Here is a 121,222-nt window from a genome sequence, read left to right as displayed (position 1 = left end):
CTTTGTTGTTATTTTGGAACTATGACGTTCAGTTTTTTGTTGTTTCTTAGGTAAAAAAAAAAAAAAAAGCATTTTGGGGGGCAAATGAATAGCCAAGTCACAAAGAAAAATGGGTTGCACATTGACCTAAAGGAGAATTTTGCTTTTTTACAACCAAATCTCTATTTTTGATGTAAATGGCATGTTATAGAAGGGTCCAGACACTTTTTTGCAGTTTCACCTGGTTTTGAGAAACTTACCGCAACCAGCGATTAATTCCCTCATCCTCGTTGTACAGTATGGGGGCTCTGAAAAAACATGAACAAAGGTTCCAAATGCTCTCAGTATAGTGATGCAGGTCTTTAGATAGTGTACACATGAAATTGTCATTCCAAACTTTATCCGCAACGTTATATTCCATTTTGTTGCGACTTGAGCGATACCTCTGTCCATTCTACAGTCAACTGCCTAAATAAAGGAAACACTTGAGGAAATGAGGCATACAAAGTATATTGAAAGCAGGTGCTTCCACACAGGAAGTTCCAGACAGTTGTAGAATCTATGCCAAGGTGCATTGAAGCTGTTCTGGCAGCTCTTGGTGACCCAACGCCCTATTAAGACGCTATGTTTCCTTTTATTTTGGCGGCTACACGGAGAATGAAACAGCTGGATAGGGGAGACGCACAAAATGAAATATAGCATTGCGGATAAAGTTCGGAATGACACCATTTCAAAGACCTGCATCACGTTTTTTCAGGGCCGCCATACTGCACAACAAGGATGAGGAAAGTATTCGCTGGGTGCGGTAAGTTTCTCAAAAACAAGTGAAATTGCAAAAAAGTGTCTGGACCCTTCTATAACATGCCATTTACATCAAAAATACAGATTTGGTTGTAAAAAAAGAACTTCTCCTTTTAAGGAATAAAGTTTGATTTGTGATTTTTGTTATGTTTCTAATCTTGATGTAAATTTACACTATTTATAAATACATATTTATTGCTTGAAAATATTTGTTGATGGAATGCTGTTATTTTTTTCCAGAGTACCTGCCATTAAATTTGAAGGAGTTTTGTCATTTTAACACAACTCCTCTTACATTTTCTATATATAAATAAAATTGCTTAGCAAGCGTTGTACAGAAACTGACATTTAAAATTGTTTTATTGTTTTGAAGAATGTTTTATGACGAGTCATTAAACACAATTGTCAAATAATCCATGGACTTCATTACTTTCACCAGTGTGCTTGCATATGTCTGCAGAAACAATGAATTGTTTTACATTCATTTATTTTGTGCTGCAGTGTTCTTTCAACTACTAAGACAATGTACATTTCAAGGCCACGGTGAACAAAGGAACCCAGTAAAATATTTTTTTTTGTCTAGAAAGAACAAAGGCCCAATCCAAATAGTGGACCTCATTAAAAACGCATTGGAAATCACAACTCTGCTTCTATAACTTATTTATTTGATGATACAAAAGCATTGTCACAGGGTCTCAATTGGGGGAAAATACTTACCGTGAGATTAAGTGACAATGGAGAGATTATTTGAGTAGGGCCTAAAACCCAGCAGACAATGTAGCTGTACAATGACCCACACAGAATTCTACACTGTATGCCAGGTCAACACCCTACCAGCAAACTGAACTATAGATAGCTGTATTTAAAATACAAGATATACTATATCCGAATCACTGTACATGTACAGTGGGGAAAAAAGTATTTAGTCAGCCACCAATTGTGCAAGTTCTCCCACTTAAAGATGAGGCATGTAATTTTCATCATAGGTACACGTCAACTATGACAGACAAAATGAGAGAAAAAAAATCCAGAAAATCACATTGTAGGATTTTTAATGAATTTATTTGCAAATTATGGTGGAAAATAAGTATTTGGTCAATAACAAAAGTTTCTCAATACTTTTATATACCCTTTGTTGGCAATGACACAGGTCAAACGTTTTCTGGAAGTCTTCACAAGGTTTTCACATACTGTTGCTGGTATTTTGACCCATTCCTCCATGCAGATCTCCTCTAGAGCAGTGATGTTTTGGGGCTGTCACCAGGCAACACTGACTTTCAACTCCCTCCAAAGATTTTCTATGGGGTTGAGACTGGCTAGGCCACTCCAGGACCTTGAAATGCTTCTTACGAAGCCACTCCTTCGTTGCCCGGGCGGTGTGTTTGGGATCATTGTCATGCTGAAAGACCCAGCCACGTTTCATCTTCAATGCCCTTGCTGATGGAAGGAGGTTTTCACTCAAAATCTCACGATACATGGCCCCATTCATTCTTTCCTTTACACGGATCAGTCGTCCTGGTCCCTTTGCAGAAAAACAGCCCCAAAGCATGATGTTTCTACCCCCATGCTTCACAGTAGGTATGGTGTTCTTTGGATGCAACTCAGCATTCTTTGTCCTCCAAACACGACGAGTTGAGTTTTTACCAAAAAGTTCTATTTTGGTTTTATCTGACCATATGACATTCTCCCAATCCTCTTCTGGATCATCCAAATGCACTCTAGCAAACTTCAGACGGGCCTGGACATGTACTGGCTTAAGCAGGGGGACACATTTGGCACTGCAGGATTTGAGTCCCTGGCGGCGTAGTGTGTTACTGATGGTAGGCTTTGTTACTTTGGTCCCAGCTCTCTGCAGGTCATTCACTAGGTCCCCCCGTGTGGTTCTGGGATTTTTGCTCACCGTTCTTGTGATCATTTTGACCCCACGGGGTGAGATCTTGCGTGGAGCCCCAGATCGAGGGAGATTATCAGTGGTCTTGTATGTCTTCCATTTCCTAATAATTGCTCCCACAGTTGATTTCTTCAAACCAAGCTGCTTACCTATTGCAGATTCAGTCTTCCCAGCCTGGTGCCGGTCTACAATTTTGTTTCTGGTGTCCTTTGACAGCTCTTTGGTCTTGGCCATAGTGGATTTTGGAGTGTGACTGTTTGAGGTTGTGGACAGGTGTCTTTTATACTGATAACAAGTTCAAACAGGTGCCATTAATACAGGTAACGAGTGGAGGACAGAGGAGCCTCTTAAAGAAGAAGTTACAGGTCTGTGAGAGCCAGAAATCGTGCTTGTTTGTAGGTGACCAAATACTTATTTTCCACCATAATTTGCAAATAAATTCATAAAAAATCCTACAATGTGATTTTCTGGATTTTGTTTTCTCAATTTGTCTGTCATAGTAGACGTGTACCTATGACGAAAATTACAGGCCTCTCATCTTTTTAAGTGGGAGAACTTGCACAATTGGTGGCTGACTAAATACTTTTTTCCCCCCACTGTATTTGATAATTGATACATTCACAATATTCAAGACATGAAGAACATGGCAGCCATCAGAGACCCAGTAGCCAGATGTAGCTGCTGACTGCCCCACAGGATCTACACTGACTACTGAGCAGCTGATAGACACCAACACGGTATGGCTGCCCGTCCGTCCACAAGGACCCAAAATGGCCGCCTTGCCTGGCACAGTCCAAGCAAAGACGGCAGTCTCTTGTCACTTGGTTAGCACTGAATACCTGGAAGCTTGTGACTTATTTAAACATCCAGCTGAGGATCACTTGAGTCTAATCTAATAAGGCCTTGTTAAGGGTGTCTCTGTCTGTTTTTAGCCTCTGAGATGGAGTACTGCTGGAGTCCAGCTGTATACCGGTTGGAGGGTAAAGAAGAGCCTTGCAGTAAGTAATCCCGACTGGGCCACTCATTCACCTACAAAGAGGGTGTTTTTCTGCAGGGAGTATTGTCACTGTGCAGCCAGTCTGTGGCTGTGTATAGCAGCGCTGTCATCAGGTCCAGGCAGCTTCATACCTATACAGTGAACAGAGAGAGAGGTCAACTGCATAGAATTTACATTCAATGCAGAAATTGACATGCAGTCAATGGAGCTCAATTGACCACAGCTCTTCCAGGTTAATAGTTCCTATCTGTCTGTTATTTTTATACTGAGTAGTTCTAGTCAGAGGGAGATTGATTATCCCTTAATCAGCCTGTTGTGACATGGAAACAGAAGATCAAAGGGAATCTGGTGGCCTTGGGTGGAAGAGAATGGAAAGTCAAACGGGAGCAAAGTGCTACCCCACCTTAACCTAACCCCAACCCCCAGGTATTAGTGATAAACCCTGTTATTTTCCCATACATTTAGCCCCTCCCACACATGTTTGTGCAGTGTGACCTTATGTGATGGTGTCTGAGTGAATTTGACACATGATGTAGGTCTCACTAGGAGGGAGATTATACAATATGATGCCATAGACCCCTCAAACTCAACTCTGGACCTCGAACCCAGTTCCATTGCATTGTTCCCTTCTAATCAGGGACTGATTTAGACCAGGAACACCAGGTGTGTGCAATTAATTATCAGGAAGAACAGAAAACCAGCAGGCTCCGGACCTTAGAGATTGATAGAGGACTCATCTTTATATCTGTGCCATTATAGCATCTGTGACAGCATGGGCAGCACCATTGAGGCTACAACCCATAGGAATCCCCACCCAGTTGTCTACTTGACTACATTAAAATGATGGTAATGTCCAATAACAATGTCAATGCTAAAAAAACGGGTTATATCCATGATGAGTCCTCTATCTATCTCTATGGGGTGGCCCCCTCTATTACTGCCTCTCTTTGGTTGAAATCTTGAGGCCCAGGGAAGGGGGTGGTCAACTGCCATCTATGGGTATGGAGACACTAAACAGTCAGGTTTGTGTGTTGAGGGACTATCACTTGTGACATAGGCTAGGATTCAATACGATCGCGCAGGTAGAGCGTTGCTGACAACTCACGGTAAACGCTGCAGATGTTGGCTCAATCTGAAATTACCTTGAAATGTCAAGACCCCTTAACTGCTATCCACTGACTCCTCTGTGTTCCCCTCTGACCCGTCTTGCTATAATGAACAGAGCAGAAAACACCAAGGCCTCGATTGAACCAGATCAAGCTTTAAACAGTGATTGCAGACACCTGCATAGCGGATGTTTTGGCGGTGTCGGAAGTGGAACTGGGTTGGAGCCGTCAAATCAGTGAGCAGCTGCTCTTGCGATAATTGTCACGAAGCCACACCCACGCGTTAGAAATTCAGAATGAGAAAGTTTAGGCTACATAGAAATAACTACGCTCAAATTGAAAAATCATTAAACGGAATACACATTCCAGTGTTTCGAACTAAAGAAGGCTGCATGGGATTTCTGTTAATGCGACTCCGTTCAGCCAATGGCAATGTCCGCTTTAGGTATAATGCCAGGAGCCACTTGTGGATTTGACAGCTCTAACACAGTTCCACGCTTGACACCGCCAAAACAACCGCTATGCGGATGTCGGCCAAAGCGGATCTGATTGAATAGAGCCCTAAATGAATAGTCAAGTCCACCATGAGATGGATCATGTGACTCGCAGGCTTCTTTGAACCGAGGCTTTAAATGCTAGTTCCATTTACAACCAGCTCTGCAAACGCAGTCTATGACTAGGTTCCTACTACCTACCAGACTGGGGGAAAGGTAGGGGCAGCAGGTGAGAGACAGGAGACTCCCTGGCTTGTTTGCTATCAGGTAGACAGGAAACTAGAGGGGGCATGATAAGATGTTGAAGAGTTAGCAGAACTCAGATAAAAATGATGATGTCTTTACACCACCATGTGAGCACTAACCCTCTCAGAGGTATTTGAAGAGAGAGCTGCAACTTTTCTGCAGGGGTAAGTGTGAGCTGTGCCATCAATTGCCCCCTTTTCTCCCTCCCCCTCTTCGTTTCCTTCCTGTTCCCTCTCTCTGGCCGTGTTGCAGACAGGTGGCCTTGACTGCTAATTTTAGCCCTGTTCATTGTCCCGATGGGTTTCTCACAGCTATGGGCCTGCAATCAACCAACTGGTTCAGTGTTTGTACACACACACTCACCTTCATCATCTCTGGTTCATTCATTCATTTATTCTGATTCATTCATCCTGACTTCTACTACTAACATGCTGTATTTTGATTGGCTCCTGTCCCCAGCCAATGCCAGGTCTCTCTCATGTAGCCCATTGATAAAGTCAGGGTCCGTAAGAACATGGCACACACTGTTCCTCCAGAGGCCAAGTCCATTCATTCATAACATAGCCATTTGCTCAGAGGGTATAAGAGCAAAACCCCAGCCCTAATACATTACCATACATTACAACAGGGTTACAACCACACACACACTCCTGCACACACACCAAAAAATGTATAACTAGTAAAAGATCTGACGGATAAATAACCACGATGACACACACTCACCCCAACTGGTTTTGTACTCACTGTTTGATGTGTGTGCATTTCCCAGGCCCAGGGGTCCTGGCATCTCTTTCAGTCCAGATTCACCGTTCACTTTCTCTCTCTCTCTCTTCTTCCTCTCAGTGGCAGCTCTTTTCCATGTCACCTTTCTTTCCTCTGCGGAGAAAGAGAGAGGGGGAAGAAGAGTGAGAGAGGATAGAGAGGGGGAAGAAGAGAGAGAGAGGGGGCAGAGAGAGGGGGAGGAGGAGCGAGAGAGGGGGCAGAGAGAGGGGGAGGGGAAGAGAGAGGGAGAGGGGGAAAAGAAGAGAGAGGGGGGGCAGAGAGGGGGAGGGGAAGAGAGAGATTCCATGTGAAACAGCATTCCAGTGTGTTCAACAAGTAATACGCTGTAGATGGGTCAGTCTTGAGGCAGGTCCCAGTGTTCTCTCTTTCTTTCCATTTGTCTCTTCCTCTCTCTCTCTCATTTCCTACCCGTCTCTGTTTCAATGTATCACCTGTTCTGTGGCTTTTTTCTTACCGGCGTCCATCATGTACTCCTGCTATCCTTTATCTCTCAATGAATCCACATACTTCAGTATGCATGTGTGACAGGAAGTCACTCAGTCACGCAGTGTGACATGGAGATGGCAGACTTCTTTAAAAGGAGCCGGTAGCATTAGGGGGCTGGGCTTTCTCAGTCTGGCCAATGACAGGTCTGGAGGTGCAAGTAACTGACATTTTTGTGAATGGGGAGGCTTGGAAGAGGACACGCATTGAGAAAAACTAGGGGAGTTGGTTTTCTATGTAGCAACTGACCCAGAGAAAGTGCCATGAAAATAATTATGGCCAATGCAAGTGCCATGATCTCAATTACAGAGCAATCATATTGGGTTGCATCTGACTCTTGATAATTCATTGTGTCCGTGTTTTCATTATATCTTTCCATAATCAAATAAATGAATACAATTCATCTATGGTAGTTCTGTCAAAATGTGTTTGGCCATCATGTGACCTACTGCAGGTTTTCCATTGGTTCTTCCTGTGCTACGTTCTGCAGTATGTTGCCATGGAAACCTGGAGCCAAGGGTACTTATCAAATAGGGATGTTGAAAGTGGAGGAGTTATCTGTGTGATTCAGTGTGTGTGCATGTAGAGATGGATCTCAGAGGGGTGGGGTGGGGGCTGTAGGAGGAGGAGGGGGTGGTTCTACTCTCTACTCGAGCCCCTGCCTCTCATCTGCCCCTATGGGGAGGGAAACAGTGAAACACTGCCCCCATGGACACTCACTCACTCTCTAGTCCTCTCACACAGGTCCTCCACCTCAAACATCTGACAAACACACCTACAATACAGGAGATACTGCACCCTGCACATCACTAACTGTAACACATCCACAAGTCTACACACACACACCAAATGCACCACATGTTATCTCCTCTTTTCATTGCAACATAAAATGTTGAGGAATGTGTGGTAGACTAGTCATTCCAATCTGATGTGGGTGCTGAGAGCTGATAGAATTCCACTTCAGGATCGGGTTGCTCATTAGGATAATTGTAATTTGTGAGTGGGTGATTGCTTTTGTAGGCAGGCGTCGAAGAGTGGGTAATCTCAGATGATTTTATGCTAATCCAGCACCCCCATTAATGCTCTAACCATAGTCAACTCTGGTAGACATATGTCTTTGATGCTACACTATTATATGAATTACTGAAGCCTATTATATATATATATATATATATGTGTGTGTGTGATTTGAAAAAGCAGGCCAGAAATCCAAACTTGCCTATAACTGTGACAGCATTTTACATTAGGCTTGTGCTATATCTAAAATATTGCAGTGTAAACAAAGAAATGTGCTGGTGGTAGCCTAATCATGACCTAGTGCTTTTCTATTTCTTTAAAAGACTGACCTTTGAGTGAAAGAAACAGTAGTTTTGCTGTAAAATAGGTGAGAGTGCTAGTAGCCTAGTTAGTCTTCGTCATCTGACTACTTTCCCTTGGACACTGGGCTGTCAGTCAGCAGATCCATCAGCACTGACAGTGTCATGTGAAGACGAAACAACATGTCAGCAACCGAAATGTCGTTTAGAACTAATGAGGAAGCCGAGGAATGCGTGTAGTCCTTTCAGAACTTGCCTCATTCTTCTTTCTGGCCCCTTCTCTCCCTCTCCCTCTTTTCAGTCATGGGTTCTCCCCAGGGTAATCGCATTCCAAAACACACAAGAATTCCCCCTCTCCTCTCCTCACATACCAACCCTCCTCCCCTCCAACCTAGACTCAGGGGTAGATATAACATAGTAAACGAAAATCCGAGAGACCCAAATTAGTATTAAATGTTAAGTTTGGTATGATACGTATTAATTTGTGGATGTCCATCATTCATTTCGTATATGTTACGAATTACAATTCGTATGATATGTTACGAATTGCAAATAGTACAATATTACATTTTAGTCATTTTAGCAGACGCTCTTATCCAGAGCGACTTACAGTTAGTGAGTGCATACATTATTATTTTTTATTTTTTTCATACTGGGAATCGAACCCACAACCCTGGCGTTGCAAACACCATGCTCTACCAACTGAGCTACATCCCTGCCGGCCATTCCCTCCCCTACCCTGGACGACGCCGGGCCAATTGTGCGCCGCCCCATGGGACTCCCGGTCACGGCCAGCTACGACAGAGCCTGGATTCGAACCAGGATCTCTAGTGGCACAGCTAGCACTGCGATGCAGCGCCTTAGACCACTGCGCCACTCGGGAATTATACGAATTTGCAATATGTATATGTTAGGAATTCCAATTTGTTGTGGCTAATGTTAGCAAGGTGTCTAGGTGGCTAACATTAGCTAGGTGGCTAATGTTAGCTAGGCTAGGGGTTAGGGTTAAGAGAAAAATCCACCAAAACCCCTCATTCCTATAATTTACAGTGTTAAATAACACTAATATGTGAGAACAATACTTTTTTGTGAACAAATGTTTATTTTTATCATTATAATAAGGTTGATAGCAACATGTGAAAATCGTTGTGGAAATCTGTTGCAGCTCTAGTCAAAACCCACAATGCAACGCTCTCCGTTTGCTGGCTGGCTAGCTATCTAGCAAATGTAGCTACACACAATAATACCAAAGCCAATATCAGCATGTTAAGAAGCTAGTTGGCTGTAAAATAGCCTAAACAAACTGCACTATCAACTTAGGAGACTACAATTTCACCATCTTCAACCGGCAGACCGATGTGCCTCGCAGAGTTGAGTCTGGCATTCCCAACAGCCATGCAACGGCACCATGCAATGCACCCTGGACTGAAGAGGCAGACATTTCTCAAGGTAGGAATATTGCAATGGCTCATTCAAGAGAAGACAACCTCCCGCGTTATGACATTGGCCAGTATCGAAATCTGACATGTACGATAGACATTTTCGCGATCCAAATGTCGTATTCCTATTAACTTCCAGTGTCGTGAGAGCAGCTTTATCGCAATGCTACGTCATCCCAACCTAATTTCTGCCTGCTTGAATGGCAATAGCTCAGATACACATGAAAACATTAAATGACCCGGGAATCGATACAACATTGCTCAGAGCTGCACAAAAACAATATAACATTCAAAATGGGTGAATATTTCCATTAAGATTAGGAGTTAGGTTAAAGGCTTAAGGTTAGGGTAAGCTAACATGCTAAGTAGTTGAAATGTAGCTATAAAGTAGTAAGTAGTTGAAAAGTTGTCCGTGATGAGATTCGAACACACAACCTTTGTTGCTAGACTTCGGTGATGAGATTTGAACACGCAACCTTTGGGTTGAACCTTTGGGTTCGCATTATACCACCTTCCTTTCATTGTTGCATTAAGTAACCCTCGATCTTATATAACCAAACTTAACATATACTAATTTGAGTGTCCCGGATTTTCGTTGAATATGTTACGTCTAGTCCATGAGACCAGGCTGTCCCTTCTCTCTTCCAAAAGGCTAAAAAACCCACAGCTAAACTACAGAAACCTTTCTCAAAACCCGTTTCGTTTAACATTATGGTTGGTTCACGGTTCTGTGTTAAAATAGACAAGTGTAATTTAGTTTATGAGCGACCGTTGTGTTTTTAAAAGAGAGCAAAACGCCAGGCGCATTCCAGTGATCTGGAGCCAAAATCTTCCGACCGTGAGAGCCTGGCTGCGCCAAGCCGCGAGACCACACACTTTGTTGAGCGCTACCACACACACAGGACCACCACTTACCCCATAATTCTGCAGTAGCCTATCTATAGTTTAGCCACAGCCTTAACTTTAATGATCAAGTAGAATAGTCTTACAACTTTCATCAGTTTAATTTACAGAATAAACAAATGTGATAAGCGCATTGGAATGTGGCATTCTATTTTGCCCTGCAAGCAAACACATTCTATTACATTATTTTCAGAACAACCAGATTTCAGAAAATCTAGCCAATATTCTCACCACTAAAGTAGCTCGACCCCTAAGCTAAAGAAAATTGATTATCCCTTCAACCAGCCTACCTTTGTGACTGCATGTGTTGAACCGTCCACGTCGAGTTGTAGCCGATCTGAGAAAACATTGAGAAACAAACTGACTTCTGTTTCCAAGAAGTAACCAGGAGAAAGTGGACAGGAAAGTTCTTACAAAAGCGTAAAAAGTGCATCATCGAGAATGTAGCCAAGGTTACCTCTTGTCTTACCAATGTCCTCTCATCTCCTCCTCGTGTCTATTCCCTGTCCATATCGGTAGCCAGCCTGCCTGCCCTGCGCCTCGAGGGTTTTCTTTTATGGACCGCGTACCAATAGGCAATGGGTTGGAAGTGCTGCGCGTCCCAATGCCTTCCGTGAAGGCAAGTTGGTGCCTATCCACAGAAGACGCTCATTCTCCATAATTACCGCTGATCTCATTGTCTACCGCAAACACTTCCGAAACCCCCAGGCCAGTCGAGGGAGGGGGTCTCTTGTAGTTCAATGTAGGCTTAACCAATGTCACAATCAAATAAATGTTTGTCATGTCATGGTTGGTCATTCGACGTCTGATAATGAAGACGGAGACAGCCGGTTCATCGAGACTGTGAGTAGACTGTCGCAAGGACACGACAAACCGATTGCTTCAAATCAATAAGAAATTGAAAATCAAAAAAGTCAAAAGGTAATGCGAGTCAAAATCTCAGCAATTGACTGGGAGAGCGAGAGACATAATCATTTTGTGTAGTCAATCTGCAGAGACAGCCTTTTCTCTTCAATCATTTCTTGGGTGAGTGGTAGACTACCTGTTATTTATTCCTCCTAACACACCTGCACTATCACTGCCAAGTCTAAATCCACAAACACTCATCAATAAACACAAAAAGCATTCTAAAGTGGCAAAACTCTGCTATAAGGAACACTAACGTGAAACCTTCTTAGACAAGTATAAAAAGGCAATATCAACCACCTATCTTGGGCCCCACCCTCTTCAGAATTCACCATACCCCCAATACACACACCCGCACTCCCCCGACTTTCCTAATATCATGGGTTCTGAAAGAAATGTCCGGGAATGCATAAGTGAACACACATGCACGCGCACACACACATGCTTTTTCCTTAGCAGCTGTTGTTAATGGTAAATTATTCATTCTCCTTCATCTCAACAATACTGGAGACATTGGTAAGACAAATATCCAGTATCACATTTCGACAACATGATCGGTGGAGCTCATTTTGAAAGAGTACTGTTGGCAGAACAGTACTGATAGGATTTCAGAGTAATCAGCAGCGTGAGTGTTTTGACTGCAGATCATTATATAGGCAAATTAAACACAGCTGTAGCTGTGAATCCTCTGCAGTGCTCCAAAGACACACATGCACACTCATACATGCACATATGCACACACACACACACACACACACACACACACACACACACAAGCTGAGATAGTGACTTCTTACCTGCGCACATGGTCCAGACAGTGTCTGCTCAGGACACTCCGAACAACGTGCTCTGGCTCCTCTCTCTCTCACTCTCCTCTCTAATCTCGTTTTTTCTCTTAGTCTTGTTTAGCATATTTTTTATGTTATTATATAACTTCTCTCCATTCACTGGTCACCGTTCTTTCATTATCTGATTCTTTCATTAATTCTCTCTATTTTCTCTCACTCTCTACAGCAGTCTATGGAAACCTGTTGTGGCAATCTCTCTCTCTCTCTCTTTTTCTCTCTCTCTCTGCAGTAGCCTACAGAGTATAGGTGCTGTCCTCTGTCTGTCCGTCTGTCTGTCTGTGAGCAGTGTCTGTTGTGGCAGTCCCAGTCCATACTGATCAATGGGCTAGCTGCACGCAAGCTTAACTATCTAGCGCCTCCCACCCTCAGCTTAACACTCCCGAGCGTGTGTCGGTGTGTGTGTGTGTGTGTGGTTGTGTGAGAGAGAGGAGGCTTCCATCCCACACACCGCTTTCCAGAGCTTTTAGCCCCCACGGTACCTACCAAGTAAACACCCGTCAGCTGACCACTCCATACCCCACGCAAAGCACTCCAGCGCCGACACACACACACAATTCACATCTTAGTATTGAAAGTCATTTCCCTTCCTTAATCCGCTATTATATTGACAGCTTCATGACTAGGACGTTGTGTTCTTAATTCAGGCCATGTATGGACACAGAGACTAGCTATAACCCTAATATAACAGCCATGGTTTCTGCTGCGTCCACTATCTGAGCAACAGCAACCAGCACACAATCAATGGGAATTATTGAACCTCAAGAGTCACAAGGGTAAAATCTAATTAGAATGAACTAACCAGAAGTTTGGAGAGAAATCCATGGATCAGAAGACCTGCTGTGCCTCAACTCAACCCAAACGGGTGAAACTAGATCAATGTTATTGAAGCTACTCTAGATGTAAGGAGATTGGGATTCCAATGTTTTTCTGTATAGCCTACCGTATATGACAATTATATGGAAAAAGACAGAGTAAATCTGAGTTATGTAATGAAAGTATGCGTTATCGAGTCTCTGTTCGATGTAGCTTGAATTATCTCACTGGATGTTTTAGCAATGTTCCCAGAGAGTGGCTGGCTCGCACCATAGTCATTTACATTCAGGTAATTTATTGGTGTCTAAAGGGCTAAAATGTGGGTGGGTGTAAAATATAAGCATCTCCACCGGAATAGGAAAACAGATAGACTGTTAGAGAGAGATAGAGATATAGATTGAGTGAGAGCGAGTGTGAGAAACAAAAAGAGAGAGGGGGGAGAGAGAGTGAGAGGGGGGGGGGGGCTATCAGACAGTTAAGGCACTCAGAATTCAAGATTAATTACATTTCAAATTACTGCTGAGAAGGAAAGAATACTCTCAGAGAGGTAGTTGTGGGGCACTGGGCAAAATGAGAAGAGGAGAAACCTGTTATCATGTGTTTAGGAAGGATGCTTTGCATGCAAGCGCAGAACATTGACAGAGCACAACAAGAAACCATATTAGACGGTATATGTTTTGGGGCTTGTTAATATTGCCCCGTATTAATTACGCCATCCATTTTGTATCTCTGGCTTGGAGATTTGTAGGTGTTTCAAAATGAAAGGCAAACAAGGAAGCAGTTTGGCCATATCCTCCAGTGTGCCATGCATAACTTCAAACTTTACTGCTGAAGTAGATGTGGAACCTGTTTTTATTTTATAAAGATGGAGCGTCTGTTCATTCACTTATGTCTTTCCAACATCCGGAGTATGGTTCATGATGATTCAGTATACTATTTTAATCTAATTATCCAAAAACAGAGTAAATTCAATACAGGACTAACTGTATATAAATAGTCCTTTCTTCTAGAGATTCTGCAGTGTCATGATTGGAAGAATTTGACCAATTCCTGCCATTCTCGAGAGGTAGTCCATTTCCAAAGAGAACATTTTATTTTATAGACGCCTGGGCGGGCGGCGAATCCAGTTCCTCTTGATGAGTGGTCAGCCTCTTGCTATGGAATGTGCTTTACAATGCCCAGGACAAAAGGAGTAGAGATCTACTGTTCAGGACCCTGTGAGCTCAGAGAGAGGCCTCCTGAAAAGCTCCACCACTGTCATGTAAAGCTAGAGTCAGCCAGGTACTACACACACACAATCACATATGCACACACACACACACACACACACCACATGCACACAATCACTTTATGCGCACACACACACACACACACACACACCAGGAATGTGTGGGAATCCCCCTCTGGCTACCTCCATAACCTGCATCTGTAGTTGGTGAGGGGCCAAGAACCCACAAGACCCAGGAGGATGACTGCTGCAGCAAAAACCTTAGTCAAATGAGTCTAGTTAAAGGATTTCACATAACCATTGTTCCGTAACATAACTGTGGGATAGTATGTGTGTGTGCATGGACGTGGTCTGCATACACATCTGTGTGCATGTGTGTAGGCTTGTGTGTGTGAGAACACATCTTGTGTGTGTGTGTGTGTGTGTGTGTGCATACGGTCGGTGGGTGTGCGTGGGTGCAGGCGTGGGTTCTGTGTGATACTGACTCACAGTGCGGTCTGTGGAGAGAACACTGCTACAAGCAGAGAAGGAATCACCCTGAAATGGAACTCACTGTTTTATAGGGGTGGTAATAATAATAATATATTATCATAGTATTACTTTAATTGCAGCATAAATACTGATGTTATATGAAAAATATATCCCTTTATTTGGATATCGGTAATTACACTGTAACAACAACAACTGCTACTACTACTACTACTACTGCTAATTCTACTACTACTACTGCTGCTGCTACTACTGCTACTAATTCTACTACAACAACTACTACTACTAATTCTACTACTACTATACTACTACTACTACTACTACTACTAATTCTACTACTACTACTGCTGCTACTGCTACTAATTCTACTACTACTACTACTGCAAACACTGTAACTACCATGTAATAGATGGATAATGGAAGGACACTTATTGAAAAGTGGGACAGATACATTACAAAACAATACAAAGTACAACGACACATTTTAAATGTATATTAATTCCCATGTATGCTTTATACAACGTTGTATTTTAAGTTGGTATAGGATGTTAGAAAAGGATCTAAAGTAAGTGAGTGGTATTTGCTCTACCATACCATATAAAGACCATGGGATTGTATCTCTACCTTGGGGAGTTGACCCTGAACAGCCTATTCAATCTCTTGTTGAAATGCATGCTTTTATGTATGAATGTGTGTATATGTATCTGTGTACATGCAGTTTGTGTGTGTGTGTGTTCTCAGAGAGAGAAAGAGAACACATGGGGTGTGTAGGTGTACACTGGCAAAGAACTGCTCTCTTGCCTCCTGGCTAAAAAAAGCAAGAAATATTGGAGGTATTGCCTTTTGCTGTCTATAAGCACAATCAAAATGATCAAAATGAAATTGAAATTGAAACGTGCACAGAATTGTAACACTGCAAACCCTCACTGGCTGTGATGTGAAGTATCATATGCTTTACACGACAACAATGCAATTTAGTTCAGGTCTGAGCATTTTATAAATAGGATGTCGATGTTAAGGATGTCGATGTTGAGGATGTTGATGTTTTCGATTAAAAAGGTTGTAAGAGAGTCTCTCCATCAGCAGTCTCAAGGCAACACATACAGTGTGCAGCAAAATGATTCATCTTTTCAAGACAATACCTTTTTCAAACACCAGCCTTGACGGGCAGACATCAATTGTACACAGAGATATGACTCCTGAAGCCATAGCAACCACGGATAAGTGTGAATGCACAAGGAGCAAGGAATGTGTATGTGTGTGTGTGTGTGTGTGTGTGTGTGTGTGTGTGTGTGTGGTGGATGGATGGATAGATAGATACAACACAAAGAAAGACAGGCATATCGTTCATGTGAATGCGCGCGCACACACACACACACACACACACACATCAGTGCCCCCCTCAAGCCCCACTCCTGTTGAAGAGAACATGTTCTGAGCAGAGAAACCTTGTCGTTGGCTCAACAGGCATTACCAGAATTCAACAAGTGACTATTTTTCCCAATCACAATGTTGTGTTTGACAGAGCCGGGGCTAATTTTGGTTGCCAAGCAACACTGCTAAAATGCTAAGAAGGCTCACTCATTTTTTGAAGCACCTGGTGAGGGGGCTGTGATCTTCATGGAGGTCTCCAGGCTAAAACATGCCAAGGGTTGGTGTGAGTGGCTCGTACAGCATCAAGGTTTGTCCTGGGTTGTCATATAGCTGAAGTCCTGTCACAAAGTGTGTTTTGGAAGTTAAACAATGATACATTCAAAAGGTTCTTGAAAGAGTACTTTTTTGCAGTGACTAGTGGTGTTACACAATATGAGTGATCGACAATGAGTCATTTGAATAATATGTCTTGTTAGACATTGATCTGCATGAGTGATTCCAACAGTGTAATTCTACCCCGCTATACTGCCTACACCTGTTCGTGTGTGTCGAACTTTGATTGATCCTACAACATTCAATGTTCAGCCTTATTGCCCACTCACTTTAAGAGAAGGAGAAGTGTCTGCAGTGAACAGAGGAGGAGGAGGAGGGATGGAGAACATGGGGCCACTCTTTCTCTCTCAGACACACACAGGCACACACACACACGTGGGCTGTAGGAACAGAACACAAAAGCCCAGACGTGTTCCTAATTCACCAGTGTAGAAGAGAGAGAGAGACAGAGGGAGAGAGAGCTGAAACCATCTAAGCTTGTGGATCAACACAACTATGAATAAATATGTACAGCACAACCCACACCAATGTAACGGTGCCTACTGCTGTACACACACACACGACAACCATTCCAATTCCTCCAAGGCATTTCTAAAATAGATGTCAGAATCTTGTCCAAGGACCAGTTTGAGATTTACTTCAGTGACAAAGAGAAAAAAATCAATTCAGCATTTAGGCCATGCAGAAAACTTGTACTTTTCTTCTCCCGAGTGGTGCAGTGGTCTAAGGCACTGCATCGCAGTGCTAGCTGTGCCACTAGAGATCCTGGTTCGAATCCAGGCTCTGTCGTAGCCGGCCGCGACCGGGAGACCCATGGGGCGGCGCACAATTGGCCCAGCGTCGTCCAGGGTAGGGGAGGGAATGGCCGGCAGGGATGTAGCTCAGTTGGTAGAGCATGGCGTTTGCAACGCCAGGGTTGTGGGTTCGATTCCCACGGGGGGGGGGGCAGTATGAAAAAATATAAATAATAATGTATGCACTCACTAACTGTAAGCCGCTCTGGATAAGAGCGTCTGCTAAATGACAAAAAAAAAATAATCCAGCTCTTTTGATTTATTCCATCCCTATCTATCTAGTGGTTGCTAGAACTGTATGGCAACGCACAGCAGGGAGGCTTGCTGAACAGCTCGTTAGAATCTTGGCTCTCCTTGCATATAGCGCAGTAAAACACACACGCACAAGTACCCACGCATGTACACACACACACAGTTTCTGGCCAAGAGAAGAGCTCATGTGCTGAGCTGTGTTGTTGCCAGGGTAACGGATGAAGAACAGGCATTCGGGTAGTGATGCTCTTGATCTGGAGGAGTTGCAGGAGGGCTCTTATTGGCCACTCCACAGACAGCCACAATCCCCTGCTGCTACTGAGTGGCCCCGTTTACAGGAAGTTAGAGAGGGGTCAGGGGGCAAATGCAACCTCCACCTCCTCCATACAGTGGGAGAGAGAGAGAGAGGAATTGGAAAGAGGGAGAAAGAAAGAAAGAGCGCAACACAGAAAATAATGACAGAAAGAAGGAAAGGAGGAGAGAGAGCCCTTCCCCCAGGTTAAATCTCCTCTCAGGACCCGTAGTGCAGTTTCTCCTGTCTCCATCTCTGTTTCCCATGTTCCAACAGGTGTCACGTTTCACCCTGTCAGGTTGCCAGCTTGGGTTTCTCATAATGTTTGAGGGAACGCTCGGAGCCATACCGGGACACACCGGGATCAATGGGATTCCCCACATTCCTGGCATAGTCCCTGTGAGAGAGAGCAAACATTGTCGTCTTAACAACCTCTTCTACTCTCATCCAACATGTCGACTCTATTCGAGAAGCAAGGGGGTCCTATTGTTGCACACTTGAATAACGACGTTCAAGCGTGGAGAGGTTTAGAACGTTTACTTTTCTATTCTGAAATCACAAGACCGAGAGGGTACATCAGACATGTGACCTCTATCATCACTAGGTCTCCTACTGATGGTCAATAATCTCTATCACAAATATGTACATTCTCCTTCTCTTAAAGGATATAAACTTGTACAAAACACTTCTCTCACATTAATAAACATAGTGAAATACTGATACATTTCCACTCATATTCTAGGTTACAGATGGCTAATTTCATATCACACTATGACATACCATCTAGCCAGTTGGCTAGCTAGGCACTCAGTTAGTATACAACACAGTACAGCTGTTGGATCTTAATTGGATCACTCTTTTGTTGCTGAGAATTTCCCTGCACAGCAGGAAAGGCAAACTTGTAGTGTATTCAAGATTTTAAAAGGCTTCTAAGGTTTTCAGTTCCACTTTAAAGTTGCCCTAACAAAAAATGTATCAACCCCTATGTTACGGATACAGGTATCCTGTGTCTTTTTGTGTTTTTCCTCTCCTTCTGCCCTAATCACAGGTGTCCTGTATGTTCCTGATTGGTGGTCGTTGAGGTGTCTGCTGATTGCTAAGGTGGACCAATCAGTGAACATTCCTCTGCATTGCACCACCTGTAGCTGGTTTTTCCATCACACATCCCATTGTTTAAAAGCCGGTCAGTTGTGTTTTTTGTTAGAGACTATTTCCGTATGTGAGTATGGATACTGTGGTGTCCTGTGTTTTGTTTACTCACTAAGTTGCTGGTTACTCTGTTTGGTAACTTTGTTAGACTACTTTTCGTATGTGAGTATGGATACTGTGGTGTCCTGTGTACTCACTCATTTGCTGATTACTCTGTTTGGTAACTTTGTGTGTTTCTGGGAAAAGGGGGGTTTAAGCAAGTTGCCCTTGGGCGTACATTACCCGTAGGAAGAAATCTGTCTAAAAACACTAGTTAGACCTGAGCGGACCACCCACTGTACTTTTGTATGATTAGCAGTAGCTTAGCGGTTCTTGAGGCAGGCAAGATCAGTTTAGGTTTTTTTTACACTATTGTTTCATTTCTTGGGTCCTGCTCAGCCCTTTTTCCCAAACCTTTACCGTGTGTTCAGCAATAAACCTTTTATGTTTGACGGTAGTTTATGGTTGTTGTGTAGTTTTTGTTCTCACTGTTCCATGTCACGCTTATAATTTGCATGAATTATGTTACGGGTCTCTTCTCCATCCACCCTAGACGTTTAAAGCCACGGGGTTCGTAACACCCTACATACAAATTCCATGAATTATAATCCATATAATAATTCAAATTTCCAGTTGCTGCAGGATTATTTTCCTGCTGTAGCAAACGGTCTCAAATTAAGATTCTACATCTGTAGGTATATTTCTCTATATCTATAACTTTAACATGAGCATCACTTATTTCCCTGATACCCTTCCTTGTTTATACGTTCACTTCTGTGCACTTAAGGACATCTTTGCTCACCTGAAATCAAAAGACATACAGGGTACATCAGACATGCTGCCTGTATCATCACTAGGTCTCCTTCTACTGATGGTCAAACATCTAACACCCCTAAGACCAGTTTCCACTAGTTACCATAGCCGCAAAGTCAATATTTGCTACAAATTAAAGACCCCAAAACAAATGTTGTTTTTCATGAATTTGTACGATATTCGTTTGAGGTTAGGGTTAGGCATAAGGTTAGCAGTGTGGTTAATGTTAGGTTTAAAATAACATTTTAATAAGAGAAATTGAAGAAATAGGCAGGGTTTATAACTTTGTGGCTGTGGTAACTAGGGACGTCCCCTAAAACCTCAGATCTCTTAGCTGGCTTGACATTGAGTACTAAGACCCCTAAGACCTCAGATCTCTTAGTTGGCCTAACAGTGCATGACTAGGCATTACTCAGTAATAACCACATAACCATCTCATATCCTAAAATACTAGTCAGCTTTACAGTACCATGTGAATGAGCCACATGTCTAAAGATATTACCCCAAAATAATAATATAAAAAAAGGGGGTGTCTATTTATTATGTCTAATATTACTATTACTATCACTTAATCACACAATCTCAATCTAGCACCAGATCATCTTGGTTAACCCAGAAATAAAGTCTTGCCTAATTGGTAAACTTGGATGAGAATGAGGATCGGAGCAAGGCGCTCTACCCTCTCTCTTTGCAAGTTACGGGCAAGTCTATAGGCCGAATGTCCCCTCCCCTTCCGAAATTCAATAGATGCCAACACCTGCGAAATAGTTATTTGTCCAAATAACCTGTGACGAAAAACTTAAGCACCGGAACTACTACTGCTATAAAAAGGGACAGACTATCACATTTGGGGCCCCGGGGCACAGCTGACTTCCTGCAGTTCAACACATTCTGCCAAGGGCAGAGAGAAGAATGTGCAGTTTTATAATGCTATTCTATTCATTTAGTCATGAGGCTGTTTTAAAGCTATTTTCCTGCAATTCTACTAATTTTACCATGAGAGCAGAGAGAATAATATGCTGTGTAGAATTGCAGGAAATTAGCTTTTAAACCGCAGAATTTTCTCTTCGTATCTTTTCTCTCTTCGTAATAATAATTTTGGGGGGTTGGGGTCCACCTGAAGGTCGGGGGCCCCGGGGCTTGTGCCCATGTTTATGTAGTCTGCCGACTAGATGAAACACCGATCCTATCCCCAATCCAAATCTCATGTTAGTCTCGTTGCCAGATTCCGGTTGCCACAAAATGTTGTTGCCACTACAGCACCTGTTAATCTCTGCAAAAACCAGCCTATTACCATTGCTTACTGCATCACTTGGGATACAGCCATGAGCCGGAGTATATACGGCTAATAAAGAGTTCCTTTCAGAATCCTAATGAACGCTTCCATCTGCTTTTCACTGGTGAGTATCTTAAATAAAGAAAAAAGCCACTTCTCTTTTCCTACTTGCACTGACTTTGCTGATAAATACTTTGAGGGAAAAAGCACTTGATACGATTGTGATGTGTTGTCTCACCTAGCTATTTTAAACATTAACGCACTAACTAAGTCACTCTGGATAAGAACCTCTGCTAAATGACTAAAATGTAAATGTGTTGTGACAGAGTAGGTGAGAGAACACACATAATATACACTTCAAACTGTCCATCTAGACTATTAGCCTGGAGGGCGGAAATGCACAGTGCTAACACACATACATTATTCAATATAATTATCATGGGCTCTCCTGGTTGCTATGAACAGGCTGAGTGGGGTAGGGTAGTACATTGAAATGCATGTACAAGGATGTGTGGGCGTCCCTCTTCTCTGTCTCAATGTAATTATGCATCATGCTGATTTAGAAGCTTCCAGCCTGCTGCTAGCCGACAGTACATGCTCAATTATTATAGAGCATTGGCCTCCATCTTCTAGCGTTACCTATGCACATGTTTTTGAGGCGGCTATAGGCCTTTCAGGTGTTCAGTATCTACCTGCGCTGTCCTAACATTTCCCTTACATATTAGTAATTAACTAGCCTGGTTAGCCTGCGTAGCGTTAAGTCTTGTTTAATCAGGATAGTAACTTACCATTTCACAGTTCAGTGTTGAGAACTAAACACCAGTAGTTTGTTAGTGTTTCACATTAGGAGAAAGAGACTAGATTCAGTACAACTAGATTGTATTATTTTCCTCATAACATTGATTGTGTTAACTGGTTGTAGTTACTATGGCGATACTGTTGAAATACACCTGGTAATGTATGGCTTTGAATCATTTTGTGATAAATAACTGAGTTGAAACACAACTCCATCCATGAGGGGGAGTGATTGAGTGCATCCTTTGTGAATAAGAGGAAAAAAGTGTAGAGCGACCTAACCTTAATGGAGGAGTAGAGGGATGAAAAGGAGAAGAGGAGGGTAGAGAGGACGCACCTTCAGTTCACCAGTGGCCACTTTGAACACCAGCTCCACCACAGAACCTACAGCCAGACGAACTGCAGTAGAGGAGTGGACCTCGTTCCAGATGGTGTCACTGTCCACCTGCAATCATCATCATCATCACAGTTAAAGGGATACTTCGGGATGTTGGCAGTCAAGCTCTTTATCTACTTCCCCAGAGTCAGACGAACTCGTGGATACCATTTTTATGTCTGTGTGCAGTTTGAAAGAAGTTGCTAACTAGCGTTAGCACAATGACTGGACGTCTGTGGTAACAGCTTGCATGTTACTATAAGCTAGCATGCTAGCTGTTACCATAGACGTCCAGTTATTGTGCTAAGGCCAGTTAGCATTAGCTGGTGAAACTACCTCTAACTTCCTTCACACTGGACACAGAGACATACCTATTGTATCCATGAGTTCATCGGACTCTGGGGAAATAGATAAATGGGTTCATTTTCTCATATTGTTCTCTTCCTCAGTAGTGTTTCTCTGCTGACATCTAGCGGAACTACAGGGGAAGTTACACTACAGTGAGTCACGCTTCTGTTACGACCACCCTGCAGTTACATGGTTTATCCTGAGAGAGGCAACAAAGACAGTCTCTCTCCCTGTCTCTCTCTGACTCTCTCCCTGTCTCTGACTCTCTGTCTGTCTCTCCCTGACTCTCTCCCTGACTCTCTCGGTCTCTCTCCATGTCTCTCTCTCCGTCTCTCTCTCTCCCTGTCTCTCTGTCTGACTCTCTCGGTCTCGCTCTAATAACTTCAGTGGTCATACGGATCAAGCGTCTCAGAGTAGGGGTGCTGATCTAGAATCAGGTCTCCTCTGTCCATGTGATCTTATTCATTAATTATTGAGAAGGCCAAACTGATCTTAGATCAGTACGCCTACTCAAAAGTTTTATGAATACTGGCCCAGATCTACACAAGTGCCTAGGACGGTAGGGGTTAGGCTTTCTGGACAGGGCCTTTGATACTCATGAACATATTGACTTGACATACACTACCGGTCAACAATTTTAGAACACCTACTCATTCAAGGGTTTTTCTTTATTTTTTTACTATTTTCTACATTGTAGAATAATAGTGAAGACATCAAAACTATGAAATAACACATATGGAATCATGTAGTAACCAAAAAAGTGTACTACATGATTCCATATGTGTTATTTCATAGTTTTGATGTCTTCACTATTATTCTACAATGTAGAAAATAGTAAAAATAAAGAAAAACCCTTGCATGACCGGTAGTGTAGGTCTGGTGACTATACATTTTTGGCTTCATAAATACAGCAATTAACACACAAGACGGTTTCATTTTTCAGAAATATATTTTAGAGTTTATGTCTGAGACAAAATGTCAAAAGCATATAGGTCCCAACAAAAGATATCATTTGTAACAATGGAAAGAAAACAAAAATAACTTTTTTATTTACATATGTAAACTGAGAATAGCTCTTTTTAACCACAGTGGTTTTAAATACAACTGGCTTAAGTGGATAAACGTCTGCAGAAAATGCCCTTCCCAATCAACCACATATAGTCAGTTTTTTAAAGGTCTGATGTTTTAGCCATTCTCTACTTTGTGTGACTATCCCCAACACTCTAGAAACATTCTTAGCGAGAGAAAAGCAGTATAGATGGGTGTAATGCCGCGTTCATGTGCTATCGGAGTTATCGGAAAAAACTTGAGCGACCCTCCCAAGACGGAATTATAAGTGGGAATCTCTGAGAAAACGTTGTCGCCTGAGTTGTGATGTTTCATCACTGACCTTTCCAACCAAAAGATGACGACAAATCTGTTTTTGACAACTACGACCTCAATATGGAGAATGTAGCTAGTTTGACCATATATTCAATGTTAAGCAAACTAGCTAACTTTATTATTAGCAACCTTAGCTTGATAAGCTAGCTAAAATCGTATTGGTTGAAGAATTGTTTCAACTTCAAAAGCACTTGAACACAATCTTGTCGGACTTAATTGTCCCACTTCCCAGTTTCCCCATTTCCTATGAGCACGTGAAGTCAGCATAAATACACTCGGAGGTTAGCCTAGCTAACACATATTCCTCTTACTCTGAACACAGTCAAGTCTACTGTCCATTTGCTTTTTTAAGTGCTGGGTAATTTACCTACAAAAACGGAGCATTTAAAAAAAATGTAAATCTAATGTGGAATTCATTTTGACAAGTTAAGTCCTTTGTATTCTTAGTACACCAAAGAAGAAGAGACATTCACGCTGGGTTTAGTCCTCCAGTTTTCTTCTTCTACTGTGCAAATACAGTGTTACACAGACGTACAGACAGACGGGCATGCAGACAGACAAACCATGCAGAGAATTAGAGGCCGTGAAAGAAAAAACAAAAAAAAACGTTAAATAATTGTTTTTTTTAACGACCATACCAAACCCTGGGGCTCTTAAACAGTTAATAATAGGAATGGTGTATCAGAAAGCAAACAATGCAAAGCAAAAATAAATAGAAAGTTTACTAAATCCTCAATCAAAAGGAAACATGATACTACCAAAATGTGTGTAAGAACATTAAAATCAACCCAAAACTGCTCTCTAGCTTATTGCAAACTAAACTGAGTTCTTTACTAGGGATGAGAATACATTGATCTACACTGAGACCATGCCTACCAGCTAATGTCATGACTCTGGTTTCTTGACAACCCGGCTAATGTAGCTACAACAGGAAGAAGTGATGTCACAACATTTTCTGAAGTTGAGGTATGGTAATGTACAGTAACCATGGCAGCACAGCAGTAACCATGCTATCAATCAACGACAGCGTATGCATGTATTATCGTGTCAAAAGTAACATTGGTATCTCATTTTGGTTGGTCCCAATTAAGTAAAATGCGAAAGTTAAGCGTCTTTAAAATGCCCCATGCTTTTCTTGAGAGTCTAGCTAGCTACAGTGCAGCCAGGAAACGATACAGTACAAAAACAAATCAGTGTGTTCCCCTTTTTGTGTTCAGAGTGATGTGTGGAAAAGTAACCATTAACAAATACAGTGCTGCTGAGTGTAGGGGCCTTCTCCAACCAGCCCAGCTTAAAACAGTGCAGTCAACCTCAACCCCCCCCCACACAAGCTTTTTAAAGTTACTTACTGGGGTAATACCATCTTTGCCATAGCTATTCTCTTTCACAACGTCATAGCTCTCATGTAGGCTACGTATATAATATATTTCTAGGTTTTCCATATAGAACTCTTCTATAAACAGGATCATTATGTAAGTAAATAGACAATTGCTGGAATATGGTATAAAGTAGAAAGGCTGAACTCCATCCCAATGCATGATGAGGACACTAAGAAAGTGTAAAAATCCTCTTGAGCAAGTGGCACATCAACTGTACAGAGTAACAGAGAGAGAACTCAACGCAAAATGACAAATACGCAAATATAAAAAGTATGTTAAAAATTTGAGAATTTCATACATGCCAAAAATAGAAGTGTCACACATTTGAGATCATTGATTAAGAAAAAGTTGATGATGGTATAGTCAATCGACTAGCTTGATGTGGAAATGATAGTGTCAAATATGGCAAATTAACACTTGGCTTTACAATATGTTCAATTCAATATACATGACAAGCTGTTTATAGTAACTATTAACTAAGGTAGTTGCCACCTGGCAAACCATAAATTGGAATTCAATAATTATTTAACAAAAGGTTCAGATATCAAATGTTTGATTCCGTTACCTCTCGAACAGTGTACTTGGTATCAAAAGCCTTGTTTGAGAAAGCCAGAAGCGATACTGTGTATGCCTGCTGTTACTAGTGGTATGAAAGAGCTGGATGCAAACTCATGCTTTGGCTTTTTTTTGCTTGACTACTTCTTTTTGGATAACCTTCTAACCTTGCAACCGACAGGTCTTTCTGGTGAGACATGCTTTTTTTCGTTAGCGATTCGTTATGTGATAAAGGGAAGCTACATAAGGCTAAATGCTAACCTTCAACAGTGCTTTACGAATCAACTGGAAGTTGAAAGTCTCAAATGTTTGCTGGCAACTACCTTTTTGAAGCCTTTTTACAGAAAAATATATAAATCGAAAAGTATAATAACTCTTAAAAGAGGCTGTGAGAGACAAACGTTGTCTACATCACAATCCTGGTAAACATGCTGAAAGATAATTTTTTACGCCATCCTGTCCTCTTTCAAACAGGAAAAAGTATTTCTCTCTCCCCCTGGTCAGGAACATAATTTAAGGCAATCAATTTCTGACACAATCCTGAAATCCATCAGAGCTTCACAAAGGCACTCTCTCAATGGTGGACCCTCCATCACAGAACTACCAGCTGGACCAATAAGGCAATGATCCAATAGCCTCATCATCCAATAACGGCAAAGGCTGCTTGCTCAACGGCCAACCACAGTCAAGTCTACTGTGTCCTCAGCCAATGACAGCCCGACAATTCTCCTAGGGGCTTTTTTGGCCGCCATCTCTCATCAGTAAACCCACATCTTCAACTCCATCAGTACCAAGTCCTCCATTTAGGGGGACAAAAGCAGGAGAGAAAATAAATGTCCAAGGTGTGTCACAGCCGGACCTGTCCTGTACTCTGTCTCCATATTTGGCCACAGGGCAGATCTTTCCCTGCAGGAGTAAGACTCTTCCGCTACAACGCGCCATTTTCCACCTCTACTGAGTACCCACGCCCTGCCTCGGAGCTAGGGTGCCTTCTGGGGCTGCCTCAGTCAGACTGGCAGAAACAAACATATCTTTAGAGTCACGGTGAGCTGACCACGGTGAGCTGCCTGGCTGCAGCGCTTTGTCACTTCAGTTCTTCATATCGTATCCCCATTGACTCCCTATTCTGAGGCTGAGCCCACCCCTCTCCCTCATTGGCAGTGGAGCTGCCAATCAAGGTGATAGGCGTGGCGCGCGGGGAGGGGTCTAAATGAAAAGGGACAGTCGAGACTCTCCAGAAGGAAGTCTTCCGAGCTGCAGCAGAGGCCGACAGTCACGGTGCGACGCCCTTACGCTTCCCTCCCTACAATGGCGCTTCCTCCTCCATGGGTTCCTCCTCTGACCTGCTGAAGGGGAACAAGAAGAGAGGAAGGTACGTCAGTAAAACAGGTGGATCTCCATACTGGAAGGTGGCAGAACTGGTTTGTAGTACTTATGATGACCTACCTCTGTTTGTTGGCAACGGAGAGAGAGGCCATGGCGCTGACGGTCTCAGCCTCCTCTGAGTCTCCTCTCTGAGCCTCCAGCACAGACAGACCCAGCTTGGGGGAGCCACGCTGCATGGAGCGCCAGTACTTACCTGGAGAGAAAGGGAGAGAGAGAGAGAGAGAGAGATGGAGAGGAGAGGGAGAGCGAGAGAGAAAGAGAGAGGGAGGATAGAGAGAGAACAATGTTAAAGGATTAGTAAGTTATTTCAGAAGCTAGCAGATTCATTACCTACCAACAACAGCTGCAAATCCCAATAAAACTACATCTCGTTTTGAAGTTCACTTTCCTTGCTTTGTCCAACAACACTATCATGAATCTAGCAAATACGTTTTGTGGGTCAGAGTGTAGTATTTATTTAGTTTCATTGCACAAACGTTTCTCACATTGGCTATAGCCGAGGCCCAGGAAGGGGCAGGCCTGCCCGGCCAAGTCCAGGGGGGTTGCCTAGCAACATGTGCCTCAGAAAAGAGATAACGTCTGCATAGCGCAACAAATTCCCATGATCCAATGCTTGGTTTGGCCTGAACAGCTAGCGCAATAGCTAAAATGGCTTTGAAAAAATACGATTTCAGCTAATAAGGAGAAGTATCTAACAAAATAATTAAATTATGGAATTCATTAATCATAAACCATTTACAGTACATCTAATGAAATGTGGGTACATTTGCAGACAAAAAAATCTAACTTACTCAACCTTTAAAACAGGAGTAAGCTAAATTGAGGGATAATTTCCTGCCTCTTCAATCTCAGACAGGAAACTGTTCTTGGTACTTACTGTGTGTTTCTATAACCTTCTCTATGGAGCACACAGCATTCTGGTTGGGCCTCTGCTCCAGAAGCGCCTGAGGGAGAGGATCCAGCTGTGGACAAGACATACACACTGTCAACTATTCCACCTTCACCATGCATCCATTCTTTCTCCTTTTCAGTTCTTCACCAGACCACTATAAATGATCTAGTCTGATCATTACCCTTCCTAATTCCTGCTTCCTCCTTCCCCTCCTGTCCTCACCTGGTTACCCAGCAGAGCGGAGACGCAGGCCTCGGAGGCGTCGCAGATGGCCATGAGGTCGTGACCTCCCTCCAATGCCAGCACCAAGCGACCCTCCGCCAGGGTCATCAGCTGACGCGTCAGGTACCCAAAACCTGCAGGGGAGGGTGTGTGTGCGAGTGTGTGTGAAGGGAGGTGGGGAGGGACAGAGAGGGATCATCAATATACCACAGCTGCAAAGAATACAGTACATGACATACACTAGTATGTGGACCCCCACTTAAAGTAGTGTATCATCTTTTGTCTGTCATGTTTTGTGTCTGGACCTCAGGAAGACTAGCTGTTGTCATGGCGGCGTCAGCTAATGGGGATCCAAAATAAAGATCCAGATATCATTGCACCAGTGCTACTTTACACATATACGTACATTTGGAGGTGAGGATGTAACCGCCTAGGGGAGGAGGGTGGCCCTCGACGGCGTCGAAGCCTGAGGACACCAGCACCACGTCAGGAGCAAACTCATTAGCTATGGGCATCACCACAGACCTAGGGAGAGGGAGAGATAGAGGGAGAGGGAGAGATAGAGGGAGAGGGAGAGGGAGAGGGAGAGAGGGAGATAAAGAGAGAGTTTATCAACTTCAGTTCATGTGTGTTTTTTGGTATTTGGTATTTTATTAGGATCCCCATTAGCTGTTGTGAAAGCTCCTGGGGTCCACACAGAACATGAAACATGACACAATACAGAACATTAGACAACAGCTCAAGGACAGAACTACATACATTTTAAACTTGCACACGTAGCCTACATATCAATACACACACAAACTATCTAGGTCAAATAGGTGAGAGGCGTTGTGCCGTGAGATGTTGCTTTATCAGTTTTTTGAAACCAGCTTTGCTGTTCATTTGATCAATATGAAATGGAACGGAGTTCCATGCAATAATGGCTCTATATAATACCGTAAGCTTTCCTGAATTTGTTCAGGATTTGGGGACTGTGAAAAGACCCCTGGTGGCATGTCTGATGGGGTAAGTGTGTGTGTCAGAGGCATGAGAAGGGTATGTTGTGTGTTACCTGAAGGCTGCCAGGTACTCTGCATCTCCCATAGGGGGCTCCAGCCCCCCGGTGAAGGCCATGTTAACATTAAAGCCTACTCCTTGACCACTGCCCACCTGACAGAGAAGGGATGGGAGTAATAGCCATGAGAACACACACACACACACACACACACCATGTTTCCATGATATTTGTCGTCATTACCTCGTCGGGTGCTCCGCTGCCAGGGAAGAAGTTTCCGTCGTCGTAGCGATGGAGAGACAGGTACAGTACGTTGGGGTCGTCGTAGAACGCCTGCTGGGTCCCGTTGCCATGGTGAACATCCTGATGGACAGCACACATGGCCAATCAGATGACTATTGTCCCATTGTCCCATTTTGTCATCTTACATCCCATGGTAATTCTACAGCCATTTACAAAACCCACTTTCTCTTTAAAAGGCCAGGTGAGGACCAGCATAAACTCACCCAGTCTACTATGAGGATCTTGCAGACGTTGAGTCTCTGTTGGAGCAGTCGGGCTGCGATGGCTACTGAGTTAAAGTAGCAGAACCCCATGGGAGTGCTCTCTTCTGCATGGTGTCCAGGGGGTCGAACTACAGCAAAGCCGTTCTGGGAACCAGACGCAACAACTACATTACCCACAACTCCATCCATGAGGGGGAGTGATTGAGTGCATCCTTTGTGAATAAGAGGAAAAAAGTGTAGAGCGACCTAACCTTAATGGAGGAGTAGAGGGATGAAAAGGAGAAGGAGGATAGAGAGGACGCACCTTCAGTTCACCAGTGGCCACTTTGAACACCAGCTCCACCACAGAACCTACAGCCAGACGAACTGCAGTAGAGGAGTGGACCTCGTTCCAGATGGTGTCACTGTCCACCTGCAATCGTCATCATCATCACAGTTAAAGGGATACTTCGGGATGTTGGCAGTCAAGCTCTTTATCTACTTCCCCAGAGTCAGACGAACTCGTGGATACCACTTTTATGTCTGTGTGCAGTTTGAAAGAAGTTGCTAACTAGCGTTAGCACAATGACTGGACGTCTGTGGTAACAGCTTGCATGTTACCATAAGCTAGCATGCTAGCTGTTACCATAGATGTCCAGTTATTGTGCTAAGTCCAGTTAGCACTAGCTGGTGAAACTACCTCTAACTTCCTTCACACTGGACACAGAGACATACCTATTGTATCCACGAGTTCATCTGACTCTGGGGAAATAGATAAATGGGTTCATTGACAACATCCCAAAATATCCCTTTAATGATTTGACTATAGAGGAGGAGGAGCAAGAGGGAAAGAAGAGTAGGGGTAAGAGAGGAGGAGGACGACGAGGAGGAGGAAGAGGAGGATGAAGAGGAATACGAGGAAGAGCAGGAAGAGGAGTTAGAGGAAGAAGAGGAAGAGGATGATGAAGAGGAAGAGGAGGAGGAGGAAGAAGAAGAAGTTGGGAATAAGAGGAAGACTCACCCCCACTCCTCCACATGGTAATCTGACCAACATGGGCGTGACTGAACAGTCTAGTTTCTGTCGGAGGGGGTTGGTTCCATACAGCAGGACGTGGGCTTCAGAGTGGACTGTCTGGAGCTCCTCCAGAGTGGCCTTCCTACCACGGATACACTACACACACACACACACACACACACACACACACACACACACACACACACACACACACACACACACACACGAGACATGTAGCATTTCCATTCTATTAATTTCCTTTCTTTTCTCTATGTTTAAGTGAATCAAAAATGACAAAGTACATGGAAAGGTTAAGCAATGATGTCATTTTATGCATCAGTTGGTAACTCCTAGCAACATAAATGCATTCAATTCACCCTTGTTTGAAGACTATAAATAATGTAAAAAACCAACTACAACAGAGAATAGCAAAGAAGGATGGTTGAAGGAGAAGCCTTTAGAATGTACCTCACACTGTCCCCTCAGTCCTGTCTCCTGCAGTCTGGACCAGATGCTCTGGATGCGGCCGGCGTGCTCCGGATGGGTGTGTGTGTTCCCACACATACACTGGTGCTTCTGCATCAGAGAGTCATACACCAACCCTGCAGGACAAAACCAGGACATTAACACACACACACACACATTACCACTGACACACACACACACACACACGTGGAAACAACAAACTGACAGAGCAAAAGAAGGAGTGATAAAGGAACGACAGACCAAGAGAAAGATATGAAAGAGAAGAGCACTACTGCTAACCAGTGGTGAAGCGAGGTTTGGTGGGAGGCTCAGGGGGCGGCACGGAGAGGTGGAAGGAGGAAGCGGAGGCCGGAGACGATTGGGCCCTGGAGAGGGGGCGGTGACCTGGGAAGTTGATTGACAGACCGGCTGCCTCCATGGAAGCCTGATAGTTTCTCAGCTGGTGGATTCTCTGCTGCTCCAACAACATGGCCTGCTGCTCAGAGAGGAAAGAGGAGGGGAGAGGAGGGGAGGAGGGGAGAGGAGGGGAGGGGGGAAGAGGAGGGGAGAGGAGGGGAGGGGGAAGAGGAGGGGAAGAGGAGAAGAGGAAGGGAGGGGGGAAGAGGAGAAGAGGAGGGGAGGGGGGAAAAGGAGGGGAAGAGGAGAAGAGGAGGGGAAGGTGGGAAGAGGAGGGGAAGAGGAGAAGAGGAGGGCAGGAGGGAGGAGGGGAGGGGGGAAGAGGTGGGGAGGAGAGAGAGAGAAAGAAATTGCATGAAAGCTTTCAACATGTCCATTGTGACATTGAAGGCATTACCTGCTCTTTGCAATGCGTTTACTACATTTGGCCACACGGTGGCAGTCAAGCTATGTGAGCTGAACCGAAACGAATGACATCTATCTGCAGGAGAGAGGGTGGATTTGAAAGATGCATGGTTTCCTCTCATTAAGGAAGGACTCTTGTCAGTAGCATAGCATCCTGGGACAGGAAATAGCATATTATTGCCCAAGTGGATCATTCAATAAACACAATTACTGCTAAACGAGATAATCGTGTGTGTGTGTGTGTGTGTGTGTGTGTGTTGTGTGTGCCATGAAGTCAATACGAATATGAAAGTGTCGTGTCAATTTTACTTCTGATTCCTCGTTTTGTATGCTGAGAATGAGCCTAAAATTTGCATAATCTAAGTCATGAAAACGCAGTCATTTAAGATATATATTAAAATGTATACTTGTTTACGAGTGAATTTACTTAACATATGGCGGTTTTCAACATATTTGTGGGCCAAGAAGAAGCCGAACAGTGACCACCGCTTCAGGAGAACTATACACCAACTACAACTCCTAACAGGTGAAGTACACTGACTATACAAAACATTAAGAACGCCTGCTCTTTCTATGACAGAGAATGACCAGGTGAAAGGTGTGATCCGTTATTGATGTCACCTGTTAAATCCACTTCAAATCAGTGTAGATAAATGGGAGAAGACAGGTTAAACAAGGATTTTTACGCTTTGAGACAATTAGGACATGGATTGTGTATGTGTGCCATTCAGAGGGTGAATGGGCAAGACAAAATATTGAAGTGCCTTTGAACGGGGTATGGTAGTGGGGGTATGGTAGTAGATGCCAGGCACACCGGTTTGTGTCAAGAACTGCAACACTGCTGGGTTTTTCAACGCTCAACAGTTTCCTGTGTGTATCAAGAATGGTCCACCACCCAAAGGACATCCAGCCAACTTGACACAACTGTGTGAAGCATTGGCGTCAACATGGGCCAGCATCCCTGTGGAACGCTTTCGACACCTTGTACAGTCCTTGCCCGGGGACATGACCCTGGAAGTATGACGTAGGATGACGTCACTAGCACATCGTATTGACCAGTGGTAGCTCGATCCCGCTCGCTCTCTCTCTCAATCACTACTCCCCTCCTACCTGTCTGAACAGTAGTTCCTGATGCATGTCCTCCTCCTGGTTCTCTTGGGGGTCTGGGGGCTCTTGTTTGATAGTGATCCCACACGGAAGGCCTCCGTCCTGGGGAGAGAGGGCCTGGTGCTCCCTTAGCTCTTCCTCGGTCTCCTCCGGGTGACTCTGGTGCTGCCGCCCCCCCGTGGGCTCACTGGGCTTGCCCATCATCTGAGGAGAGGGTATGGGTCAATCCATTGTCTATTCATTGATGATATGCAGTACAGTAGTAACGCAGTAGTTATTGCAGTTGTTACAACAGTTGTGGTACAGGAGTTCTATAGTGAAACATGTAGCTTTACTAAGACACGGTGGTCGACATTTTAACATTGAGGTGTGTGTGTCCTTAAGACTTTAAAAGTCAGTGAAAGCTGCTAGAAGCTGTCCACAAAGCAGCACACTGAGCGCCACATCTCCTATCCACACGCACTGTCCATGAATGGGAAACTAGATCACTTTGTAATCACGGCTGTGAGCGGGAATAGGGGTCAATAGAGACAATGATCAGGGTCACATTCTTCTGTTGTGGTACAAGGATTGGCCCCAATCCTCTCTGTCTCCAGTGACTCCAGTGTGTAGGTTCTCATACCCTGTGAATGGGTAACGGGAAACCTCTGAGAGCACTTGTTGAAAATGAAAAATGAAATGAAGCTTGTTAAAGTGAAAGAAAGGAAAGAGAGGGGGGATAGTGTGTGTGCCAGGGAAATGAATCAGTCATCCCACTCTGTACAGGGGAACATGCCTTGGCAGTGTTCCTGTGTGTATACAATGGGCCAGAAATAATTATTTGTATTTTAAGCAGTCATCAGTGTCGGTCCATTAGTATGCCTATTTGGAAATGTCTAGTGTGCTACCTTGCTTTGACCCATATTAATATTGTGTACAATTATCTAAGTCATCTAACACAAGTGCACTACAAAATATCTGCACTGCAAAAAGTCTTCCAGATACTCAGCTGAAATTGAAACACAGCAATGTATTTGACTCCGGTCTAATTGTGTGTGTGGACGTGTTTAACAATACTTGTGGGGACCAGAAGTCCCCACAAGAATAGTAAACCAACAAAAATGTGACCAACTGGGGACATTTTCTTGGTCCCCACAAGGTCAAATGCTTTTTCTAGGGGGTTTAGGGTTAAAGTTAGATTAAGTGTTAGAATTAGGTTTAAAGTTAGGGTAAGGGTACTGGTTTGGTTTAGGGGTTAGGGAAAATAGGACTGAATTGTGTGTCCCCACAAGGTTAGTTGTACAAGACTGTGTGTGTGTGTGCTATTGGCAGGCCCGTCAGCCCTCGGGCCTGTGGCAGGGTGCCAGAGGAACAGTATTGACGTCAGAACCCTCGCCAGCTACCTCATCCCCAGTCTTCCTCTACAAACAAGCTGCTCTTTTCCCCTCCCTCTCTCTGTCTACCTTATTTTTCCTTCCCTGCTGAGTGATCTCTCTCACTCTCGCACTCTCTCACTCTCTCTCTCTCGCGCTCTCTCTCTCTCAATGGGAAGTACTGAAAGTTCAAAATCATGAAATGGAGAGATTTTTCAGTAGATGCTCGATTAATGCAGAGCCACAAACATTTATCAAAACCTTTCTTTATAATGATTACCCTATTCATATTTTGTGCTCTTTCCTACTTGTGTGGCAGCACTCGGCAACCTCCCTTGACGTCACACGCATTACTAAGGGGAACGTTCCGTTTCATTGTAAACATAACCTGTTGCTAAGGACGTACTTCATCCTTTTTCAGTAGCTATGAGAGAAATATACCTGAATCACATGCAGTGGGCCCACTCCCTCTCTCCCCATTGACTACGGCTGCGTCCCAAAATCACTCCCTATATAGTGCACTGAAAGTAGTGCACTACATAGTGCATAGGGTGCCATTTTATGACAGTCCTCTCTGTAACAATAGAGTAGTACACTCTGTACAGACTACGCCAGCTAATACCCTGTGATCAAGTCATACTGATTGATTTTTGCCATCTGGCCCTTCAAAGCCCATCTGCCCTCCTCTGACAGATTAGTTTCATATATATATATATATACACACACAGTATTAGATCGACTCTGGTCAGACAGGGTCAGAGATAAACACTAAGAAAAACTTAAAGGAACATTTGATTGAATGTTGAGAAACGATGTAAATGAGTTACAAAACGGTGACCCTCTACTGTTTCTTTGTGGGGATGTCACCTAAGGGCAGGAAAACTAATGGAGGAGAAGAAAAAGAAGAGAATCCCTTGTTTCATCCACCCACCTCTCCCGAGAGACAGAGAGAGAGAGAGAGACAGAGCACACATCACATTACAGGCAGGACAAACCAAACAGCGCTCAGCTCAGCTACCTAGTTCCTGAATGACCATATCTGGAAGTGGGTTCCGCTTTGTTTCCATGGCGGCGTGCCCTTAGCAACTGTCACACACACGGACATTGCTTCCTGTCCCTAATGTACCTGTGGAGGAATATTAACCATCTCAAACACACACACACCCTCCAGCCCACATACCCCACCCTTTCTCTCTCCCTCCTCCCTCCCCTCCCCACCCTCATCCCCTGTCCTCCTCCTCACCCTCATCCCCTGTCCTCCTCCCCACCCTCATCCCCTGTCCTCCTCTCCACCCTCATCCCCTGTCCTCCTCTCCACCCTCATCCCCTGTCCTCCTCTCCACCCTCATCCCCTGTCCTCCTCTCCACCCTCATCCCCTGTCCTCCTCTCCACCCTCATCCCCTGTCCTCCTCTCCACCCTCATCCCCTGTCCTCCTCTCCACCCTCATCCCCTGTCCTCCTCTCCCACCCTCATCCCCTGTCCTCCTCCCCCACCCTCATCCCCTGTCCTCCTCCCCACCCTCATCCCCTGTCCTCCTCCCCACCCTCATCCCCTGTCCTCCTCCCCACCCTCATCCCCTGTCCTCCTCCCCACCCTCATCCCCTGTCCTCCTCTCCACCCTCATCCCCTGTCCTCCTCTCCACCCTCATCCCCTGTCCTCCTCTACCTTGTTGATGTGTAGCTGCTGCTGCTGGAACTGCTGTTTGTGTTTCTCCAGGAACTGTTGGTGTTGCTGTTGGACCACCAGCTGCTGCAGGGCCTGGGCCTGGGCGTTCTGCTGGGGCAGTGGGGCCGACTGGGTCCGACCCAGGGGACGGTGCTGCCCACGCAGCTTGTGGATGGAGGGAGACTGGAGGGCGTCCACACCTGGGTTGGGAATACACACACAGGAGGGTATGGTTATAGGAGTGCATACACATGCCTGAATCCACACAAGCACACTTGTCCCAGGACAAGAAATATCCGGAGTAGAACTGGCTCTGTTCATCACAGAACAGTGGAATGGAGGTTAATAGCAGCACAGTATTACAAGCCTGGGAGAAGTAGAACCTTCTCTAGCCTGCCAAAAAAAAAACATTCACTTCCAAGGCTGTGCGTGTCACCAGTCATTTACTCCACTGTCAGCTGAAAATAGCACTGGGAAATTGAGTCAATGGATGTTTTCCTTCAACGGACCGGTGGGCACAATTCTCTCGCTCATTGACCCTGATTAATAGAAGCTGATGAAAGGAAGTCTGTCAATAGAAGGGGGGGGGGGGGGGGTATCTGTTAGGACAGCACACAGTGTACTGGGACACTGTGTGTGTGTGTATTCCGCCCAAGTACCATTCTACTGCTGTACCCACCTGCCAGTAGGGGCCCGTGTGCACCAGTCTTATCCAGCAGGACCAAGTGCTGCAGTAGTGGGCGGTGCCCCCCCACGCCCCCTCCGTCAGTCAGGTAGGTGGCTAGGTGGGCACCGCCCAGGAAGGGGGGGCTGAGGGAGAGGGCCGCATGCTGACCCCCGTCCTGCTGGGCTGAGGTCACCTGGAGAATAGAAGTACTTTATATAGAACTGTTGGTATACTAACCGGTACCCCCTGTATATATCTCCATACTGTTATTTTATTTTACTGCTGCTCTTTAACTATTTGCTTCTTTTTTTTTACTTATCTATTTTTTACTTAACATTGTTATTTTCTTGAAACTGCATTGTTGGTTAAGGGCTTGTAAGTAAGCATTTCACTGTAAGGTCTACACCTGTTGTATTCGGCACGTGTGGCAAATAAAATTTGATTGAATGATTGATATGTTAAACTGACATTGGTTTTATGTTTCTATAGTCTTTACTGGTTTCCCACCACTAGCTTGTGGAAGACAGTTACATTACAAGCCTGTTGTCATTGCTATTCTAAACTGATTTATCTTTGCAATATTGTGATTTGTGAATTCATCTTTAAGTGGTGGTTGCCCCCAAAACACAGTGTCGTTCTTTCGTTGTTTCTCCATCTCATGTGACAGAGAAAAGGAGAAAGAGGGGGAAAGAGAGAGAGTGCTAGATAAACAAATATCCCGTTCATACCAAGACGGAAACCCGCCAACTTTAGCATGCCGCTAATTTTTCTTTATCTGTGAAAGGTGTTGCCGGTAAGAAAGCCTGTACTTATATTTCTGCCAACCGACCTAGTAATGACTGCGGTATTATTTTTCAATGTCCCGCCACCCCCTCAGTATAAAACGTGGCCTTTCATTGTTACCGGCTTTGGCACACATTGTTATATGACAGCGGTTCCACACGTTCCCATGAGACTTAAAAATTCAGATTTTGTTAGGTTATATTGCATTATAGTCTTACTATAAAATGCATATATGTGTGTTGTCCGTGATCATGGCAGGGGAATGGAAGTGTGTCGTCTGCTTAGTGAAAAAAATCAACTATTGATTTCATTTGCATGGCACAGCCATGTAGCCTATAGGTTGTCCATGCCAGTAACATAATTCAACTCAAAATAGCCTATTCTATTCTTTTGAGAATAAATTTTATTAGTCTTATGTTTCTTAGGACCTGCCTAAACAAATGAATAATGGATTTCTTTGTGATGGTGTATATTCAATGGGTTTATTAAAATACACACCCACCCACATCGGCACACCCCCTACTCCCACTCTCACTCGTCAATGGTGCCGGCATGCGCACGGGATATATAAAAGGCTTATGCCGGCGAGAATGTGGTAAAAATGGGACTGTTTGAAAGGGGGTCATATAAACATTACCCTGTTTTTACAGGCAACATACCATAAATCCTGTGTGAATCCAGAGAGAGACAGACACAGAGAAGGGAGAGAGGGAGAGAGAGAGAGAGAGAGGAGAAGAGAGAAAAATAGATCAACAGAGAGTCTTACGTTGGAAGCAGAGGTGGCCGTGGCAGGCAGACCTAGGGTGATGTTGGGGAGGGAGGGGGAGGTGTACAGAGACAGCTGGCTGAGTTCACCACCACACAACCGCTGGGCCAGGGACACATCAATGCTGTTGGAGACTGCCACAGTGATGCCGTTCTCATTGGGGATGTTGCTGATGCTGTTGTTGTTAGGAGAGCTGGGGCCGGATCCAGGAGCGCTGTTACACGCTGAATCTGGAGAATTTATGAATAGCATTACTCAGTCATGACTGTTCCACACCAAGTCTACAGCACAACATGACCCTCATACAACCAGTCAGTTAGTCATCTCTTCCATGTTACATCTACTACACAGCTCTGTTCTGTGTGAGGTCTGTACCTCTTGCCTGTTCCTCTCCAAAACGTTGAGTGTGTCCTACCTGCCATATCCAGTGAGCGTTTCTTGGCGGTTGTGATAGGGCTGTCTTTGCGCCTCAGTAGAGGGCTGCTCCGTCGCTCGCTCACCTTCTGCTTCAGACGAGAACGTAGCTTCAGGTTGGGCTCAGAGGCTACAAGACAGACAAACACAGAAAGAGAGCAAGAGAGAGACAGAGAGAGAGAGACAGAGAGCACGAGAGAGAGAGAGCACAGATATGGTTATCTGACTATGACAAACACAACCCAGGCTTGTAACTAAGACTCAAGAGAGGTCTATGGTTCTGATACAGCTCTTTCATACCTTATCCCTGCAACTTAAACCGCAGTAAACCACAGTTTTGTTGAGGCAAACAACATTTGTTTAGGTAAAACCTATCGATCACACAGGGTCCATTTTATCCAACCATCAACGACTAAGTTCCACAGACTGTGCTGCTGTACACCATCATGGTGGTGGATGAGGTACGTTTCATCCCCATTACAATGTACAGAGCGTTGAGGGTTGGGAAAAGCTGCGCTAGCCACATCAACAAGGAAATGAGAGAGTAGTGTGTATGGGGGAATGAACTGATTCCTGGGAGCGACATTGTCAATTACAGCAGGCTTTGTCAGTGTGCATTCAAATGGAGAGTACGGAGAAAGACAAAGACGGAGAGAGGGAACGCAATGTCAAGACTACCACGTTCTGCAATGATGCTAATGTTCTGTTTACACAGCACGGACAATCAGGGCCCTCCATAGGGACCCTGCTAACCAATAGAAGTCCAGTACTAATTATCCAGCCAGGGCGCTATTTCAGTCCTTCTGGAAAAACAAAGCGCACAAAGCAGGAGTGGAAGAACAAGAGCCCTCTCTATCTCCATTCCACCCGCTATCCTTGTTTTTCCTCTGTTTAACAAGCAACACAGACTAATGATGCAGGCGCTAGTTTCATCATTCAAAAGGTGTCCGCTGGACTGCGCTACTACGGGAGAAAGTCTGGGGGCGTCAAATGTAATCATGTAAGGCGCTATTGAACGGATGACATGACACACGCTTGGACAAATTGAATGGTCCCCCATTTGAGAACAGACAAAAGAGGAACATGGATTCATTCATACAGAGCCCACCTTTAAACCTATTAACCTCTGACCCTCGTGGGGATTGGTCTATATGGATAGGGCCAAATTGAAAATGTTTCTAACAGAAGAAATATGAATTGCATGTGCATAACCATGGCAGCAATTGAAAGGGAACACTTTACTTTTCGCAGTGTTTTTCGGGGAAACAAAATCTAAAAATACTCTGGATACATTCAGTAACGCAATAGGACTATTCCTGGAAAATGTGGGGTAGTTGCACACTTTCGCCTTTCTAGGGAGTTTTTCCTAGCCACCGTGCTTCTACACCTGCATTACTAGCTGTTTGGGGTTTTAGGCTGGGTTTCTGTACAGCACTTCGAGATATTAGCTGATGTAAGAAGGGCTATATAAAATAAAATTGATTGATTGATTGATTGATGATCAGGGTTTGAACTGAGAGGTCTAACTGGTGTCTCCAAGTGTCCACACAGCTCTCCAAAGTGGGCACAGTTCCTAAGTAACTTCAATGCACTTTTATGACTCAAGGAAAGAGACTTCAACTATTAGGTGCTTCTTTGAGCTCTCCTAGCTGTATTGGTTTAAAACACAGCCCTGCATCCCCAGTTCCCCGCCATCACACAATTACTGTTGTTGACGCAATCCAAAAACGGTACATTACAAATCTCAATCTGGATCAGACGTGCATCATTTGAAAGCTTTTTCTATTGCCAACATAACTAGCTAAGTTATCAAATATGCTCTTACTGTGTTAGGCTTTCACAAGGCTCTTCAGAGAAACAGATAGTCATTTTGGTGCGCAAAGAATGGTGTCATGAGCGTGTTCCACAGGTAACTTTCTTCACAATACCACAATCGGCTCATTCCTTTCAAAGCAGCCCAGGGTATGATGCCATGTCATCGTTGGAACTGTACATTACATACGTTTTATAATACGGAAATGTGAAGTGCACATTTGGGGGTGTGGTTTGTTTGTATCACATCAAAGCAGCAATTATAATCCTCAACGTCTCATCTTTCAGAACACAGAGTCCATTTTCATTTACAGCATTCCCCTCACTCAGACAACAAAAATGTGGATGAACTTGCAGCTTTTCTAATTGCTAGAGCTTATTAAACCCCCATGTTGGCTGAATGGCTGAATGGACAGAGACAGGGATGGGGACAGGGGTTAATGTACTTGTTAACAGTGAGGTCTGTGTCCCATTGATCCCATGGTTTCAGGCCAGGTCATAGCACGATATACAGTGGGGTGCGGAATTATTGGATCCCTTGATAAAGATGAGGAAAAAAGACTGCATCAACTAAACAACTAAAACACGGAGCTATTGTACGCTCCAAACAATTCAACAATTATAATATTTTATACTAATACAATTGCTCTGAGAAATAGATTTATAGACAAGTAATAACAACAAATCTCAAAAAGAAAGGGGTCCAAATTATTACCGGTTCCAATCCCCTTTAGCAAACTCCAGGCGGTGCTATGGTCACATGACACGAAAAGAGCGGTCTTTGGCCATGCCTTCGAAAGAACAATACATATGCAGAACATACCTCACCCCAACTGTATAATATGGTGGTGGATCTTTGATGTTATGGGGCTATTTTGCTTCCACTAGTCCTGGGGCCCTTGTTAAGGTCAACGGCATCATGAACTTTAACAAGTACCAGGACATTTGCGTAGACAACAAGCTTTTTGTTTGGAACACAGCCCTACATCCCCACCATCACACAATTACTGTTGTTGTTTAAGCAATCAAAAAACTGTCCATTATAAATTGCAATCTGGGTCAGATGGGCATCATTTGAAAGCTTTTTCTATTGCCAACATGACTAGCTAAGTTGTAAAATACAATCTTACTGTGTTTTTGTACTTCAGAGACAGATAGTAAATGTGATGCGCATAGAATGGAGTCATGAGCATGCTCCACGGCTAACTATCTTCACAATACCACAAACATCTGTTCAAAACAACCCAAGCTATGAAGCCATGTCATTGTTGGAACTGTACATCAAAAACTGCAATCATAAACATTGATACTGTAAATTACATTCATTATATAATATGGAAATGTGAAGTGCACATTTCCGTGTGGTTTGCTTGTATGACATCAAAGCGGTATTTATTATAATCCTCAATGTCTCATCTTTTAGAACACATCAAGTCCCTTTTCATTTATAGCATTCCCCTCACTCAGACAACAAAACATTAGCAAAAGAAGCTCAATTAGCGGGAGGGATGGGGGTATCTTGTTGTTGCCCCTGGCAACGTATGTCAGCTGAATCCCATACAGCGCTATAAAGCAGAGACCCTGAGCTCTGATGTCATGTATAGCATTTTACTGTACAGCCACTGCATTCTAATTTAGGCGCTTATCAATGACCAAATATGCTATTTTCATACCGTATAGGCGCAGGGGTATTCAACTCTTACCCTGCGAGGTCCGGAGCCTGCTGGTTTTCTGTTCTATCTGATAATTAATTACACCCACCTGGTGTCTCAGGTCTAAATCAGTCCCTAATTAGAGGGGAACAATGAAAAAACGCAGTGGAACTGGCTTGGTGGTCCAGAGTTGAGTTTGAAGGGTATAGGGGCTGTGACTGTGAAGGGATACCTAGCTACCATACCGCTCCATGTTAGGGTCATGATGTGGGGTCCCGGCTCGCCTATCAACTAGCCTCTGTATGCTTCCATGTATTTCATGTCAAGGCTGGCCTAGATAGGCCGGATGAACTTACAGCCTTGCTAATGGCTAGAGATGTAAGGTATAAAACACCATGTTGGCTGAATGGACAGAGACAGGGGTTAATGTACTTGTTAACAGTGAGTGTCCCATTGATGGAAGTTGGAACCACATTGTGATATAAAGCCTGTCAGCCTGTCTACAAACCCCTATGAATGGGGAGGGGGAGATAGAGAGAGAACGCCAGACAGCGGGAGACTAAGTGTTATGTATGTCAAATATTTGGGGGGAGGGGTGTGGCGTGATGCAGGGTCATATTCAAATCTGCGTCTAAATCACACACACAAAAATTGCATGGCTAGCATGGACATTTGGATGGACTCAACAAAACAATATTTACAATGCAAAACAAAAAAAGAATCGCAACTACACTGATTCAAAATCGCATTATCGCTGCACGGAAAGAATGCTACCGCTCAGGAGGAAGGTGTGTGTGTGTGTGTGTAAGAGGCAAGAGAGCGTTGTTGGATCTTGTGACTGTTACAAGTAGCGTGAGACGCCAGCCCCCAGATTTATGTAGAAGCAATGAAATAACCAGCTCTTCTAACGGTGCCCAACCTAGCATTAACATAAGTAAACCTCACAAAACGGCAAATATCTCCCTGCATCGCTTCACAAACCTCCATGTCATTGAGAAAGGCATGTTCTGTAGAGAGTTGGTTCAGTTTGAGGTACACTAGCTACAGTAAATGGTTTTTAATCCAAAGTCTCTAATGGCGATATTGCTAGCATGTAGCTAACACAGCATGTGGGTCTCAATGATCTTAAGAGGCTCCTTGTCTCATTTTCCTTCATGCCCATCACTGTTAAAGAACTGCAGGTAAAAGCAAATTCCCTAAACTCTCCTCCCTCCTCCCTCCTCCTCCTCCCTCCCTCTTTCTTTCCCTTCTCCTCTCCTCTACTCCCTCTCCCTTCTTTCTCTCTCATCTCTCCTATTCCCCAACCTCTTCTCCAACCGTCTCTTTTCCAAAACGTCTCTCCTCTAGTGGAATGTGGCCAGTGTCAACTGTGGTCTATCTGCAGCCTTGAGGCTTTTCTCCTCTTCCACCATTCCTTTCCCCCACACTCCCCCTGTTTTATTCCTCTCCTCCCCGTCTCCTCTCGTCTCTCCCAGTCTTGGTGGAATGTGGTCTCAGTGGCCAGTGTCAACTGTGGTGCATCTACAGCTTGAGTCAGCCTTGGGGCTAGAGTCAACATGGCCGTGCTCTGTTCATACAGGCCCTGCCCGCTAAGTGAATAATTATACTGGAAGACCACCGCTTCACACCCCGGCACGGCCCGGCCACACCATTTTAGTTTACACTTAGTCTACTGTCAGTGGTGTACACCTCTCTAAACTACAGAAAGGGGATTTTTTGTTCACTCTGCGACCGGGGCTCAGGGTACTCATTTTTCATGATGTATGATTTAGAAATGATAACCTTGGCAGGGTGATAAAGGGTCCGTCACATATTACAGTACCTTTCAAATATCCCCCTGTAGGTACAGTAGGCCATGCCAGCATAGCAATGCATGTTTGGCACATTTTAGGTGGTAATATTGTCAATATTAATATCAGCAGTTAACTCAAATAATGTATAGCTTCTCAGTGCTGCTTTGCTGAAGTGAACTCCATAAACCCCTCCCCTCACAGCTTTACAGTACCTCTCAGAGCCCTGGGGATTCCATCGAGGGGGCAGCAGAGCCCCTGACAGCCTAATTTGGGTTTGATTAATGGTGAGAGGCTCTAATTCTATCTAAATAAGGGGAGGTGTAAGCATGCATAGAGTCTACTGGACAGTCCTCTAGCAGAGCAAGGTGTGTGTGTGTGTGTTTAGTACCTGTCTTGCGGAGGGGAAAGTCGTCTCTAGCGTTGTAGATGCCCAGGACAGGGTGGTTGTAGGCACCCATACCAGTCTGAGGAGGAGAGCTCTGGTCCAGGGAAGTGTGCTGAGTTTTCCTGCAGCAACACACACACACACACACGCAAGAGCACACACACCGTCAGATCCTTCATCACACAACACTGTGGTGGGGTGTGTCTCAATAGTCTGAAGCCGCGACCTCACTCCTCACACAGGATTACAGCATAGGGTGTGTCTCAATAGTCTAAAGCCACGACCTCACTCGTCATACAGGATTACAGGATAGGGTGTGTCTCAATAGCCTAAAGCCACGACCTCACTCCTCATACAGGATTATAGGATGGGGTGTGTCTCAATATTCTAAAGCTGCGCCTCAGTAGTGGGTAGGGCAGGCTGAAGTACAGCCTGAGGAGATTGGTTTCCAGTCACCCTGCGGTGGCGGTGGAAGATGGGCAGAGCAGAGCTGTCTGTCCTGTGAGGTTAGCTACTCTGCTACAGAGCAGGACTGTTCTCAGGCAGTAAGGTAAACTGTGCTGGCACAGGCCCAAACCCATGTTCTGGTCTAGTGAACACACTCTGTGGTGTGTACACCCCCCTCTCTACCTCTTTTCTGGTCTGAAGGACTGTTAGCTTTAAAGTGCTGAGTGACTCTTTACATGGAGCGAGGGAGGGTGAGAGGGGGGAGAGAGAGAGGAGAAGGAGAGAGCGAGAGAGAGACCGTGAGGAGAGAGACAGTCCTGATAATACTGACTCAATACTCCACTGGGTCAGTTAGCGTTAAAGTGCTGAGTGACTCTTTACATAGAGCGAGGGAGGGAGAGGGGAGAGAGAGAGAGAAAGGAGAGACAGTCCTGATAATACTGACTCAATACTCCACTGGGTCATCATGGTAGTAATTCTTACCATGACCTACTTTGGGAAAAGTGGTTTACTGTATGTGTGAGGTGTGTGCAGGATGATTTTACTCAGACAGGGAAACTCAGTCAATTGGAAACAGTGATCACACAGTTTCTACTAAGGACTACTATAAACATGAACACACACACAGCACCTGATACTGAGCACACAGACCACAGCTGGACGTGGGTTCCACGGCTCGATAATAAACACTCAATGCTGAGGAGGGTGAGAGAGCTCCTCTCAACAGGACCACATAGTCTGCTGTGTCCTCCATGTGTGTGATCTCCTCCCCAGACCAAGGGACTGCTCACACACACCCACTCCCCACACAGCTGACGGGACAGGAGTGTGTGTGTGTGTGTGTGTACTCACCCGTACCAGTAGCGGGGGTCGTTGGGCAACCCCCCGTGGTTGAGACTCCTCTGGGCCAGAGCCTTCTTCTTGTTCAGCACAAACTCCTGCAGTCGCATCTTTACCTCCGTACTGGCCACCGCACCTGAGAGGGCGAGGGTACATGGTACCAGAGTAAGAAAACACTAGAGCCTCCGCCACTGCCGATGGGACAGAACACTTCCACCCAATTCCTAGCCTTAAGGCACTTCACATAGATCAAGGAGGAAAGGTCTTGAGCAATATGATAGCAGAGTGAGGAAGTGTTTAAATGGCATTGCTGAAGGTAGGTGTGAGCTCTGACGGTATTTCAGGCAAAGAGTTTACTAGGAGCTTTATCAATCAAAGACTCCCACTGATATGACGGGATATTCAAACTGTCACATTTCCAATTCCCAAAGGTGTACAATACAGTGTCCTCCAGAATTATTGGGAAAGTGAAGCATTTTTTCTTATTTTGGCTGTATACTCCAAAAGTTTGGATTTGAAATCAAACAATGACTATGAGGTTAAAGTGCAGACTGTCAGCTTTAATTTGAGGGTATTTTCATCCATATCGGGTGAACCGTTGTGATTATCGTGAGAGAGAGACAGAGAGAGAGCGAGAGAGAGACAGAGAGCGAGAGACACAGAGAGACAGAGAGAGACACAGAGAGACCGAGAGAGACAGAGAGAGACAGAGAGACCGAGAGAGAGACCGAGAGAGAGACCGAGAGAGCAGGAGACCGCAGCTCTAGACTAATGAGGGTTGTATCAGACCAAACTCCTCCAGGGCAGCTGCCGTTTCCATCCATCCTGACTGGTGATCCTGTGTGTGTTTACCCCATCCATTCCACTAGATGATTAAAGAGCCAGCGGCCTTGTGGTGGGGAGGCCCCCCCATTACCTGTAGCGTGCTGCCTGTCTCCCTCAACACCTCTCCACTGACAGAGAGCAGGCGGCACGGCAACACCAGACAAGCACTTACACTCCAGAATAGATGACCGGAATGGAGGTTGGTTAGGTGTGAGAGAGAGATATACAGTGCCCTCTGTAATTATTGGGACCTTGAAGTATTTTTTCTTCTTTTGGCTGAATACTTCAAAAGTTTGGATTTGAAATCAGACAATGACTATGGAGGTTAAAGTGCAGACTGCCAACTTTAATTTGAGGGTATTTTCATCCATATCGGGTGAACCGTTCAGAAAATACAGCACTTTTTGTACATAGTCGCCCCATTTTAGTTATACTAGTTCTAATATTATAATGTAGTGTTATCGCTGCTTACTCTCCTGTCCTCTCTCCTTGTTCTTGAGCAGCAGTAGTTTCTGTTCTCTCTGTTGTTTCTCCAGCTCTTGCTCCAGACGGTGGTTCTCCATCTTCCTCTGGTGCTCCAACAGCTCCTGCTGATGTTTCAGGGCCAGGAGCTCCTGCTGGTGCTGCATGGGGGGGAACACAATGTTAATACAACATCCTGGGCCAAGAGCTCCTGCTGGTGCTGGGGGATAACACAACATAATGTTACTACAACGTCCTGCTGATGCTTCAGGGCCAGGAGTTAATGTTGGTGCTGTGGGGATAACACAACATTAAGTTACAGCAACGGTGTTATAATGTTAATACAACGTTGGTACAACATCCTGCTGTTGGTTCAGGGGCCAGGAGCCAATAGTTATTTCGATTCCTCTTTCTCTCCTTGCCCTGCAGGTCTTGCCTCACGCAGCTATTCCCCATTCCCCTCCTGACACGTTCACCCAAGACCCAAGTGAACATGCTAGCTTGGCCACCTCACGTTATCACAACCCATCCATTCAGCCTCAGCCCAAGCCCAAGCCCAAGCACCGTCCTAGGTATTAATCCATGCAAGTGTTCTCTCTGTACGTACCATGGACCCTCTACATCACCATCAAACTGCTGTTTCTATCCACTGATCCATTAGATCGACACACACACACACACATCCAGCCAACCCCAGCCTCTCTCCTTAGTAGAGCGCCCAACTCCAATATTTGATTAATTTGACTGGACGTAATTTGGCCTGTATGTTTGTTATTGCCTTGGATGGTTTTGTGTGCTTTAAATAACCGCCTGCTAGCGAGGACATGCACCCGTGTTTACCGTCAAGGAAAAGTGACTGGAATAAGAGTCGTGCTGATGGATAGATTCATATGGGAGGTGAGGAGGTGCGTGAGAGAAGGGCAGCAGGCAGGCACGGTATGGTGTTGGCTAGGTTCCAAACTGGGGAAACTTTCCCCCTTTCAATAGTCAAGGGCAGATGGAAGGGAGTGTTTTAAGTTTGGAATGCAGCCTTTGGTGCATTTATGGGGAGACACCTTAACCTAAAGAGTTACATAGAGGTATACAGGGAGAACAAGTATAATCAATTTCTTTCTCTTCCAATACACCTTTCTTTCCCACTCTTTGACATGTCTTGGTGATTGGTGACAGGCAGAGATGTGTGTGTGCTGCAGTTCTCTCTCTCTCTGTGTGTGTGTGTGTGTGTGTGTGTGTGTGTGTGTGTGTGTGTGTGTACAGGCTCTGAATGGGGGTGATTGAGCCTTGGTCTCCCTGCCTGGGCTTTGCGTCACTCTCTGCTACCTGAGTGGTCTTCCAGCCCCACCGCAGGCCAAAGGAGCCCTTGTGCTGTTAGCACTGTACTGGGACCAGCCCTCAGCCCTTCAATCTACAGACTCTAGGTCACTTACAGCCCCAAACACTGACCCAAGAGCAGGGCTAATATCATAGGGCTGAAAGGCTTCTGCTGCACTGAGAGAGATCTAGTTTAGACATGTATGAAAGGGAAATAACCGTCTTTCTTGACATGCTTCTGGAGCTGAGCCTTACAATCCCCCGCCTCCCTCCCCCCTCCCCCTCTCCACCTTAACATGTTCCTGTAGCTGGGCTTCATGTTGGCGGTTGAGCTGCTCATGTTGCCTCTGGAACTCAGCGATAAGGTGCTGTCTCTGGATCTGTTGTTTCTGTTTCAGGGACAGGAGTTCCTGCTGCAGCTGCTGCTCTCTACCCTGGGCTGCAGACGCCTGGGCTGCAGACGGAGACATGGACAGCTGCTGCTGCTGGTGATGCTGCTGCTGGTGTTGGTGCTGGTCGATGCGTAGGTCCATGGGGATGGCAGTCGGGGGCAGACGTAGGGGCAGTGCAGAGTTAATGTCCACTAGAGAGAGAGGAAGGTGGGGGAGACAGACAAAGAGAACGAGATGAGAGAGAGAGAACAAGAGAGAGTTAGTCCATGCATATTGAATAATGAAAAGACTAAAGGACCCAAGTAGATAATAAATAAAATAAAAACAGCCATCATTCTGTGCACACACACACACACACACTCTGCATCCTTATCAGCACACAGAGAGCCCCTTCACAGTACTGTCCATCTGGCCTTGATAAGTCAAACATGAAGTCTAGCACTCCTCTCACAAAGACTGCATTGAACCGTGGCATGGTGGTGGAGAGACCTCGGCCTGGCCAACCACCCCAGAACTCACTGCTACAGGAAGGCCTCCAATCGCACTGCTTCCTACCCATTAAATCTGAATAAATAGTCGCGATTGGCCGATTATTTATCTACAAGTTTCCCAACAGCATGCCAGACAGCCAGATATGTTTGCTTGGAACTTTGTCTTAATCTCGGTGGCTAACACCTACACTAGGTGCAGCACACACATATGTAAGTACACACACACACACACACACACACACACACACACACACACACACACACACACGAGTGTTATCCACAGTCAAATGAACACTAGCGCTGAGCCAGTTGGTACCTGACACTATTTTCTTCCACTACAAAACCTGTGAGGGCATTTTTTTATGTGTGGGTTCCAGGATGGTTTCTTAAACAAGGCATTGCCCCCGTCTTTCAAAAGCAGCAAAGCAGGGAACACAAACACAACACACACTAAAGGCAGGCACAGTCACTGGGTTTATCAGACCAATGAGTATGGTTACATGCACACAATACAATTATTGTGAATAGTCAGATCACGTTTACATGCTTTGCAAGAAGAACGATTTCCATAATAATCCTGTTTCCATGGACACATCTGAAATCAGGCTACCTGATGGGACTTTTTGGGGAAGCCTATTTGAGTTGGGACACATACAGTTCAGATGCATACTTTCAGTTTTTCCCAAACTCACTTCACTCGCGCATAAGAGGGATGCTTGTGCTGAGGTGCTAGCACATACGCAGATCAAATACAAACACTGGAAGTCCAATTAAGGTGTTTACATGTCCTAATAATTTGAAAGATTCCTCAGAAAACCAGATGTTTTAATCGCCGGATGCTTACTTGGATTTTGACCTAACGCCCATTAAGATAAGCAGAGTAAGGCGTTTACATGACTAATGCCATACTCAGCGTTCTGCCATAATCAGTTTAATATTGAATTATAAGTGTTCATATAAACGTACTTAGTGACGCTGTGCAACCCAATATGTATATTTTCTCTCTCTCTCTCCCCCCTTACCTAATTCTTCACTCTCCTCCCTAAGGACCCTGCCCCTCCCACACGCAGTCAAACACAGCATTCCAAGACCAACGACTGGCGCTTCTGTCCCGTGCACACACACAGACAGAGACACACACAAACACACTCATTCGATACATACACACACATGACCATAATGTCCTAGCGCTGAAACGCATGCTGCAGCCACTGAATGGTAATGCTGAGTTACTGTCAGTCAGTGATCATCTCATTGATTATACCACTCAGTGTACACAACTACCACCAACCAGCAGAGAGAGAGAGAACGTGACACAGAGAATAATAATTGAATAGCGTGAGAGAGAGAGAGAGAGAGAGAGATAGAGACAGAGAGAGACACAGAGAGAGAGAGAGAGAGAGAGAGAGAGAGAGAGAGAGAGAGAGAGAGAGAGAGAGTAGAGAGAGAGATAGAGAGAGAGAGAGAGAAACTGCATTCAGAGAACCAGTCTGTAATAGAACACCTATAATGCACATACCCATCAGTACTCTGGTGCTCATGGCATTGCGATAAACACTCTCCACTCTTCTCTTTCCCCCCTCCTTTCGTTTCCTCCTCTTTAGCTCGTCTCTGCTGTGTGTATCTATTTAGCTATAGTGGAGGTAGACTTTTTATTTTTCTGTCAGTCTCTGTCCGCCTCTCCTTTCCCCTACACTTTCTTCTCTTCTGCTTTCTCAACCCTCCTGCTCCCTCGCTAGCTACCTCGGTGTCCCTCCCCTCTCTTTACCCCTCTCTGTGTCCCTCCCCTCTCTGTGTCCCTCCCCTCTCTTTACCCCTCTCTGTGTCCCTCCCCTCTCCCGCTTCCCTCTCTTTACCCGTCTGTGTCCCTACCCTCTCCCGCTTCCCTCTTTTTACCCGTCCCTGTGTCCCTCCCCTCTCTGCCCTCCTCCCTTTCTCTCTCTCTCTGTGTGCTGGTGACATCACAGGGCAGTTGTAGGCATGCTGTCTGTTTATTCTGCTGCTCCTCCATTTCCTGGAACCAACGGCAGACACACAGGAGATAGATAGCAGGGTGGACGGAGGGAAAAAACGACTCTCTGTGTTTTCCTCTCTGTTGACACTGCATCCCCCCTCTACCCTCTGACTACAGAGAACTGGGTCCCTCTAGAAATGGATCCACAGTGTTGGACACTGCATCCCCCCTCTACCCTCTGACTACAGAGAACTGGGTCCCTCTAGAAACGGATCCACAGTGTTGGACACTGCATCCCCCCTCTACCCTCTGACTACAGAGAACTGGGTCCCTCTAGAAATGGATCCACAGTGTTGGACACTGCATCCCCCTCTACCCTCTGACTACAGAGAACTGGGTCCCTCTAGAAACGGATCCACAGTGTTGGACACTGCATCCCCCCTCTACCCTCTGACTACAGAGAACTGGGTCCCTCTAGAAATGGATCCACAGTGTTGGACACTGCATCCCCCCTCTACCCTCTGACTACAGAGAACTGGGTCCCTCTAGAAACGGATCCACAGTGTTGGACATTGCAGTCACACTACTCTTTATTCTCCAGATCACGGTTCTGTGAAGTATATGTCTATAGCCTCAAGTGAGCTAATGAAGGCTATAAGGTCTCTTTATGATTGCTAGGAGACTCCCCGTCAACACACACCTCCTTTGTGTCATTTGCTCTGACGTTAGCATCGCTAGCGGGCGGAAGCGTAAGGGAAACTTTACAGTTGTGTTCTACATTACAGAGCATTGATTTATGGGACAGTGGGAGGACATGGGGGGGGGAAAGGCCTACAGTAGAATGGTTCGGTCTAGATGGGCCTCTCTCCGTAGGCTGCACACAACTATAAGCATGCAAGCTGCTAAAGTCACCACTCTCCAATTGTTTTAGACCACAAGTTCTGCACAAGCTAGGATTCCTTTTCGGCAACAACCTGAGTATATGACGTCTCTCACAGGAGCCAATTCTTTTGGCAAGATAAACGTTGATATCTGCCCATCTCCACCGACTCGCGGTGACGTCAAAGCTTGCATCAAGTTTACGGAGATGGGGCAGATAACCACGCCTGCATCCCACTTTCTCCTCACCAAAACAAGGGCCAACGTGCACTCTGGGGCAGACGTGCTCTGGGGCAGACACACTTGGCTTACTGTAAAGAAAGCCTTCCAAAAGTAGCTCTTACACAACATTCGCTACCTGCATCAAAAGACGGCTGGCAGGAAAAATAACAGGGTTTTTTCCTTCTTCATCTAAACTGCTTTGAAAGCCTCTCAACCTTGTCTTGTGTAAATCCTACCGTCTCACCCACGAATTCCACTCAAGATAATAATAAGAGGAACTATTTCTGAAGCGAATACATTTTGGTAACACCCTTTATGAGCTACCTATTTACAATGCATTATATGAATTAATTTATTGTGCATTCTATCAATGCATTATAAGACCCTACAATGTATTATAAGACCCTACAATGTATTATAAGACCTGTAATAAACATTCATAACAGCTCACGGCTCCTTGTATAATAAGCATATGCAACAGTACTTCAAATGAATAAAGCGGGAGAGAGAGAAATCAGAGAAATACATGGAGAGAGATAGCTGAGACCTTTCACAGTTTCTTCCCTGTACTCTCATGCCCTTTTCAGCTTCCATGGGGGAAAGCTCCCCACCATGTGAGTCATAGATTATTCAGCAGTGATTTGGCTTATTCATTACACCAAACAGACTCCCTCCAACACTCCAAATAAACAACCACTACTCCTCTTTCTCTTGCTCTCTCTCTCATTTCTACTTCCTCGCTCTGTCCCTCTCTCTTTCGCCCACTCTCTCCGTTTCTCTTTCCACCCATCTCTATCACACTTTCTATCCATCTATTTATGTCTACCTCTCCGTTTCTTTCCCTCGTCCTCATCCTTCTCTACTTTCCTCCGATAAACAATGTGTTTACCACCCTGGGGGGAGGGGCCTCCCTGCTCCCTCCCTCCGCCGGCTCCCATGACAGAATCCAGATAGATCTATTTATACCAGACAGTACAGCCGCTCGCTCTGCAGCGCAGCTCCGATTTAAAGCCTGTTGTCTGAGGATGTCCCTCAGTCTGATTGCCAGGCTCTACGCTCCGCTCATTACTTCTAATTGGTGTCGAGCTCAACCCAGGCCGAGCCCTGCTATTCGCCGTTCAGATTGGGCCGGGGAGTTATTATTTACGATGTTTAGAGATGGGAACGGTGAGAAGATTGTCACAGGGCCTGGCGGGGGGCGAAACAAGGAGAGGGAGACGGCATGACAGAAACAATGTATCTTAATGGGATGCAGCTTGCTGCGATGGGAGACTGAGTGGTTTGTACGGGGACTGATAGGCAAAAGGTTGGATGGGTCTGCTTTCACCTTTCAGGTGGTTCAAGATCAGTGATTATGAAGGAAACCAGAGATGTTGCAGGACAGTGACAATAAGTGCAGGTTAATGTACATCAGGCTTTCATATTAATACCTAGAGGGACAGAGGACGAGAGCCAACATGTCCAAGCCAACACCCCACAGAAAAGCATGAGGAAATCGATCAGAGATCAGTCACTCAATTGGCCAGTCTGTCAGTCAGTGTGTGGCCACCCTCTGGCAGCTCATCTTACAGACAGAGACAAAAGAGTTCCTCTAGTGACACACACACACACACACAGACAGAGACACAGACAGAGACAGAGAGAGGGTGTCTGTGTGCAGCGAGCCCGACTCATCCCAACATGCTCCAGCCTGTCCCGGGCCTCCGGCTGACGTCAGCGCTCCAGTCTGCAGCGCAGCGGACGGGGGAGGGGAGGGACGGGGTAGATGTGGGACGTGAGGGACAGAGGGGTGAGATGTGAGGATATGAGGGTGCCCATACATACGTGCACAAGTACATCTCTTGCTACTTAACCGAGACTAATCTACGGACGACGGCGCACGTCACTGTCATACAGGAGAGAGGCTGCTCTGTCCTCCATGTCTGTGGGAGAAGACAGGTTCAAGCAGAGGTGGATCTCCAAAAGAGCACATTGTGACCCGTATAACAGTCATCTTTGTCAAGGCTGGGGGAGCAGCATTTCCCCTAGCTCTATTCATGCTTGGGATCGCGCCAAAGCAACGATAACTGAGCCCCTGTGTAAGGGTAAGTTAGGACTCCCATTCTGAGTTGGGTCGTCAGGTATTAACATGGTTCAGTATCAATCTCAACAGAGATGAAAACCGACACCAGACAGGCAAAACAGCTCTACCACTGTGGTCAAACCTAATTTCCTTCCTCAAATTACAAATTGGCCCTTTAACCGAGAGGTGTTTTCTTTGCCATGCTGGTGCATCACGACTCGAGAGCGGAAGGTGTATCAACCACATGGATTTACATCTGAGCGAGGGGAGGATGGAGGGCGGCGTGTCGTGTGTCATGGGACACCGCAGATGTTTTTCTACACGCCAACGCAGCATCCTGGGGTCATGGCATCAGATGACGGCTGGGTCACACTGGATATTACACACAGGCAGATGCCTGGAACTGGACACCAGCGGCTGGATGTGTCAAGCGTCTCAGAGTAGGAACTGATCTAGGATCCGTTTTGCCTTTTAAATAATTATGAATGGAGGGACAAACGTACAGGGGATCTGACCAAAGAACACCACTCCTACCCTAGATCTAATGAATCTGACTTCATCCGATTATAGAAGGTGTATCAACAGCCTTGGAGAGATTGACATCAACATATACTGTGCTTCAATGAGTCGGTTAAACAATGCTAACCAGGGACATGACTGTGGTGAAAATGAGGCAGTTGCACCATTCAGGCTAGTCACACCGACGGGTGTATACTCTTAGTGTCTTATTATTCTGTAACGCAAAGAAATAAATATAGAGAAGTGCACATAGAGCATATGAAAGGAGCTCCATTGAGTCAGAGTATTGAATGGGGTTCTCCGTATCTGTCTGTGGGCGGCAAGACGTACATGGTTTCCATGACAACTAACCCACAAAATATTCTATGTCGTCAGTAAGGGATATTTCAATATTTAATGGTGTCACTGCAGCTGAATAAAGAACAACACCAGGTAGAGAGAGCGAGAGAGAGACACAGATAGAGAGAAAGAGAAAAAGAGAGAGATGGTTCCGTACGGGAGGAAAGGAGAGAAATTGTGTTTTGCCCGGCAACAGGGTGAAGGCGCGGTAGATGGCTTATTTATGTGTTAAATACCAAGACTGCCAAAATAAAGGAAATACTTGAGTAAATGAGAGATACAAAGTATATTGAATATTACTGAGTTAATTGAGAAATTAACATCCCATCATACATAGGGTCATGTATAAAAATGCCCAGTTGCCCATTATTTTGGCTACCATCCCTAGAAGAGATCTCAGTGACTTTGAAAGAGGTGTCTCAAAGGATCATAGGGGGTTTTAAAGGGTGTGTGTGTCTCAGTCACCAAATCTCAACCCAAATAAACACTTATGGATGATTCTGGAGCGGGACCCGACACAGCGTTTTCCACCACCATCAACAAAACACAAAATTATGGAATTTATTGTGGAAGAATGGTGTCGCATCCCTCCTTAGAGTTCCAGACACCTGTAGAATCTATGCCAAGGCGCATTGAAGATGTTCTTGCTTGTGGTGGCCCAATGCCATATTAAAAAGGGTAGGAAGCAACAACAGTGTGGTCAAAGACTTAGTAACTTAGTTGTAGTCACGATATGGTTACCTATAACTACAAATATAGTTATGTTTTAGCATTTTTACATATTTATTCACTTACTTCTGGATATCTTCGGAACTACCCACAATGCACTATTTCTCAACGTCATATGGAGAACCGGTGCTACATATCTAGCTCCAGCTGGCTAACGTTAGCTACCAGCCATTCTAGCATGTAATTACATTCCAAACCAAGTGTTGGTGTTGGTGAGCTACTTTGGACATCCATGAAGAATGAACTATATAAATTAACGCGGAAAAACAGCAAATCCTCTTCTCTTGTGTGTTTGGTAGTCGAGCAAGCGTTGTAGTTTTCCATCTTTTGTAGCTAGTGCAGTAATACACGCAGTAATACCCAGAAGGACTTGAGGTTACGACTCATTTGTGGCCCAAAAATGAGAAGCAAGCTTTCAAGTTGGAACATTGTCCGGTTGACGTGAACGGATTGGAGTATGGGAACTGTGCGCATCTCTACTCTATACAGTGCTCATTTCTCACTGGACTTCGATGGCAGGATTCGGAACGAGACTGACTGAAACCAGGTGCTGTGCAGAGCGTGAATGTGAAGCCTGCAACCTCTATTTCCGACCTACAGGTACATCGCGAGTGTCAGCAGTGCTGGAAATAAACCGGGTAAATTCAATGTGGATTTACCTCACTAAATCACTATTGGATTAGCTTCACTACATGACCAAAAGTATGTGGACATCTGCTCGTCGAACGTCTCATTCCAAAATCATGGGCATTAATATGGAGTTGGTCCCCCCTTTGCTGCTATAACAGCCTCCACTCTTCTGGGAAGGCATTCCACTAGATGTTGGAACATTGCTGCGGGGACTTGTTTCCATTCAGCCATAAGAGCATTAGTGAGGTCGGGCACTGATGTTGGGCGATTATGCCTGGCTCACAGTCAGCGTTCCAATTCATCCCAAAGGTATTCGATGGGGTTGAGGTCAGGGCTCTGTGCAGGCCAGTCAAGTTCTTCCACACCAATCTTGACAAACCATTTCTGTATGGACCTTGCTTTGTGCACAGGGGCATTGTCATGCTGAAACAGGAAAGGGCCTTCCCCAAACTGTTGCCACAAAGTTGGAAGCACAGAATTGTCTAGAATGTCATTGTATGCTGTAGAGTTAAGATTTCCCTTTACTGGAACTAAGGCGCCTAGCCCGAACCATCAAAAAGCCCCAGACCATTATTCCTCCACCAAACTTTACAGTTGACACTATGCATTGGGGCAGGTAGTGTTCTCCTGGCATCCGCCAAGCCCAGATTTTTCCGTCGGACAGTGAGATGGTGAAGCGTGATTCATCACTCCAGAGAACATGTTTCCACTGCTCCAGAGTCCAATGGCAGCGAGCTTTACACCACTCCAGCCGACGCTTGGCATTGCGCATGGTTATCTTAAGCTTGTGTGCGGCTGCTCGGCCATGGAAACACATTTCATGAAGCTTCAGACGAACAGTTCTTGTGCTGACGTTGCTTCCAAAGGCAATTTGGAACTCGGTAGTGAATGTTGCAACTGAGGACAGACGATTTTTACGCAGTACCTGCTTCAGCAACCGGCGGTCCTGTTCTGTGAGCTTGTGTGGCCTACCACTTCGCGGCTGAGCCTTTATTGCTCCTTGATGTTTCCACTTCACAATAACAGCACTTACAGTTGACCGGGGCAGCTCTAGCAGGGCAGAAATTTGACGAACTGACTTGTTGGGAAGGTGGCATCCTATGACGGTGCCACGTTGAAAGTCACTGAGCTCTTCAGTTAGGCCATTCTACTGCCAATGTTTGTCTATGGAGATTGCATGGCTGTGTGCTCGATTGTATACATCTGTCAGCAATGGGTGTGGCTGAAATAGCCAAATCCACTAATTTGAAGGCGTGTCCACATACTTTTGTACATATAGTGTAGCTGACTCCCTCTGAAGGCCTCTCCTTGGCCCTTCTTTGACTTTGGTAGCTAACTCAGCCGTCAATCGGTAAGTCACCGCTTGTTGTTATGTTCTGTGGGTTCCTGCTGGTGCTAGACTAGTTGTTCTCTGGCTTAATCCTTAGCTATGTCGACCGTGGAGCATGGCTAGCTAGGCTAGTTAGCTGTGCTAGGCTAGCTAGCAGGCTAAAATAATGAACTTTAGCTGGCTAGCTTGTTGGCTAAGATAACTGCATATACCGGTAACATTATTTAATAACTGGTTAGATGGCATTATGCATTTCCAAAACTTTGGTTTACTTGAATGTAGCTGTAAGCTAGGTGTTGATAGCAACTGTCTGACTCACCCAGTGTCAGACAGCAGCCATGCAAGCTGATTGGTTACAATAAATTCATAAAGTATTTGCTGCAAATCAAATTGAAACCAGTAGTCATGAGTGCCAACGATTTGGTTTAATTTGAAGTTATACATTTGAAGTCCTCCATATTACGTCACACCCCGCAAATGTTTTTTTACGACTCGACTTCAGCATTCTTATCAGTTTTAGTATACATAACGTTTCTCCTCCAAGAAAGCCAGACTGCTTTCATCTTAGCTTTGGGTGACAGACCTTAAAAACACATTCTAAAGACAACGGTCGACATTCAGTCACAGAAAGACACACGCGTCACACACACACACACACACAGGTAATGTGTTGGTCTCCTACCTGTGGGGATGTGGTTGAGGGCAGACGTCTTCAGGACATCCAGCTGCTGCTCCTTGCCCAGGAGTCCTTCTGTGGGAGAGGGAGAGCACTCCGCTTCAAATATGGTCCGCAACATCGAGACAACCCCCCCGCAATCAACCGACCGAACTACACCTCTCCGAGAGGGAGCCACCGCGGCATCGAGGCAAGTAGCCTAACGGAGTAACCGTTGCTTCACTATGGACCCAGAGAGCCTGAATCGCCTGGAAACAGCAGAGAATCTACACTGGGAACTCATGCTTAGATGCCAGGGGTTCTCTGCCCTGAAGGAAGCTTAGTGGAATGGCAGACTGGGGTAGCAGCGTTCATTCATCAAACTGTGTGTGTGTGTAGGCTGGTTGTTGGGCTCGGCTGAAACTGTCTGTGCTCAGCATAGCAAGTGTGGAAGAAAGGGATGGAGAGAGAGAGAGAGAGAGGGTGGGAGAGAAAATGAGGGGGGGGGATAAAAATAACACTCCCTTTGGGTACAGCACACACACACACACCTAGCTGTGTGCCCATGCCTCTCTCCTCTCTGTGTATGTAGGCACCGCGGCTGTAATTATAGTGGCAACATGAAAGGCTTTTGTACCAGCCGAGCCCTGGGAAGACAGAGCTATAAATAGACCAACCACAGAGGAGAGGAGGGGGGAGAGAGGAGAGGGGGAGAGAGGAGAGGGGGAGATGAAGGGAAAAAGAGGGGGCGAGAAAAAAGGAGGGAAAGGATGGAAAGGGAAGAATGAAAGGCAACGATATTAGAGAGATGAGAGAGCATAATCACATGACCTGGTGCACAAAATACCTCAGAAAGGACATGGCCTTCAGATGCAAAAACTAAAAACAATCTACCCTTTCTCTCACACGCACACCCATGTTTGGTGTCCAGATAAACACACTTGGCAGTGGCGTACATAATGTTGCATCAACGCATGAAGATGCTTTGCTTTAAAAACAGAGATAGGAGTTGAAAACAAGATGTGGACTCCCTTCAGAGGAAAGAAACAGGAAAACAGGCTAGCGTCTTGCTGTGTTTGGTCTATTTCTGGAGCTCTCCCTGGACCAGACACACACACACACACACAGAGGTTTAATTAGCTACGGGCCTGGGGCTACACCAGGCAGTACTAACTAAATCGGCTGTGTGTGGTGTGTGTGTGTTGGGGGGGGGGTGCAAAAGAGGCCATTTTATAACGAATAACATTAACTTTATCGGTGTTCAAAGCCTTCTAGAGTATTTTATCTTCAGAGGTTACAGTGAGCAGTCCAGGTGTGGCAACTGAGAGAGAGAGAGGACAGATGGCAGAGCCACACGTCACCTCTCAGATGACCCAGTATGATATCCCCTGTTTATAGGCCTACACAGACACACACTGTTAATACACACAGACAAACACTGCTAATACACACTGTTAATACACACAGACAGACACTGCTAACACACAGTTAATACACACAGACACACACTGTTAATACACACAGACACACTGTTAATACACACAGACACACACTGCTAACACACACTGTTAATACACAGACACACACTGCTAACACACAGACATACACACAGACACACACCGTTAATACACAAAGACACACACTGCTAACACACACTGTTAATACACACAGACACACACTGCTAACATACAGACATACACACAGTTCAAACAGACACACTGCTAATACACACAGACACACACTGTAAAATACACACAAACAGACACTGCTAATACACACAGTTAATACACACAGACACACACCGTTAATTCACACAGGCACACTGTTAATACACACAGACACACACCGTTAATACACACAGACACACACTGCTAACACACACTGTTAATACACACAGACACACACTGCTAACACACAGACATACACACAGTTCAAACAGACACACACTGCTAATACACACATACACACACTGTTAATACACACAGACACACACTGCTAACACACATACATACACACAGTTCAAACAGACACACACTGCTAAGACACATACACACACTGTTAATACACACAGACATACACACAGTTCAAACAGACACACACTGCTAATACACACAGACACACACTGTTAATACACACAGACACACACTGTTAATACACACAGACACACACTGTTAATACACACTGTTAATACACACACAGACACACAATGCTAACACACAGACACACACTGTTAATACACACAGACACATGCAAACCAATGTCAGATGATATCTCCGCAAATCACACCCAAATGATCAAGCTCCCTGCAGCCTGACTTCGCTATGGAAATTAGGTGTGTGTGCGAACTGTGTGTGTGTGTGTGTGTGTGTGTGTGTGTGTGTGTGTGTGTGTGTGTGCTGACAGGTCGACCACATAGGATTGTTAGTATCACTACTAGAGGGAAGGGCCTATTTTGCATGGCTGTGTACTGAGGGTCAGGTAATGTTGACACCTGTGTCTGTCTGCAGTCTGTAATGGTAGTGGCTTGGGGTTATACTAGCTGGCTTAGTCTCAATCTGTGGGTTGTAGTTAGATACACAGAGACTCTCACTGGACACCACAGTTGATACCTGAGACAGACAAACACACAACCACAGGAGTGACTGGATACTACAAGTGGAGGGAGGGAGGGAGGGAGGGAGGGAGGGAGGGAAAGAGAGATATGAAGGTAAAGGAACAAACCTCCACACACACAAACCCTCCCTTCCTGACTCCAGCCCTGGACCAGAGGCTTCACTATTGCACCACAAGAGGGCACTCTGGCCAGGGTATCCGTCTGAGGGTGGCGACTGTTCTTCAACCCTAGTCCTGAGAACCTAACAGGATGTGCAGGCTTTTATTCCAGCAAAGCACTTACACTCCTGATTCAAGAAATCAACTGTTCATCAAGACCTTTGACATGAAAAGCACTACATCTCCATGCTGTGCAAAATAAATATGAATGCATGTGTGCTTGGGTGTGTGTGTCTGGGTCTGCTGGCAGGGGCTCTATTAATTGATGTGCTGCCCTTAAAAGCAGAATTGAACCATGTTTAAAAATGAATAGTGGTTTAAAGACTGATGGGAGGCCAGAGAGAGATCAACAAGACCAAACTGTTAGTGCTGTAGTCTGTAACAAGACCAAACTGTTAGTGCTGTAGTCTGTAACTAGACCAAACTGTTAGTGCTGTAGTCTGTAACAAGACCAAACTGTTAGTGCTGTAGTCTGTAACTAGACCAAACTGTTAGTGCTGTAGTCTGTAACAAGACCAAACTGTTAGTGCTGTAGTCTGTAACTAGACCAAACTGTTAGTGCTGTAGTCTGTAACAAGACCAAACTGTTAGTGCTGTAGTCTGTAACTAGACCAAACTGTTAGTGCTGTAGTCTGTAACTAGACCAAACTGTTAGTGCTGTAGTCTGTAACTAGACCAAACTGTTAGTGCTGTAGTCTGTAACTAGACCAAACTGTTAGTGCTGTAGTCTGTAACAAGACCAAACTGTTAGTGCTGTAGTCTGTAACAAGACCAAACTGTTAGTGCTGTAGTCTGTAACAAGACCAAACTGTTAGTGCTGTAGTCTGTAACAAGACCAAACTGTTAGTGCTGTAGTCTGTAACAAGACCAAACTGTTAGTGCTGTAGTCTGTAACAAGACCAAACTGTTAGTGCTGTAGTCTGTAACTAGACCAAACTGTTAGTGCTGTAGTCTGTAACAAGACCAAACTGTTAGTGCTGTAGTCTGTAACTAGACCAAACTGTTAGTGCTGTAGTCTGTAACAAGACCAAACTGTTAGTTCTGTAGTCTGTAACTAGACCAAACTGTTAGTGCTGTAGTCTGTAACAAGACCAAACGGCTCACACATGAAAGGAGGCCACAGCAGCACTGTCCACTGTTCTGTTTCTTCCCATGGGAAAATAGACTGCTGTTGGATGCGTGTTTTACAATAAGTTGGTACTCATTAGGGCCAGGACGGTACCAGTATCGTGATACTCAGTAGTATCGTGGCCAGGAAACAAAAAACTAAGCGGATTTAACTGCTTTAGGAAAACAGCCCTAATGTTGGAAACAAACATAATTATGTTGTCATGAAGAGTCCCATTTATTTTCCAAGCTACAGCACACAATGTTTTACATACAGCAGGTTTTTAAAAGCTTAGTGTTTTCATTTTTGCCATGGAAAAAATGACTCGCAATACTGGTATCATCACAGCCCTAGTACTCATGTGGCCATTTGCACTCCACGTTCATGTACTCCATGCTCATTAGTAAATCACTTCCTCACACACACACACACACACAGACACAGACACAGACACAGACACAGACACAGACACAGACACAGACACAGACACAGACACACACACACACACACACACACACACACACAGCAGTGACAGTCAGGAAGGATGCCCCTGTCTCATTACACTGGTTGCACTTCCCCTCCCCGCTGCATGTACCATGGAGAGATCACACACAGAGGAACAATACCATCAATCAGACAGGCCTCTTCTTAGGAGACACTTCCTCTAGGGCCACCCCATTCACTTCCTGGGGTCAGCATCTGACGTCATAGCAACCAGCCCACAATCAGCGACCCCTGACTTCTGGGGCAGGCTCTGACGTCTTGTCATAAAGAGGGCACAGAGGCGACCTTTAGGTTCACGTTCACACTGGGAGGAAGAGCGGAGAGACTGAGAAACATTGGGACGGTAATGAGTGGAGGAGTATAGGCATGTATCTCTCCGTTTCCCAGCATCACCTTATCACAGAACCCGTTTGACATGGCATAGCATGGTTAGATACATTTACATTTACGTCATTTAGCAGACGCTCTTATCCAGAGCGACTTACAAATTGGTGCATTCACCCTATAGCCAGTGGGATAACCACTTTACTTTTTTTTTGGGGGGGTAGAAGGATTACTTTATCCTATCCCAGGTATTCCTTAAAGAGGTGGGGTTTCAAATGTCTCCGGAAGGTGGTGAGTGACTCCGTTGTCCTGGCGTCGTGAGGGAGCTTGTTCCACCATTGGGGTGCCAGAGCAGCGAACAGTTTTGACTGGGCTGAGCGGGAACTATGCTTCCGCAGAGAAGGGGAGCCAGCAGGCCAGAGGTGGATGAACGCAATGCCCTCGTTTGGGTGTAGGGACTGATCAGAGCCTGAAGGTATACCATGTGACCTATATGTTATGTATATGAATGATGTAAGGAAAATGGGCGATATTGAGGAGAAAGGTGGACAAATGCCATTGAAAAGTGGGGCCCTGGAAGACTGGGTCTAACTCTATACAGGCTAGGCTTGATCTAAAAAGACCACCTTGGTTTGACAATCAGAGAAGGGAAATTGCCTAGTAAATAAGCCTATCATTAAGCTCACCTTGTTTCAGAACCACCAGAATTCAAGAGGCCTGAGCATTGCAATACCACTCAGCCCGGCTTATAAGAGATACCTGACAATGAACAAAGAAATAATCAATAAAAGTTAGCACTTCAACCAATCACACATCCATCCAGCCATCCATTCCTCTCTCATCTCAGACTTGAACTTGATATCGTCCTCCTCCTCTCTCCTCGTCTGTCCCTTGGAGACAAACAATGACAGGCCGTGTCAAAAGCCAGAATAGAAGGTTTGCTGTCGTCTGTGTAAACTGTAATTGCGGCAGCCAGCTTGCTGGCAGTACACCCTGTATCCAGTTTCTCTCTGTGCAGAGTTACGGACATAAAGGCCTCAGGCGGCTCGGGCGCACAAAGAGACGTCTCATTCATCTCATTATCTCCTTTCCCCCGCCGCTGTCTCTAGCCTAATGCCAATTAAAAACAGAGCTGAGGAACAGGCAGAGGGACAAGGCCCCCGTATGGAGCCCATAATAGGGTGTTTGTTTAAGGGGGACGGGACGCTCAGTGGAGCCTTACTCTGGACAGTCAGGGTGGATGGTAGGGTCCAGGGCTGGGCTGTTTCACCCAGGCAGGACATAACCCCTGGTCCTGGATGTGTTGGGCTGGGGTATGCTAGAGTGGACCAGGCCAAAGTAGGCCTAAGCCAAGTCTTGGTGAGGGAGAGGACAATCTGTCTGGCTGGAAGGTCTGTCAGAAGTTATTGTCAATGGTCATAGGGTGCAATTAGAACATTTGGCAAGAGAAGCTGAAGACGCACATTTTTACAGAAAAATGATCTGGTTGGACGCTTACCCGTACATACGAATGCACACACACACACACAATGTAACAATGGTTCAGTTTTTAAGATGCTGGCCAGGCCATTCCTCAGCTATGTCCCAGACTATACCACCTGTCTGAGTACAGTAGGGCACTCTGTCTGTCCCAACCCACACCCCTCTCCCGGGACTGAATGACCTCACCCAACCACATCACCCTGTCAACAGTGTAACATATTTGTTATTCTACGTACGCATATTCTCTCTCTGTCTTCACCTGTCTCAAGGGCAGACAAGGTGCGATTAGTACTAGACACATCCATCAACACACGTGGCCTCACACTGATAAGAAAGAAGTGTGTGTGTGTGTGTGTGTGTGTGTGTGTGTGTGTGTGTGTGTGTGTGTGTGTCTACAGGTGTTGGACAGAGACAACCATATCTCCTCTACTGTCCATGCTATTGAAAGCTGTTGAGTTGCATTGACAACAGTTGCTAACAGAAGAGGAGTGTTTTTGTCATGTAGCCTTGCGTTCAGTGTTCTTGTTGTTCCATTTATAGGTCTGCAGCACATGACGGCAGCCACTGACAACTGCTCCATCATGCAGAAAATACACACACAAGAAACCAGCAACAATGGTTGTTTGTTCACCATGCGTTCACTCACATGCCTGTGTATGTGTTGCTATAAATAGCCCACGGGGATAAGTGAACGGCTCTCCCATGTGCAGAGTGGGAGTGATTTTAACCCCTCACCTCTAGTTGGATTGGATAGTGTGTGGTTTAACCCTTTGACCTCTAGTTGGACTGGACAGTGTGTGGTTTAACAAGAGAGATCTTCATAATGGATGGAGAGGGGGTGACAGGAGGGTGAGGAGATAAAACCAGTCTTTCTCCATCACACACACACACACACACACACACTCGCGCTCTCTCTCGTGAACACACATGCTCGCTCTCACGTGCACACACACAAACAAGTGCACATTTAGACGTACACACACACGGTCAGTCTACTAATTTCACCACTTATTCTCTGAGGATCAAGATAACATGAAGATGAAACCCTCTGTAGCCTAGATCAGTCTATCTTATCTGAAGCAGTCAAAGCCACAACCAGGTGTGCTGCTGTTGACCATATGCCTTATATCAGAGTGCATATCAGCACCTGAAAGCTGTAGAATACTAGAAACCATTTCAACAGGAGTCTTGTACTGGAGGACAAGGAGTAGCATGTTGAGTTCACTGGTTCAACCACATAGAAACCACATAGAAACAGAGATAGGGAGAGAATTGACTTACAGTAGGTTAAAGTCCTTTGTCAACGTAAATACACTGGATCACTGTTTCACTTGTCATCTGCTGGGCCAAAGATGTATTGGCTCAAAAACGACATCTTTCCCAGGAAAAGATGAAGCTCAAAAGAAGCCACCGCCCATTCCCAAATCACTTACCGACCGTGCCTCTGCTCTGAATGGAAGTGTGTGTGTGTGTGTGTGTGTGTATCATGACTCAGTGCTGGGCCAGCTCTAACGATGGTAAACATGTTTGCAGTGGTTCCAGGAAACCCTTAGAATCACTGAGTGGGACAATGTAAAAACTTGCCGGCTAGAGCCCACTGCCATCATTTCCCAAGACTATCAATGTGCTGCTTCCTACTCTGCTGAAATATTAAGCCTCTTTATGAGACCCGACGGGACACTCGTTCAATATCTCTTCACGGCCGCAAAAACAACGTCAGTGTGTGCTTAGACATTACGTTCAGTAGATGGTTAAGCAATCTCTGCACTGCAGGCATCCAACGATTCCACCAGGAAGCTCTCAAACCTAGGAACAACACAGGATGTAAGGGCTAGGGCAGGAGTATTCAACTCTTAACTTACGAGGTCCTGCTGCTTTTCTGTTCTACCTGATAACAATTAATTACACACGCTTAGTGGCCCAGGTATAAATCAGTACCTGATTAGAGGGAAACTATGAAAATATGCAGTGGAACTAGCTTCGAGGTCCAGAGTTGAGTTTGAAGGGCTTATGGCCTATGTTTTCCCAATGTGCATGCATGCTTGCTTTGTGTATGACAAGTATTCAGACCTTTCTCAAAGTAAATCATTAGAAGAGAAAAAGCTCCGATATCTTCTTCCTAACGAATGGTGGAAGAGAAAACTAATGGGCCAGCTACAGAGCTAAGCGAGTGACACACCCACACAGTGCTGTGATTGTGGGCAGGCAGATCTCTTATCTACCGCAGCTAAACTGACAGGCACTGCACAGGGTAGCCCTGGCAGTCACTGCATCGCCGTGGGAACTGATGATAAGTGTGCCTGTATGACCACTGACCACAACCACAGAGGGGCCGCCGCCGAGGCTCATGGGAAAACCACAGCAGCGTGACAGAGAAGACTGACAGGTCCCGGCAGAGAACCACTGGGCCGTTTCTTATGCGGGGGAAAACTGCAGCAGTCTGAAATACCTGGTAACCCCACTGTTTACAATAGGCCTACAGATCCATTTCATAGGCCTGCATGTCATATTTAGCTGTGTGAAGAAGGAGTGATCACCATGTGGACTAGTAGATCTAGTTTAGAGACTATCTACCAATAACGTTGTTGAATGGGTATGGACTGAATTTTTATGTGTGAGGACACACAAATGGATCTCTGTGTCGCTAGTCACTGGCTGCATCAGCTGATGGTCACCAGGCCAGGAGCTGTGCATATTGTTACCTACGTTTGAGAATGCAGCACTAAGCAACCTTCAATAAAACTAGGCTACTGTAGCCTGTGTGCGTTAGCGCAATAAAACTAGGCTACTGTAGCCTGTGTGCGTTAGCGCAATAAAACTAGGCTACTGTAGCCTGTGCGTGTTAGCGCAAGCGCAATGTTGAGCAGATGTCAACGGCTAATATGCTAAGCTCTCTGGGCAGATAATCACTTCTATGCAAACAGTCAGTCAGTTTGCAGATATACACTCATACAGACTGCACAGTGAACCCACTATCTGGCTGATCTCATTCCTAAAAACTAGCCTATTGCCCAACTTGGAGAGAGATTGGGGGAGGGGGGGGGGTTCTTAGAAAAGAGGAAGTATAATATTTAAACTGAAGAGCCTGCAATTCCACAAATGATCGACAAAAAGGAGCAGTTATGGTGGGTATGAGCAACAATCACACACACCTAGAGTAGTTCAGTTTAAAGCGAAAGAAGAATGGAGAGAGAAAAATAAAGATAAAGGAGGGTGGGTGGGGTTGGTATCACACTATATTCACAGAGAAAAGGATGGAGAATCTCCAACAAGCATTAGACTGGATTTAAAACTAAGTGTTGAGGCTAACTAATCCAGGCATCAACTAACAATGTAATGTGCTTACTCTGGCTTTAGCTTGGCTGGGGAGTGGGGACTACCTAGTATTGTGTAGGCCTACCTCAAGGTTTCTCACAACTTAGGACAATCCTGAATGGCACCCTATTCCCTATATAGTGCACTACTTTTGACTGTCAAAAGCTAGTGCACTAGTTCTATATAAGTAATAGGGTGCCATTCAGGATGCAGACCAGTATGTATTCAGGTAAAATTTCAACATCATGGCCGCCACATGAATTAAGTCCCACTAACAAGACTCTCAAAATAAAATGGCCGATATCAAAATATTTGAAGTACTCCAGGTACTGTAAACCCACCTTGGGGCCCTAGCAGATGTGGTATAGGAGTGATTCCTGTATGAATCATTATGGTCTTAAAAAGGAAGCCTGGGTAAGGCCAAAATGTCATAAATATGCCCATTTTGATTAATTATTTCTCAATTATGCTTTTAGATACAAATGTCAAATCTCTGTCAGCAATCCTTCCTCCAAAGGACCATCTTATGAATACAATTTCGGGAAAATCCTTATATTTTCTTGTCCTGGTATTGTGAGGAATCATTCATAAGATATACTGTATAGCTGGAGGGGTTACCTGTCGTTACCTGGGCGATTATATTTATAGTGCACACATCCCCCAGTGTGTTAGGTAAGCATGACCAATCACACCATCCACAACAGTAGAGACCTTTGGTTAGCCTAACTCTTTAACATGGACGCAATTAGACAAACACAGGCAGAACAGTAGGACACTTCACAGCATCATACTGTTTTTCAATCATGTGCACAAATGACATTTTCTACAGGACGAGCCAAAGAAACAGGAAAGAACCGAAAATATACTTATCAATCATTTTGAGTGAGTCCATGTCACTGTTTCTTATTGACCAATAAGATTTGACAGAGAGGTCTTTTGAGATGGTCCAGCTATACAAATTGAGCACACATTAGGCCTACGTGAGTTGGAGCCAGTGAGCATGGTAAAGGGCTTACCTTGGTGACTGTGTGATGTCATTGTTGACAGGATGGTCCTTGGAGAATCCACAGTGAAGTTTTAAAATATTCAGCCTGGAGAGGAAGAGAATGGGACAGGTGGGGTGTGTGTGGGTCAGGGTTAGTTTGTGTGTGTGTAGGGAAGGGGGCTGGTCTGATGTGTACCAAGATCAGGGCCACAAAGGGGCTGTTGACAGTTCCACAGTATTCCTCAGCAGGAAAACTAATCACCAGCAGGTCTCTTCACTGGTCAGCAACAGGAAACACAATCACCCACAGGTCTCTTCACTGGTCAGCAACAGGAAACACAATCACCCACAGGTCTCTTCACTGGTCAGCAACAGGAAACACAATCACCCACAGGTCTCTTCACTGGTCAGCAACAGGAAACAGTCCTCCACCAGACAGCCTACTGTTCAGGTAATCCAATCAGAGACACCGCTCACTTGTACCAGCCTACCAGAGAGAGAGAGAGACAGAGGGAAAGGGGCAGTAAGTCAGGATGACGCATCAGCAACATAAATCTTAACTGGAGTCAGAAACAATCATTACTCTTTCTGAATCCCCCTACACTAACACATAAGTGTACAGATGGAATGAATATCCATTACAAACAGACTACTAGACCACCCATCATGTGGAGGGGTAGGCTAATGGCCTGGAGGTAGGGAGGGAAGACCATGTGTGTCGGGAGGGGTACGGTGGGGGTCGGGAGAGGTGGGGTGGGGGGTTGTGGTGGGGGCTTCTCAAGACAGAGGGGCAGACGGTGGAGCTGCTGGACGAACCTCCAAAAGTCGGTCACGGCTGGCACACATTCACGCTTACGCTTTGTGATGGAAAGGGGTTTGTGTGTATGCGTCTGTGTGTGTGTGTGGGGGGGGTAAACCCCTGGGGCGCTATGCCTCTGCACTCTCTCTTTATAGCCCCCCCCCCCCTTCCCTGGGGGTCTGGGGCTTTGCTTGGTGTGTGTGTGCGTGCGCACGTCTGGCCCCATTGTCCCCAAACTGGTTGTGTGATACAGGGTGACAGATTAGGAGAGACAGGCCATCTAGCTCAGAGAAAGAGACCCAGGGTGTATAGCTCCACAACCAATCTACAATATAATATTGTTCCTTATCTTCAGTAAAACAACCCTGGTACATTTTTAACCTGCTGCATACACATCTACACATTCTTTAAATACGTGTACATTTGGCATGAATGTAAAAAAAAACTGCTTTGTGATTAATAAATAAAACATAGGCATACTAAAATATTCAGTAGGATGTTGTATTAACACACATTAGCAACAATTCACTCCGTCTTTCTCTCTCCCTGACCACACATTTCATCAGCACGCCCCCCATTCACAAAAAAGGTTGACGCATACACACTTCACCACCGCCCATTGACAGACACAGCTGACTTTTCCAGCAATTTCTCCTTTAAAATTGCGTAACATTACGATCTACAACGGCAAAGAAAAAATGCTGATACACTATCCCTATCAACATGTATGTTTCTACCACTATCCACCGCCATGTTCTAAAAATAGAACACAGGAACAAATCCAGGCACGTCAGAGACAGTGCGTAACTAAATATGTCGCGCGCCAGATATGCATTTAGCTATCTAACGTACATATTATTCCCGCGTACAACACGTCGGACCATAACAATAAACACTCTTTCTATAGCCAAAATATTGTGCTTATTGCATTTATTTTTGGAAGAATAAATGTATCATTAACCCGAGCAGCTCAACTGGAAACTTCAGGCAGCAGACATTGTTTTGATAGGATTGTCCCCGCTCCCGTAATCAATGCATCATTGCCTAAGCAACGTCCAGAAGATTTTCGCACTTCAACGAGCTACATTCGTCGAAAAGATAAACGATATGCTCACCTAGATGCTCCAAGAGGCGGCCCTGTCCAGAGAAAGATGCAGAATCTATATCTTGACTTTATCACTAGAGAAGTGTACGGGCGAAATAATCATTTTCTGACAGATTCCGCCATACTGGATTTTGGTTACGGAGTCACGTGTCGCGCCCCTGCATTTATCCAAGTACTGAGAGGCGTGGTTTGCTATCAATATCAAATTGTTATAATGTTGCAACTGTGAAAGCGATAGTGAGCATTTAGAACTGTTCTAATGATATTATATTTTAATGTGTTTATATCTTTAAGGTTATTGATTCACTGCCTAGTGATATCCTACTTACCATAATAGCCTACTTGTAGCCTACTTGTGTTATGGGTTGATACGAGAAAGGGCGTGTCGTGTGCTATTGACTATGTATTTGTTAAGGTGCCAAAATAGCTAGGCCCTACATATCATCTGTGGAATTGTAGCCTTTCTCAAGAATTACGTTTATTCATACTTTGTAATTAGAGTCACATAATCGATATTTATTCAATATGCCGACTAAACCAGTAGCATAACGACATTGTATGACAGCACTGTTTAATAATGTTAGGCTATAACAGCTGGCTAACGGGAAAGTCTAGTGCGTTCTCTTCCCCCCACACCCCACCCCACCCCACCCTCTAATATATAATAGAGGAGTTTATTTGTTTATTGCAATAAAGGTTCCATAGCCTACATGGAACTTTTCTCTTGGCACTAATACGTCTCTCCGTCTACCTCTGGGATATTGTGTACAACAACATTGTGCTGCATTTGACAGCATGAGCAATATGAGTCGATGCGTTAACCAATTCTGGCTCATTGCCAGATGAAAACTTTGCAGCCGTGTAATCTAATAGTGTTTATTTCCATTATTTAATTTAATTTTGCGTCTCATCCACCCACAGACACAACACAAGGAGCAGTCAGCAAAGTTAACCACATTGCTGTTTGACTGTTTTTAAGGCGGCTGCTACTGAAACTGCCAACTGGTGTAGGTCTAATACCCATCATCAGACAATTGAGATATAGGACTGCTCAATCAGAATCTGTTTCCAGGTCAGTTTCTGAGATTGGGACTAACAGCCTAAAATCCTTATTTTCCAGTTTAGTTTATTTTGTTTAAACATTTAAAGGTGCAGTCCATAAAATGTGCATATTTAAATAGCCCTTGTCTACGAAATATTTAGTTGTTTGGCTCACTAACATGATTATATCATATTCTTCAAAATAATCAAGGGGTGGGCCTATTATAACTAATTACTATAATTATCAACAATCAGCAGCAGGAAATCCAACAGATTGTACCTTTAAAAAAATTATCCAGACCATATCCATTCTCTCATCAAGACACATTGTGTTATTCCATCTTTAACCCCACATTTCCGCACACCAGTGATTGAATAGAATAGGACCCCTTTAGTTTAAGATAATTTCTCCCGCCCAGCACAAATGAAGGCCTATTGGGACCGATGTATCCATAGTAACGGAGGATTATAATTTCTCTGGATGAGCTACAGTGCATCAGTTATGTAACTGAGCAGTCTTGGAGACATGTCTCATGTTGGCGAGCCTGAGAAAGATAAGCTCTTTAGGGGAAAGCCACAGGGATCTTTTCCCCAGTCTGAGAAAGTAGATATACCAAAAAGGTTCTCCTTGGAACCAAAAAGGGTTATTCTATGGGGACAGCCAAATAATCATTTTTGAAGAGTGTATGGTGGCATTTTACTCACAGTTTGCAAGGCCTTGAGTACTATTTGCAGGCCTAATAAAAATAGATTCTTCATGCACCTATAATTGTTTTTTCTGTCATCGATGGCTGCACTGGGTAAGGCACATCATTGTCCTGCTACTGAACAACAGTGAGGCATACCTCAACATCGTTCACATATCTATGCTATGCGTTCTCTACATGGTACATCAGGTGTTTCAAGCCAAACAAGACCTACATGTGAGAACATTTACGATAATGCTGAAAGATAATGCTCTCTCTGTGAGATGTATGGAGGCTGGCTGTACTGTATCCAAACCATGTGGGAGAGTTTTCTCTATCTGATCACGCTCAGTCTTATCCTTTCAGAGCACTGGAATTAACATGACCTGCAGTAGTAGTCCTGCTTTCAGGAACACACTGGTGAAGAATGAAGTGTGTGGAATTAAGTGTGTGTGTGTGTGTGTGCATCTGCCTGTGGGCCTACCTATACATGTGTGCCGGTGTGTAAGTGAGTGCATGCATGCATGCCTGTGTAAGTATGTGTGTGTGCACATACGTGTGTAGGTGTGCTTACGTGTGTGTTTGTGTCTGGGGTAATGTCTCCCAGGTGTGTTGGAGACGTACAGATTGAGAGCAATGACGTCAAAGGAGCAGCAGGATTGGTGTATGCTACCTGGGGCTCCCAGTCCTACACTCAATGAACATCTGATTAGCATTTTGGTTATTAGCGCATTAGCTGCTCTAACTGGGAATGCATGGATGTCTCCAGCTCTCACCGGGAAGCTGATTGTCTACAATCTTCTTGTCCAGTGGTCCCTTAAAAAGAGATCAGCTGTGCACATTATTCATATAGATTGTGTAAATGCCTTGGAGGAAGATGCGTGGACTCATTTACAAGTTCAGTGATATGCTAGAATTATTACAACATATTCTTACACAAAATCTGTCCGAATATTTGTTAATACGAATCTTTGTATAACATGCTTTCCATTATTTTGTCACCACTGACTATTATTATATTTTTTAATCCAGCGTGAACTTTGACCTCTTTACACTGACACACACATACATTTGTAGGATCTTAATTTGAGCCAGTTTGCTACAACAGGAAAATAATCCTGCAGCAACAGGAAATGTGAATTATTATGTGGATTATAATTAATGGACATATTTTGTAGGGGTTGATACATTTTTCTGTTAGGGCAAATCAAGTCTGACACTTTAAAGTGGAAATTACAAACTTTAGAAAACTTTTTAAACCTCGAATACACTACAAGTTTGCATTTCCTGCTGTGCAGCAACAAAAGAGTGATCAAATGAAGATACTACATCTGTAAATAATCTCCATTTAGACAAGAGTGTAAAAGGATCTGCCATTTCTTCTGCATGACACAACAACAAAAAACTGACAGAGAGACACTCCCCAACATGTTTTCTGGCCCTGGAAACTAGGCACTGGGAAAGCTTTATTGTTGACACAGAAACACTAAATTAGTTAGTGTGGGTGCCAAGGTTATTATAGTTAACTAAAACTGAAACTAAATCATGAAAAAACAATAATTAACAAACCCCTTCGAAAAACAAAAACTACACTGAATCTATTATATTTTACTTCAAAACGAACTAAAATAAAATCCATCATGAATTATGTTCAGTTTTAGTTGTTTATTTTTTATTTATTTTTTACTTTGGGCAAAAATGGAAAGGGGTTTTCAAGCTTTTGGGTTGTTTTAGCGGCGGCAGGTAGCTTAGTGGTTAAGAGCGTTGTGCCAGTAACCGAAAGGTCGCTGGTTCTAATCCCCGAGCCGACTAGGTGAAAAAAATCTGTCGATGTGCCCTTGAGCAAGGCACTTAACCCTAATTGCTCCTGTAAATCGCTCTGGATAAGAGCGTCTGCTAAATGACTAAAATGTAAATGTACTGAATATGGCGGGTAGAGGCGGCCAGGAGAAGGCGAAGTTTAAAATAGAACTAGCTTGTGCATCACTGGCTATCAAAGAAAGTACGGTATTAAGATAGGTAGAAACTGCTCTCTTGCGCAGAATCACATCATCGGGTCTAACGGTCATCTCGCGCCGAACTGCGCATATGCAGTTGTCCGCATCGTGATGGTTGACGTTTATTGTGATGAGACTTGTCCTGGAGGCAGAACTGTACGATTTCCCCTTAAACCAGCTGCAATGTCAAAATTGGCTATATTGTAAAAATGAATGAAAAAAGAATGAGCTTTTTAGTCTTAATTTAAGGTTAGGTTTAGGCATTAGGGCTAGCAGTGTGGTTAAGGTTAGGTTTATGACTTTGTGGCTTTGCTAGCTAGTGACCGCTCTGCAGAGCTGCCTCCAGAACAAGGTTCATAACGAAAAACGCTAACCTGTGAAAAACACTGCTCGGTAGCTAACTGGATTATTCTTACACACTGTACATGTACTACTTAAATTCAAATGCATTGGATTGGTGGCAGGTAGCTTAGTGGTTAAGAGTGTTGGGCCAGTAACCAAAAGGTCACTGGTTTGAATCCCGGAGCTGACTAGGTGAAAGATCTGTCGATGTGCCCTTGAGCAAGGCACTTAACGCTAATTGCTCCTCTAAATTGCTCTGGATAAGAGCGTCTGCCAAATGACAAAAAATGTGTAAACACGGGTGAGAGAGTTTCCTCCCATAATATTTATTGCATCAGTCTCTGCACTATTCCTTTTAAATCCAAATCACAAAAAATAAACAAACTGTACAACACAAATGGCTCCTAGCCTCCAACACTTGCTTTCTGACCCTAACACTAAAACTAAATAATATCAAAACGAGAAATCAGGTCTGAAACTAAACGTGGTCCTCTGTAGCTCAGCTGGTAGAGCACGGCGCTTGTAACGCCAAGGTAGTGGGTTCGATCCCCGGGACCACCCATACACAAAAAATGTATGCACGCGTGACTGTAAGTGGCTTTGGATAAAAGCGTCTGCTAAATGGCATATTATTATTATTATAAACAGAATTTCAAATAATTAAAAAACCAATAGAAAAATGTAAAGGAATATAAAAACACAAAACTATAATAAACTTGGTGGGAGCTATAGAATTAGCTATCAAAAGGTAATAACGACCAGCGCGGGTACAGTAGTAGATACATTTCAACTTGTCTGTTTCTGTCATGGGGGGTGAGGTCATATTCAGTTCAATTCTTTGATTTTACAGACATGACCATAGGCTCTTTGAAAAGTTGTAGAGACCTTTGTGTTTGAAAGAAAAAGCATTCTAAATGCATTAGTAACTCTCAGCTCTTATTAAATCTAACAACTGACTTGGGATCAGTTCTTCCCACCATAGCTTTGGCCAAACCACACTGAGTGACTAGACCCACACTGTCCCTGGAACTGTGGTTATGGGTTTAGCAGTTAACAGCGGCACTGAGAGCAGAGTGTATGGAGAGCACAAGGCCCGTTTGAGTCTAACTGGCTATAAGTGGTTGCAAAGGGAAGTCTGTTCCTCACCCAACATCAGCCACAAATCACTGTCCCACAGCACACAGACCTCACTGACACTACAAAGGAGTTTACAACAACAACAAAAAAAAGATGTTCACATACCCTGTTTATACGTCAACTTGTCTTGTTTTACAGAGTATGTTTGGCCCAGGAAATGTATATTGAGTATAGTGGATCTCCAAAATACCTACAGTGAGGGGAAAAAAGTATTTGATCCCCTGCTGATTTTGTACATTTGCCCACTGACATGATCAGTCTATCATTTTAATGGTAGGTTTATTTGAACAGTGAGAGACAGAATAACAACAAAAAAATCCAGAAAAACGCATGTAAAATTTTTTATAAATTGATTTGCATTTTAATGAGGGAAATAAGTATTTGACCCCTCTGCAAAACATGACTAGTACTTGGTGGCAAAATCATTGTTGGCAATCACAGAGGTCAGACGTTTATTGTAGTTGGCCACCAGGTTTGCACACATCTCAGGAGGGATTTTGTTCCACTCCTCTTTGCAGATCTTCTCCAAGTCATTAAGGTTTCGAGGCTGACGTTTGGCAACTCGAACCTTCAGCTCCCTCCACAGATTTTCTATGGGATTAAGGTCTGGAGACTGGCTAGGCCACTCCAGGACCTTAATGTGCTTCTTCTTGAGCCACTCCTTTGTTGCCTTGGCCGTGTGTTTTGGGTCATTGTCATGCTGGTATACCCATCCATGACCCATTTTCAATGCCCTGGCTGAGGGAAGGAGGTTCTCACCCAAGATTTGACGGTACATGGCCCCGTCCATCGTCCCTTTGATGCAGTGAAGTTGTCCTGTCCCCTTAGCAGAAAAACACCCCCAAAGCATAATGTTTCCACCTCCATGTTTGACGGTGGAGATGGTGTTCTTGGGGTCATAGGCAGCATTCCTCCTCCTCCAAACACGGCGAGTTGAGTTGATGCCAAAGAGCTTGATTTTGGTCTCATCTGACCACAACACTTTCACCCAATTCTACTCTGAATCATTCAGATGTTCATTGGCAAACTTCAGACGGGCCTGTATATGTGCTTTCTTGAGCAGGGGGACCTTGCGGGCGCTGCAGGATTTCAGTCCTTCACGGCGTAGTGTGTTACCAATTGTTTTCTTGGTGACTATGGTCCCAGCTGCCTTGAGATCATTGACAAGATCCTCCCGTGTAGTTCTGGGCTGATTCCTCACCGTTCTCATGATCATTGCAACTCCACGAGGTGAAATCTTGCATGGAGCCCCAGGCTGAGGGAGATTGACAGTGCTTTGTGTTTCTTCCATTTGCAAATAATCGTGCCAACTGTTGTCACCTTCTCACCAAGCTGCTTGGCGATGGTCTTGTAGCCCATTCCAGCCTTGTGTAGGTCTACAATCTTGTCCCTGACATCCTTGGAGAGCTCATTGGTCTTGGCCATGGTGGAGAGTTTGGAATCTGATTGATTGATTGCTTCTGTGGACAGGTGTCTTTTATACAGGTAACAAGCTGAGATTAGGAGCACTCCCTTTAAGAGTGTGCTCATAATCTCAGCTCGTTACCAGTATAAAAGACACCTGGGAGCCAGAAATCTTTCTGATTGAGAGGGGGTAAAATACTTATTTCCCTCATTAAAATGCAAATCAATTTATAACATTTTTGACATGCGTTTTTCTGGATTTTGTTGTTGTTATTCTGTCTCTCACTGTTCAAATAAACCTACCATTAAAATGATAGACTGATCATTTCTTTGTCAGTGGGCAAACTTACAAAATCAGAAGGGGATCAAATACTTTTTTCCCTCACTGTATGTCTAGCATTGATGGGCCGGTCAGAGTCATATAGATCCATATACACTATGTAAGACTGGTGTGAATATGTTTCACACAAACTAAGACAAGGATTCTAAATTCCACCATCAATTCCCAACACCAGCATCTGGCCTGTTCACACGTTACTGGCAAAGTGTATTCTGTCCAGACATCAACTGGGCTATGACAGCAGTGAAGCCACAATCTGTGAACTAGGCCGACTAAGCCATGCTCATTATTTGTAGCATGTGTCATACAGAACGTCATGTGAGTGAAAAAAAAGTGGTTCTCAAACCTCTCCTCGGGGACCCCCAGCCGTTCCAAACCTCTCCTCGGGGCCCCCAGCCGTTCCATGTATTTGATCTATTCCAGAGCTAGTACACCTGATTCAACTTGTCAACTAATAATCAAACCCTTGATTAGATTAATCAGATGAACTAGTACAGGGCTAAAACAAAATTGTGAAATGTCTGTGGGTCCCCGAGGAGAAGTTTGAGAACCACTGCCCTACATAAGAGAAAATTAAAAAACAAAATCTCACCTATATGTTCGCAAATGGAAACTATGAAAGGGAAATGGGGGGCTGTAAAGTGTTAAAACGGCCATAAAGTGTCCTCGTTAAAGAAAAGCAGAGCGAGGCTTTAACAGTAGAGCCAACTAGTCCACAAGTTTCCACCAAAGGATCCCAGACCTGCATACTCATTATGTTCCCCCTCCCTCTAACAGCTTCCAGGCCCTAGAAAAGGAGCCTGGAATTACAGAGTGTGTGTGTGTGAGTGCTTGCTTATGTGCATGTACAATATGTGTGTGTTGTTACAGCATCCCAGAGTGTCAGTATTAAACAGGCTCATTTTTGTGATAAACTGACATCAGCTGTTATGACTGATTCTGGCGTCTGACTGTTAAGTCATCCCTATGGACAGTTTAAAGAAGCCCACCCACAGTTCAGTTATCGCATATGTCTGAGCACATAGGACAAAAGTAGAGACCTGAAAAGCATTGTTTCATGTGACTTCTAGACAAATTGGGAACTTAAATGGATTGACAAAGAAGAAATGAGGAATAATACATCATGTTGCCTACATTTCCTTTGCTAGAGGAAATCCACTCATTATCATACATAAACATATCACATCTGACATAACTATTGATAAACATTTTGTACTAATAGTACATTTGAAGTAATATCAAGCCATAAAAAAACACAAAATATGCCTCCTCATAGGTGCTTCCTCATTTGGTACAGCATTTGTGTACCTAAAACCATTCTACCCAGGTTTCCCTCAAACGGATTACCTTATCGTGGTGCAGTACTGTAGTGTTTGTCCACGCTGAAGATCTGCCCGTCAGTGAAACCCTCCTCGGCACGATGCCGGCAGGCAGCCCTATGCCAGGCCTGCACCGCAGGATCAAAGACTCAGGAGCAGGCCGAAGTAAGCCCAGACCAAGTACACAGACGGCCCTGAACGGGGAAAACACACAGAGTGCTTTCATGTATAATAAGAGTACATGGCAGCCACTCTTAGATATGGAAAGGAGCTCAATGACGTTTAAAAGGTTTGGCTAGCATGCCCAGGGCTCGGAGAGTTGATTAAAGCCAGGGAGGGTTTCTCTATATTGAATATGGAAAATTCTCCCATGTAATTTTAAATTGTTTTCCCCATCCCTGTGTAACAGGGGTCAGCGTGCTGCTAACAGCTGAGCTTTCTCCATTGTCCGACTGCCCCATACTGGGCTCGAACCAGTGGTCCTCTGCGTCACGACCGCTCTAATTAACAGTTCAACAGGTTGAGCCACCCAAACGGTACCAATTGGATGCTCTAGCCACATTTCAAGCTAGCTGAGGAGTGAGCGCAAGTTACGTCCTTAAAGCAGTTACACCGGCTTTTTGGATGGAGACTAAACCATTAAGCGTAGAGTTCTGCAACGCCCTAGTTTTACACCGAAACAAGTCACACTAGTAGCCCAGTTAAGTGCATGTTGGAGCCCCACTCAATACCAGGGAATTAGTTTTCACCAATGAAACCAGTAGGCCTACCTCATTCCTTGCAGGGTTGGGGTCAATTCAAATTGAGGTCAGTCAAATCAGGAAGTAAATTGAAATTCCTAGTCGAGCGAAGGGGCTTTAATAAAAATGTAACTTCTCAAACTGAGAAGCCATTTGGCAAACAGTGTATCATTGTTCCGTGTAGCTCAGTTGGTAGAGCATGGGTTGTGGGTTCGATTCCCACGGGGGACCAGTATGAGAAAAAAAAATGTATGCACTCACTAACTGTAAGTCGCTCTGGATAAGAGCGTCTGCTAAATGACTAAAATGTAATGTTGGGACTTAATTCAACTCACTTCCTGAATTGACCCCAGCCCTGACTAATTATGTAGTTTGAAACAATTTCCTCAATAAACGCTACATATGTCTGGAAATCGCAGTGCATCAGCTAGGCAACACTAAAGACAAATTCTTTAAATTAGTCATTTATTAAGGAAAACAGTGTAAAAGGGACAAGATTGCGGTAAAAGATTGTAAGGTATATTTTAAAACTCTTGAGACTGGACGTCTTTGGCATGGCTGCCGTCTTTAGGTCGTTTGGTCTTCTTGGGGAGCAATATGGCTTGGATGTTTGGAAGGACACCACCCTCCGATATGGTGACCGCGCCGAACAGAGTGTTCAGCTCTTCATCGTTCCGCACAGCCAGTTGGATGTGCCGTGGAGTAATGCGCGACTTCTTGTTGTCACGGGCTGCGTTGCCCGACAGCTCCAGGACTTCAGCGCAGAGATACTCCAGTATGGCAGCGAGATAGACTGCCGCTCCTACACCGATGCGGGCAGCGTAATTGCCCTTCAGCAGACGGTGAATTCGGGCTACAGGAAACTGGAGACCTGCCCTGGCAGAGCGGCTTGTGGGAGTCTTCTTCAATTTGGAGACAGCTTTCTTTCCACGACCAGACATCTTGCAGTTTCTGACAAGCAAAGTACATATTTTAGTGGGTTGTTGAAAGGATTCAAGCATTCACTCAAGTGTATCGTGTAGCCTCAGTATACAAGCCCTCCTGTGAACAGTTGTGGATGCAAAGAGGTAGACCTAATCCTTCAGCTGGTACTCACTACAATGCCACAGGCACACCATTTGCACAGTTAACAGAAATACCAGGGCACTTACACTTTAAATCAAAATATGGAAGAGGACAAGTGAAAAACCGAAACATGGTTATACTCACGGTGACAGGCTGTTTGTAAGAACTACGAGAGGCCTAGACTGGATATAAGAGCACCCATAGTGCCTCTTTTATTATGGAAAAAATCAGTTGCATTATTGAGGGAACCTGTTTTCCAAAAGTCACATGTCGTAATTGCTTATGTCTGATTGGATAGCCAATTAGATACAAATAAATTCACATGGGGGCCCAATTCCAAATCGACCCCTAGGCCCTAACGCATACTACTCCCTAGTCCTTAGATGACTGGATAGATATACAGTACGTTAGCAGAACCGATAGGGTAGGTGGAAGTTGCGCCATCTTTCACCTATTCTGTTTTCAGATCATTTCAGATTACATTTACATTTAAGTCATTTAGCAGACGTTCTTATCCAAAAAATATTATATTTGAACAGTGTTTCCCAACTCTGGTCCCGAGTACCCCAACAGCACATATTTTTGTTGTGGCCCAGGACAAGCACACCCGATTCTACTTGTCAACTAATCATCAAGCCCTTGACAAGTTGAATCAGGTGTTTTTTTCCGGCGCTACAACAAAAATGTGTGCAGTTGGGGGTACTCAACGGCCGGAGTTGGGAAACACTATATTAGAAGAGGGTAAGGATGAAAGCCAGCATGATGATAATGGTGTTATTGTGCCATCTAGTGAACAAGGTAGGAGGTTCCTCTCCGATGAAGTATTCATGTTGAAGTCCCGCCTACTTTGGCATGGATTGGTTGTTACTATGAAGGGGGCGTGTCAAGCTGAATGGCGAAACACCAATAATATCAAATGTTTAATTGACGTCATCACGGAGTGCCAGAGAATTCCGGAGAGTTCCCCACATGTGAAGAAAACATGGGGACACTATTTAGAATTTTTCTCTCTAGCTAGTATTTATTCTACGGTCAGCACCAAGAATGAAGAATCTTTAGCGTTTACTGTGATTGACTTAACATATTTTCTTAACCTGAATTCAACATTTATTGCGCTAGCAAACGTTTGAGCGCCCAAGTTAGGCAGCTAATTTAGCCACCTTGGTAACATCTAGCTAGCTAGGTAAGTTAGCTATGATGGATAACTCGGACGAAAATTCGGTACAGTTCCACGGGGATGAAGAGATCATAGAAGTCATCGACCTAAACGAAACAGAGCAAAGCGCAGGTAATGATGGTTGTATGCTTAGCTAGCTAGTTGGTCAGAATCAGATGCTTCAAGGGGTGTGGTTTAGCTAATGCCCATATAACTGTATGAGGACTTGGCACATGGACTGTCATTGATTGAGCAACATAAGTTGTCACTTGGACGCCGGTGGCAATGTCTTGGTTTGATCTTCTATGAGTTAATGTCGCGGTACTGTGTAAAACTAAGAGAGGTACATGTGTGGCAAGTACAGTAATACCTCACTTTTTGACCGACAGATGATTTGGCGGATGAGTTCGAGGACGTGGACGTCGGAGACGCTGGGGACGGAGACGATGAACAGGAAGACTGGGATACCGACGACGAGATGGAGCAGGAAAAAGAACAAGACGACAGCGAACTCACCTTTTCCAAACACACTGGTACTAGCTAGCTAACTCTATCACCTGGCTAGTGCTTTTCTTCAGTCTCTTCACAACGTATTATCAGTGGCAGTGGGTCTTTTTTTTCTGTTGTCACATTGACTTGTGTTTTCCAGGATCTGTATTCTGTGTGAGTCTGGACCCGGCCACTAACAGCTTGGCTGTGACCGGAGGAGAGGACGACAAAGCCTATGTCTGGAGAGTGAGTGACGGGGAAGTGCTGTTTGAATGCACAGGTGAGACCCCAAGCTGTCATCAATTAGTTATGTTGTGGTTTTGCTTTAGCTATGACCTCCCAATAGGACATTTGAGCTCAAATAGATGAGCTCAGAATAAACAAAGCTTTGCGTTTCACCCAATATTAAACCCCAGTCCTTCTTTTTCCACTACCGTAGGCCATAAGGACTCTGTGACGAGTGTTCTATTCAGTCATGACTCTTCCCTGGTGGCCACGGGGGACATGAGCGGGCTGATCAAGGTCTGGAAGGTGGAGACCAAGCAGGAGGTGTGGTCGTTCGAGGTGGGAGACCTGGAGGTGAGGAAGAACGCAGCCCGGCCCAAAACAGGGTGCACATATATGTTGTAGCCCAGCAGGAACACGCTGCCACACCTGAGTCAGCCTGATTTAAGCTAGGTATTTAAATCAAGTTTTGTCATCTGATGTTGCTGTGTGTGTTTGTTAGTGGCTGGAGTGGCACCCCTGCGCCCCAGTGCTGCTGGCGGGCATGGCGGACGGTAACGTTTGGATGTGGAAGATCCCAGGGGGTGACTGTAAGACCCTGCAGGGCCCCGGCTGCCAGGCAACCAGTGGAAAGGTCCTCCCAGACGGTGAGACCGTCTCCCCAGTCAAGAATAAAGGACAATTCAGCACAGGACACTGCCATGATCTGTGCTGCCAAGGTTGAACATGTAACAACGTTTGTCTTTTCTCCACAGGGAAGAGAGCTGTGGTGGGCTATGGAGATGGGAACGTACGACTTTGGGACCTGAAGCAGGGAAACGCCACCCATGTGATTAAAGGTAAGTTTGGCCAAGCTGTCACACTCCTGAACAGAGTATGTGACAATCCCCACTACTGCCAGACGGCAGGATATGTGTCATGGCCAGGGGGGTTAAGTGTGCATGACCTCATGAAAATCAGTGTGGGATGTTTTTATCAGTGTACATAGCTTACTTTATATCTAGATCAGATGACCAAACCCCAAATCCTAATCTTGATTTTTCTGAGGATAAAATAATAATAACTGGCACTGGACCAGCGGTTAGGGACAACGTGGTCCTCTGTAGCTCAGCTGGTAGAGCACGGCGCTTGTAACGCCAAGGTAGTGGGTTCGATCCCCGGGACCACCCATACACAAAAAAAAAAAATGTATGCACGCATGACTAAGTCGCTTTGGATAAAAGCGTCTGCTAAATGGCATATTATTATTATTTATTATAACGTCTACCCCCACTCAACTGTCTCCTCGCTTCTCTGGCAACCTCAGGTCATGATGGGCACCAGGGGGCGCTGACGTGCCTGGCCTGTAACAAGGACGGCTCTCTGGTGCTGACGGGCTCCGTGGACGGCTGTGCCAAGCTCATCAACACTGCCACTGGCAAGGTGGGCAGCGGGCACTACTGCATGATGGAGAACACATAACTACTGTATTATAGAGAACACATAACTACTGTATTATAGAGAGCACATAACTACTGTATTATAGAGAGCACATAACTACTGTATTATAGAGAGCACATAACTACTGTATTATAGAGAGCACATAACTACTGTATTATAGAGAGCACATAACTACTGTATTATAGAGAGCACATAACTACTGTATTATAGAGAGCACATAATTACTGTATTATAGAGAGCACATAACTACTGTATTATAGAGAGCACATAACTACTGTATTATAGAGAGCACATAACTACTGTATTATAGAGAGCACATAACTACTGTATTATAGAGAGCACATAACTACTGTATTATAGAGAGCACATAACTACTGTATTATAGAGAGCACATAACTACTGTATTATAGAGAGCACATAACTACTGTATTATAGAGAGCACATAACTACTGTATTATAGAGAGCACTTAACTACTGTATTATAGAGAACACATAACTACTGTATTATAGAGAGCACATAACTACTGTATTATAGAGAGCACATAACTACTGTATTATAGAGAACATAACTACTGTAGGCTAGAGAACTACTGTAGCTATGGTAGAAAACCCATACAGAGGATAGTGGGAATGAAAACAGTACTTCTGGGTTTACATGGTGGGAGAGATGAAGTGATGGCATGGGGAGATTGACATGCATTATTCACAAGAAACAGTTATGTTTGTCATGTGTTCAATGGACCAACATGTTATGGGTTTTAGAGATGTGCTTTCCTGCTACTTTGGTATCCGTTCTTATATGCTCTATAACTGGAACATATCTAATGGGGTGTGTAGGTGTTGGGTGTGTTCTCCGTGGACGGGGGCAAAGCCAAAGCCTCTCTGGAGGATGCTGAGGAGACCAACTCGGTGGAGTCAGTGGGGTTCTGCAATGTGTAAGACTTCATGTTTTTAACATCAGTCATCATGTTTTTAACATAAGACCAGAATCATAAGTTAACCATAAATTAACTACATGTAATAAAGTGCGTAACAGTTGCCTTGTTTTGAATGATGCCATGTTCTCTTGTCCAGGTTGCCCCTGATAGCGGTGGCGTATCTGGATGGGACCCTGGCTATCTATGACCTCTCCTCACAGGTCCTCCGACACAAGTGCCAGCACCAGGTAAGAAACCAGCCATCCAACAAGCTCTCAAATCACAACCAAACCCCCAATTATCGATTGTAGAGATATGTTGCTCTGCTACTTTCATATGCCTTTATAAATGCTCTATAACTGACTTTGTGTGTGTCTCAGGCTGGCATTGTTCATCTGCAGTGGGAGGAGTCCTCCTCTGTGGTGTCCACCTGCAGTCTGGACGGTGCGGTGAGGCTGTGGGACGCCCGCTCCGGGACCATGGTGTCAGAGTACCGCGGCCACCAGGCGGAGATCCTCGACTTCACACTCAACAGGTACACACACACACCTAAGTTGCCGCTAATCACAGATCCTAACCTTTTCAATTAGGCTTATGAACAAAATGTCTGACCCTGTATCAGTGGTTATGGGGAACTTGTATTTTACTTACTTGAGCCAGAAAGGTGTGTGTTTAACGGCGTTGAGCTCCTGTTCTCCTCACTGACTCTCTCTCCTCCCTCACAGAGAAGCATCTATGGCGGTCACTGCCTCTGGAGACCACCAGGCCAAAGTCTTCTGCCTCCAACGACCAGACCGTTAATGGGGGGAGTAGAGGGAGAAAGAGAGAGAGAAATGGGGATGGACTCACCCTTCTACTTTTCCCTGTCAACAATAGTCACAAACAGATGAACGGACTTCGGCCGGGATTCAATCCGAATGCACCTTTTAAAGGCAATGTTCCCGTGTTTGTGGAGACCGCATTAACGGTGAACACTGCATATGTCGGCTCAATCGGAAATTGTCCTTTAAATGGCGCATTGTCGACAAAGCACGATCGGATTGAATCCTGGCCTTTCATTGTGTTTTCTCACAACTGAGGGTTTTTGAAGGGTCTTGTCTCTCTGATCCATAGTAGACCTGCAGTGTTATAGGTTCTAGAACTGACAGCCATTCTACTCAGGGTTCTCAAGTAGAACCCACACAAAAGATATGCATTCTAAGTGGTGTGGATGTTGGAACACATCAACCTAGAGGCAATGAAGCATCTAACAGTAGACCAATGTGATATGTCGTGTGGTCCTTGATTTATCACTAAATACGCTTACATCTGTACCTTTGTTCACTGTGCGATTTGGTTTGATGGCAATTATGAATCCACATTAAGGCAATAGAGCTACGTAGAGATGGAGACCTCAGTGATGTCCCCATAATGTCTGGTGATTTGTGGAGTGTAATCCTCACTTTCCCCCAAAATCACCCCAAATTATGTAAACTCAATCCTATGTAAATATATTGGGCCCTGTTGAAATACTTTACAAATGCATTCTTCCTACCTTTCCTGAAGTAATAATGTGCAGACCGTCATTGAGTCACATGTCTCTCAAATGGCATCCTATTCTCTAAATAGTGCACTTCTTTTGACTAGGGCTCTGGTCAAAAGTTATGCACTATATATGGAATAGGGTGCCATTTGTGACACACACTATAGGGACCAGAACACTGCTATGATTAGAGATCTGATAAGCCTACTACAAAGTCAACTGTATCAGGAGATGACCTAATTTGTTGTTGTAAGCTTGGGTCTGTGTGCTTGATCTAATGCGTTCAACCACGCTACAGGGTGGCCTAGCCAAAATAGCTTTTAGGCTAATCTAATATTATACAGATATGACTCGGATACAGTGCATTCGGAAAGTATTCAGACCCCTTGACTTTTTACACATTTTGTTACGTTACATTACATTTACATTTACGTCATTTAGCAGACGCTCTTATCCAGAGCGACTTACAAATCGGTGCATTCACCTTATAGCCAGTGGGATAACCACTTTACAATATTTTTTTTTTTTTGGGTGGGGTAAGGGGGGGTAGAAGGATTACTTTATCCTGTCCCAGGTATTCCTTAATGAGGTGGGGTTTCAAGTGTCTCCGGAAGGTGGTGAGTGACTCCGCTGTCCTGGCGTCGTGAGGGAGCTTGTTCCACCATTGGGGAACGCGAACAGTTTTGACTGGGCTGAGCGGGAACTGTGCTTCCGCAGAGGTAGGGGGGCCAGCAGGCCAGAGGTGGATGAACGCAATGCCCTCGTTTGGGTGTAGGGACTGATCAGAGCCTGAAGGTACGGCGGTGCCGTTCCCCTCACAGCTCTGTAGGCAAGCACCATGGTCTTGTAGCAGATGCGAGCTTCAACTGGAAGCCAGTGGAGTGTGCGGAGGAGCGGGGTGACGTGAGAGAACTTGGGAAGGTTGAACACCAGACGGGCTGCGGCATTCTGGATGAGTTGTAGGGGTTTAATGGCACAGGCAGGGAGCCCAGCCAACAGCGAGTTGCAGTAATCCAGACGGGAGATGACAAGTGCCTGGATTAGGACCTGTGCCGCTTCCTGTGTAAGGCAGGGTCGTACTCTCCGAATGTTGTAGAGCATGAACCTACAGGATCGGGTCACTGCCTTGATGTTAGCGGAGAACGACAGGGTGTTGTCCAGGGTCACGCCAAGGCTCTTCGCACTCTGGGAGGAGGACACAACAGTGTTGTCAACCGTGATGGCGAGATCATGGAACGGGCAGTCCTTCCCCGGGAGGAAGAGCAGCTCCGTCTTGCCGAGGTTCAGCTTGAGGTGGTGATCCGTCATCCACACTGATATGTCTGCCAGACATGCAGAGATGCGATTCGCCACCTGGTTATCAGAAGGGGGAAAGGAGAAGATTAGTTGTGTGTCGTCTGCGTAGCAATGATAGGAGAGGCCATGTGAGGATATGACAGAGCCAAGTGACTTGGTGTATAGCGAGAATAGGAGAGGGCCTAGAACTGAGCCCTGGGGGACACCAGTGGTGAGAGCACGTGGTGCGGAGACAGATTCTCGCCACGCCACTTGGTAGGAGTGACCGGTCAGGTAGGACGCAATCCAAGAGTGAGCCGCGCCGGAGATGCCCAGCTCGGAGAGGGTGGAGAGGAGGATCTGATGGTTCACAGTATCAAAGGCAGCAGACAGGTCTAGAAGGACAAGAGCAGAGGAGCGAGAGTTAGCTTTAGCAGTGCGGAGAGCCTCCGTGACACAGAGAAGAGCAGTCTCAGTTGAATGACCAGTCTTGAAACCTGAATGGTTTGGATAAAGAAGGTCATTCTGAGAGAGATAGCAAGAGAGTTGGCTAAAGACGGCACGCTCAAGAGTTTTGGAGAGAAAAGAAAGAAGGGATACTGGTCTGTAGTTGTTGACATCAGAGGGATCGAGTGTTGGTTTTTTGAGAAGGGGTGCAACTCTCGCTCGCTTGAAGACGGAAGGGACATAGCCAGCGGTCAAGGATGAGTTGATGAGCGAGGTGAGGTAAGGGAGAAGGTCTGGAGAAGAGAGGGGGGGGGATAGGGTCAAGCGGGCAGGTTGTCGGGCGGCCGGCCATCACAAGTCGCAAGATTTTATCTGGAGAGAGAGGGGAGAAAGAAGTCAAAACATAGGGTAGGGCAGTGTGAGCAGGACCAGCAGTGTCATTTGGCTTAACAAACGAGGATCGGATGTCGTCAACCTTCTTTTCAAAATGGTTGACGAAGTCATCCACAGAGAGGGGGGAGGGGGAGGAGGTTTCAGCAGGGAGGAGAAGGTGGCAAAGAGCTTCCTAGGGTTAGAGGCAGATGCTTGGAATTTAGAGTGGTAGAAAGTGGCTTTAGCAGCAGAAACAGATGAAGAAAATGTAGATAGGAGTGAGTGAAAATATGCCAGGTCCGCAGGGAGTCTAGTTTTCCTCAATTTCCGCTCGGCTGCCCGGAGCCCTGTTCTGTGAGCTCGCAATGAGTCATCAAGCCACGGAGCAGGAGGGGAGGACCGAGCTGGCCGGTAGGATAGGGGACATAGAGAGTCAAAGTAGTGGTCGGAGACATGGAGGGGAGTTGCAGTGAGATTAGTAGAAGAACAGCATCTAGTAAAGATGAGGTCAAGCGTATTGCCTGCCTTGTGAGTGGGGGGGGACGGTGAGAGGGTGAGGTCAAAAGAGGAGAGGAGTGGAAAGAAGGAGGCAGAGAGAAATGAGTCAAAGGTAGACGTAGGGAGGTTGAAGTCACCCAGAACTGTGAGGGGTGAGCCATCCTCAGGAAAGGAACTTGTCAAGCTCATTGATGAACTCGCCAAGGGAACCTGGAGGGCAATACATGACAAGGATGTTAAGCTTGAATGGGGTAGTGACTGTGACAGCATGGAATTCAAATGAGGAGATAGACAGATGGGTCAGGGGAAAAAGAGAGAATGTCCACTTGGGAGAGGTGAGGATTCCTGTGCCACCACCCCGCTGACCAGATGCTCTCGGGGTATGCGAGAACACATGGTCAGACAAGGAGAGAGCAGTAGGAGTAGCAGTGTTTTCAGTGATAATCCATGTTTCCGTCAGCGCCAAGAAGTCGAGGGACTGGAGGGTAGCATAGGCTGAGATGAACTCTGCCTTGTTGGCAGCAGAACGGCAGTTCCAGAGGCTGCCTGAGACCTGGAACTCCACGTGGGTGGTGCGTGCAGGGACCACCAGGTTATAGAGGCAGCAGCCACGCGGTGTGAGGCGTTTGTATAGCCTGTGCGGATAGGAGAGAACAGGGATAGACAGAGGCATAGTTGACAGGCTACAGAAAATGGCTACAATAATGCAAAGGAGATCGGAATGAAATTTACATTTTACATTTACATTTTACATTTTAGTCATTTAGCAGACGCTCTTATCCAGAGCGACTTACAGGAGCAATTAGGGTTAAGTGCCTTGCTCAAGGGCACATTTACGTCATTTAGCAGACGCTCTTATCCAGAGCGACTTACAAATTGGTGCATTCACCCTATAGCCAGTGGGAAAACCACTTTTTATTTTATTTTATTATTTTTGGGGGGGGGGGTGGTAGAAGGATTACTTTATCCTATCCCAGGTATTCCTTAAAGAGGTGGGGTTTCAAATGTCTCCGGAAGGTGGTGAGTGACTCCGCTGTCCTGGCGTCGTGAGGGAGCTTGTTCCACCATTGGGGTGCCAGAGCAGCGAACAGTTTTGACTGGGCTGAGAGGGAACTATGCTTCCGCAGAGGAAGGGGAGCCAGCAGGCCAGAGGTGGATGAACGCAATGCCCTCGTTTGGGTGTAGGGACTGATCAGCAGGGAGGAAAATGTGGCAAAGAGCTTCCTAGGGTTAGAGGCAGATGCTTGGAATTTAGAGTGGTAGAAAGTGGCCTTAGCAGCAGAAACAGATGAAGAAAATGTAGAGAGGAGGGAGTGAAAAGATGCCAGGTCGGCAGGGAGTTTAGTTTTCTTCCATTTCCGCTCCGCTGCCCGGAGCTCTGTTCTGTGAGCTCGCAATGAGTCATCAAGCCACGGAGCTGGAGGGGAGGACACAGAGAGTCAAAGGATGCAGAAAGGGAGGAGAGGAGGGTTGAGGAGGCAGAATCAGGAGATTGGAGGGAGAAGGATTGAGCAGAGGGAAGAGATGATAGGATGGAAGAGGAGAGAGTAGTGGGAGAGAGAGAGCGAAGGTTGCGGCGGCGCATTACCATCTGTGTAGGGGCAGAGTGAGTAGTGTTGGAGGAGAGCGAGAGAGAAAAGGAAACAAAGTAGTGGTCGGAGACATGGAGGGGAGTTGCAGTGAGATTAGTAGAAGAGCAGCATCTAGTAAAGATGAGGTCAAGCGTATTGCCTGCCTTGTGAGTAGGGGGACGGTGAGAGGGTGAGGTCAAAAGAGGAGAGGAGTGGAAAGAAGGAGGCAGAGAGAAATGAGTCAAATGTGGACGTAGGGAGGTTGAAATCCCCCAAAACTGTGAGGGTGAGCCATCCTCAGGAAAGGAACTTATCAAGGCGTCAAGCTCATTGATGAACTCTCCAAGGGAACCTGGAAGGCGATAGATGACAAGGATATTAAGCTTAAATGGGCTAGTGACTGTGACAGCATGGAATTCAAATGAGGAGATAGACAGATGGGTTAGGGGAAAAATTGAGAATGTCCACTTGGGAGAGATGAGGATTCCTGTGCCACCACCCCTCTGACCAGATGCTCTCGGGGTATGCGAGAACACATGGTCAGACGAGGAGAGAGCAGTAGGAGTAGCAGTGTTTTCAGTGGTAATCCATGTTTCCGTCAGCGCCAGGAAGTCGAGGGACTGGAGGTTAGCATAGGCTGGGATGAAGTCAGCTTTGTTGGCAGCAGAACGGCAGTTCCAGAGGCTGCCTGAGACCTGGAACTCCAGGTGTGGGGTGCGTGCAGGGACCACCAGGTTAGAGAGGCAGCAGCCACGCGGTGTGAGGCGTTTGTGTAGCCTGTGCAGAGAGGAGAGAACAGGGATAGGCAGAAGCATAGTTGACAGGCTGTAGCAAATGGCTACAATAATGCAGAGGAGATCGGAATGAAATGAACTAAACATCTGGGAGAGGAGAGAGCAGGGCCTCCCTCACCAAAACTTTCACCTCAGAAACTATAATTGTTTCACTGAACCACCCGAACAAAAACTATCCCAACTCCTCCACCTTTAGAAATCAGAATTGTTGTGAACCACAGCGGTTCAATGTTTCAAGGAATAGACTCAACCCACTTTATTCAGCTAGCTAACTTGGTACAGTATTCTTCCGTGAAAATCGTCCAGGGCACCTAGTCATATGACACCACAGCCAACTAGCATGCCGGACTCCAACAACACGGTTTAGCACCAATACTTGGCCACAACAAACCACCAGTGTGTCAACACGCCAAGCAGATCATTCGTGTCCGTGTCTAACGTTGTGGGTTAGTCCCGACAGCTTGAGCGAGTCCGTCGTCAACTTATTCAGCCAGTTAGTTAGTTAGAATAGTTAGCATACTAGCTAGCCATTACTTTCAGACAAAGAAGAAACCCCTCCTCCCACGGCACGAACACACAGAGAGAGCCAAGCTAACGTTAACTAGTCACCCATGTCCCGAATTCCCTTGAACGACTCTGGCTACCAGTATGTAAAAACAAAACACAAATGTAGGTTATAACTTACCCCTAGCAGCTACTGTTAGCTAACCAAGTGCAAAGCTAGCCACTGAATTGACTCAGACAGTTTGCGTCTGTTCGCTAGGTCGTTCCAGCTATTGTTTACTAGTAGCTATCCAGGTAGTAACAAGCTAGCTAAATTTCAAGCACAGTAGCCACTTACTACCTAATGTTAACACTTCAGACAATGAGGTTAGAAAACAGCTGAATGGTAGGTATTATTGTATGTAATTATTGTAGGCAGCTAGCTGGCGTAATTACAGGCACTCTCAGGCGTGAAACAACTATCCACAGTTGCTAATAGTTACCAGTAGCTTCCCGCCAGCTAGTCCAGGTAGTGGGTTAGCTAGCTTCGTGCTTCACCGGGCTCAGCCGAATACAATACTAACCTACAATAATTACATACAACAACCCACGATAACTACCTACAATACCTAACTACAATCTAAATACATAGTTTAAGCTTTACTCGACAAAGCCCAAACTATGTATATAAGCCAAGCTTACCTCCCGCCAGAGAGAGACACAACCTCACCCGACGACGACGACTCTTAAATTTACAGCCTTGAAGTTTGCCAAAAGGCACCTAAAGGACTCTCTGACCATAATAAACAAGATTCTCTGGCCTGACTGCCAAGCGTCACGTCTGGAGGAAACCAGGCACAGCTCATCACCTGGCCAATACCATCCCTATGGTGAAGCGTGGCGGCAGCATCATGCTGTGGGGATGTATTTCAGTGGCAGGGACTGGGAGACTAGTCAGGATCGAGGGAAAGATGAACAGAGAAAAGTACACCGAGATCCTTGATGAAAACCTGCTCCAGAGCTCTCAGGACCTCAGAGTGGGGCGAAGGTTCACGTTCCAACAGGACAATGACCCTAAGCATACAGCCAAGACAACGTAGGAGTGGCTTCGGGACAAGTCTCTGAATGTCCTTGAGTGGCCCAGCCAGAGCCCAGACTTCAACCTGATCGAACATCTCTGGAGAGAGCTGAAAATAGCTGTGCAGCGATGCTCCCCATCCAACCTGACAGAGCTTGATCTGCAGAGAAGAATGGGTGTAAAAAAAAGCTTATTTTTGGTTCTAATGGGGGTATGACAGTAGAACTAAGCTAATATGGCATGTTAAGTTATATTCTTCAAGAATCAATGGGTATATATCATGATTTTATAAGTCAAAAAATGGATTCTTGCTTTAAAAGGGGAAAGCACACACATAAAGTGTAGGAAAATCTAGGTGAGGATACCCTCCTCTCTAGGAAGAGGCAGTGGTCACTAGTCCAGTGTTTCCCAACTCCAGTCTTCCAGTACCCCCAACAATACATGTTTTTGTTGTAGCCCTGGACAAACACACCTGATTCAACTTGTCAACTAATCATCAAGCCCTCAATGAGTTGAATCAGGTGAGGGGAGTTTTTGAGGGGGACATCAAAAATGTGTGCTGTTGGGGATTCTGGAGTTGGGAAAGTTAGTCTACCATATTTTCCTGTGAACCTGAGGGGCTAAAATTATATTTTGTGTCATGACAAACCCTTTCCTCTAGGAAAAGCCTCATAAGCAGATGTTTATGTCCTGTAAAAATGTAATGATATTGCCGTTTTATTGCAGTGGCCTATATATTCTACCCAGCAGGAAATGCATTAGCCGAGTGGCTACTGTTTTGTTGCTATGCCAATGCTTGTGAAGTGTCTAGCTCTTTACCAAACTGGTCTTTAGCGAGAGAGTGTGTGGGGGGGGACAGCGCTAGTATAACAGAAAGACCAAGGCATTATCACATTTTATAGGTGTGTTTAGTAGTTGTTTGTCAGGATTTGCAAGGGCCCAAGTACAGTAGCTCTAACAGTAACTATCATCTAATTCCTATTTAATCATGTGTGGGTTTTAATATAGCTGAAGGATAGTGCTTTATCCTCTGCTGTAGTTGGTTGCCAGGCTCCAATGAGACTGTGTATGATTGGTCACGGATATGGTGATGAAACCCAGGCAGGGACGATACAGGTCTGGAGAACTCTACAGTCAGATGCACAGGAAGCTACTGTGTATAATGTATGGCTTCCACCGACATCACTCTTCTCCTCGCATCCCTCTATAGTCTAGACTATATCGTCCTATATCATTCGACTCTCTTTTTCCTCCCATTTCATGTCTATTCCTCACTATTGCTGCCATCACTCCCCTCTTCTCATGTCTGAATTCTTCCCCTCCTCCTTCCATCAGTCCATTCCATCCGTTGCCTTCCTCCTCCTCCCAATCCCTCCTTTTACCACTCACCTGCTTTCTTCTCTCCCTATTCCATCCATCACCTTCCTCTTATCCTTTTCCCTATTCCATCCATCACCTTCCTCTTCTCCTTTCTCTATTCCATCCATCATCTTCCTCTTCTCCTTTCTCTATTCCATCCATCACCTTCCTCTTCTCCTTTCTCTATTCCCCTCTTCCACACCTCCTTTTCTCACGTCTCCATCAGAGGGGAAACAAACCACTGTCTCGCAGCAAGTGCTTATTTCCTGCATCTGGATTTCTCCGGTCAAACCATCCTAACTGTGATGCTGTTGACACACTCGTTCTGTATGTGCACGTGCACGAACCGTGTGCGAATGTGCTTTAAATACCTACTGTGGCATGACTTTCATATTTCATGTCAGTCACAAAGGTTTCCTGCCTCACCATATACAATGGACTCCCTTTACTACATACAAATAAACGTTCACGCAACATCCTCTCAACGTTACCTGGAGCTGGCCTGGTGACCTGGCAAAAGTAACACCTGTGATGCGTGTAATTGGTCTTAGAGCGATATGAGGATTTTATGTTCACCTGTCACAAAGCCACTGCTAACGTTAGTGTTTTTGGCCTCAAAGGTTAATGTGTGTGTGTGTTTATGACAAAAGGAGCTGCCCAGGAATTAACACCAGCCTGTCTAAGGATTTACAGCTTGTGAGAGGTAGTTAGTGGAATTCAGTAGGGGTCAACCATGAAGAGAGTATAGGCTACTGTAGCAAACCGATACAGTGGTGAAAGAGGGGGTTATATTACATGTAAAAGTCAACACATTTTATTATTATAGCTATTTTTATTACCTTCTTTTACTAGGTCAGTTGACTGAGAACACATTGGTTAGTGGGAGAAGTGGGGAGAGTTGTGGCTGAGATAGAATCTACAAATAGCTTTGGAGAACTGTATTATTTCTAGAAGTTTCTAGAGACCTAGATAAAAGGAGAATAACTGATATCCATGTACTTTTGCTCTTCTATTTCCTAGAAGACAGAAATCCTAAAAGAGAGGGAGCCGTTTTGGTTTATGTCTGTGTTCTCTGTCATCTTCCTCTTTCATCTGACTGATAACCCTCCAGATTGGATGATGTGTGTGTGTACACATGTTAGTATTGTGTGTGTGTGTGTGTGGGTATCTTGTGTGTGTGTCGTCCCTGCACAATGTCTCGTTAGCTAACAGACATTGGAGAAGAGTTGTGTTTAAAAGCGGTATCACATTGGAAGCCACGGGCCCCCAGTGCTACGGAGCAATCCGTCTCGTTGCCAAGTCCAAACTATTGCTGAGGGAGTCTGTGTTTACACAGCATACCTCTCCGACTGGAAACCCAGCCGTCCAACTACAGACATGTTTAAAGATTAGGCTTATTTGACCAGCTCTATGGATTAATAGACTGTATATACTGTTAGGTGTAAATGTTTTCAAAGGACATACATTCATAGGAATATTGTGTTGGATACAGTAGTATATGGGGTTGTGTGTAGAGAAGTAAGAAATGTGTGTGCGTTGGGGGCCGGGTGGAAAAGGAACATAACGAAGAGGATAGTTGTAGACATGTAGTTCATCACATGATCTTCATTTATAATGGACAATTAATTATTCATTTAAGATGGCCGATAAGGCATAATTTCATATACACATCCGCAGTTCACCCATTTCTCAAATGTATAATGTGAATACTCCCTTTATCTCTATTGTGGCCCCTGACTCTGACAGCACCTACTGGAACTGCTCCCACTCCCTCTCTCTGAGTGTACTTCCCCTTTAAGACCCAGCATCTGTTAGGAAGCCCCTGCACTCAGCTCCTCTGTCTGCCTCACCACAAGGGCTTTCTGAGGGGGGCAGCAGGACAGTTCTCTGTACCGTTGGATAGATTCACCACAGGGAGTGTGTGTAGCGTGGCGGGTCATTTAGAGGAGAAAGGGTGTTATTCGGGATCTACAGGGTGTTGATATTAACTATACCTGTCTGTGGCATACACCTGTTCTCTAATCACATGATGATAAGGAGTTTTATAAGGAGTTTCTCCTTCACAGGGAACCGACGACTGAATCTCTTGTCCTACAAAGGTGAGCTTTGTTTTCAACACTATTTCCTTATATTGGACATATGAATCAAGAAAAAGACAGACACATGAAATACATGAGCATATTGGGTTCTTCAACCTCTGAGGAATTGGAGCTCAGTTAAAAGTAGACTGACTAAACCATAATTATCAAATTACTGTAAAATGACAAAGTACATTGATCATTTTACAGTACAAAATGCTAAAGGTAAATTAGCATTTTCAAACAGGAGGATTTTCTAATAGGAGAAACACAGTTACATCCGCTTATGACTTCGTAATCCTGATCCTGGGGACCCAAAGGGGTGCCCATTTCATGTTTTAGCCCTAGCACTACACATCTGATTCAAATGATAAACTCATCATCAAGCTTTGAGGATTTTAATCAGGTGTGTTAGTGCTAAACACAAAACATAAAACATGACGTAATACAGAACACCAACAGACAGTTACAGCTGAAGGACAGAGCTACATAAAACATGACGTAATACAGAACGCCAACAGACAGTTACAGCTGAAGGACAGAGCTACATAAAACATGACGTAATACAGAACACCAACAGACAGTTACAGCTGAAGGACAGAGCTACATAAAACATGACGTAATACAGAACACCAACAGACAGTTACAGCTGAAGGACAGAGCTACATAAAACATAACGTAATACAGAACGCCAACAGACAGTTACAGCTGAAGGACAGAGCTACATAAAACATGACGTAATACAGAACACCAACAGACAGTTACAGCTGAAGGACAGAGCTACATAAAACATGACGTAATACAGAACGCCAACAGACAGTTACAGCTGAAGGACAGAGCTACATAAAACATGACGTAATACAGAACACCAACAGACAGTTACAGCTGAAGGACAGAGCTACATAAAACATGACGTAATACAGAACACCAACAGACAGTTACAGCTGAAGGACAGAGCTACATAAAACATGACGTAATACAGAACACCAACAGACAGTTACAGCTGAAGGACAGAGCTACATAAAACATGATGTAATACAGAACGCCAACAGACAGTTACAGCTGAAGGACAGAGCTACATAAAACATGACGTAATACAGAACGCCAACAGACAGTTACAGCTGAAGGACAGAGCTACATAAAACATGACGTAATACAGAACGCCAACAGACAGTTACAGCTGAAGGACAGAGCTACATAAAACATGACGTAATACAGAACGCCAACAGACAGTTACAGCTGATGGACAGAGCTACATAAAACATGACATAATACAGAACACCAACAGACAGTTACAGCTGAAGGACAGAGCTACATAAAACATGACCTAATACAGAACGCCAACAGACAGTTACAGCTGAAGGACAGAGCTACATAAAACATGACGTAATACAGAACACCAACAGACAGTTACAGCTGAAGGACAGAGCTACATAAAACATGACATAATACAGAACGCCAACAGACAGTTACAGCTGAAGGACAGAGCTACATAAAACATGACCTAATACAGAACACCAACAGACAGTTACAGCTGAAGGACAGAGCTACATAAAACATGACCTAATACAGAACGCCAACAGACAGCTACAGCTGAAGGACAGAGCTACATAAAACATGACATAATACAGAACGCCAACAGACAGTTACAGCTGAAGGACAGAGCTACATACCATGACAATACATAGCATTAATAGACAGGTACAAAACTACATTTAAAATAAGAATACACACTTTCATATTATTATGCATTAGCAATCCATGTACTCATAATAACGGCTACACTGCAGTCATCCATTTTGTTACAGTTGCTTAATGTTACAATTGCAGATCCTGATCCTAATCTCTCAGAAGCAGTTGTTCTGTAAACACTAGCGAGAATTTCACAACATTAGAAACCACCCGTGTCCAATGTGATTCATAGATGCTACTGAATGCAAGTGCAATGAAAAAATAACAATAGAAATGCAACAGTTCCTCCAGCTAAGGCTTCAACCACAGTTTTCACCCCAGCAGCCGTGCCATTCAGGTCAGAAATGAGCTACAAATTAAGTTTCCTCCCCGCTAAAGCTTCGATTGAATCCTTCACCTTAGCAACCATGTTGGAGTTCACTCCAGCTATAGTTTCAATTTAGTCCTTCACTTTAGCTACATGTGGTCTTTTTTAGAGAGCCAGCACTCCACTTTGTTCAAATGAAGTCTGACATTTTAAAGTGGAAATGACAAACTTTAGAACTCATTTTGAAACCTTGAATACACTACACGTTTGTATTTCCTGCTGTGCAGGAAAATTCTCAGCGACAAAAGGGTGTTAAGAGCCTACATCTGTACATGAGGGTGTTACTGTATGTGAGACGATGTATCTCACATAGAAATGTGTCTAGGAACGCTTAGCTTTGTCCAGTGTGGTGTCACTTTCCACAACCCTGCATTAGTTATGCTAGTCTAGATACTGGACCCTCAGCAAGCTGGCTCCAGAAATCACAGCAGCATAAAAGAAGGTGTATAATAACTAACCACAGAGTCGGACCTGATCGGGTCTGTTCAGTACACTCTTGGACTCTTGGCTGTCCTCATAGGAGAACCCTTTTTGGTTCCACGTAGAACCCTTTTGGGTTCCATGTAGAACCTTCTGTGGAAAGGGTCCTAGATGGAACTCAAAAGGGTTCTACTTGGAACCAAAAGGGTTCTTCAAAGGGTTCTCCTATGGGGACAGTCAAATAACCCTTTTAGGTTCTAGATGGCAAAACAAATTATACAGTGAAGTGCGCAACCTTACAAAACAAACACATTCAGATAGAATGTATTGCTGAGATTATATGCAATTGCTTGTCATATAGAGAATAGGGAATCCATTACATTTCTATCAAAACATTCAGATAGAAATGTATAGCATAGAACAAATATGATTGACATACAGTAATATAGGGCATTCATTGTGTCAACCTAATCCATTACAATTCTATCTGCGTCGTTCTGAACGCTGATGTTGACTGACCCCCCCCCTGTCGTTGTCCCTCTCTCTTTCTGCCTATTCAGACAAAAGGCTTGATATTACATTTCCTTTGCCATCAATCTACGTGAACCGCAGCAGTCTGCAGGAAGAAAACAAAGACGGTCGTCTTTTAAACATGTTTCTCTCTCACACTGGGGCAATGGAGAGGAAACAGCAAGCCTACGGCCATGATGACTGTTGTAATTGTGTTTAAAGAGATAACATCTACATCTTTTTACAAGTGGAGAGACAGTTAGAACATGATGACACTGTGTTTTACCTAAATAGGCCATTTAGCCAATAGACTAGGGTTATTCAATTACCGACCCTCAAACCCTGATGTACTGCTGGGTATCTTTTCTGTCTGGTTTGTTGATCAATTAATACCATTGATACATGATGCTAGAGATAGAGGCTATTTCAGGGGTCCAAGCCGCTCTTGTTTGACACACTGGGTTTACCGTATCATATGGTCTCTAGACGAGAGAGTAGTTTGCATTTACATTTACATGTTGGTCATTTAGCCAACACTCTTATCCAGAGCAACTAACAGGCAGTTTGTTTTGAGCTCTGAATACATAATGCTCCATGATCTCTGGTCTAACTTTATTCTATGTCTGTCTGTCTTCACCCAGGCTTCCTGCAGTTTAATGGGAGCTGTGGAAGTCTCTGTAGCAGTGGGGGTGAAGGTCTGGCACACTAAAGCCAACTGTGGAGGAACACAACCACCACAACCGCAACCATGGATGACCTGGTCAATGACTCTGCTGTGCGGCCGCTGCTGTCGGAGGCACGTCTCATCTACGCCATCACCGTGCCCCTGTCCACCACCATCATCCTGGCCAACCTGGTCATCATCCTGGGCATCTCTTGTAACCGTCAGCTCTACAACACCCCAAACTACTTCTTCCTGAGCCTGCTAGTGGCTGACCTGTGTACGGGCGTGGCCCTGCCGTTCATCCCCTGGATGGGACTCAACCGCCCGCTGAGTTTTAGCTCCTGTCTCCTGGTTCATATTTTTCCTAATTTCTTGTTTCTGGCGTTCCTGTTTAACCTGGTGATAGTTCATTATGACAGGTACATGTGCATCGTGAGTCCGTTACATTATAGTAGCTTCTGGGTTCACCGCCACTTCCCGCTGGCGCTGCTCGCCGTGTGGGCGCCTCCGCTGCTCTACGCCTCCCTGCCCGCCTTCGGCTGGAACAACCGGGCCGGGCCGGGGTGGAACGGCTGCTGTGCATTTAATGACACGGGCACGCCGGATGTGCCGGGGAACTGTTCGACCATGGCGGCAGCGTTAGCGGCGCCGGTCGGCTCCGAGTGCTGCTCTTACAGACGGGTCTTCCCCAACGCCTTCATCTACCTCGAGGTGTACGGGCTGCTGGCGCCTGCCATCCTGTCCATCGCGGGCATGACGGGACGTGTGCTGTGGATCACCCGGGGCCAGATTAAGGACATCTGCCGCCTGCACCGCTCCGTGGCGACCAGGGGGGGCGGTCAGGCCTCGGAACGGGAGCAGCGGCTCAACCTCCGCTACACGCGCTGCGTGGCCGCCGTGTCGCTGACCTTCCTGGCCTGCTGGGTGCCCTACATCATCTACATACACGTGTGCGTGGCGTTTCTGCTCAGCGAGGAGACGCGCGGGAACTCCACCACACACATCGTGCTGTCGTGCACGGGGATCGGGAGCATGGCAGTGGTGCCGCTGGTCCTGGGGCTGGCCAACAGGCAGTATACGGACCCGGTGAGGAAACTCCTCCATAAACTCAGAGACAGATGGAGACGGAGGAGGAGACAGGACTCTGAGGATATCGCTCTCTGAGTAGCCAGGACAGGACTGCTCTCACTTTGGGGATGGACGTGTGGGATTATAAATGGGGATTATTGCATATGGATTATGTAGCATACTCTACTCCTGGATTACTCTTTGAGTGCAGCGGTGGCCCCGAGTCTGTGGACCCTAGCTGTAAGGGAACAGTTGTAGAAAGACCCCATTCGATGTGCAGGACTGGTAGGGTTGCCCCACCTCTCTCATGCAACCAGAATTTGCTTCCCATGTCTGTCAACTCAGAGTCACAGCAACACTTATTGAAAGCATGTGTGACTCTTGACATTGTGGCCATTGAACACGTTGTGTTTAAAGCCATCATTATACATATGTACACTATTTGGGTAGTCATAATAAATTCAAACAATCACTGTAAAAGTCACCAATATTTTTCTTTTTCTAATCAAGTTGATTCAATCCATCAGAGATAAACATAATGTTATTAATTATCAACAGAGGCCTCTATTATGATGAACTGGGCTGATTTGGATATAAAAGAGCAGATGGGTCGAATTAAGATGAATCTAACTGACTACTCCATCTCTCTCTCGTTCTCTCTCTCCCCCTCCCTCCCACTCCCTCCCTCCCACTCCCTCCCTCCCTCTCTCTCTCTCTCTCTCTCTCTCTCTCTCTCTCTCTCTCTCTCTCTCTCTCTCTCTCTCTCTCTCTCTCTCTCTCTCTCTCTCTCTCTCTCTCTCTCTCTCTCTCTCTCTCTCTCTATCTCTCTCCCTCCCTAGTCTTTATCTGGTGTTGGTATGTGCTCTGAACAGGGGAGAGAGGGGTGTGCTCTGTGCTCCTCCGCAGTCCAAAAAACATCTGGAACACAGGGGAGTGATTAGAGCTCTGAGATTCTAACATTTAGAACACATTTGAAATGAGACAGGGAACAGAGCCTTTAGTGTTCAGTTCTTTAGGCTACACCATATCTGGGAAGATCAATTATATTTCCAAAGTTGAAATTATCTTTCCAAATTTGAAGTGAAACCAAGAATGGTTCATTGTCTGCGTATTTGTAAGGCTGCAACAGTGTGCTAAAAATCCTTGAAGCAAAATGATTGACTGTGTTTTACCTACTGATCATAATAGCCCTCAAACACAGGATTGGTCAGATTCACAGTTTAATGTGCAACGTTTATAAAGCCACTTTATTGCCTACTCAGCAAATCAAGTAAACATTTTGTATCTCTTTGTTGAAACTACAACTAGTGCATATGGGGGAAACAAGAGAGAACTTCAGTGTGACTATTCACACGAACTATTTAACTATTTGACATGTAAACATCATTTTCTCACACAAACTAAAGACTAGAGAGCGAGAGAGAGTTAAGGCTGGGTAAGAGTGATGTGTAGCTATAAAAGGTCTGAATTTTTACATGACGTTGAGAGTGACAGATTATTAACATGGGGTCCGAATTTTTTATGTACAATACTGTGTGTGTGTGTGTGTGTGTGTGTAAGCCTTTTTGTTAGTGTGTGTGTTGCATATGAGCATTTGTCTGAGTGTGTGCGCGAGAAAGAGAGCGAGAGGGAGGGGTGATGGAGTGAAATATGGTAAGAGACCGGGCAGTCTCCCAGATATCCTGCTATCCATCATATCACTATCTCGTCCTCATCTCATCATCAGCTGGTGTTCCCAGCAAACCTCTCTCTCGCTCTCTCGCTCTCTCTCTCCTCTCGCTCTCTCGCTCTCGCTTTCTCTCTCTCTCGCTCTCTCTCCTCTCTCTTGCTCTCTCTCTCCTCTCTCTCTCCTCTCTCTCTCTCTCCCTCTCTCTCCCCTCTCTCTCTCTCTCTCTCTCTCCCTCTCTCTCTTTCTCTCTCTCTCTCCCCCCCCCTCTCTCTCTCTCCTCTCTCTCCTCTCTCTCTCTCTCCTCTCTCCTCTCTCTCTCTCTCCTCTCTCCCCTCTCTCCTCTCTTCTCTCCTCTCTCCCCTCTCTCTCTCTCTCTCTCTATCTCTCTCTCTCTCTAGACAGTTGTGTTTAACATTACCGTTGTCAAATTAGACATTTGTTTTCATCAAAAGGAGATAATGTATGCAAGTCCTTAAATGATGACAGTGGTGGTCCTGGGGTTCTAGGAAGTATATCTCTGTCTGTGTGGTGATAATAGGCCCATGTATACCTTGAGTTCAGGGCTGAGTTGTATAGGGTGACAGACAGACCTACTCCTTAAACAAACCATACACATATTTGGTACCATAATATATTCCCTTTTATTTTGGACATGGTTCAGTGACATTCAAGCTTTGGAGCACATGGCCTTCCCAGTCACACGAGCACAAGAGAGCACAGATAAATTCTCCCACCACAAACGTAATGAAAAAGAGCCCAGGACACATTTTGTAAGAGCGCCTGTTACTGTCGGTCATGGTCTCCAAAACTGCAGTTGTAAACAAAGTTTGTAATTTTAACACCTTAGCTTATTGAACAATGACCTTAACGTAAAAAATAAAAGACTCTGCAATGTTTTTTAGATAGAAAATAGAGAGAAGTACAACACCATGTTGCTATAGCGACAGCAGAGTGACAGTGGGCTTGGTTAATCGTCTGAGTAGTGCGAGCTCTTGGACACGATCTTGCCCTCCTCCACCTCAATTCTGATCAGCACACGCTTCCTGGGGATGGTTGGGGGGGCAACGGTATCTAATGGGAGGGGCTTCAGAGTCAGGAGGGGCTTCGACGGAAAATCAATGTCTGCGTGCAAGCAAGGACTGGTATTGGTTGGTTTGTTTAGTAATCTGAGCAAAAGAGATATGATTGGATTTTAGTAGGACACACACAGATCATGACAAAACACAGGTCACAGTTCCTTCCTATCAGATCTTTCCCTTCTTACTCACCCTCCTACACATTTACTGAGGAGGGGGGGGGAATAAGAAGAGCTCTTACCTTGCTGACATATATGGTTATTCATTCTGAAATGACAAGAGAGAATACAGGCTAAGTATAGGCAGGATACTACAGTATTTTTCGATTTCAATCTCTCTCTCTCTCTCACACACACACACACACACACACACACACACACACACAGACACACACACACAAACACACCCCTGACCCCACCCATACACACATAACCCCCCTACATCCCCCGCCACCACACACACTTCTCTCCCCAGGCCTCCCCGCTCCACTGTGCCACTCACCTCATCTCCTCTCCCTCCAGTAGTTTCCTGTAGGTGGCGATCTCGATGTCCAGGGCCAGTTTGAGGTTCATCAGTTCCTGGTACTCCCTGACCTGACGGGCCATGTCCTGCTTGGCCCTGCGGAGAGCGTCCTCCAGCTCAACAATATTATCCCTGGCCTGCTCCAACGCATTCTGCCCATCCACCTCTGCATCCTCAATGTCCTTCTCAAGAACCATTTTCTGAACAGGGGAAGAGGGGGAGAGGGAGGGAGAGGGGGAGAGGGAGGGGAGGGGGAGGGGGGAGGGAGGGAGGGAGGGAGGGGAGGGGAGGGGGAGAGGGAGGGAGGGAGGGAGGGGGAGGGGGAGGGGGGAGGTTAGAGGGATAATGGAAGTGGAGAAGGATATGGACTGATTGTGTGTGTGTGCCTGATTGTGTGTGTGAGAGAGAGCGTCTCACCTGTCTCTTGAGGGCCTCCAGCTCTGCCTTCAGTCTCTGGATGAGACGGAGCATGTCAGCAATCTCCTTCTTCACATCACGTACATCGTGATCATACTGCCCTGCTGTCAGCACTATGTCATCCATCTGATAGGAGGAGATGGGGAGGAGAGGGAGGGAGAAAGAGAGAGGGGGAGAAGGGATAGAGGGGGAATCAGGGAATATATTTAGGATAGCCATCACCCTTGTTGCATCATCATCATCATTTACTGTGATACATAATGTAGGTGTGTGTGTGGCTCTGGTGTGTAACTGTGGTGAAGTTGTGAAACAAAAGTTATTCTTGAAGGATAATAGATACCAACACTGCCGCTGGATGGCAGGTAGCCTAGTGGTTAAGAACGATGGGCCAGTAAATGAAAAGTCGTTGGTTCTAATCCCTGAGCCGACTAGGTGAAAAATATGTCAACGTGCCCTTGAGCAAGGCATTTAACCCTTATTGCTCTGGATAAGAGTGTCTGCTAAATTACCTAAAATATTATCACCTTTTTCTGGTTCCACAGCTCTGCCTCCTCTCTGGCATGGGAGGCCATGTCAGCGTACTGTTTCTTGACACTGTCGATGATCTCGTCCATGTCTAGAGCTCTCTTGTTGCTCTCCTTCACAACCAATGTCTCATTCTGGATCTGAGACTCCAACTCCTTCAGCTCCTGTCACACCACAGCCAGGACAACAACACTACATTAGAGAAGGAGATCTGGGCTGCGTCTCATTCCAGACAACTGCCTCCTTCCCTCTGCCCTAGTTGGCAGATTTGAGATGGTTTGTGTAAGTTACAATAGCTCCATGTAGTATAAAGAGTTTGGCAAACTTTAACACTGGACGCCATGTTAGCTATATATGGTTCTGGTTCCACCTAGCCTCTGATTGGCGTGTCAGTCAGCCTACCTCGTCATAGCCCCGCCTCAGGAAGTCCAGTTCTCCCATCAGGTCCTCCAGTTCCAGAGCCAGTTTCACTGCTGCCAGGTGGCCCTCATCCATTTCCTTCTTGTTGATCACAAAGTCATTCTCCAGATCCACCTTCACCTGGACTTCATCCTGGTACCTGGAGGACCACAGAGCGGATAATTGTTGTTTTGATATTTTAGTCATTTAGCAGATGCTCTTATCCAGAGTGACTTATAGGAATAATTAGGGTTAAGTGCCTTGCTCAAGGGCACAGATAGATGTTTCACCTAGTCAGCTTGGGGATTCAAACTAGCAACCATTTGGTTACAGGCCCACTGCTCTTAACCTCTAGGCTACCTGCCACCAAGGTATGGGAGCTCAGGTAAACACACACACCCGCGGCCGCACGACACACCACACACATCTCCAAGTCCCCTCTTTCCTACAAAAAACATTTCACTGACATGTCAACTCACATCATACAGTCAGACCATCTGCTGCTTTGTCCCCCCCCACACACTTCATGTCAGACAGACACCCTAGCATATCGTGCCTGTGTTGAGTTGATCCAGACTGGGTAAGAGCCCAGGTCCCTAAGGGTTCCACATTCTCTCCTCTCTCAGAGCCCTGTCTCTGGGTACTGTGCAGCACAGAGGTCCCTGGTTAGCGGGTAGAGTGGAGTAGAGTGGCTGGGGAGTGTACACTGACTACAGTACATGTACCTCTCCCAACAGACATAGTGCAGGGCACACCAGAGCTCCCCTGTACGTACCTAACTCAACCCAGTGGACAGAGGCTTATGTAAGGATGAAGAATTAGCACCTCTGACTCTTGAGAACTGGTGACCCAGGTGGAAAAATGCTCCGTAGCCTAGCGTGAGAAAATGCTCTTTGTCACTATAGACTGATGAGGTTCCTGTTGTGTACAATGGCATTTCCTGGAGTCCTGGTGACCTGTGCAATATCTAAACTATGATTTATATTATACACTTTACTGTTGTCTCGGTCCTAGTTTACTCCATAGGCTTGCGTCACAGGAATCAAGTGTTGGGTGGTTTGTTAGGGGTTTCTGTAATGGTAAATACATGAAAGATTTAGATCTATCTTTTGGAGTGCATGTTGTCCAATTAAATAAAACTAAATTCAATGCCATTCTATTATATTGCATTGTATTATTTTGTATTATATTCCATTCTATTCTGTTCTATTCGATTCTTCTATTAGGATTATTACCTAACTACGAAAGGCTCTGTGAAGTAAATGACTAAAATGTAAAAATGAAGTCACTGACTTGTTGCGTGTCTGGTCCACTTCGTCCTGGCAGCGTGCCAGCTCCTGCGTCAGTTTCTGTTTGTCCCGGGCCAGGTTTTCGATCTGCTGCTGCAGCTCGTTGGCCAGCTGTTGGACCACAGCGTCCACGTTGCCCTTGTAGTCCTCCTGCTCCTTCAGGATCTTCAGATGCGTGTCCAGGACCTTGTTCTGCTGCTCCAGATTTTGCACCTAAAGGAGAGAGAGAGAGAGAGAGAGAGAGAGAGAGAGAGAGAGAGATAGTTGGATCAGAAAGTAAATCAAGGTTGTTGCATCTGAAACCAGTCAGAGTAAACTATAATGAGTTATAGAAGGCAACAACTCCTATCCATTTATGTCACTGAGGGATACATTTTGAGTCATTTAGCAGACGCTCTTCTCCATGGCAACTTAGAGTAGTGTGTACATACATTTTAATACTGGTCCCCCATGGGAATCAAACCCACAACCCTGGCGCATGGCCATGCGCTACCAACTGAGCTACACGGAACTTAGGGTATGTTAACAACAACTTGGCCACCCCTCTCACAAATGTAACCTAACAAAAATATTATACAATATTGACAAAGTCCAAGTCCAAAAATCTATATAAGAAAATAGATTTGGAAAGTTTGCAATATTTGAAAGAAATGAAAAATAATGTAACGCTTTTCAATTTTGAAATGGTATTCTGTTATTGGCCACAAGGTGGCACCTCAGCAGTTGAAAACGCCATATGAGCGACGGAGAAAGAGAGAAAATAATATGTCTGACAGGTTTTCTTTACAGGTGTGAGTGATGGTGATGAGAGCTCTAGAATACCTCTCTCTGGGTAGAATGTTTTGGCTACATAAACTCCGCTGCTGGGATGATTACAGAGGCTCTTATTTTAGTGAAGGTAGGCCTCTAATTCTGTAAAGGTGGTAATGAAGTATAATGACAGTTAAGTAGAATGTATAATACGGTAGGGCTGTAGACAATTAGAAATATACAATTGTTTTATGTCAAGATTTGCTTTGGGTCTATCTAATGGAATTATTACACAATGAATTGGAAGAAAACGCATTAATTAAGCATCAAATCAAATAGCATGTGGCTGAAATAATGATGTAGGAGTGCCATACAGATGTTTATCTATTACCAGCAGACTTCAGACAGACCTATTGCATCAATCTATTGATTTTGCAGGTAAAATAATAAATCCATCAATACAATTATTATTATTATTATTATTAATAATAATAATAATAATAATAATATAATAATAATAAAATAACACACCTTGTCAATGAACGCTACAAACTTGTCGTTGAGTCCAACCAGCTGGTCCTTCTCCTGGCTCTTGTCCGACTGGTCCTTGGGGTCCACCTGGGGGTTCATGGGCTTGAGAAGGTCCTTGTTAGTGGCGTCGTTCGAGTAGCTTTTGGGCGTGTTACCGGAGGACTGGCTGCTGTATCCTCCTGATTTGGGCATCTTGTCAGTGTGTTCTTGTCAGAATGACAGAGAGAGAGTGTCTCAAGAATCGTTCTCAGAGTTTAGGGAAAGGCACATCTTCTCAGGTTTTCACCTGCTTTTAAGGTGGGCAAGAACCAACCCTCACCACTCAGGTATCCACCTCTGTCCAATCAGCTGAGGTGGAACTCTAAATTACATAGTAAAAATAACAAAGTCACGAAGAAAAACTTGAACGTTTACTCTAAACCTGTTTGCCCGGGGGGGTGCTGGACGTTCTTCAGCCAATCGTATCTTTAGGGACGGTTTCAGGTGTTGAGCAGCGGTATTAAAACAGTCCCTCACATCTCTCAATCACTACCTGTACAGGTGACAATCGGTTCTACACTGCCTCTCTATTTCTCTCCCAACTCACCCATTCAACCAACTACTGCCATGTCTAAGAACAGCGCCTTTAGCATGTTCGGTGGGGCCGGAGGAAGAGGCTCCAGGGTTTCCGTGGCCAGTCTGGAGGGGCTGCGGAACGTGATGCGTTACGACCCGGAGAATTCGAAGGAGGTCTCTCCTGCCCCAGGGCCCGCCGCGGATGATAAGAAGACCATGAAGGGTCTCAACGACCGTCTGTCAAGCTACCTGGGCAAGGTGAGGAACCTGGAGGAAGCAAACAAAGATCTGGAGGATCAGATTCAGGACATCTTGGACAAGAGGGGAGACCCCAACGGCCGCGACTGGGATGTGGTTGAGAAACCGTTGAATGACCTCAGGAAGAAGGTGATTTTTCACACAGTTAATTATTTAATATGATTAATTAGACTGATTTCTTCTGCATTTCGCCCTTTAAACGATCAATGTACAGTATGTCTATGTCAGCTGAGCTTATTCACCTGAGAGTCACCTGATCTCAGTCTGTGAATAATTTTGTGTGTTTAGTGAATTTTCAATAACTGGCCCATGTTCTCTCTGTTTCAGCTCCGTGATATGACCATGGATAATGCACATTTATTGCTGCAAATTGACAACACCAAACTGGCCAATGATGACTTCAAAAACAAGTGATGTCATGACATGCTTTCAATTTATTATAGAAAAAGACCTGGAGATTTATTTAACACACTTAGTAGTATCCACAATTAATTATAAAAAATAGGAAACAAATACACAAAATAAAATACATATTATTGGATTGGATTATTATGTTATTATTATGTCATTATAATAAAAAAAAAATATGAAAATGGTTGTAATTTACATATAGCACTCCTTGCTAAAACCCAATGGGTCTTTTTACATTGTATGGGGCTAAGAGAGACTGTGACCCATACTCCTGTCCTCTCCTCTGCAGGCTGGACAACGAGAAGCAGGCCAGGAAGATTGTGGAGCAGGACCTGATTGGTCTGAAGAAGATGATTGACGACACCAACCTGAACCGCATGCAGCTGGAGAGCCAGGTCGACTCTGTGAAGGAAGAGCTGGCCTTCCTCAAGAAGGACCATAAGGACGTAAGGACACACACTCATTCACCCACTGTTCCCAGAACAGTTTTGAGATTTACCTCATAATGGTTAGGGTTATAGCTGGGAATGGGAGCGATCAAATCAAATGTTATTTGTCACATGCGCCAAATACAACAGGTGTAGACCTTACCGTGAAATGCTTACTTACAAGCCCTTAACCATCAATGCAGTTCAAGAAATAGAGTTAAGAAAATATATAAAAAATGTAAAAAAAATAACATAATAAAATGACATAACAATAACGAGGCTATATACAGGGAGTACTAGTACCCAGTGAATGTGCGGGGGTACAGGTTATTCCAGGTAATTTGTACATCTAGGTAGGGGTAAAGTGTGTGTGTGTGGGGGGGGTCAATGTAAATAGTCCGGGTGGCCATGTTATTAATTGTTCAGCAGTCTTATAGCTTGGGGGTAGAAGCTGTTAAGGAGCCTTTTGGAACTAGACTTGGCGCTCCGGTACCTCTTGCCGTGCGGTAGCAGAGAGAACAGTCTATGACTTGGGTGACTGGAGCCTTTGACAATTTTTTGGGCCTTCCTCTTACACTGCCTAGTATATAGGTCCTGGATGGCAGGAAGCTTGGCCCCAGTGATGTATTGGGCCGTACGCACTGTAGCGCCTTACGGTCGGATGCCGACCAGTTGCCATACCAGGCGGTGATGCAACTGGTCAGGATGCTCTCGATGGTGCAGCTGTATAATATATATATATTTTTGATCCTAGATCAGCTTTTACTTGAAATAGCCCATAATAACTACTGTATTCTCCCCTGCTGCATGCAGGAGGTTGATGAGCTGCGTAAGAAGATCAAGGACTCCAACGTCCTCGTGGAGTTTGACTCCCAGGACAATAACCTGAGTGATACCATCAACAAGATCCGCTCCCAGTACGAGAAACTGGCCAAGAAGAACCTCAAGGATACCGACGACTGGTACCAGAGCAAGGTATGGAGCTTTACTTCACTATCAATGATTATCTAATTCCTTCACTTGATTGTTCATTAATTATCTCATTCCTTCACTTGATTGTTCATTCCTTAATTAATCTCTCTCTCTCCCTCTCTCTCTCTCTCTCTCTCTCTCTCTCTCTCTCTCTCTCTCTCTCTCTCTCTCTCTCTCTCTCTCTCTCTCTCTCTCTCTCTCTCTCTCTCTCTCTCTCTCTCTGACAGTTTGACAGCATCAAGGTAGAAGTGGTTCAGAACACTGAGGCTCTGCATTCAGGCAAGAATGAGCTCAAAGACCTGCGCAGACAGAGACAGCTCCTGGAGATAGACATACAGGCAACACTAAGCATGGTAAAACATACCTACCTGCACCGTAGCGCACGCACACACACACACACACACACACACACACACACACACACACACACACACACACACACACACACACACACACACACACACACACACACACACACACACACACACACACACACACATCACAGTGTAGAAAACAAACACTGCACAGAGCCTCATGGTAAATACCTTTCAGCATTCCGCAGTAAAACCCTTTCCCCGGGGCCGGACTATAGAACTACATAGAGGATATGATATAATAGAAACTATTGTCAACGCTTTGGCTGGAAGCCCTTTTCCAAGACTACAAGCCTTTTCTTGACAGGAATTTCTGGCTAAAAATACTCCATTCTGTCCCCCTGTGTTGGTTTTGGTATGTCATCACATTGTAGCCCATGTAAATGATGGTAAAGTAAAACACTCACCTGACCAGTGACATCACACACGCCAGACAATGCACAACATAGGTAACCCCATACACCACCTGTACTGTACTACACGCTTAGAAAAAAGGGTTCCAAAAGGGTTCGGCTATCCCTATAGGAGAACCATTTTTGGTTCCAGGTAGAACCATTTTGGGTTCCATGTAGAACCCTCTATAGAAAGGATCCTACATGGAACCAAAATTGTTCTACATGGAACCAAAAGGGTTCTACCTCCAACTGAAAAGGGTTCTTCAAAGGGTTCTCCTATGGGGACAGCCGAATAACCCTAAATAGCACCTTTTTATCTAAGAATGTAGGTCAACGTAAACTGGGTCAAGGTAAAGCTGACCATGCTAAACAGGGGTCTACTACACCCACACACTTCCCCTAACCTACAGAGCATGCATCACCTCTATATGGGGATGTAACGTAGCTGTGTTGTCTACACACATTCCAGCCAACCTGGTTATTACATTGAACTCTGTCATTATGAACCAGACAGAACTTCATTACCTATCACCAACACGGTCATCACCTGGAACTGATGGGAGCTTGATCTATCAACAACAACTAATACAAAACAGTCCAACATCCGATAGCATTTCACAATGCCTTGCTGGGTGTCTTTCAATTCAGGAAATACAAAAAAAAATAGTGAGTTCAAATGGATGTGATTGGTCCCTGTGCCTGTCCATCAGATCTGCTCACTAATTGATTGGTCTCTTTCCTTGTCCGTCACAGGTCCGCTCCCTGGAGGAATCTCTGAATGACACGGCTGGGCGGTACAACCGTGAGATGACCCGTCTCAATAAGATCCTGCTGCAGTTGGAGGGAGAGCTGGGCCAGGTGAGGACGCAGGTGGAGAGGCATGTGGATGACTACCAGGAGCTACTCCACGTCAAGATGAAGCTGGAGGCTGAGATCGAGAACTACCGCCGCCTAATGCAAGGCATCGCCCCTACCCCCGACGACAGGTGAGCTAACGGCGCACAAACCCAGAGGGAATGGGGGCTCAGTACTCATGACTTGATGTGGTTTGTCATAGCTAGTATTCCCAGTTAGCCCATGGCTTATAATGAGGTACCTATACATAAGATCATACAATATTTAGATTATATAGGGTCTGTAGCGGCAACACATTTGCAGTAAACATGGTATTACATTTCAAGTTGCCAGTTAAGTGGTGTACCTGATCCTCTTCCCCAACAGCGTGGAGTTTTCTTTAGAGCAGGCAGTGAATTGTGGTAAGTACTGGATACCAGCCTTACTAAACCATTTGATCTGATGTATGGGGAGAAAACACCAGGGAATCCAACATACCGTTGTATCACTGTCAATCTAACATGTCTCTGTCACATACCAATCAATCACAGTGCACTCTAACACTCACACCACTCCAGATTGCTGTTCATTCTCAGTTATGGCTAATATCACTCTGTCTGTGCTACCTACCTATGTCACTGTATAACTGCATGGAGTCAAAGACAATGTTATTAACATGTTGTAGATGGATCCGATGGTATTGTGATTGTGAGTGGTTCCTTGTACGATTGGAAGACATTGATTCATTTGATCCCAATGTTATGTTGATGTGTTGCAGAGGTGGTGTCTATTCCCATTCAATTCATGCAAACATATGAATCAAGTAGGATGTGCAATTTGATTTGCACATGGCCAATATACTATACATTTCCAATTCAAATTATATGTCTTCTTCAATTATAGTCTGGTGGAACCGTCCTGATCGCGCAATAGCTCACATTCTGTTTTAAATAGAAACAGAGTGGTGATCGTAGCAATCAGGACGGTTCCACAAGGCTACTTCAATTCCTCAACTGAAAAATATCCTACAGAACCTTTAGACTGAGATCTTCTTCCTCTTTCCTGACTCCACATCAGAGTCGCCCCAGCCAACTAAGAAGGCCTTGAAGAAGGATGAGGTTGATGGAAAGGAGGTCCCCAAAAAGACAGAAGCCCTGGCGACTCAGAAAGGTCTCCCTCCAACCCAAGAGGCCCCCACAAAGAAGGAAGACCCTGCAACTCAATAGAGCCTCCCTACGAAGACAGAGGAGGCCTCTACAAATGCAGCTAAGGCTGTGACACCAACACCTGAAGCAGGCACCAACTGAGGAGGATAAACCAAAGAAAGATTCCTCCTCTTCTTCTTCCTCCTCCTCCGATGCAGACGACAATGACCATAAAGAGAAACCCATAAAGACGTCTGCCCCCCGAAACCCCTCCTCCTCACCTCAACCTCCATCTCTTGTCTTTTCTATTCATGTTTTGAAGCCCAGCATCGTAACTAATGGTGTTGTGTACGGTGTTAAGTAGCCTTGGTGTTATTATTCCAATGCATTCTTTCTCAGAGATGTTTATCTACTAAATAAATACGTTCGACACATTGTTCTTGACTCTGTATCATCAATGCCTTCCAGTTCTCTTTTTCAAGACATTGAATATTGTTTTTATTACCAATGAACAATATTCCCCGGGTAGTAAGTGTAGTATTGTAGTGGTGGTCCTAAACCTGTTGGACTGGAAATAGTGGCGATGTCTTTACTGTTCACTCACAGAAACATTGACACTGATCTGAGGAAGTGACGACCGGAGTTCTGAGGAATTGGATCTAGATCAAACAGAGCTGTTTTCACAGAGAAGCTAAAATGAAACCAAAGACAAAAAGGCAACAGTAAACATGTTGTCTCCCAAGAATGACAACTACGGTTGATGACATGTAAGATTAGGTTCTGTGAAACAAGGACTGGATTTCTAAGGAATTGTGACTATGGCATGAGGGTATGAGGGCAGGTATTGGCAGGTAGCCCAGCGGAGCCAGACGTGTATAGCCATAACGGACATTTTGGTGAACTAATTTGACCTTTTCTTCTGCTTTTGAGACATGGTTCTATCCCACCCTTGGGGCACTACTTGTTGACTAATTAAAGCTCTTAACAATCACAATACAGTAAATATTGGTCACTCTATTATGGATTATTATTCTAATATGTATTCATTATAGAATGTTGTCAGTTATTAAAGATTATATTTGTTAACTGCACTCTAGAGAGTTGTAGGCCTAGATATCTCCAATCATCAAAGCATACATAAAATAAACAAGTCATTACAAATATTTTAAAAAGTGTGTGAGAGAGAAATAGAAGGACAGTATGTGTGTGCATGTTGTTTTATTTTTCCTTGTCAGCCACTACTCTGCTTTTCTGCTTCATAAAAAGTGGAGGTCTGGAACTCCCTCCAGATCATCTCTCTCTCTCTCCATTCATTGGCCTTGGTTGCCTGATGACTCACCCTGAATGTAATTCTTCTGCTCTATCGATCGCTACATACAGTGGGGGAAAAAAGTATTTAGTCAGCCACCAATTGTGCAAGTTCTCCCACTTAAAAAGATGAGAGAGGCCTGTAATTTTCACCATAGGTACACGTCAACTATGACAGACAAAATGAGATTTTTTTCTCTCCAGAAAATCACATTGTAGCATTTTTAATGAATTTATTTGCAAATTATGGTGGAAAATAAGTATTTGGTCAATAACAAAAGTTTCTCAATACTTTGTTATATACCCTTTGTTGGCAATGACACAGGTCAAAGTTTTCTGTAAGTCTTCACAAGGTTTTCACACACTGTTGCTGGTATTTTGGCCCATTCCTCCATGCAGATCTCCTCTAGAGCAGTGATGTTTTGGGGCTGTCGCTGGGCAACACGGACTTTCAACTCCCTCCAAAGATTTTCTATGGGGTTGAGATCTGGAGACTGGCTAGGCCACTCCAGGACCTTGAAATGCTTCTTACGAAGCCACTCCTTCGTTGCCCGGGCGGTGTGTTTGGGATCATTGTCATGCTGAAAGACCCAGCCACGTTTCATCTTCAATGCCCTTGCTGATGGAAGGAGGTTTTCACTCAAAATCTCACGATACATGGCCCCATTCATTCTTTCCTTTACACGGATCAGTCGTCCTGGTCCCTTTGCAGAAAAACAGCCCCAAAGCATGATGTTTCCACCCCCATGCTTCACAGTAGGTATGGTGTTCTTTGGATGCAACTCAGCATTCTTTGTCCTCCAAACACGACGAGTTGAGTTTTTACCAAAAAGTTCTATTTTGGTTTCATCTGACCATATGACATTCTCCCAATCCTCTTCTGGATCATCCAAATGCACTCTAGAAAACTTCAGATGGGCCTGGACATGTACTAGCTTAAGCAGGGGGACACGTCTGGCACTGCAGGATTTGAGTCCCTGGCGGCGTAGTGTGTTACTGATGGTAGGCTTTGTTACTTTGGTCCCAGCTCTCTGCAGGTCATTCACTAGGTCCCCCCGTGTGGTTCTGGGATTTTTGCTCACCGTTCTTGTGATCATTTTGACCCCACTGGGTGAGATCTTGCGTGGAGCCCCAGATCGAGGGAGATTATCAGTGGTCTTGTATGTCTTCCATTTCCTAATAATTGCTCCCACAGTTGATTTCTTCAAACCAAGCTGCTTACCGATTGCAGATTCAGTCTTCCCAGCCTGGTGCAGGTCTACAATTTTGTTTCTGGTGTCCTTTGACAGCTCTTTGGTCTTGGCCATAGTGGAGTTTGGAGTGTGACTGTTTGAGGTTGTGGACAGGTGTCTTTTATACTGATAACAAGTTCAAACAGGTGCCATTAATACAGGTAACAAGTGGAGGACAGAGGTACCTCTTAAAGAAGAAGTTACAGGTCTGTGAGAGCCAGAAATCTTGCTTGTTTGTAGGTGACCAAATACTTATTTTCCACCATAATTTGCAAATAAATTCATTAAAAATCCTACAATGTGATTTTCTGGATATTTTTTTCTCAATTTGTCTGTCATAGTTGACGTGTACCTATGATGAAAATTACAGGCCTCTCTCATCTTTTTAAGTGGGAGAACTTGCACAATTGGTGGCTGACTAAATACTTTTTTCCCCCACTGTACATTCATTGTGGAGAAGAAAGCTCAGTTTGGCCAGAGCAATGTGGATGGGTAGACAGGGAATGGCCTTGGTACATAACAAATATTTTTGCAGGACAATAAACATATCTGCCTGCCACTCCTGGGAACCCTGTACATATGTGAGGGCTGTTGGGGCCCTGTTTCACACAACACGCACACACGCTCAGAGGGTTGCAGGTCTGACGACTTCCTTTTGGTCAAACATTTTAATCAGAGAAATATCCAATAAACCAAAGATGTTGTGAATGTACTTTATTGCACACAATCCTCAAATAAAATGGAGCATACATAAAATAAACAAGTAATTACATGTTTATTTACATTGACGGAGAAAGCGAGAGTGCGAGAGAGCGAGAGAGACAGAGTGTGTGTGAATGTTGTGTTTTATTTTTCAGCCACCTGAGGCTGTCAGGGGCAGTGGTTGAGTGCAAGGCAGATCTGAAAGAGAGATGCACAATTGTATTAACTGACAATAATCATATAACTAAACAGAGTGAATGAGTGGAAGATTCAATCCGATCAAGTCTTAACAGGCGATAGCTGACACCCACATAGCTGATGTTTTGGCGGTGTCAGAGTGTAACTGTGTTGGAGCTGTCAAACCGGTGAGCAGCTACTCTTGTGATCATTTTCACCAAGCCACATCGTCCCACTTGCGTTAGAAGTTCAGAATGAGAAAGTGTAGGCTATATAGAAATTATGATGCTCAAATGGAAAATCATTAAACGAAATGAGGATTTCTATCAACTTAATGGAGGTGTAGATTACATCTCACATTCCAGTGTTCAAATGTATAAACAAGGCTGCATGGGATTTCTGTTAATGTGACTCTGTGTAGCAGGTGCAGGGGCAGACGACTGCAGCTGTGAGGGTTGTAGTTGAGCGAATAGGGGTGTAAGATCTAAAAGAGAGAGGCACAATTTTCTTAAGTGAAAATAATTATACGACAAAACAATGAGTGATTGATTGAGTGAGTGCGTGTGTGTTTACGTGTGTGTGATTATTACCTGGGCCACGTCACACTGCTTCAGGTCCACAAGCCTCTGGAAGCTCCAGCGTGCCACTCCAGGCCTGGAACAGCTCGGTAGAGACACAGTTACCTGTCACCCATCTAGCCTGGGTGGCAGATCTAAAAGATATGCACAATATTATTTTAATGACAAAGGCTTGTCTACACACTAACCTAAATTAAGTGTGTGTTTGTTTGTATATCAGGCAAGCACACAGCAGACTTCATTTTCCCAACTGCTCATTGTACTTGCCCTGGCAATCTGTGGTGTGTGTGTCTCGGTGTTATTGTCAGTGGCGACCCGTCATTCAGGGCAGGTGGGGCAGAGCCTCACCTGTTTTGAGCCCCACATTTTTAGCTAAAAAATAAATACAAATAAAATAAATATATTTTTGGCTTGCCTGTTTTGCATGTTATTTTGGCATTAATACGTGTCACATATCAATTTGCAAACAATGTTTAAAAAAAACATTGAGTTAATAAAGCGGCATAAAAACATAGTCTTTTTTTTGCTTTCTTGAGTAAGGCAGCTCCAAAATGCAGGTGTTTCAGCCTAGATCAGTGCTTTTTGTGGTGGGGCATTCAGCAGAAAATATGGAGCGTAGGGGTTGGTAATGTTCTCTAGTTGCGCCGTGATTGGTTCAGTGTTCTCTCACTCATGGGGACACTCCGTCACCACCAAGTCTAAGGGTAGAGATAGAAAATTCAAGCCCCTTGGGTGCTGCCATAGTTACATTAGAAGTGCCCATCCAAGAAGCTAAAATGACATCAAATCACGTTTAATCTACAGTAGTTTTGATTGGACTGATCAAGCCAACATCATACTTTCAAAATCTTAGCTAGCAGCAGATCATGAATCAAGTCGACAATCTACTGGCAAATCCTTTTTAATCCTTGTCATATGAAGAGAAATAATGAAGAGAAATTATAGATAAAACGTATCAGTGCTCATCGGCCATTGGACATAAACATTACACAACAAGTTGGAAATCACAAATTCAACAATGAGTGGTTTGGAAATAATCAGTGGCTAACTGCAAGCATTGCAAAGCAATCACAAGCCTGCTATTCAGTGGAGTGGCTGTGTGGTCCCAAATCTGGGATTAAAGGTCACTTTTCCAAGTTAAAAATTATAAACATTCAACATTGGCTATGCTGTCAATGAAGCATGATTTGTGCCGTGCTCAAAACAACTGTTAACTCGGAACTGTGCAATCTGACTTCAGTGAGTTCAAGACAACTGGGAACTCGGGGAAAAAACGAGCTCCGACTGGGAAAATACGTTTTGAACGGTCATCCAACTCGGAATTGTTAATCCGGAACTCTGGCCTCTTTCTAGAGCTACGACCTGAAGCTCACTGACGTCATCATGATTCGACCTTGTTTTTTTCAGATGTCCCAGTTGTCTTGAAAGCCCCATAAATCCAGAGAATGCCAGACTTTGATGACAAAATTTGCCCACGAAGGACTGCCGCGCCACCTTCCTGTTTAAGTGAGCACAGCACAACAAGGTGAATCCAAAAATGTCTTGTATGCTGCTGCATAAATTATGTAATATGCCAGGGAGATATGTATACTGTAGCTAAGAAATTAATACTAAGTGTATGTTGTGGAGTAAGCTGTTAGTAGCCCATGTGCCTCACCCTAATAATTTGGTGTATTTTCCCCTCTTAATTTTGCCTACTGTTCTGACTTGGTGGTGCACATGTAGCCTATAACCTGTTTTAGAGAAATGTCATCATCGAATATTGTAAGAGCTTTCATTGTCTGCTTATATGCCCCCTTTATTTATCCTACGGTTCTGACTTGGTGTTCAGGGAGAACACAGTAAGAATGGCCCATGTTCTGAATTCTGTCGCTGTACATTTCAAAAGTGCTAAACAAATAGTTATATTGACTACATCCGTCCTAGCTCGCTCATTAATGTCTTAATCGAAATTACAGATTGCCTCTTATCCACTTGTCGTCCCCTTATGCCATAGTTTGTACATCTCAATTGTCAGTAGAAAACACATTTGTTTAAGCAAGTCAGCCATATGTTTTTTTAAAGGCAGTAAATGGGGATGAATATACACACTGTTGATGTGTGGTGGTCGCTGCAGCAGGGAGGAGAGAGAGACAACGGGTGCTAGTCACACAGTCACTTGCTGTCTTTTTTCTTTTTAACAAAGCACACCTTCCAACTAAATGTTGAACCGACTATGTCAACTACCGATGACCAAAACCCAGATTGTGAAACAAGACTACACCCCTGCTTGCTTCCACCCGGAGCGGAGCTCCCTGAGGAACAGCCATATTAGCTATGTTTTTTTAAAGGCAGTAAATGAGGCTGAATGAACTGTTTCGCTGCCAGACAAGGCTCCGCTGATAGCCAAGTGTAGCACTGGTAAGATGTTAGGACTGCTGTTGGGACTCTGCTGTTGGGACAGCTTTATATAGGCCCTAACAGTTTGTGGGCACCGTTTGTCACCGTTATAGTGCAATTAATGTATTGTTTAGTGTTGTGTTGTGTAGTAGCTTTGCTGGCATGCATCCCACAATATTTCTCCCCAAAAAAGATTTACATGCTAAAATCGCCAATGGTTATAGTGACTCAGAAGTGTGTCAACCTGACCACATCCTTGTGGTAGGACATTCAGTGATTAGCTTTGGAAAACATTACTATGAACAGCATACAGTAAAAAGGATATCAAACATTCAGATCTGGATTGACAAGTAAGCTATATCATGTGAAGTTACAAAACCTCTAGGGCTTAGTGTACACTCAAGTTAAATAAAAGATGCAGGACCTGAGCCCTAGGACCAGGCCTCAGGACTACCTGGCCTGACGACTCCTAGCTGTCCCTGTTCCCAGTCCACCTGGTTGTGCTGCTGATCCAGTCTCTGCTGTTTCTATCTGCGGCTATGGAACCTTGACCCAGACCTGCTGTTTGAACCTGTCTCTCTCTACCGGACCTGCTAATGCTCGGCTTTGAAAAGCTAACTGGCATTTACTCCTGAGGTGCTGAACTATTGCACCCTGTATAACCACTATAATTATTATTCAACCATGCTGGTCAACTATGAACGTTTAAACGTTTTAATCTACACCGGCACAGCCAGAAGAGGACTGGCCACCCCT

General features: G+C 44.8%; 7 protein-coding genes and 1 long non-coding RNA gene across 14 annotated transcripts in view; 4 read left to right on the top strand and 4 right to left on the bottom strand.

Annotated features, from left to right (window-relative positions):
• Positions 1 to 85, top strand: part of kdm6al (lysine (K)-specific demethylase 6A, like) — a 35,890-nt gene extending 35,805 nt beyond the window's left edge. Inside the window, exon 22 of the mRNA XM_045222435.1 lies at positions 1 to 85. This exon is cut by the window's left edge and continues 644 nt beyond it. The gene's annotated coding sequence lies outside the window, so the exon portion shown is untranslated.
• Positions 86 to 3,209: 3,124 nt separating this feature from the next.
• On the bottom strand, positions 3,210 to 10,969 carry LOC121556931. Its single transcript, XR_005998252.2, has 4 exons — positions 10,896 to 10,969; positions 10,729 to 10,775; positions 6,259 to 6,390; positions 3,210 to 3,799 (listed from the first exon to the last, which is right to left on the bottom strand). It is a non-coding gene; the product is annotated as an uncharacterized LOC121556931 (long non-coding RNA).
• A 13,456-nt stretch (positions 10,970 to 24,425) lies between these two features.
• Positions 24,426 to 79,423, bottom strand: LOC121547849 (histone deacetylase 4). Of its 6 annotated transcripts, none has more exons than XM_041859282.2 (24): positions 79,339 to 79,423; positions 69,172 to 69,627; positions 58,678 to 58,746; positions 48,739 to 49,031; positions 47,148 to 47,298; positions 45,863 to 45,986; positions 44,567 to 44,685; positions 38,923 to 39,051; positions 38,508 to 38,737; positions 36,971 to 37,151; positions 36,292 to 36,491; positions 33,275 to 33,475; positions 31,643 to 31,838; positions 31,346 to 31,479; positions 30,884 to 31,033; positions 30,188 to 30,295; positions 29,884 to 30,027; positions 29,621 to 29,740; positions 29,435 to 29,532; positions 28,787 to 28,905; positions 28,381 to 28,514; positions 28,144 to 28,228; positions 27,327 to 27,459; positions 24,426 to 27,226 (listed from the first exon to the last, which is right to left on the bottom strand). In XM_041859282.2, exons 2-24 carry the CDS (start codon positions 69,191 to 69,193, stop codon positions 27,184 to 27,186), a joined length of 3,183 nt encoding a protein of 1,060 aa, XP_041715216.2. In that variant the 5' UTR covers positions 69,194 to 69,627; positions 79,339 to 79,423; the 3' UTR covers positions 24,426 to 27,183. The 6 variants fall into 6 exon arrangements, with proteins under 6 accessions (XP_041715216.2, XP_041715215.2, XP_045078367.1 ...); XM_041859281.2 differs by lacking the exon at positions 79,339 to 79,423 and adding an exon at positions 71,055 to 71,166; XM_045222432.1 differs by lacking the exons at positions 69,172 to 69,627; positions 79,339 to 79,423 and having other exon boundaries at positions 24,426 to 27,223; positions 58,678 to 59,096.
• Positions 79,424 to 80,498: 1,075 nt separating this feature from the next.
• Positions 80,499 to 81,343, bottom strand: LOC121556954 (late histone H2A.2.2). Its single transcript, XM_041870832.2, has 2 exons — positions 81,260 to 81,343; positions 80,499 to 81,001 (listed from the first exon to the last, which is right to left on the bottom strand). Exon 2 carries the CDS (start codon positions 80,989 to 80,991, stop codon positions 80,575 to 80,577), a length of 417 nt encoding a protein of 138 aa, XP_041726766.2. The 5' UTR covers positions 80,992 to 81,001; positions 81,260 to 81,343; the 3' UTR covers positions 80,499 to 80,574.
• A 712-nt stretch (positions 81,344 to 82,055) lies between these two features.
• On the top strand, positions 82,056 to 86,655 carry LOC121556945 (angio-associated, migratory cell protein). The gene is made up of 11 exons (XM_041870826.2): positions 82,056 to 82,403; positions 82,661 to 82,804; positions 82,921 to 83,040; positions 83,200 to 83,339; positions 83,488 to 83,632; positions 83,741 to 83,824; positions 84,292 to 84,407; positions 85,263 to 85,360; positions 85,500 to 85,590; positions 85,723 to 85,877; positions 86,068 to 86,655. The coding sequence occupies exons 1-11, from the start codon at positions 82,310 to 82,312 to the stop codon at positions 86,141 to 86,143; spliced, it is 1,263 nt and encodes a 420-aa protein (XP_041726760.2). The 5' UTR covers positions 82,056 to 82,309; the 3' UTR covers positions 86,144 to 86,655.
• Positions 86,656 to 96,501: 9,846 nt separating this feature from the next.
• gpbar1 (G protein-coupled bile acid receptor 1) lies at positions 96,502 to 102,108 on the top strand. The gene is made up of 2 exons (XM_041870829.2): positions 96,502 to 96,840; positions 100,450 to 102,108. Exon 2 carries the CDS (start codon positions 100,557 to 100,559, stop codon positions 101,634 to 101,636), a length of 1,080 nt encoding a protein of 359 aa, XP_041726763.1. The 5' UTR covers positions 96,502 to 96,840; positions 100,450 to 100,556; the 3' UTR covers positions 101,637 to 102,108.
• Positions 102,109 to 104,176: 2,068 nt separating this feature from the next.
• LOC121556960 (intermediate filament protein ON3-like) lies at positions 104,177 to 109,021 on the bottom strand. The gene is made up of 8 exons (XM_045222738.1): positions 108,719 to 109,021; positions 107,442 to 107,650; positions 106,152 to 106,308; positions 105,749 to 105,913; positions 105,225 to 105,350; positions 104,787 to 105,007; positions 104,527 to 104,552; positions 104,177 to 104,280 (listed from the first exon to the last, which is right to left on the bottom strand). The coding sequence occupies exons 1-8, from the start codon at positions 108,908 to 108,910 to the stop codon at positions 104,177 to 104,179; spliced, it is 1,200 nt and encodes a 399-aa protein (XP_045078673.1). The 5' UTR covers positions 108,911 to 109,021.
• A 190-nt stretch (positions 109,022 to 109,211) lies between these two features.
• Positions 109,212 to 114,527, top strand: zgc:92380 (uncharacterized protein LOC445086 homolog). 2 transcript variants are annotated; one of them, XM_041870830.2, is made up of 8 exons: positions 109,217 to 109,660; positions 109,859 to 109,941; positions 110,232 to 110,388; positions 111,184 to 111,345; positions 111,570 to 111,695; positions 112,865 to 113,097; positions 113,333 to 113,367; positions 114,023 to 114,527. In XM_041870830.2, the coding sequence occupies exons 1-8, from the start codon at positions 109,325 to 109,327 to the stop codon at positions 114,169 to 114,171; spliced, it is 1,281 nt and encodes a 426-aa protein (XP_041726764.1). In that variant the 5' UTR covers positions 109,217 to 109,324; the 3' UTR covers positions 114,172 to 114,527. The 2 variants fall into 2 exon arrangements, with proteins under 2 accessions (XP_041726765.1, XP_041726764.1); XM_041870831.2 differs by lacking the exon at positions 113,333 to 113,367 and having other exon boundaries at positions 109,212 to 109,660; positions 114,023 to 114,137.
• Positions 114,528 to 121,222: the final 6,695 nt, after the last annotated feature.

This window comes from Coregonus clupeaformis, chromosome 9, assembly GCF_020615455.1.
Source record: "Coregonus clupeaformis isolate EN_2021a chromosome 9, ASM2061545v1, whole genome shotgun sequence".
Taxonomy (NCBI): domain Eukaryota; kingdom Metazoa; phylum Chordata; class Actinopteri; order Salmoniformes; family Salmonidae; genus Coregonus; species Coregonus clupeaformis.
The sequence above is the reverse complement of the archived record's forward strand: the minus strand, read 5'-3'. Positions and strand labels throughout refer to the sequence as shown.

Excerpts from the sequence above, each read along its gene's own strand:
- gpbar1 (XM_041870829.2), top strand. The coding sequence starts at position 100,557 with ATGGATGACCTGGTCAATGACTCTGCTGTGCGGCCGCTGCTGTCGGAG.
- LOC121556960 (XM_045222738.1), bottom strand. The coding sequence starts at position 108,910 with ATGCCCAAATCAGGAGGATACAGCAGCCAGTCCTCCGGTAACACGCCC. Across the intron at positions 105,008-105,224 it reads TGGAGGCCCTCAAGAGACAG|AAAATGGTTCTTGAGAAGGA; the intron begins GTGAGACGCTCT and ends TCCCCTGTTCAG. Across the intron at positions 104,553-104,786 it reads CTGGAGGGAGAGGAGATGAG|AATGAATAACCATATATGTC; the intron begins GTGAGTGGCACA and ends TTGTCATTTCAG.
- zgc:92380 (XM_041870830.2), top strand. The coding sequence starts at position 109,325 with ATGTCTAAGAACAGCGCCTTTAGCATGTTCGGTGGGGCCGGAGGAAGA. Across the intron at positions 109,661-109,858 it reads TGAATGACCTCAGGAAGAAG|CTCCGTGATATGACCATGGA; the intron begins GTGATTTTTCAC and ends TCTCTGTTTCAG. Across the intron at positions 109,942-110,231 it reads AATGATGACTTCAAAAACAA|GCTGGACAACGAGAAGCAGG; the intron begins GTGATGTCATGA and ends TCTCCTCTGCAG.
- LOC121556945 (XM_041870826.2), top strand. The coding sequence starts at position 82,310 with ATGATGGATAACTCGGACGAAAATTCGGTACAGTTCCACGGGGATGAA. Across the intron at positions 82,805-82,920 it reads CACCTTTTCCAAACACACTG|GATCTGTATTCTGTGTGAGT; the intron begins GTACTAGCTAGC and ends TGTGTTTTCCAG. Across the intron at positions 83,633-83,740 it reads TGGAAAGGTCCTCCCAGACG|GGAAGAGAGCTGTGGTGGGC; the intron begins GTGAGACCGTCT and ends TTTTCTCCACAG.
- LOC121556954 (XM_041870832.2), bottom strand. The coding sequence starts at position 80,991 with ATGTCTGGTCGTGGAAAGAAAGCTGTCTCCAAATTGAAGAAGACTCCC.
- LOC121547849 (XM_041859279.2), bottom strand. The coding sequence starts at position 58,792 with ATGTTGCGGACCATATTTGAAGCGGAGTGCTCTCCCTCTCCCACAGAA. Across the intron at positions 30,028-30,187 it reads TGGCCACTGGTGAACTGAAG|AACGGCTTTGCTGTAGTTCG; the intron begins GTGCGTCCTCTC and ends TCTGGTTCCCAG. Across the intron at positions 27,227-27,326 it reads TCCGTTGCCAACAAACAGAG|CAGGTCAGAGGAGGAACCCA; the intron begins GTAGGTCATCAT and ends GTTCCCCTTCAG.